At 37.0% G+C, this 144,179-nt stretch overlaps 1 non-coding gene and 1 pseudogene across 1 annotated transcript; both read left to right on the forward strand.

Annotated features, from left to right (window-relative positions):
- Positions 1-38,390: 38,390 nt before the first annotated feature.
- On the forward strand, positions 38,391-106,052 carry LOC136379006 (eukaryotic translation initiation factor 3 subunit F pseudogene; annotated as a pseudogene).
- LOC136379199 (U6 spliceosomal RNA) lies at positions 92,048-92,154 on the forward strand. The gene has a single exon (XR_010746695.1). It is a non-coding gene; the product is annotated as a U6 spliceosomal RNA (small nuclear RNA).
- Positions 106,053-144,179: the final 38,127 nt, after the last annotated feature.

The raw sequence follows: 144,179 nt of genomic DNA on the forward strand, positions 1-144,179 counted from the left end.
TACTCTAGCAGCGACCTAATAGAGCTTGTGTTTACATCTCTGAATTGCATCAGCATCATTGCCCCCTTGTGCTTGATTTAATCTTATGTTGTTTTGTAGCACAACATGCTATACAGGTGTGTAGCCTAGGAGCAATAGCATAAACCAGATAGCCTAGGTGTGTAGAAGGCTATACCACCTAGGTTTATATAAGTGTACTCCGTGATGTTCACACAGTGATGAAATTGCCTAAAAATGTGTTTCTCAGAACATAGCCCTATACATAAACAGTGCATAATTATACCAGGAACCTGTGAATATATTACCTTGCATGGCAAAGTACACTTTGAAGATGTGATTAAGAGCCTTGAGATGGGGAAATAATTCTGGATTATCTAGGTGGGTCCAATCTAATCACATAGCTCCTTAAAAAGAAAGAAGCTTTCACAGCTGTAGTCAGAGGGAGATGTGACTAGGAAAAAGACTCCAAGTGATGCTTTGAAGACAGAGGATGGGGCCATAATCCAAGGAATGTGGGAAAACTCTAGAAACTGGGAAAGTCAAGGAATCAAATTCTCTGAGTCTCCAGGAAGAAATGCAGTCTGGAAAACACCTTAATTTTAGTCCAGTTAGACCTGTATTGGGTTTCTGATTTATAGAACTTTGGATGATAAGTCTGTGTTGTGTTAAGTGTGTGAAAATTTGTTGCAGCAGCAATGGAAACCTAATGCACAGGTTTTCTCCAGGGTTTATTATTATTATTGTTGTTGTTCTTTTGGGAATTTTCCTGGATCTGCTGGATAGAAAAGGAGGTACAAGGGATTTAGATATCTGCACACATTGGCCACTATGTCAAAAAGTTCTGTAGTGAGAGCATTCAGGAAGGGATGAAGCAGGGAAGCAGGAAGATTCTTTAAATATTGTAGTTACATTCCAGTTTTAAGTTTCATCACCAAGAAATAGAAATCTGCCAAATAACATTTTTGGTTTGGGGGAAGTCTTAGTCTGACACATGGTACAGTGGTCTGTACAACAGTAGTTATGTCATTGGCAGAAAACTGGAAGGATCATGTTCTACATTGTCATGTACAGAACTGACTGCTATCAACACTTGTAGTTGAAAGAGTTCTCGAATTCTTTCTGTTACTATATTGAAATATAAAACATTCTATTTTCCAAAGTTATCAGCATTAGTAAAAACTCTCATAAATTACAAAATATAATGATCTCCAAAGAGCATCCAAAGAAAAAATCTATGACTCTATTATAATGAGTTTCTTTCTTTCTTTCCTTCTTTCTTTTTCTCTCTCTCTCTTTCTTTCTTTCTTTATTTATTTATTTTTGTGACAGAGACAGACAGAAAGGGACAGATGGACAGAAAAAGAGAGAAAGTAGAAGCCTCAACTCTCAGTTGTGGCACCTCAGTTGTTCATTAATTGCTTTCTCATATGTGCCTTGACCAGAGGGCTACAGAAGACTGAGTAACCCCTTGTTCGAGCCAGCGACCTTGGGTCCAAGCTGGTGAGCCTTGCTCAAACCAGATGAGCCCACGCTCAAGCCGGTGACCTTGGGTTTTAAACCTGGGTTCTCCGCATCCCAATCCAACACTCTATCCACTGCGCCACCGCCTGGCCAGGCATAATGAGTTCCATTTTTAAAGTATTATCTTGATCTAAAAATTCTAAAATGTAATACTTTCTATCTATTAAAAAAAACATATCCAAAAATTGAGAATGAAAAAAAGAATGTCTGCATATGTTTTCAATGTCCTCCTAGAGCATTGTCTGACAGGCACCTCCAAGGACTGTTTAGTTCTCTAGGGCAGTGATTTTCAACCTTTGTTTCTCACATACTCATAAACTAATTACTAAAGAAAAAGGGGCCCTGACCTCTTCTTCTTTAGTAACTAATTTATTTGTGCCATGAGATGAAAACGGTTGTATTTAGTCAGGGGCACTGACCTTAGTAATTAGTGTGTGTTTGTGCCATGAAAAAAAAAAAGGTTGAAAATCACTGCTCTAGGGAATATACTTTTGTTGCACTTACTATAGTATTTGCTATTGAAAAGGGCCCCACTCTAAAGGTTCCATATAAAATTGTATGGTTTTATCCAGTTGAGATGCAAATTACTTCCTTATAATAGAAAAAATAACCACAAAGATTATATTTTACAGGCCCTGGCAAGGTGGCTCAGTAAATAGAGTCTGGGTGCCAGAGGTCAAGGGTTTGGTTTTAAGTTAGGGCATGTATGAGAAGCAATTAATGAATACAAAACTAAATGGAACTAAATGAAATGAGTTGATGTTCCTCACTCACTCTCCCTTTGCAGCTCTTTTCACTCTCTCTCAAATTAATGGAAATTTTCTTTTCTCTTTTTTTAGCAAGAAAGAGAAAGGACAGACAGACAGGAAGGGAGATATGTAAGAAACATCAATTTCTTTTTTGCAGTTCCTTAGTTGTTTATTGATTGCTTTGTCATATGTGCCTTAACCGTGGTGGTGGTGGTGGGGGGGGGGGAGGGGATCCAGCAGAGCCAGTGATCCCTTGCTCAAGCCAGCAACCTTGGGCTCAAACCAGCGACTTGGAGCTTCATGTCAGTGACCTTTCAGCTCAAGCCAGCAACCATGGGGTCATTTCTTTGACTCCACACTCAAGTCAATGACCTTATGCTCAAGCTGGTGAGCCTGTGCTGAAGCCAGCAACCTCAGGGTTTCGAACCTGGTTCCTCAGCATCCCAGACCAGCACTCTATCCACTGCACCACCAACTGCTCAGGCATGGAAAAAAAATTTAAATACATTTTTAAAAAAGAAATATTAGGAAAAGGTTAGATAATCTTAATGCCTGAAAATCATTGCCAAAAAGCTACTAAACGCAATAAATTATGTACTCCTATACTCTTTTGTTCTAGAATTAAAATATTAATAGAAATATTTTAAAAATCAAAGTGTAGAATCTAACTTTTGATTCGGGGCTTCAGAAAATTATTTCTTGTTCTGTTTTACCCTCCATATTGAGTATATGCAAGAGTTTTTTCATTTATAATTTAAATACTAAGCAATGATGAGGTTTACATAAAGGATTTCATAACTGTAGTCATTAGCAGGGTAAAAATTTGGTATCTTATTATTTCAAGCTTTCAAATGTTAATGAAATACATAGCTGTGTAATTGTACAGGACAGTTTAATTTCCCTTGAAAATACAGACCTTAGTAAAAAGTTCAAATTAAAAATAAATTAATACATTTCAAATATTAAATTATTTTTCTGGTCCTCTAATTTCTATAATGACTAGGGCTGGTGAAAAATTTTACTTAAATAGCGATTTTTTGCAATATCAAAAAATAGAGATCTTTTTGAATGGGTGTTCTACCCTTGTTAACTCCTATTAAATATCACAATAAGCAAAATGCTGTTGGCATGGAAACTGATAGAAACTACCCATCAAACTCACTAGCTTTTTACCACTCTCCCTACAAGGAATAAGAGTCATCATTTGCTCTGCTCAGAATCTTTCCATTTTGGGACCACCTTCTATTTAGAAGGTTAAGTTAACCCATATATGTGAAAAATTTATCTGATAGGTTTTAATTATAGGTAATTAAATATTGAGACTTCAAGTTTTATATACCCATTTTGTAAAAGAGTTATGTCAAAATTGTGATAACAAATTATGACGTTAGTGACAAATTTGAAAAACCTAAGAGTATTGGCCTGCACTGTCCAATATGCTCATCACTAGCCACGTATGATATTTGTGCATAATATTGAATAAATTAAAATTAAATAAAGTGTAAAACTCAGTCCTTTATTGCACTAAACACATTTCTGGTGTTTGATATCCTCATGTTGTTGATGGCTTTTGTAGAACTTAAAATCAAGTTATGGTTTTGTTTTGTTTTTATTGTATTTTTCTGAAGTTGGAAACGGGGAGGCAGTCAGACAGACTCCTGCATGCATGCGCCCTACCGGGATCCACCCGGCATGCCCACCAGGAGGCGATGCTCCGCCCATCTGGGGCGTCGCTCTGTTGCATCCAGAGCCATTCTAGCGCCTGAGGCAGAGGCCACATAGAGCCATCCCCAGTGCCCGGGCCAACTTTGTTCCAATGGGGAAAGAGAGAGACAGAGAAGAAGGAGAGGGGGAGGGGTGGAGAAGCAGATGGGCGCTTCTCCTGTGTGCCCTGGCAGAGAATCAAACCCGGGACTCCTGCACACCAGGCCGACGCTCTACCACTGAGCCAAATGGCCAGGGCCAGATCAAGTTATGTTTTTAATCAACTTAATGGAAAGAATGAACAAACCTTGTAGAATTCCTGAAGAAAATTTTCTTCTATGAAAATTTATCGACATTATTTATAATTTTAACAACAGAGATTTGAACTAAAATTAATATAACTTAAGAAGCTCTGTAAACAATGTTTATAAGTTTTCAGTTTTCAAGCAGTCAAGCCAACCTCTCTGACATTTTACTGAGGAAACATGAGATAAGAGAGCTATTACTGATATCCTCACCATCCCAGGATCAAGACAACCTAACATTATGTGGAAAGAAAATGTTAATTTAAGTCTTGAGCTAGTGATTCTGATCATTTAAATGTTATTTTAAGAGACAAGATACATGGTTAAATGACAATTATATTTAAATACCGCATGTGTGTATGTTTAATGTATTCTCTCATGTGCAGAGAGCTTAATTGAGTAATTTAAAAACCAAATATTAGCAATAGGGGAAACATTTAACCTAAACTAAAATTAAAGTATGTTTTTCATTAAATTATATTGATTTACATAAAACCACTTTTATTCAAATCACTGATGTAACAGTGAGTGTTTCATAATCTTACCTAATTGCAGCAATCAAAAAAGTAAAGTTCCGAGTCTGGGAAAATGGTTATATCTCTTGTAGAATACATCAAATGCACATAATATTGAGTTAAAAGCACTCTAATTTCCAACCATGTATTTAAAACAAAATGAAGTGCTGGCATGAAGGAATGCTTAACTATCAGAAGACTTATCGATGTAATTTAACTACATTAACAGATTGAGGAGAAAAATCATGTTATCATTTCATAAGATGCAGAATAAAGTATTTGCTATAATAAAAATCTAACCATGATTTAAAAAATAAAATTTTATTAAATAAGAAATAGAAGGAAATGCCTTAAAGTGTATTTAGCCATGATTTTAAAAATTAAATTTTATTAAACAAGAAAAAGAAGGAAATACTCTTAAAGTGTATTTAACAAAATCTTGTGTTAAACTCCATAGTAAATGATAAAATTTTAGGAGTCATCCTATCAAAAGCAAGAGGACAACAATTATGACTGTTATGTCTAATACAATAAATATTATGCTAGAGGTACTTGCAATAAGAGAAGACAAGGAAAAAAATTGTAAAACAATTTAAAAAGGCAAAATTTTTGTGTTCAGGAAATATAATTGAATGTGGAAAAAAATCAAAAGACATTCATAAGCAAACTTTTATTAGTAAGAGAAGACTGCAACTTGAACTTTCTTGGATACAAGACTGACATTCAAAAATTAATAGTTTCCTGGCCCTGGCCAGGTTGTTCTGTGAATACAGCATCTGTGTGGTGGATGGAGGTTGTAGATTCAGTCTCCAGTTAGGTCACATATGACAAACAACCAATGAAAGCACAATCAAATGAAACAACTAAGTGGATCAACAAGTTGATGTGTCTTCATCTCTCCTCCCTCCACCTCTCATCAATGGAAAAATATTTTAAAAAGTAATAGCTTCCCAGTACACAGACTGAAACTAATTAGAAAATATAATAGTAAAAATAATGAAACTATAATAGTAACAACAATCAAAGGGACCTGGCAAAGATGAGAAAAACATTTTTGAGAAAATTGCAACCATTATTGAAGGACATAAAAGAAGACCTGAGGAATCGTCAAGAAGCACTGAGTTCACTAATGAGGTGACTCAGAATGGTAATTAGTTAATTCTCCATGAACTTATATGGAAACTCAATGCAATTCAAGTGAAAATCTCATAGGATTCTATGTGCAACTATAAAAACTGAGTCTAAAACTCGTATGAAAGAATAAAGTTCCAAGAATTAGCCAGACTATTTTGTAGAAAATGAAAAAAAAATAATTAGTTTTGCCAAATATCAATATCTATAATAAAAATAAAATAAAACAGCATATATTATTTATTGGGGTTAAGATAGCTAAATCATCTAATCAGCAAAATAGAAAACCCACAAAGGGCCATACACATGCAGAAACTTGATGCCTAGCTCAATTAATAATTGACTATCATGTAGGAAGAAAAAAATAGATATCAACCTCATAGCATAACAAAAATTGCCAGTGCTTAAATAGCCTAAATGTGAAAACTAAAAATTTTAAAAGGCATTAAGATAGCATAACAGATTTTTTTTTTTTTTTACAGGGACAGAGAGAGAGTCAGAGAGAGGGATAGATAGGGACAGACAGACAGGAATGGAGAGAGATGAGAAGCATCAATTATCAGTTTTTCGTTGCGACACCTTAGTTGTTCATTGATTGCCTTCTCATATGTGCCTTGACCGTTGGCCTTCAGCAGACCGAGTGACCCCTTGCTCAAGCCAGCAACCTTGGGTCCAAGCTGGTGAGTTTTTTGCTCAAGCCAGATGAGCCCACGCTCAAGCTGGCGACCTCGGGGTCTCGAACCTGGGTTTTCCGCATCCTAGTCCGATGCTCTAGCCACTGCGCCACCGCCTGGTCAGGCGAGATAACATAACAGAAAATATTAATGCACTTATCTATATGCAAATTTTAATAAAAGTAAGCAACATTATGGGGACATATTAAAAGACAAACCAAAGTATGGGAGAAGATATTATAATGCATACATTTGATAAAGTATGAGCACCTGAAATACATAAAACTTTTTTCCAAATCAGTAAATAAACAGTGAATGACTGAATGGCTGTACATATACAAAGAGATGCTTAGCTTCACTAAGAATCAACAAAATGCACATTAATATAGTGAGATACCATTTTATAACTATGCTATTAGCAACATTTAAAAAGTTTTGCAACATTAAATTTTGTCAAAGATTAAGGAAAAGAATGAACTCTCATATACCGCTACTGGAAATATAAATTAGTTTAAGCCACTTTGGATAACGATTTAAAAATATCTGATAAATGTCAAGATGAAAGTACATCGTAATTCGATAATTCCTCTTCTAGGAATATATAACTCTCTCTTTATGTAGAAAGTCTCACTCATACACATGGGGACAAATATATAAGGATAATCATTAAGGTATTATTTGTAATATTTAAAAATTAGAAACAACTTAAACATCCACTAACAATAAATAAATAAGTAAATCATTAAATGTTTATGTAAAATAATTCTATTTGGCCTATGCACAACTACATATCAGAAACATGATTTTTTAAACAAAACCTTTCAAAATTTCAAGCTTCTTCAAGGTGTGAGTTTTCAGACACTTTATTTTTTTTAATTTTTTAATTTACATATTGATGTTTTTAGAGAGAGAGAGAAATATCAGTCTGCCCCTGTATGTGTCCTGACCAGGGATCAAACCGGCAACATCTCTGCCTATCAGGATGATGCTCTAATCAAACCACACTTTAACAAAAATGAAAGGACATGCTTGCATTTCTCCCATGCAGTAGGCAACAGCAGGTTCTCTTTTATTTTTTTTATTTTTTTATTTTTTTTAATTATAATTTTATTTTTCTAATGGGGCAACATCAATAAATCAGGTTACATATATTCAAAGATCAACAAGTCCAGGTTATCTTGTCTTTCAATTATGTTGCATACCCATCACCCAAAGTCAGATTGTCCTCTGTCACCTTCTATCTAGTTTTCTTTGTGCCCCTCCCCCTCCCCCTTTCCCTCTCCCTTTCCCCCCTCCCCCCGTAACCACCACACTCTTATCAATGTCTCTTAGTTTCACTTTTATGTCCCACTTACGTATGGAATAATGCAGTTCCTGGTTTTTTCTAATTTACTTATTTCACTTCGTATAATGTTATCAAGATCCCACCATTTTGCTGTAAATGATCCAATGTCATCATTTCTTATGGCTGAGTAGTATTCCATAGTGTATATGTGCCACATCTTCTTTATCCAGTCGTCTATTGACGGGCTTTTTGGTTGTTTCCATGTCCTGACCACTGTGAACAATGCTGCAATGAACATGGGGCTGCATGTGTCTTTACGTATCAATGTTTCTGAGTTTTGGGGGTATATACCCAGTAGAGGGATTGCTGGGTCATAAGGTAGTTCTATTTTCAGTTTTTTGAGGAACCACCATACTTTCTTCCATAATGGTTGTACTACTTTACATTCCCACCAACAGTGTATGAGGGTTCCTTTTTCTCCACAGCCTCTCCAACATTTGCTATTACCTGTCTTGCTAATAATAGCTAATCTAACAGGTGTGAGGTGGTATCTCATTGCAGTTTTGATTTGCATTTCTCTAATATCTAAAGAAGATGAGCATCTTTTCATATATCTGTTGGCCATTTGTACTTCCTCCTGGGAGAAGTGCCTGTTCATGTCCTCTTCCCATTTTTTTATTGGATTGTTTGTTTGTTTGTTGTTGAGTTTTATGAGTTCTTTGTATATTTTGGATATTAGGCCCTTATCTGAGCTGTTGTTTGAAAATATCATTTCCCATTTAGTTGGCTTTCTGTTTATTTTGTTATCAGTTTCTCTTGCTGAGCAAAAACTTCTTAGTCTGATGTAGTCCCATTCATTAATTTTTGCCTTCACTTCTCTTGCCATTGGAGTCAAATTCATAAAATGCTCTTTAAAACCCAGGTCCATGAGTTTAGTACCTATGTCTTCTTCTATGTACTTTATTGTTTCAGGTCTTATGTTTAGATCTTTGATCCATTTTGAGTTAATTTTAGTACAGGGGGACAAACTGTAGTCCAGTTTCATTCTTTTGCATGTGGCTTTCCAGTTTTCCCAGCCCCATTTATTGAAGAGGCTTTCTTTTCTCCATTGTGTGTTGTTGGCCCCTTTATCAAAAATTATTTGACTATATATATGTGGTTTTATTTCTGGACTTTCTATTCTGTTCCATTGGTCTGAGTGTCTATTTTTCTGCCAATACCATGCTGTTTTGATTGTCGTGGCCCTATAATAGAGTTTGAAGTCAGGTATTGTAATGCCCCCAGCTTCATTCCTTTTCTTTAGGATTGCTTTGGCTATTCGGGGTTTTTTATAGTTCCATATAAATCTGATGATTTTTTGCTCTATTTCTTTAAAAAATGTCATTGGAATTTTGATGGGAATTGCATTAAATATTTATATTGCTTTGGGTAATATAGCCATCTTGATTATATTTATTCTTCCTAACCAAGAACAAGGAATATTCTTCCATCTCATTATATCTTTCTCAATTTCTCTTAACAATGGTTTATAGTTTTCATTATATAAGTCCTTTACATTCTTTGTTATGTTTATTCCTAAGTATTTTTTTTGTTGTTGCAATTGTGAAGGGGATTATTCTTTTGAGTTCATTCTCAATTGTTTCATTGTTGGCATATAGAAAGGCTATTGACTTCTGTATGTTAATTTTGTATCCTGCGACCTTACTGTATTGGCTTATTGTTTCTAGTAGTCTTTTTGTGGATTCCTTGGGGTTTTCGATGTATAGGATCATAGCATCTGCAAAAAGTGGTACCTTTACTTCTTCTTTTCCAATATGGATGCCTTTTATTTCTTTGTCTTGTCTGATTGCTCTGGCCAGAACCTCTAGTACCACATTAAATAAGAGTGGAGAGAGTGGACAACCCTGTCTTGTTCCTGATTTAAGGGGGAAAGCCTTCAGTTTAGTGCCATTTAATATGATGTTAGCTGATGGTTTATCATATATGGCCTTTATCATGTTGAGATATTTTCCTTCTATACCCATTTTGTTGAGAGTCTTAAACATAAAATTGTGTTGTATTTTATCAAAAGCCTTTTCTGCGTCTATTGATAAGATCATGTGGTTTTTGTTCTTTGTTTTGTTGATATGGTGTATTATGTTAACGGTTTTACGTATGTTGAACCATCCTTGAGATTCTGGGATGAATCCCACTTGATCGTGATGTATTATTTTTTTAATATGTTGTTGTATTCGATTTGCTAGTATTTTGTTTAGTATTTTAGCATCTGTATTCATTAGAGATATTGGTCTGTAGTTTTCTTTTTTTGTGCCATCCTTGCCTGGTTTTGGTATGAGGGTTATGTTGGCCTCATAAAATGTGTTTGGAAGTATTGCTTCTTCTTCAATTTTTTGGAAGACTTTCAGTAGAATAGGAACCAAGTCTTCTTTGAATGTTTGATAAAATTCGCTGGTATAGCCGTCAGGTCCTGGACTTTTATTTTTGGGGAGGTTTTTAATGGTTTTTTCTATTTCTTCTCTACTAATAGGTCTGTTTAGGCTTTCTGCTTCTTCTTGACTCAGTCTAGGAAGGTTGTATTGTTCTAGGAATTTATCCATTTCTTCTAGATTGTTGAATATAGTGGCATAAAGTTTTTCATAGTATTCTACAATAATTCTTTGTATATCTACGGTGTCCGTGGTGATTTCTCCTCTTTCATTTTGGATTTTGTTTATATGAATTCTTTCTCTTTTTTCCTTGGTAAGTCTTGCCAAGGGTTTGTCAATTTTATTGATCTTTTCAAAGAACCAGCTCTTTGTTCTATTAATTTTTTCTATAGTTTTACTGTTCTCTATTTTATTTATTTCTGCTCTGATTTTTATTATCTCCTTTCTTCGGCTAGTTTTGGGTTGTTTTTGTTCTCCTTTTTCTAGTTCCTTAAGGTGTGAAGTTAAGTGGTTCACTTGGGCTGTCTCTTGTTTGTTCATATATGCCTGAAGTGATATGAACTTCCCTCTTATCACTGCTTTTGCTGCATCCCATAGATTCTGATATGTCGTATTGTCATTTTCATTAGTCTGTATATATCTTTTGATCTCTGCACTTATTTCTTTTTTGACCCATTCATTTTTTAAAAGTATGTTGTTTAGTTTCCACATTTTTGTGGGATTTTTTTCCTCCTTTTTGCAGTTGAATTCTAGTTTCAAGGCTTTATGATCAGAAAATATGCTTGGTACAACTTCAATTTTTCTGAATTTGCTGATGTTGTTTTTGTGGCCCAACATATGGTCAATTCTTGAGAATGATCCATGTACACTGGAGAAAAATGTATACTCTGTCACTTTGGGATGAAATGTCCTGTAGATGTCTATCATATCCAGGTGCTCTAGTGTTTTGTTTAAGGCCACTATATCTTTGTTGATTCTCTGTTTGGATGACCAATCTAGAGCCGTCAGCGGTGTATTGAGGTCTCCAAGTATGATTGTATTTTTGTCAATTTTTGTTTTAAGATCAATAAGTAGCTGTCTTATATATTTTGGTGCTCCTTGGTTTGGTGCATATATATTAAGAATTGTTATGTCTTCTTGATTCAGTGTCCCCTTAACCATAATGAAATGGCCATTTTTGTCTCTGAGTACTTTTGATGTCTTGTAGTCAGCATTATCAGGTATGAGTATTGCTACGCCTGCTTTTTTTTGGATGTTATTTGCTTGGAGTATTGTTTTCCAGCCTTTCACTTTGAGTTTGTTTTTATCCTTGTTACTTAGATGAGTTTCCTGTAGGCAGCATACAGTTGGATTTTCTTTTTTAATCCATTCTGCTACTCTGTGTCTTTTTATTGGTGAGTTTAATCCGTTTACATTTAGTGTAATTATTGACACTTGTGAGTTCCCTATTGCCATTTTATACATTGCTTTCTGTTAGTTTTGTGTCTTCCTTGATCCTTCTCTTTTGTTTTTTTATCTTTTGTTTTTATTTGGTTGTATTCCATACATCTTTCCAATGTTGCTATCTTTTTTATCTCATGTGCTTCTGTGGTGGTTTTTTCAATGGTGGTTACCTTTAAGTAATGAAAAGGGTTCCTACCCTGTTCATTGTAGTGCACTATTTTGTGAGTACTTTTGCACTCCATCGTCCTTTGCTACTGTTAATCTCCATCCTCTCCCCCCTTTCTTTTTGTTGTTGTCACAGTTTAAATTTGGTTTTATTGTGTTCTTCTTGGAGCTTTTACTTGTGGCTTTATTTTTTTTTTTTGTTCTTTGTATCTGATTGGAGAACCCCCTTTAGTAATTCCTGGAGTGGGGGTTTTCTGATGATAAATTCCCTCATCTTTTCTGTATCTGTGAATGTTTTTATTTCTCCTTCATATTTGAAGGATAGCTTTGATGGGTATAGTATTCGTGGCTGAAAGTTCCTCTCTTTCAGGACTTTAAATATTGGGGTCCACTCTCTTCTAGCTTGTAGAGTTTCTGCTGAGAAATCTGATGATAATCTAATGGGCCTTCCTTTATATGTTGTATTCTTCTTTTCCCTGGCTGCCTTGAGAATTTTTTCTTTGCCATTGGTTTGTGCCAATTTCATTATGATGTGCCTTGGAGTAGGTTTGTTGGGGTTAAGAAAACTTGGAGTTCTGTTTGCTTCATGAATTTGAGGCTTTAGTTCTTTCCACAGGCTTGGGAAGTTCTCATCTATTATTTGTTTGAGTATATTCTCCATTCCATTTTCTCTCTCTTCTCCCTCTGATATACCTATTATTCTTATGTTATTCTTTCTGATGGAGTCAGATAATTCTTGTAGGGCTATCTCATTTTTTTTTTTTTGAGTCTCTTTCTTCCTCTCTCTGTTGTGCCTCAAGTTGCTTGTCTTCTATTTCACTAATCCTCTCTTCTATCTGGCCTGTTCTATTAGCCAAGCTTGTTACCTCGTTTTTCAGCTCATGAATTGAGTTTTTCATCTCTGTTTGATTTGTTTTTATAGTTTCAATTTCCTTGGACATATATTCTTTGTGTTCATTGAGTTGTTTTCTGAGCTCCCTAAATTGCCTTTCTGTGTTTTCTTGTATATCTCTGAGTATTTTAGGATTTCTATCTTGAATTCTCTGTCATTTAACTCCAAGGTTTCCAATATATTAAATTTTTTCTCCATAGATTTTACCTCTTCTATCTGTGTTACCTCTCTTTCTTTTGTATCCATGATATTCGATTTTCTCTCCTTAATGGCATCTGAGGGTGGTTTTGTTGATAGTATTAATGAGATTTAATAAAAAATAAAAAGTTAAAAAAATAAAAAATTGAAAAAAGTTGTTTTTTTAAAAAAAAATTAATAATGAAATAAAGAAAAATAAAATAAAATAAAAATTTAAAAAAAGGAAATTATTCCCCCCCTCCTTTTTTTCTCTCCTCTCCTCTCCCCTCTTTCTTGAGAAAATCTTGTGGTGAATAGTGAATTATATTATATTTAATAGAACAAACAATGCCTGTAATGGAGGGCCTGAATTGGGGAAAAGTAATAAAGGGGCAAGAAAAAATAAATAAATAAAAAAAGGGGTGGGGGTATGGACCCACAAAAAGCAAATAAAGAAAAAATTTGGATCAAGAATAAAATGATTTGCGTTTAGGTGTTGGTTGACTAAGAGTTATGATGAGAGGAATAAGAGGGAAACAGGAAAATGGGGGGACAAATTAAAAAATTACTATTGTATTTAGTGGAACAAGAGCTTGATAAAATGGAGAGCCAGGGATGGGAGCACTGCTAGTGAGTTAAAAAGGTGAAGTAAAAACCCCCCAAAATGCCACAAACATAAGTTTGAGTCCCAGATAAGATAATTTGTTTGTTATTGAGGTTGAATGAGAGGAGATGTAAAGGAAAAAGGAATAAACTAATATAGAGGGAGAAAAGAAGAGAGAGAGAGAAAAAAAAGAGGGAACCACTAAAAGAAGAAAAAAGAAAAAAGAGGAGAGAGAGAGAGAGAGAGAGAGAGAGAGTTAAGGGTTTTGGAGTGCAACCCTTATAGAGAGAAAGGAAGAGGAAAGAAAAGATAATGGGAGATGTAACACTTATGGGTAGTGTAGTTCAAGGAGAGGAGAGAGTAAGACCGGTAGGGAGTTAAACGACCAAATTGGAGGAGGAAAAAAAAAAGAAAAAGAAAAAAAAATCAAGGATGAAGATAAGAGAAACAAAAGAACAAATATAATAAAATGGGATAGGTTATAAAGTCTGCGGATTATTCTGATTTTGAGAGGTTATCTTCTTGCTTTTTCTTTTCTCTCCCTCTTCCTGGTCGGCGACTCTGTACCCCGGGTTCTGCCCCTTTGGCACGCTCAGGTAGAGGTTTGCAGTTGATAAGTCTCTATGGTGATGTCATGTATTGTGCTTCAGTCTCGTTGGCAGTCGAGGCTCATTAGCGTTTATAGGCTCCAACAGTGAGAGAGTCCGTGTTCCAGGAGCCTCTCTCCTAGTCTTTCCTTCCTCAACTAGCAGCCTGAGAATCCAGCTATGGGGTTGCTGCTGCCTCTGCCTGGATAGTAAGAGGCTCAAAGAGTGGGCAACTCCCCACTCTTATTTCCACTCAGCACAGGGCTCTGGGTAAGGCTCAGTCAGTCAGAGCTGCCAGCATAATCAGCTGGGGCTTTCGCCTACTCAAAGACCTCTGGCTCTGTCACTCTGTCCGGTAACATGGGCGGGTCTGTGCACGCAGACCAGGATGTTAGACCGGAAGTCTTGCCCTCTGAGTGAAACCCCCCGCCCACACTGAAAAGTTCCAATGTTGGAATTGGCTCTCGCTAGTCCCCGTGTGCCACTCTTTCAAGGCGCTGGGGCAGCCCGTGACTCCGCCCTCGGCCCACACAAAGGCCCCCGACTCTGCCCCTCCGTGGGACAACACGGGCTCCCACTCCGGAGGTGCTGGGAGGAGTCTCCTTCCCACTCTCCGTGCGCGCAGACCAGGATGTGAGGCCGGAGTCTCGCCCTCTGAGTGAAACCTCCCGCCCGCACTGAAAAGTTCCAGTGTTGGAATTAGCTCTCACTTCCTCCCCGTGTGCGGCTCTCCCCGGGTGCTGGGGCAGCCCAGAGGCTTTCCGCCCACACAAAGGCCTCTGACTCTGCCTCTCTGTGGAGTAACACGGGCGCAACCTCCGGGGGCTTTGGAAGGAATCTCTCGCCCACTATGCACCTACCAGGGGATCAGGTAAAATGGCTGCCCTGCTTGTCTTTCTTTGTCTGGGTTTGGCGCGAGTGTTAGCTGTATTACCCAGGTTGTCACAGGAACAGTTTTTCCTTGGCTTGGATCTCCATGCCACAGCCTGGTTCGGCCGTTTGTGCCGCGGCCTGGATCTATTCACCCCCTTTGCCCGCCTTAGTTTCTATATTCTCAGTTTCCAGTGAAAATTGCCCTGTTTAGGTTAGTGAGGAAGGCGGAGCATTTCTTACTCCCTATTTCCTTTGGGGTTTGGTTATATATTTAGCCAATTTTTCGCTCGATCATACCTTTGGGTGTATTGCGAAACATCTGGAGGCTCCAAGGATAGGTTTTTCTGTTTCTGGTTGAAGATCTTGTTGAGGTTTGGGGGAGATTTATCGGTATCGCTTCCTACTTCGCCATTACTCTGACGTCATCCTCCAGGCTCTCTTTTAGAGAGAGCCTTGGCCCTTACATTCACTTTGGTCTCCACCCCACCCTGCTATATCTCCAAAATGAAGGGCAAATGTTAGTTGCCATTTTATTTATTTATTTAAAGACTTTATTGATTCATTTTAGAGAGGGGGAGGAGAAGAAGGAACAGGAAGCTTCAACTCCCATATGTGCCTTGACCAGACAAGCCCAGCATTTTGAACCGGTGATCTCAGCATTCCAGGTCAACACTTTATCCACTGCACCACCACAGGTCAGAGTTGCCATTTTATGTTATTTTAGTTCAGTTATACTTCTAGTGTGCATTATTTTATATTATCCTTCAAAAATATATAAAGTCTTTGGATATAAAGATTTAAACACAAACAATAGCACTAATTATTTGCACAAATTAATATTACACAAATTTTAAAATTGAGAAAACATGTATAAGAAGGATACATATCTTAAGAAAATTACTTATTTCTGAAGACAGGAGTAAATTTAATTAGTGGAATAAAACTTTACTTGAACATATGATGAATGGAAAAAGATTAGCAAATTTGGCAAAATATTAACTTTAGTTCAATCTAGATCAGGCGTCCCCAAACTACAGCTCGCGGGCCGTAATGCGGCCCCCTGAGGCCATTTATCCAGCCCCCACTGCACTTCTGGAAGGGGCACCTCTTTCATTGGTGGTCAGTGAGAGGACCACTGTATTTGGCAGCCCTCCAATGGTCTGAGGGACAGTGAACTGGCCCCCTGTGTAAAAAGTTTGGAGACCCCTGATGATAGATTTACAGTTATTTATTAAATTATTCTTGTTTGTCCTTTTGAATTATTGTAAAATGACAAAAATAACTTTAAAAGCATCCTGTGCAAACAAAAAAGCAATAGAGAAAAATCTATGAAATAAAAAGCAGGTTTTTATTAAAATATCAATAAAATTGACAAATGTCTAGCAAGAGTCTCTCAAAAGAAACAGAAATGAACAACTCTATACACATACATTTAACAACATAGACAAAATTGACCAATTCCTTAAAAACTTTAAATAACCATAGCTCATCCAATATGAAGTAGATAATCTGAATAGCCATATAACTATTAAGAAAATTAAATTTATAGTTTTAAAATTTCTTCAAAAAAGAAATCTCCATGCCCAGCTAGTTTCACTGAGAAACGTTCAAAGAAGTAATTCTATCAAACGTTCAAAGAAGTAATACCAATTCTACACAATCTCTTCCAAAAAAAGAGAAGAGACGGAAACATTTTCTAATTCACTTTATGGTATTTGTTTATCCTGATACCAAAATGAGACAAAAAGAAAAAAAAATACACTGGAGACCAATATCTCTCATGAATATAGATGCAAATCTTTAACAAAAATTAGCAAATAGAATTCAGAAATATCTTATAATTCTTTTAAATTATACAACATAATCAAGTGACATTTATTCCAGAAATACAGGCATCCTCAATAATAAAAATAAATCATGGAGAACTTTTGCTACTTGATAAAGAATATGTATAAAATACCTACAGCTAACATCGTACTAAATAGCGAGAAACTCAAAGCTTTCCCACTAAGACCAAGTATAAGATGAGGCTGTCCCCTCTTACTACTTCTCAACATCATACTGGAAGCTCTAGATAATACAAGGCAGACAGAGAGAGAGAGAGAGAGAGAGAGAGAATACAGATTGAGAAGAAGAAATAGAACTTTACAGATGACATGATTACCTATGAAAAAAAAGACAAGAAAACTCCTGAAACTAATAAGCAATTATAGCAAGATTGCAGGATACAAGGTTAACATTACAAAGTCAATCACTTTTCTATATAGCAGCAATGAACAAATGGAGTTTAAAATTTAAACCCAGTACCATTTATGAATGCATCAAAAATATTAAAATATTAGGTATAAATCTAACAAAATATGTATGAGAAAAACTACAAAAATTAAAATGAACAAAATTAAAGAACCAAATATTTGGAGAGATTTTTCTTGTTCCTGGGTTGGAAAACTTAATATTGTCAAGATGGCAGTTCTTCCCAACTTATCTATAGATTTAACACAATTCAAATCAAAATCTCAGTAAGCTATTTTATAAATATCATAAACCTGATTCTAAAGTTAATATGAAGAGAGAAAATACAAATTATCAAACATAATACTTAAGGAAAAGAACAAAGCTGGAGGGAAGACACTACCCAGCTCAATACTCACTATAAAGTTTCAGTAATCGAGACATGAGGCATTGGCAAAAGAATAGACAGATCAATGGAACAGAATAGAGAGCTCAGAAATAGACCCCATAAATACAGTCTACTGATCTTGGACAAAGGAGCAAGGCCATAAAATGGAGAAAAGACCATCTTTTCAACAAATGGTGTTGAGACAGCTGGATGTCCACATGAAAAATATGCACGTATGCTCAGAATTTACACCTTTCACAAAATTTAATTCAAAATTGTTCACAAACTTAAATGTAAACTGTAAAACTATAAAACTTCTAGAATATAACATAGGAGAAAATCTACATAACTTTGGCTGTGGTGATGTTTTTTTTAGATACAATGCCAAAGACAGAACCTATGAAAGAAATAAATGGAAAAAAAAAAAAAAGCTAGACTTTGCTAAAATTAAAAATTTCTGTTCTGTGAAAGACATTGTCATAAGAAGATTTTTTAGGATACAAAGATGGCATTGGAATAGGTGGATGTTCTGACTGCCATCTCCCAGGACCAAATTGGATTACAACTTAATTTAAGAAAAATCATCTTGAAAAACCAACTTTGAACTAAAGGAAGAAGATTGTATAACCAAGGATCACAGAAGAAGCCACACTGAGACTGGTAGGAAAGGTGGAGATGAAGAAAGGGCTGCCCCGGTTCCAGGAGTGAAGGGAGGCTGAGGGTCCAAAGGGACTCTCACTGCAGGGAGGGTCAATCTGAGGGGTGGGGTTGCTCAGCCCTAGACTCAGAGCCCCAGCACCTAGAAGCGCCCACACAGCATTTGGCAGTGAAACAGCAGGGTTTTTGTCTGTGAGAAAAAGACTGAGTTTTTTTAAAATGCAGACCCTGTCTTTAAGGGCCTGTGCAGAAAATCTCATTCACAGCCACTTATCAGGGGCTCTGCTGGAGGAAGAAATGAGAGGATTGGAGCTGCGTGAGGAGTGTAAATTTGGAGAGACACTGTGGGGGACAGCCACCAGAATCCCTATGCTGAGTCATTCTCCAATACTGCAGTCACCATCTATCTTGGACAAAGTGTCCCCTCTGTGCAATACTGGCCTGGGGAAAAGCCCTGCCATTGGGAGTCTCTCCCACCCAGTCATGGTGATGGGTAATTCTGAGAGGCCAGGAAGCAGGAGATGTGTGCATTAGTGACTCAGCTTTCTGGTGTTAAGACTGGAGCTTTCCCCCATATGCTTCCTCCTGACTCTAAGACTGGTGCTTCTACCTCACAGGAAATTCAGTAGAAACTGTCCAGAGAAAGGACTAGAGTTGACTGAAGTGAGTGTAAAATTGGAGGCCCATAGAGAGACACTGTGGTGGGTGGCCACCAGAACCCCTGTGCTAAGTTATTCTCCAATACTATGGTCGCCATCTTTCTTGGGTGGAGTAATCCCCTCTGAGTGGCATCAGCCTGGGGAAAGCAGCTGCTCTGCCCGCGGGAGTTTCTCCTACTCCAGAGATGGCAACAGGTTGTTCTGAGAGGCCAGGAAGCAGGGGGTGCATCAGTGACTCAGTTTCCTGGTGTTGAGATCAGAGTTCTCCCCTCACACTCTCCCGAGTCTATGACTGGTGCTTGCACCTCACAGGAGACTCAGCTGAAACTGTCTGGAGAGGGGGAAGACCACATTTCTGGGTTTCAGAGGCCACACCCACCAGACTCCTGGGGACACTCCCCACTGAAGTCTGAAAAGAGTCTGGACAGACTAACATCTGGGCACAAGGGGCAGAGCCATACCAACCACCCTTTATAATCCCTGAATTGCTACAGGCTCTAGACTCTAGAAGAGGTTTATTCAGGGGAAGGGCCCAACAAGCACACAAAGGCTTCAGAAGGATGGACTCAGGGAACCTTGGAATTTTAAGCGGACTTTCCCCCAGACCCAGAGTGGGTAAAAGCTAGCCTAGTTGTGAGCTGGTATTTCCATGTGCACCAGGGCCCAACAGAGGCAGCCAAAAACTCTGGATTACTTTCAGCTTAAAGAAGTTGCTGAGGGCCAGTCAAGGCAGTGTCTCCCACTGTTCTGTGCCAGGTTCCTGCTTGGAAGGCCCAGGGCTGGAATATCTAGTGGCCAGCAGTGGAGAGCATTAGTTCAAGACCTAACAACCCTTGCTAGAGTGGTATCCTAAGGAAGGGCTCACACTTGGCCCATCTGAGGTGATTTCTGCTCTCTATGATCAGCATCGGTACAGTGGTTCATGTGCATTAGATAGGGTGGAGCTTCATAGTCAGCTGAGCTGGGTGCTAGATATCCTGCCCTGCTGGGCTAGACTCCAAAAGGGAAAGGGAGAAAGGCTTGGAGCATATACATTTAAAGTATGGGTCCCTGTGAGTCTATTGTTGAATCTGGTCAATCTTAGCCACTTTCTAGGGGGCATAATCAGCTCCAGAAGACTCTCTCAGTCTTCCTCCTTGAGACCAAGGTCTTATCAGCTGTAAGAAATTCTGCAAAGGGGACTGTTGGCCCCACTCGATCTGACCCTGCTGCTCACCTTGTTAGGAAGAGATAAAATTTGAGTATCCAGCAGTGGCTAAGGGATTAGGCTTTGGAGTATGGGCCACAATCTCTGTACTGAGTTACTGCCCAAGAGATCCCTGAAGTAGGGAGTTTCACTAATGTTGAATTCCCAACCTCAGCTGTCCTAACCCAACAAGCTTGCAACTTGTAGAGAGGTTGGTTGGTTGAGGCCAGTCTGGGCCCACACTACAGTCTTTCCACAGAAGACTCTGGGAAGATCAGACAGCAGCAAGAGGAGATGGAGCAGCTGAAAAATGGAAACAAATCTTATGGAACTTGGAGCTTTTACAGAGTATCTGTCAGCTCTAATCAGGAGGAATGTGATCCTTATATACAGGTTGGCCCCTTCAACACTATGCAGGCACAGAAAATACAGAAACAAACAGCAAAATGAGAAGTAGCTGCAGATAAGTAGCCCACAGTGGGTTACAAACAACAGCTTTTGCCAACCCAAGAAGATCTAGAACCAACATGACTGGTAGTTGGTGGCAGACAGCACCAACCCTAGACTCAGCTAGCTACAAAAGCAGCAAGCCCAAAGGAGGAGTCTATACACAGACAAAATGGTTACACAAGGAAATGAGACCCAAATGAATCAACAAGAAAAATCCCCAGAAAAAGAACTAAATGAAATGGAAGTAACCAAATGACAAGATGCAGAGTTTAAAATAATGATTTTTAGAATGCTCAAGGATCTTAGAGCAACATTGGATGGTCAGAATGAGCACCTAAAGAGATAGCAAGCATCAGAAAGGACATTGAAATCATTAAAAAGAATCAGTCAGAAATGTCAAATACAATGTCAGAAATGAAAATTACATTAGAAGGAATCAACAGCAAGCTGGAGGAAGCAAAGGATCAAGTCAGAGATTTAGAAGACAAGAAAAACATAAGCACTGAAGTAGAGCAACAAAATTAAAAGAGGTAAAAAAATATGGAGGAAACTCTAAGGGACCTCTGTGACATCATGAAGAGAAACAACATCCGCATCATAGGGGTTCTTAAAGGAGAAGAAAATAAACAAGAACTAGAGAACCTGTATGAAGAAATCATAACTGAAAACTTTTCTAAATTGAAGAAGGAAAAAGTCATACAAGTTCAAAAATGCACAGAGTTCCATTAAAGAGGAACCCAAGGAAGCCTACACCAAGACACATCATAATTAAAATGCCAAAATTAAGAGACAAGGAAAGAATACTAAAAACTGCAAGAGAAAAGAAGTTAATTACCTACAAAGGAGCCCCCATAAGGATGACATCAGACTTCTCAACAGAAACATGTGAGACCAGAAGAAATTGGGAAGAAATATTTAAAGTGATGCAAAACAAGAACCTACAACTAAGACTACTTTATCCAGCAAGGCTATTGTTTAAAATTGAAGGGGAAATAAAATGTTTCCCAGACAAATAAAGACACAAGGAATTCATTACAATGAAACCACTACTGCAAGAAATATTAAGGGGCCTCCTGTAAAAAGAGCAAAGGAAAAAATAGAAATAGAGAAAAAGGGGAATGTAGATTTAAAGAATAAAGTGGCAGTAAGTAAGTACATGTCAATAATAATTTTAAATGTAAATGGGTTAAATGCTCCAATCAAAAGACATAGGGTAGCTGCATAGATTTTAAAAAAAGGACCTGTACATATACTGTCTAGAAGAGACTCACCTCAGAAAAAAGATGCACATAGACTAAAAGTGAAGGGATGGAAAAAAATGTATCATGCAAACAAAAATGAAAAAAAAAGCTGGGGTAACATTACTTATATCTGACAAAATACACTATAAAACAAAGGCAATAGTAAGGAATAAAGAAGGTCACAACTAATGATAAAGGGAACAATCCAACAGGAGGATATAACCATTGTAAATATTTATGCACCTAATATAGGAGTACCTAAATATATAAAGCTGATTTCATGGATAAAAGGGTGATATCAACAGCAATACTATAATAGTAGGGGATTTTAATACCCCAGTAACATCAATGGATACATCCTCCACACAGAAAATTAACAAAGAAACAGCAGCCTTAAATGACACACTAGATCAGTGGTTCTCAACCTGTGGGTCGCGACCCCGGTGGGGGTCAAACGACCAAAACACAGGGGTCACCTAAAGCCATTGGAAAATACATATTTATTATACAATACATTTTTAAATAAAATATGCATTTCCGATGGCTTTAGGTGACCCCTGTGTTTTGGTTGTTCGACCCCCGCCGGGGTCGCGACCCACAGGTTGAGAACCGCTGCACTAGATCAACTGGATTTAATTGACATCCTCAGACTATTTCACCTAAAAGCAGCAGAATATACATTTTTTTTAAGTGCTCATGATATATTATCTAGCATAGACCACATGTTAGGACACAAAACAAGTCTCAATAAATTTAAGAAGATTGAAATCGCCTGACCAGGTGGTGGCACAGTGGATAGAGCGTCGAACTGGGATGCCAAGGACCCAGGTTTGAGACCCCAAGGTGCCAGCTTGAATGTGGGCTCATCTGGTTTGAGCAAAAGCTCACCAACTTGCACCCAAGGTTGCTGGCTCAAGCAAGGGGTTACTCAGTCTGCTGAAGGCCCACAGTCAAGGCACATATGAGAAAGCAATCAATGAACAACTATGTGTCACAATGCGCAATGAAAAACTAATGATTGATGCTTCTCATCTTTCCATTCCTGTCTGTATGTCCCTGTCTATCCCTCTCTCTGACTCTCTCTGTCTCTGTTAAAAAAAATTTTTTTTTAAAAAGAAGAAGATTGAAATCATATCAAGCATCTTCTCTGAACACAATGGTATGAAACTAGAAATCAACTACAATAAAAAAATGAAAAACATTCAAACACTTGGAGGCTAAATAGCATGTTATTAAATAATGAATGGGTTAACAAGGAGATCAATGAAGAAATAAAAAATTTTCTTGAAACAAGTGAAAATGAACATACAATAACTCAAAATTTATGGGACACAGCAAAAGCAGTCCTGAGAGGGAAGTTTACAGCATTACAGGCATACCTTAAGAAGCAAGAAAAAGCTCAAATAAACCGATTTAACCTTGCATCTAAAAGAACTAGTAAAAGAGCAACAAATAAAGCCCAGAGGAAGTAGAAGGAAGGAAATAATAAAGAACAGAGCAGAAATAAATGACATAGAGACTGAAAAAAACAATACAAAAGATCAATGAAATCAAGAACTGGTTCTTTGAAAAGGTATACAGGATTGATGAATCTTTAACCAAACTCATCAAGAAAAAAAAAAGAGAGATGTATGGAATACAACCAAATAAAAACAAAAGATAGAAAAACAAAAGAGAAGGATCAAACAAGACACAAAACTAACAGAAAGCAAGATATAAAATGGCAATAGGGAACTCACAAGTATCAATAATTACACTAAATGTAAACGGATTAAACTCACCAATAAAAAGGCACAGAGTAGCAGAATGGATTAAAAAAGAAAATCCAACTGTATGCTGCCTACAGGAAACTCATCTAAGTCACAAGGATAAAAACAAATTCAAAGTGAAAGGCTGGAAAACAATACTCCAAGCAAATAACATCCAAAAAAAAGCAGGTGTAGCAATACTCATATCGGATAATGCTGACTACAAGACAGGAAAAGTACTCAGAGACAAAAATGGCCATTTCATAATGGCTAAGGGGACACTGAATCAAGAAGACATAACAATTCTTAATATATATGCACCAAACCAAGGAGCACCAAAATATATAAGACAGCTACTTATTGATCTTAAAACAAAAACTGACAAAAATACAATCATACTTGGAGACCTCAATACACCGCTGACGGCTCTAGATCGGTCATCCAAACAGAGAATCAACAAAGACATAGTGGCCTTAAACAAAACACTAGAGCACCTGGATATGATAGACATCTACAGGACATTTCATCCCAAAGTGACTGAGTATACATTTTTCTCCAGTGTACATGGATCATTCTCAAGAATTGACCATATGTTGGGCCACAAAAACAACATCAGCAAATTCAGAAAAATTGAAGTTGTACCAAGCATATTTTCTGATCATAAAGCCTTGAAACTAGAATTCAACTGCAAAAAAGAGGAAAAAAATCCCACAAAAATGTGGAAACTAAACAACATACTTTTAAAAAATGAATGGGTCAAAGAAGAAATAAGTGCAGAGATCAAAAGATATATACAGACTAATGAAAATGACAATACGACATATCAGAATCTATGGGATGCAGCAAAAGCAGTGATAAGAGGGAAGTTCATATCACTTCAGGCATATATGAACAAACAAGAGAGAGCCCAAGTGAACCACTTAACTTCCCACCTTAAGGAACTAGAAAAAGAAGAACAAAGACAACCCAAAACCAGCCGAAGAAAGGAGATAATAAAATTCAGAGCAGAAATAAATGAATTAGAGAACAGAAAAACTATAGAAAAAATTAATAGAACAAGGAGCTGGTTCTTTGAAAAGATCAACAAAATTGACAAACCCTTGGCAAGACTTACCAAGGAAAAAAGAGAAAGAACTCATATAAACAAAATCCAAAATGAAAGAGGAGAAATCACCACGGACACCGTAGATATACAAAGAATTATTGTAGAATACTATGAAAAACTTTATGCCACTAAATTCAACAACCTAGAAGAAATGGATAAATTCCTAGAAAAATACAACCTTCCTAGACTGAGTCAAGAAGAAGCAGAAAGCCTAAACAGACCTATCAGTAGAGAAGAAATAGAAATAACCATTAAAAACCTCCCCAAAAATAAAAGTCCAGGTCCTGACGGCTATACCAGCGAATTTTATCAAACATTCAAAGAAGACTTGGTTCCTATTCTACTCAAAGTCTTCCAAAAAATTGAAGAAGAAGCAATACTTCCAAACACATTTTACGAAGCCAACATAACCCTCATACCAAAACCAGGCAAGGATGGCACAAAAAAAGAAAACTATAGACCAATATCTCTAATGAATACAGATGCTAAAATACTAAACAAAATACTAGCAAATCGAATACAACAACATATTAAAAAAATAATACATCATGATCAAGTGGGATTCATCCCAGAATCTCAAGGATGGTTCAACATACGTAAAACGGTTAATGTAATACACCATATCAACAAAACAAAGAACAAAAACCACATGATCTTATCAATAGACGCAGAAAAGGCTTTCGATAAAATACAACACAATTTTATGTTTAAGACTCTCAACAAAATGGGTATAGAAGGAAAATATCTCAACATGATAAAGGCCATATATGATAAACCATCAGCTAACATCATATTAAATGGCACTAAACTGAAGGCTTTCCCCCTTAAATCAGGAACAAGACAGGGTTGTCCACTCTCTCCACTCTTATTTAATGTGGTACTAGAGGTTCTAGCCAGAGCAATCAGACAAGACAAAGAAATAAAAGGCATCCATATCGGAAAAGAAGAAGTAAAGGTATCACTTTTTGCAGATGATATGATACTATACATCGAAAACCCCAAAGAATCCACAAAAAGACTACTAGAAACAATAAGCCAATACAGTAAGGTCGCAGGATACAAAATTAACATACAGAAGTCAATAGCCTTTCTATATGCCAACAATGAAACAACTGAGAAGGAACTCAAAAGAATAATCCCCTTCACGATTGCAACAAAAAAAATAAAATACTTAGGAATAAACATAACAAAGAATGTAAAGGACTTATATAATGAAAACTATAAACCATTGTTAAGGGAAATCGAGAAAGATATAATGAGATGGAAGAATATACCTTGTTCTTGGCTAGGAAGAATAAATATAATCAAGATGGCTATATTACCCAAAGCAATATACAAATTTAATGCAATTCCCATCAAACTTCCAATGACATTTTTTAAAGAAATAGAGCAAAAAATCATCAGATTTATATGGAACTATAAAAAACCCCGAATAGCCAAAGCAATCCTAAAGAAAAAGAATGAAGCTGGGGGCATTTCAATACCTGACTTCAAACTCTATTATAGGGCCACGACAATCAAAACAGCATGGTATTGGCAGAAAAATAGACACTCAGACCAATGGAACAGAATAGAAAGTCCAGAAATAAAACCACATATATATATAGTCAAATAATTTTTGATAAAGGGGCCAACAACACACAATGGAGAAAAGAAAGCCTCTTCAATAAATGGTGCTGGGAAAACTGGAAAGCCACATGCAAAAGAATGAAACTGGACTACAGTCTCTCCCCCTGTACAAAAATTAACTCAAAATGGATCAAAGATCTAAACATAAGACCTGAAACAATTAAGTACATAGAAGAAGACATAGGTACTCAACTCAGGGACCTGGGTTTTAAAGAGCATTTTATGAATTTGACTCCAATGGCAAGAGAAGTGAAGGCAAAAATTAATGAATGGGACTACATCAGACTAAGAAGTTTTTGCTCAGCAAGAGAAACTGATAACAAAATAAACAGAAAGCCAACTAAATGGGAAATGATTTTTTCAAACGACAGCTCAGATAAGGGCCTAATATCCAAAATATACAAAGAACTCATAAAACTCAACAACAAACAAACAAACAATCCAATAAAAAAATGGGAAGAGGATATGAATAGACACTTCTCCCAGGAAGAAATACAAATGGCCAACAGATATATGAAAAGATGCTCATCTTCTTTAGCTATTAGAGAAATGCAAATCAAAACGACAATGAGATACCACCTCACACCTGTTCGATTAGCTGTTATTAGCAAGTCAGGTAACAGCAAATGTTGGAGAGGCTGTGGAGAAAAAGGAACCCTCATACACTGTTGGTGGGAATGTAAAGTAGTACAACCATTATGGAAGAAAGTATGGTGGTTCCTCAAAAAACTGAAAATAGAACTACCTTATGACCCAGCAATCCCTCTACTGGGTATATATCCCAAAAACTCAGAAACATTGATATGTAAAGACACATGCAGCCCCATGTTTATTGCAGCATTGTTCACAGTGGCCAGGACATGGAAACAACCAAAAAGCCCGTCAATAGATGACTGGATAAAGAAGATGTGGCACATATACACTATGGAATACTACTCAGCCATAAGAAATGATGACATCGGAACATTTACAGCAAAATGGTGGGATCTTGATAACATGATACGAAGCGAAATAAGTAAATCAGAAAAAAACAGGAACTGTATTATTCCATACGTAGGTGGGACATAATAGTGAAACTAAGAGACATTTATAAGAGTGTGGTGGTTACGGGGGGGAGGGGGGAATGGGAGAGGGATAGGGGGTGGGGAGGGGCACAAAGAAAACAAGATAGAAGGTGACAGAGGACAATCTGACTTTGGGTGGTGGGTATGCAACATAATTGAACGACAAGATAACCTGGACTTGTTATCTTTGAATATATGTATCCTGATTTATTGATGTCACCCCATTAAAAAAATAAAATTATATATAAAAAATAAATAAAAATAAAAAAAATAAAAATCAAAAAAAAAAAAAGAAAAAAAAAGAGGACTCAAATAAATAAAATTAGAAATGAAAGAGCAGAAGTAACAACTGACACTGCAGAAATACAAAGGATTGTAAGAAAATACTATGAAGATCTATATGCCAAAAAATGGGACAACCTAAGTGAAATGGATAAATTCCTAGAAATAGACAATCTTCCAAAACTCAATTTATAAGAACCAGAAACCATAAATAGACCAATTACGACAAATGAAATTGAAAAAGTTATCAAAAAACTCCCAGCAAACAAAAGTCCTGGACCAGATGGCTTCACAGCCGAATTTTACCAAACATTCAAAGAGGAATTAACACCTTTTCTTCTCAAGCTCTTTCAAAAAATTTAAGAGGAGGGATGATTTCCAAGCTCCTTTTATGAGGCAAGCATTATCCTCATTCCAAAACAAAGTAAAAACACTACAAAGAAATAAAACTATAGGCCAATATCCCTGATGAACTTCGATGCTAAAATTCTCAACTAATTTGCTAAATATTAGCAAACTGGATCCAGCAATACATGAAAAAAATCATACATCATGATTAATTGGGATTTATTTTGGGGAGGCAAGGCTAGTGCAATATTTGCAAGTCAATAATGTGATTCATCACATAAACAAAAGGAAGATAAAAATCACATGATAATATCAATACATACAGAAAAATCATTTGATAAAATCCAGCACCATTTATGATCAAAATTCTCAGCAAACTGGTAATACAAGGAACATACCTGAACATAATAAAGACCATCTGTGACAAACCCACAGCCAACATCATACTCAATGGGCAAAAATTAAAAGCAATCCCCTTAAAATCAGGAACAAGGCAGGGGTGCCCCCTTTCACCACTCTTATTCAACATAGTCCTGAAAGTCCAAGCCACAGCAATCAGATAAGAAGAAGAAATAAAAGGCATCCAAATTGGAAAAGAAGTAAAACTATCATTATTTGCAGATGATATGATATGATATTGTATATAGAAAACCCTAAAGTCTACTAGACCTGATAAATGAATTCTGCAAGGTGGCAGGATATAAAATCAATAGTCAGAAAGGAGTGGCATTTTTATACACCAACAATAAACTGTCTGAAAGAGAAATTAAAGAAACAATCCCTTTCACTATTGCAACAAAAAAATAAAATACCTAGGTGTAAATTTAACCAATGAGGTAAAGGACTTGCACTTGGAGAATTATAAAACATTGATAAAAGAAATCAAGAAAGATACACACAAGTGAAAACATATACTGTGTTCATGGATAAGAAGAATAAACATTAAAATTTCTATGTTACCCAAAGCAATCTATAGATTCAATGCAATTCTTATTAAAATACCAATGGTATAGAACAAATATTCCAAAAATGTATATGGAACCAAAAAAGAACACAAATAGCCTCAGCAGTCTTGAAAGTGAAGAACAAAGTGGGAGGTATCACACTTCCTGGTATCAAGTTATACTACAAGGCCATTATACTCAAAATAGCTTGATACTGGCATAAGAACAGGCATACAGATTAATGGAATAGAACAGAAAACCCAGAAATAAACCCACACCTTTATGGTCAATTGATACTTGACAAAGGAGGTAAGAGCATACAGTGGAGTAAAAATAGTCTTTTTAATAAATGGTGTTGGGAAAATTGGACAAGTACATGCAAAAAATGAAACTGGACCACCAACTTACAGTATTCACAAAAATAAACTCAAAATGGATAAAAGGCTTAAATATAAGTCATGAAACCATAAACATTTTGGAAGAAAACATAGGCAATAAAATCTCTGATATCTCTCATAGCAATATTTTTGCCGATTTATGTTCACTGGCAAGTGAAACAAATGGGACTGTATCAGTCTAAAAAGCTTTTGTATATCAAAAGACACCATGAACAAAATAAAAACACAACCCACACAATGGGAGGACATATTCACTGATATATCTAATAAGAGGTTAATAACCAAAATTTATAAAGAACTTCTAAAACTCAGCACCAGGAAAGTAAACAATCCAATTAAAAAATAGGCAAAAGAACTGAACAGATACTCCTCCAAAGAGGACATACAGATGGCCAGTAGGCGTATGAAAAAATGTTCAACATCACTAATCATCAGAGAAATGCAAATTAAAACCACAATGATATATCACCTAACACCTGTCAGAATGGCGCTCATTAACAATTCAACACACAGTAAGTGCTGGCAAGGGTGCGAAGAAAAGGGAACCCTCCTGCACTGCTGGTGGGAATGCAGACTGGTGCAGCCACTGTGGAAAACAGTATGGAGATTCCTCAAAAACTTAAAAATGGAACTGCTTTTGACTCAGCTATCCCACTATTAGGAATATATCCTAAGAATACCAAATCACTGATTCAAAATAAGATATGCACCCCCATGTTTATGGTAGCATTGTTTACAATAACCAAGATCTGGGAACAGCCCAAGTGTCCATCAGTGGACAAGTGGATTAAAAAGCTGTGGTGCAGGCTCTGGCCAGTTGGCTCAGTGGTAGAGTGTTGGCCCAGTGTGTGGAAGTCCAGGTTTGATTCCCGGCTAGGGCACACAGGAGAAGCACCCATCTGCTTCTCCACCCTTTCCCCTCTCCTTCCTCTCTATCTCTCTCTTCCCTTCCAATAGCCGAGGCTCCATTGGAGCAAAGTTAGCCCAGGCGCTGAGGATGGCTCCATGGCCTCTGCCTCAGACACTAGAATGGTTCCAGCTGAATGGAGCAACAGCTCAGATGGGCAGAGTATCGTCCCCTGTGGGCATGCCAGGTGGATTCTGGTTGGATGCGGGAGTCTGTCTGACTGTCTCTCTGCTTCTAACTTCAGAAAAAATAAAAAATAAATAAATAAAAAGCTGTAGTACTATACACAATGGAATACTATGTGACCATGAAAAAGAAGGAAATCTTACCTTTTGCAACGGCATCCATTAACCTGGACATTATTATGCTAAATGCAATTAGCCAAGCAGAGAAAGACAAATATATGATATCACTTATAGGTAGAATCTAAGGAACAAATAGAACTGAGGAATGAAATAGAGGCAGAGACAGGGTCACAGGGACCAGAGGGACAGCTATCAGACGAAACAGGATTGAGGGAATGAGATCAGGAATGGTGAAGGGATTAGTGAAATTATAAATACATAACACAGAGATACAGATAATAGGATAACCAATCCCAGAGGGAACTGGGGGAGGAAGTTAGGGGGAAGGGGGCAAAAGGGGTGTAAATAGGGGTACGGGTGTCGGGGGTGGCAGTGTTATATTCAGTGGGACCCCTGAATCTATGTTAACACAATAAATTAAAAATTAATAATAATAATAATAAAAAGAGAATGAGAAGACAAGCCACAGTGAGAGAAAATTAAAAAGATTTATCTGATTAAAGACTGTTTTCCAAAATACACAAAGGACTTTTAAAACTCAGCAATAAGAAAGGAAATGATCCAATTGAAAAATAGGCCAAAAACCTTAACCGACACCTCATTGAAGAAGAAAGACAAGTGGCAGGTAAGCATTTGTAAAGATGTTCCACATCATATGTCACAACACACTTATGGCCAAAGTATGAAACACTGACAACACCAAATGCTGACAAATACAAAGAACCAGGGGGACTGTCATTCATTGTCGGTGGGAGGGAAAATGGTACACAGACACTCTGGAAGAGTTTGTCAGTTTTTTCAAAACTAAACATGGTCTTACTATCTGATCCATTTATCGTGTTCCCTGGTATTTATCCAAAGGAGTTAGAAACTTATGTGTATACAAAGCTCTGCACACAGATGTTTAAAGCACCATTCACTATATTTGCCAAAAATCGGAAACAACCAAGATATCCTTCCGTAGGTAAATGGATAAACTGTATGCCATTTATAATGGAATTATAAAAACAAAACAAGCAATCTATGAAGTAAACTACCAAGTCATGAAAGACATGGAGGAACCTTAAAATTCATATTACTAAGTGAAACTAATCTGAAAAGGCTACATACTGTATAATTTCAACTATAGGATATTCCGGATGGCGAAAGTAAAAATAGTAAAAAGTGGTTGCTGGAGGATAGGGGAAGGAAGAGTTGATTAGGCAGAGCATCTAGAATTTTTATAGCAGGGAAAACACTATAAGATAGTATCTTGGTGGATACAGTTGTTACAACCTGTAGAATGTACAACACCAAGAGTAAACTGTAATGTAAAGTGCAGACAGGGTAATAACGATGTGTCTAGATAGGTTCATCAGTTGTAACCAATTTACCACTGTTGAGAAATGTTGATAAGGAGGGAGGTTGTGCATGTGTCGAGGCAAGGGGAACATGAAATATCTGTGTACCTTTCTCTCAGTTTTGCTATGAATCTAAACTGCTCTTTAAAAAAAAACTTTTAATAAAATGCTCAAGCATGGAAAAATATTTGAACTCAAATATACACGAACCTATAACAGCTCCTCCATTTTGTCATCAGAATGCAAACTCCTTAGGCTGGTCTTTAAGACTCTCAGTGATATGAGTTGTCTTCCTTCCCACTGCTTTCCAATAAACCCTTCCCTGACCAGCCTACTGACCTCACAGCTGCTACCTCTGTGCTTTCCCCAGAGGAACTTCCCCTAGTGCCCTCCCCATCCTCTCTACCTGTCAATGTTTTGTTCATTCTTTGATGCCTGGCTCATCGGGTTCCTTCTCCCTGAAGTTCTCTTTTTATATTCCAGAAGTTGTCACGCCTTTCTCAAACATTCTTCCATTGCTGCTGGACCTCTTTAAGGCACCAAGACACAGACACTCACCTATGGGTGTGGGTATGTGGGTGGGTGTGGGTGTGGGTGGGGCTAATTTTTGTCCATTTTTTTATACCCTAGCAGATTCCCTAGCACAGAGTAAGGATGCAACAAATACTTATTAAATGAAATAGCATTTAAAATATAAATTGTTTAATGAATGATTTTTTTTCTGGATAATAGTTCCTCATAGAAGAGTAGCAATTTCATGGACTTTTTAATTTTTTAAGTGAGAGGAAGGGAGATAGTGAGACAGACTCTCACATACCCCTCCACCGGGATTCACCTGGAAACCCTTCCTGGGGCCGATGCTCACAACTGAGCTATTTTTAGCTCCTGAGGCTGACATGCTGGGACCAACCAAGCTTGTCCTCAGTGCTCTGGGCCACACTGGAACCAGTCAAGCCACTGGCTGCAGGAGGGGAAGAGGGAAAGAAGTAGATGGTCAATTCACCTGTGTGCCCTGACTGAGAATTGAACCTGGGACTTCCATATGCTGGGCCAGTGCTCCAGGGCCAATTTCTTGGCCTTTTAAAAGGGATTTAAAACACTGTGTTGCCAAAGGCATGGAAGTACTACAGTGTAAAAATAGTAGCCTGTTTAATATAACTATAATGAACATACCAAAAGTAGATATACCGCTTTATCACTTTGCATATCATCTGAAGTAGTTTCGTAAAATTAAAACATTTAAAAAATACTTGGTGGCATACTTGGAATGCATATCCTCAACAATGTTAAATATAATTTTTGTGTAATATAAAAACATACAAATATAACAGTTTTCTGTGACTACAAAAATATTATGTGTTGTGTAAAAGGAAATCAATCATCATATATGTTATTTGTATTATCTTTCTGCTGTTATCCTTCATATCAGCTACCTGGCTTTGTTTACATTCCTTCTCTGTAAAGTAGATCAGTTAACTGTCATTTTATTGGAACAAGGCATTGTGCTATCAGTACTTTGCTTATCATATTGCACAGGGTTAATTAAGATTTACACTAAAAAGATCTCTTTTAATTTCATAAATAGTCCAGTTATAGTAACTCATTATGTTACAATAATATTTAGATATAATTCAAACATATATATTATTGAGAATAAGTTATTTATCATGTTCAGTAATAAAGCATTTTAATCACCGAGAAAACTTGCAGTCTTATTATTTTTCTAATTGTTACTTTAGTTTTATAAGTTAACATAACTTAGCATAAATATTATAAACAGTGTAAATCTTGGTCAGGAATATTATCCTGTCTCTGGAGTAGATTTCCTCAGATAGCATGGAAAGGTCCAGAAATACTACCATCTGAATTGTTTCTAAAAATGCATCTTCAGTTCTGGGAGCTAAATGCCTAGCAAATTAAAAAATACTGCTAGTTGTCAGGATAATTGGTTTTACTTTAGTGTGTCTTAGTAACTTTTGATAATCTGAGTTAAATGCTTGTTATTTTTTTAAAACTTACACCAACTAAAACCAGCATAACATTAAGTTCTTCTGCCTTATTAATTTTAGCAGTGTGTTTTTCAGAGCAATACTGCCACTAGGAAATCTAACTCATTAATTAGGCTTGAATCTTTCTTCTGTCCAAATGCTTTTATCACTCATATAACAGATATTCATTTGTACCTAATATATCCCTGGAACTGGGATATAGAAAGTTTCTGATATTCAAGAGTTCTCATCTAATTGGGGAGATATATAAACAGAAACATTATAATACCATGTGAAATGTATAATTCATTAAACTACTCAACAAAAACTATATTTAATACTCACTATGTATGCCTAGTATTGTGGTAATCAAAGAGCTAAACATAACATCATAAGCAAGCTAATATAATCATTATCTCATTATCTTAATGGAGCTTATAGTCTGGAAAGTTATTTAAGAAACAGAAGACAAAATTGGTAGTTATCAATAGATGGGTAATGTAATGGATGATAGGAGTTTGAAGTTGAAGAACATATAAACAATTGCTTTCAAGGTTCTTTTTTTCATTCTTTTATTTTTTCTTTTTTTTTTTTTTGTAGGTGAGAGAGGAGGGGAGATAGTAAGACAGACTCCCGCATCCCCCCCACCATCACCAAAATCCACCTGGCGACCCTGCTTGGGGCCGATGCTTGCAACTGAGCTATTTTTAGCTCCTGAGACTGACATGCTTGGACCGATTGAGCTTGTCCTCAGTGCCCAGGGCCATGCTAGAACCAATGGAACCACTGGCTGCCAGAGGGAAAGAGGGAGAGAAGAAGGAGAAGGTAAGGGAGAGAAGCAGATGGTTGTTTCTCCTGTGTGCCCTGACCGGGAATCCAACCCCAGAGGTCCATACACCAAGCCAACACTCTATCCACTGAGCCACCGACCAGGGCCACTTTCAGGTTCTAACATGAGTGGTGTTTGTTTGTTTTGGATTATTCATTTATATTTACCAGATATAGTAAGATATAGAACTTACCATATGCTAGGCTATGTTCTAAGTACTTATTAATTCACTGAATCATCTAAATATCCCTCCTATTATTTATCCCTATCTTGTGAATGAGAGGCCAAGTAACTTTTCTGAGGTCACAGAGCTATCATGTGGTAACACTGGAACTCCCACCCATGCAATCTGACTCATGACTCCATGTTTCTAGCCACTAATCCAAGCTGCCTCTCAGATGTAACATGTGACAAAAGGCATGTTCCTTGATCGATTGCTATGGAAAATAGAAAAGAATAGCTCTGGTGAGGAAAATGTCAAGCTGAGCTACTTAAAGAACATCCTATTGGTAGGTAGCTTGCTGGACATAAGAATTTAAGAAATTTAAAAAAGAGGGCTAGACTAAAATATAGATTTGAAAGTTGCCAATTTATAGATACAATGAAAGCCTGGGAAGTAGGTGAGTTCACTTAGTGATTACCAAACACTAATCCACAGACCATTTCAGGTTCGTGTTGAAGTTTGCATGGAGCAGATCTTAGCAAAGTAGTAAAATAAAGATTATTGAGGGTTTAGTACCTATGATGGTTATTTTTATGTGTAGACTGGCCTCGGCTAAGGGATGACCAAATATCTTGTTAAACATTAATTCTGGGTGAGTCTGTGAAGGCGTGTCTGGAAGAGATTAGCATTTGAATTGGTGGAGTAAGTGTGTGGCATTCAATGTGAGTGGTCCTCATCCAATCCACTGAAGTCTTAAAAAGATCAAAAGGCTAAAGAAAATTGAATTTTCTCTCTGCCTGACCCTAAACTGGGGCATCAGTCTCTTCTTGCCCTCCATGCTCCTGGCTCTCAGGCTGTCACACTGCGACTGGAATCTACAGCATCCACTCTGCTGCCTCAAGGCCCTTCCTGAGTCTCCAGATTACAAAAGACAGATGGTGGCACTTCTCAGCTCCATAATCACATGAGCAAATACCTTATACTAAACCACTTTCTAGATAATAGGTAGGTGGGTGGATAGATAGATAGATAGATAGAACTCCTGTTGGTCCTGTTTCCCTGTTGAGCTCTAATACAGAACCCAAATTCTTTCACTCTTTCATTCCTTACATAACTATAGTCAACAGAGAATGCATACAAAGAGCAAAAAATCATCAGAGCCTACCTAAGATCTAAAGTCAAACAGATCCTAAAACAACTAAGTCCACATTATTTAGCTGAGAAGAAAGGAAGGGAAATAAGGAGGGAAGGAGAAAGGGAAAAGAAAGGATAAAAATTTTAAAATACAAAACTGAAAATTCTATCATTTTCTAATTTAGTTAATCTGGTAATTTTTTTATTATTTATTTATTTTAATTTTTAATTTTTTATTTTTTGGTCAATGCTACTTTATTCTTTATACACTGAATATTTTAGTGAATATGGGGCAATCTTTATTTTTATTTACTTTTTATTTTTTTGTATTTTTCTAAAGTTGGAAATGGGGAGGCAGTCAGACAGACTCCTGCATGCACCCGACTGGGATCCACCCGGCATGCCCACCAAGGGTCGATGCTCTGCCCCTCCGGGGCGTCGCTCTGCCGTGACCAGAGCCACTCCAGAGCCTGGGGCAGAGGCCAAGGAGCCATCCCCAGCGCCCAGGCCATCTTTGCTCCAATGGAGCCTTGGCTGCGGGAGGGGAAGAGAGAGACAGAGAGGAAGGAGAGGGGGAGGGGTGGAGAAGCAGATGGGTGCTTCTCCTGTGTGCCCTGGCTGGGAATCGAACCTGGGACTCCTGCATGCCAGGCCGACACTCTACCACTGAGCCAACCGGCCAGGGCCTAGAGCAATCTTTAAATATTGTTCACAGAAAGAAATTTGACATTTGTTCTAAATAATTGCTGGGCTGCCTCATCTAATCCAGCCTCCCTTTGCCACCAAACTCTGGGACTATCCTTTTGGATGTTACCTGGTCATTTTTGATTCATGACAAACTTGTACATATATATTTTCATACTCTCTTAAACCTATGAAGTTTCTGAAACACCTAAATTTCTGCCACATTATAGTCATTATACATTCTCCTGCTTTGACCCAAACAAGGGGTCAAGGACCTAACAGTAAACTGTGGAAACTACCTTAAAGGGCCTTAGGACTCAGGGGTCACCATGTATATGAAGTTCCAGAACCTGGAAACAAATGTATTAACAGAGTTCCCAGGACAGTTAGCTCCTGGACTAATTTAAGGGGTAGAACCTCTGATTCTTGGTGCCTTACAGCTAGTGCTCAACTTACGACCACGATTGGTTCCAACAGACCGGTCATAACACAATTTGGTCATAAGTTGAGCAGGCTATATGTACAGTACTGTGAAATGATGTTATAAAAATCTTATAAGTCATATTTTATCATAATTTTCTTTCATTATTGTTATATATCATAATTTTCTCTGCTCATTTTATGCCATTTTTATCATCTCTACACCATTTTGTTTCTTATTTTTACATTCGTCAGGTTTAAGTAAATCACTGCAATACCAGTACAACTGGTTTAATATTTACAAAGACAATTTCCTCTTGGTAGACATCTTGGGAGGGGTTTGATGAAAATATCCAAGACACAAAACACAAATTGCTGTACCAAGTCTGGGATAACAGTTGAAATGGTGCACGCGGAGATGGTAGTGCTGCCGAAAGCTGGTCTGCATTGTCATATGCCCAGCTGGGCAACTCTTGCACTGCCAGACTCAAAGCAGTCATGGCTAGCGATTGTGGTCATAAAGTCGAATGGTTGTAAGTTACATAGGTCATAAGTCAATCAATATTTGTACTATGGTTTCCTCTTAATACTAAGCAAGGCAGCACTTCTCTAAAATATTCTTTTGTTTAAAGCCTTAATTCTTAATTCTTTTGTGAGACCATCTTTTTGGATTAGTGGAGAACAGCAATTTTTACCAGTGTGCCACAATATATTTTTTTTTAATTTTAGAGAGAGGCAGGGAGACAGAGACAGACAGGAGCATCTTTTTTTATGTTCCTTGTCCAGGGATACAAGAATTTTTAAAACATACAATACCTGATTATTGAATAAATCAGGGGCTCTGATCCCTTTTCCCTTAAGTTATCAAATAAAAAAAATGACAATAGCCGCACAATAGCCATCCAGTGTGAATGAATCAAAATTATACCAATTTTTTGTCAGTTCAGAAAAATATATAATCTATATTTTGGTGTGCTGCAGAATTTTAGTAATTAGTTTATGTGCCGTAAGATGAAAAAGGTTGAAATTTGCTGGTGTAGAAACTTGCCAGCACTCTTAAGATAATAAGTTGTGCTCAATAATCATTATTGCAGGGTTATGCTTTGATTATGGAGGGTTTCTTGTTGCAAAATATGTGGTGTAAGTTTATGAAGGAATTTTCAGTCTCAGACAAGAGCTAATATGGGGCATTTAAAACAAGGAATAAGGGAACTCCAGACAACAGGGGAAATTCCGAAATGGGCAGTGAGCAAGCAAAGGCAAGAAGGTGCATATTTGCGAAGTTGGTAAATGCAAAGAGAGGACAGGGAAAGATCACCACTCGAAAGTAATAACAAGAACAAAAATAAAATAAGGAAATGAAAATTAGTAATATTTTTTTTTTTTGTATTTTTCTGAAGCTGGAAACGGGGAGAGACAGTCAGACAGACTCCCGCATGCGCCCAACCAGGACCACCCGGCACGCCCACCAGGGGGCGACACTCTGTCCACCAGGGGGCAATGCTCTGCCCCTCCATGGCGTCGCTCTGTTGCCACCAGAGCCACTCTAGCGCCTGGGGCAGAGGCCAAGGAGCCATCCCCAGTGCCCGGGCCATCTTTGCTCCAATGGAGCCTTGGCTAAGGGGGGGGAAGAGAGAGACAGAGAGGAAGGAGAGGGGGAGGGGTGGAGAAGCAGATGGGTGCTTCTCCTGTGTGCCCTGGCCGGGAATCGAACCCGGGACTCCTGCACGCCAGGCCGACGCTCTACCACTGAGCCAACCGGCCAGGGCCAATATTTTCTTAGGAAAATGTTATACTCATTTCATTCAGCAATATTTATTGATTGCCCACTCTGTGACTGACTTTGTGGGAACACAGCTGTGAATAAAACATTACCACAGAACTAACAACCTCATGTGGAAGACAGGTTAAAAAATAATGCAGATTCAATATGTTAAGTACTGTAATAAGTTATAAAAACCCTGTGGAAAGGCAATGGGGATAGTAATTAATTCTTACCACAAAGACTAAGAAAAGATTCACAGGATGGCATCAATCCAAAAGTAAAGAGCAAAGATTATTTGAGGATAATCATTGGGTAAATAATGTATGGTATTACTATTTTATTTTATTTTTATTTATATTTTTAGTGAGAGAAAGGCAGACAGGGACAGACATACAGGAAGGGAGAGAGATGAGAAGCATCAACTCATAGTTGCGGCACTTGAGTTGTTCATTGATTGCTTTCTCATATGTGCCTTGATGGGGAGGGGGATACAGCAGAGCAAGTGACCCCGTGTTTGAACTAGTGACTTTGGGCATCAAGCCAGTGACCTTTGGTCTCATGCCAGTGACCATGGGGACATGTCTATAATCCCACTCTCTAGCCAGAGACCTAAGAGTTTCAAACCTGGGTCCTCAGTGTCCCAGGCCAATGCTCTATGCACTGCTCCACTGCCTGGTCAGGCTTTATTACTATTTTATACCTACTGAAAACCCTTCATTTTAGAATGCTTTCTGGCTGACAGGAATATGAAAACATATTTTGTAATTATTGTGAGCTAATCACATTTTGTATAATTTTAAAATATTTTAATTACAGTTTACATTCAATATTATTTTGCATTAGTTTCAAGTGTACACCATAATAGTTAGAAAATCATATACTTAACAATGTTCCCTCTGATATTTCCTGGTACCATATATACATGTAATTATTTTGATGGAAATATAATTTTGAAAGATGGCTTTATATAATTTTACCAAGATGTTTGACCATTTTTTTTAAATTAGCCTAGAAGTCACTTACTTCTTTTTAGAAAATTAATTTCTCTCAAAAATGATTAGTTTTATTTAAATTTAACAACAACTAGGTCATTACTTCAATCAATCCAGCATAATTTTAACTAATACAATTTTAATATAAGGTGAATAATACCATAGTATTATTTCAGTTTGGGTTTGAAGATAATAGAGCAAGTGATAAAAATACTAAAAGATAAAGAAATCATCATCTTTGTTAATTTCTAGTACAGTGCCTGGCAAGCCATAAGTTTTCCTGTTTAAATAAATAAATTATATCAACATAGACAATTTAATTATTTTAAATCAGTGGTCCCCAACCCCCCAGCCGCAGACCGGTACCGGTCCGTGGTCCATTTGGTACCGGTCCGCAGAGAAAGAATAAATAACTTACATTATTTCCATTTTATTTATATTTAAGTCTGAACGATGTTTTATTTTTAAAAAATGGCCAGATTCCCTCTGTTACATCCGTCTAAGACTCACTCTTGATGCTTGTCTCGGTCACGTGATACATTTATCCATCCCACCCTAAAGGCCAGTCCGTGAAAATATTTTCTGACATTAAACCAGTCCGTGGCCCAAAAAAGGTTGGGGACCACTGTTTTAAATAAAATTAATAAGTTAATTTAGAATGAGATCAGTCAAACCACTTACTAAAATGAATTGACCATATGTCTGAGTATCTTAACTATCTAGTCAAATCCTATAGTTAAAACAATTTTCTATGGAGCCTGACCTGTGGTGGCGCAGTGGATAAAGCGTCAACCTGGAATGCTGAGATCGCCAGTTCAAAACCCTGGGCTTGCCTGGTCAAGGCACATATGGGAGTTGATGCTTCCTGCTCCTCCCCCCTTCTCTCTCTCTCTCTCTCTCTCTCTCTCTCTCTCTCTCTCTCTCTCCCCTCTCTATAATGAATAAATAAAATCTTAAAAAAACAAACAAAACAATTTTCCATGGAGAAGAAGAAGATTTGGTCTTCATTCTCATGTAGACAATAAACACTGAGAATAATTAGCATTGATGGAATCTTCTAGTGCAAGAATGAGAAGAGTTCAAGTTCTTACTGAAGAACAGAAATCACTGGCTCTCTAGTCCTCATCAGTACTTTCCTAATTTAAAAACTGTTGCATTTTTATCAGCCAACCTAAGGTAATAACAACATAACAACATCAGGTAATGTGCTGAATTTTTTCATGAGGAGAGTAAAACAAAAGAAAAACATTTAGGAATTCTTGTGAACACAAAACTAACAGAACAGAAAGTATAATATAAAGAATGTCGTAAGATGCTAGCATCTCCCTTTGTAAAATTCAATGCCTATTTTCATTACAAAGGAAGATATTATGACAAATTCAGAAATTCCTTTGAAATCAAAAAATAAATGCTTCTACCTGAACTTAAACATTTGTGCTCCGAGCTTCTTATACAGCTAGAATATTGAGACCCAAGCTGGAAAGTGGTTCCTTCAAAAGACAGAAATACAACATAAAAGTATACATATTTGGTGATAGGGACCATATTTCCTTCTGAACTGTAGTAATAAAAGTTTATTTCATCAGTTATTTTAAAACTGTCTCAATGTTTTAAAATTTATAAATTATATTTATAACAAAATTTATATATTTATTTTGGTCAGTCATATTCAAGAGTTAGGAAAGGATGGATTTTTATTTTTTTGTTTTGTCAAAAATTAGATATATGACCTACACAAAGCAGGTCAGTCACATTTTCACAAGGCCACATTTACTACTGCCTTCCCACAGGTGCAGGCTAATGATTGTAGGGTTCTGGTGCAAGCAACAGATCCTTCGGGCTACTAGGGCCGAAAAGGAAATTACTGGAAGAATATAGAGTCTGCAAATTGGAGGGAGATTGTCTGGAAAATGTGTGATACCCAAAGGGATTCTGGAAGTTAGGCAGTATAGACATTCTAGGCTAGACACACTACACACAGAAACTGGACACACACTGCCATGGCACACCACACCTTCATTCACGGCCCTCCTGTGCCCAGTTCTGCCTGGTAAAGGACGGGGAGGGGGAGGAATTTCCCCCTTCATCTTCCATAACAGAAACGGGGCCCTGGATTCCACTGACACTGCAGTCAATGTGGTCTTTCTTAAAAAAGAGAAAGGCAGATAGATATTAGAAGCTGAACAAAAACAGAGAAGAAAGAAGAAAAAAAAAAGATGGGGCATTGTTGTTCCCTCTTCTTTTTCCATTGACTTGAGAGAAAGAGGAAGATGGGGAAAAGAGAAAGAGAGAGAGAGGCATCAACTAGTTCCATTCAGTTGTGCACTCGTTAGCTGTTTCTTTATACCCTGACCTGGAATTGAACCTGCAGCCTCGGTGCACTGGGAAGATGCTCTCTCTATCCACTGAGCCAACAGCCAGGGCTCTTTTTTTCCTAAATTATATAAAATATGAAGACAAGTGCAAGAGATATAAAGCCTTTCTTGAGTCTCACCTGATTTTCTTCTAGAGCCCTCGGGCACATTCTGGAGACTAATTTAAATGACTGCAATGCATTTGAATGTATAAATGAAAGACAGTTTTCAAAATATTATTTTATTCAACTGGAATTGTAATAAAACCTCAAGCAATTTATTTACACACATTTTATAAATGACATGACATTAAACTGCTGGATAAAATATGAAAGAAGCAATAAGCTAACAGATATTCTGTTAACAGTATATCCATATATTTGAAAACGTACAGAATGATTTTGAGTATAATACCTTATCTTAAGGAAAAAATGTTGTTATTGAAATAGATCTATGATTTGTAGACCAAAAAAATGGGGGAGGGGTCATGAAGAAGGTTATAGCACAAGCAAATATAATAAACAACTTAGCAGTCAAAATTGCTTATTAATAAATAAAATAAAAATCAGTACAGCTAGAGTCTTTAGGAATTAAACAAAAAGGAAATCCACCCATCAACGTGGTCACCAGGGGGAGGGGGATACAGGAGAAGGGGAGTGTAGAGAGAGGGACGGGGGTAGGGGTTGGGGGAAAGGGTATAAAGAGAGACAAATATAAGGTGATGGAAAATGATTTCACTTTGGTGATGGGTATGCAACATAATCAACAGTTCAAATGCTATGGAAATATACTCTTATTGATCAATGTCACCTTATTAAATTTAATTTTCTAAATAAAATTTTAAAAAAAGAATTTTCAAACTTTTTATTCTAATGGTTCCTAAGGAGTGCTCATATGGTTGAGTATGAAAATCTATGTCCAAATCTATTCTCCACACAGGCACCAAAGTGAAATTTCTAAAACACAAATTGGATCGTGTCAGTCTGCTTTCTTAAACCCTCCAATGTTTCATGCCACGTAGACGGCCATTCAAACTGCACGCCAGAGCCCACAGCACAGTTTGCCTTCTGTCCCTGCAAGCTCACCTCCAGACATCCTCCCCTTTGTTTCCTCTTTCCCAGCTCACTGGCATTTGTTTTTCTAGAGTAAGCTCAAGCTCTTTTCTTCTCAGGACCTCTGCACATTTAGTTTTCTTTACTTAAAATGTTCTTGCTTCTTTTCTACCTTCCCTCTTTATGGCTAGTTACTTCTCAACCATCATATCTCAGCTTAAATGTACACCCCCACCCTACACCAATATTAAGTAAAATGCAAAATTCTTATGTATTGTTAATCACTCTCCCTCCCACTCCAAGCACTATATACACCTTGAGGTTAGTGGACAGGTCTTTTTCTCCCTAACACACTTTATAGTATCTGGTATGTAGCAAGTCATTAATATTGGTTCAGCAAATTAATATTTTAAATAAATATTTCATTATCTTGTTTTCTACTATTCAGAAAAGCCCGGTATTTTTAATATGAAATAGTATTTTTTCAGATGATTGTATGAATTCTTTTTAAAGAGATGAGCTCAAAGTTCACCAAGGCTAAGTAATTGGCTATAGTTTCAGACTCAGGAGACGTCCTATGATTAGCACAGAACTCTTGTATAGCACACTAGCTAAGAGAAGAAACAGGAGACAGGTTGATTGGATTGGAATCTGAGTGGGGCTATGTATTAGGTGTGGGAACTTAGACAAATTACTCTGATCCTCAACTTTCTTTTTTTAAAAATGGGGAAAAATAAACCCCTCATTGGATTGAGGTGTGGATTAAATAAGACACCATAAAGAAAGCATCTGAAATAACAACTGGCCTATTGTGAACAGTCATTATTATTACCTAAGTAAAATCTCCAATTCAGTAGACTTTAGTACATTGAAAATTGCAACAGTTTTCCTAATTATTAGACCTCAACCCTTTTTAGTTGCTTGCCAAGTTGCCCTGGTGATGGAAATCATTTTAGAATTTTGTGTTATGCTGTTTTCCAACCGCATGCTAAAAAGCTTTTTTCCTTCATTTTATTTTATTATTAATGCTTGGGAAAACTGAATCACAGAGAGGTAAAGTGACCTGTTTAGATCCCTAAGCAAGTTTTTGAGCTTTTTCAGTTACTTCTGAGTATCTGCCTTAGCCTATTATTCTGATCAGTTTTCAACTTTAACATATTTTAGTTTTTTAAAATGTTGGATTCAACATTTTAAAAAAGCAATTGGACCTGATCTACACCTGGCATTGTTTATTACCCCAATTAGTTGAATTTCATCCAGTTCCAAACCCCCATCTGTAAAAAGTTTTAGCAAGTAGCAAGGGTGGGAAACTTTTTGGCTGAGAGAGCCATGAACGCCACATATTTTAAAATGTAATTCCATGAGAGCCATACAACGACCCATGTACGTTACTCATTATCCAATAAAAATTTGGCTTTGTCCTGGAGGACAGCTGTGATTGGCTCCAGCCACCCGCAACCATGAACATGAGTGGTAGGAAATGAATGGATTGTAATACATGAGACTGTTTTATGTTTTTAACGTTATTATTTTTTTTTATTAAGGATTTGTCTGCGAGCCAGATGCAGCCATCAAAAGAGCCACATCTGGCTTGCAAGCCATAGGTTCCCAACCCCTGAAGTAGAGAAAATATATATGAAACTATTACTTGTTATAATATGCTTTCTCCTCCCTTGAGCTCTTATTCCCATGTGCCACAGCATAATTTCAAAATTACATGGAAAGAAAGAATAATACTTTAATAATAACAATAATAGTGAAAGAAAACATATTTAAAGATGTCTTTTTTATGAAAAATAAAATGACTCATTACCTGAACTCATAACAGATGATTCTGATTATTAGAGTCATATATAGAACAATGTACGCACGCTAACAGACCTGATAATCTTTGTCAGCCCAAGTACTGCAGTTTTGCATCTTCTTTTCAACCTGTAAATGCTTCAGCTGTTTCTATCAGGAGATTTTTATGAGTAATATTATTAAAAACAGTTAAGCAGTATCCTTAGACTTGACAAATATCTATGAGTAATTTTTACTTGTGTGTAGGAAAATTGAAGAATCATAGAATGTAGACTTGAATGGGACCTTGAAAATATTCAAGCTCAACCTCTCACCCAGAGCTGGTGACTTCTGCACAAATCACTTACAACATAACTCACTCCATTTCTACTTATTTTTGCTATTGGAATTTTTTGGGTTTCATTAGGTTCAAATATGCCTTCTTTTGAAATTTCTGGATGAGCTTTGGAGAGCTTTACAGAATACTTTTCCTATATGACATTCCATAAAAGTGAGAAGACAGTGGTTCACTCCCCTCCAAAATATTTTAGGTAGTGTTTGAAATATTGACTTTATTATCTTCAAAAAGAAGTTGGATTCTGCCTACACCGTTAAGTTACCATTTCCACAGTGTAAAATATTTCAGGTCCTTTTGTTGGTGGATGGTTTACTCTTAATTAAGAGTATATTCTTGGACTCTCACTGAAGAAATGGAGATAGAAATTAAATCTGTTTGTACTAATTTTACATCTCCTTTATTTTCAGAATTCAATAAAGTTAGGGCCTGTATTAGATTAAATGGTTGCCCCAAAAGATCTGCATACATCCTAATCCCTAAAGTCAGTGAATGTGTCCTTCTTTGGAAAAGGAGGTATTTCCCAGTATAATTAAGTTAAGGATCTAGAGTTGAGATCAGCCAGGATTTAGAGTGGGCCTTAAATCTAATGACAAGTCTTTTTATAAGAGAGACATAGAGGGAGAAACACAAGTAGAGAAGACACAGAGAAAACCATGAGAAGACAGGGATAGCAAGTGAAGCTATGTAGACACAGCCAAGGAAAGCTTAAAGCCACCAGAAGCTGAAAGAGGCAGGGAAGAATTCTCACCCCAGAATCCTCAGACTTCTGCACACCAGGAATGTGAAAGAATAAATCTGTATTATTATAAACAACCCAGTTTATGGTACGTATCTGGCCTTCCTTGGCACATAGAAGCATTACCCCAATCTCTCCCTTCATCTTCACATGGTGTTGTCCATATGTGCTCTCTCCAAATAGCTCTTTTATATAATGATACCAGTTATATTGGATTAGAGACCCACACTACTTAACTAATCTTAACTAATTACTCTGCAATGACCCTATCTCTAAATAAGGTCATTTTCTGTGGTTAGGAATTCAAAATATGAAGTTTGGGGGACACAATTCAACCCATGACAACCCTCCAAATTAATAATTTTTAAGGTATGCACTATATGTTCAAAACTGTGCCCTATAGAAGTAATGGATAAAAGGGAAATTATTGCTTAAATGAAATGTTGGCTAGTTAAGAATGCAATTAGATAGACTTGCAACTAGTTAATAAAAATATTGAGGGTAGAGAAAAAAGGAGGCTACTTAGAGGAGGCTTAGCTTTAGACAAAACAAAGAATACTTTTTCCATTGAGGCTAGAGGAAAGAGGATGGGATGGATCTGAAATAAAGTGTATAATTTGAAATAGGAAATGTAAGGACTTTCTTAGCTAAGGGATAATTTATTTTTAAAAAAGTTGCAGGATTCTTGACTAAATATGAAAAGGAGTATGGAGTTAAAGCAATTGGCCTGTCTGTGTTTATAGTTGGGGATAAAGGAATTCTTGGGAAGAAGAATAAGTGATTCTTGTAGACATACTGATAACTCAACTCTTTGTAAATAGACTGATGATTTTTGCTAGAAGGAGAGCTATTTATATTTATATTATTTATAGTTTATTTATATTACTTAAGATTGCTTATGATAAACAGACCCAGGTTGTATAGATTTATGGAGCATGGCTCTCTGGAAAATGTCATGCAAGCAAAGTGACTATTTGGGGTACAAAATGGATATATTTCATTACCTAAATGTTCCCACCATATAAGGTAATAATGCATGAGTATTTCTTAAAGACTTCATCTTTTACTCTGACCACACTCTGCATGTCTAATGCAGGAATGATGGACTATAAGAGCTATGCAGGATGTCTTAGACCTCTCTGTGCTCCCCGTGTGCCTTTTGATTGCTTGTATTCTTGAAAGTAAAGCTTGATACTGGAGGAGATTTGTCATTTATGTAAGCCAATTAGACAGACCTTTGAGTTAGCTCAATACACAGAAAATGGCGAAGCAGGAGGTTTAAGGAAATGAAGTTTATAGTGAAGAAGGGAGCTGACAAAGGCACGCAGCTGGGTAGCATTGAAGACTCAACTGGGACCAGAGACAATGCATGGGTAATGGCACTAGTCCTCGTGGGTGTATGATTTCTCCATAGTGCTCACCAGCCTGAATATAAGAACAGAGAAAGTGAATGGTTCAGCTAGTGATGTTGGGTCTTTTTAAGGGTGGTGTACAGACTAGAAGATAAGGAATTGAGGGAATAAAGAGAGGGGAGGAAGGGAAAAAAGGAGGAAATGAGAGAGAGAGAAAAAAAGAGATTGAAATGAGGTATTTTGTGCTCACAGTTGAACATGGAAGGATGAAAAAACATGAGAACTGTATGGCATAAGCTATGGAACAACTAGACCTGAATTTGAATCATTGTCCTCTCAAGTCTCTTAAGCAATCTATTAACCTCTTTATGCCTCAATTTCTTCATGCATGAAATGGGGTAATAATTCCTATCTCATAGGATTGTCATATGCTTTAAATAAGATAATGTATATAAAGTATGTAGGACAACATTAAGGGCACAATAAATTATAATTTTATTGGATAAGTTAATTGAAAGAAAATAAAGAGGTCAAGAAATAATTAGCAGAAATAAAAATTGAGGGATAAAAGAATCTGAAGTTGGTCAGAGAATAGAATATTAGAGTTTATAATTTCAAGGATAAAACAGTTCCAAGAAATGGAATGGTCTAGAATGGGAACCCAGGGTCTCATGGGTAGGTAACATGCATGTGTAGTGATTACTATCACTGACAAAATCCCACAGCTGTGAGAATTCTAGGACAGATTCTAAAAGAGGCAGTTTAAACATTTTTGCTTTTCACTAATGTTAAACATCATGCAACCACAACTCACCTCTAGATTAAAAATTCTTAAATAACACTTTGAAAATTGTGTTGAAATAGATTGATTTGGTTTTTATTCTTTCCTACATAATGAAAATATTGGTGAGGACAACTGTGCTTCTCTTATCCCGTTAAGTTCAGTGGATCTTCTGTTTCCCCACGAAAAGCCCATTAACTGAGGTCCATTAAGCAATGAGCCAAGAAACCCTATTTAATATAATGGCAGTGTTCACTTAAATTACATTATAAACAATATTCCATTTGGCTAATTTACAAGATCAAAGCATAATTATTCTCGCATAGTTTCTAAAGAACAAATTAGTTCAAATCACTAACAGATTTGCAAAACTGGTTATGTAATATAGTATTTCAACAGAATAAATGATTTAAACTAACATAACTTGTTGAAGTTAATAGCAATACACTTGAGAATAATTTGCAAAGATGTTTAATCAAGGAAAAACATGTAAAGATGAGAAATAGGCAGTTTAGAAATATGCTAATATAAATGTGAATGACATTAACATTATTCCCCTATATTTTAATGATATAACTAGTTCAGAAAACACATGCTAACTAATAATTAGAAAAATAATTATAACATTTAGACCTATAATCACATGATTAATTATCATGAACATAAATATAATAAATTGTAAACAGGTAAAATTATAATTCTAAATATTATATCAATATGATAGCCATGTAATTTAAGTATTGATTAGGATTCTATTCAGAAGAATAATTTTATATCTATTGTGAATATGGTAAAATGTTATTATAATATATTGAAAAATAAGGTATTTTGAAAAACTTAGCCTGTTGTACAAAACACTTGCAATCCAAATATTTGGAAACATTGGTATGGCTGAAGTTTTTTGGTATAACATAACGTATCATAACATAACAATAAAACATAACATACCATAAAACAATAGTAATTTATAACATATTATACATATATACTAACATAGTAATATAATATAATAAGATAATATTTTGACCTCAGGTTTTATAAAAGTATAATTGGTAGATTTTGACATAAATTTTTATTAGAATGATTTATTCTTTCCAAGTGAAAAAAGGAATCATTTGACAGATATTTCTACTTTCATTGTAGATCAATGGCCAAATCCATTTCAAACTTTTAATAAATATAAGGTTTCCACTCTTTAAATATGTCAAAAAGTTAATATGCTATTGTATAACATTCATCCTAAAGGTCTAAAGGTCTCTATTTTCTTTTCTTCTCTCACATTTGCCCTGTTAGTGCAAGAATTGGCCAAGATTTTATTCTCTGACCTCTTCTCTTTTCTCTCCCTTAAAATAAATTATTGCATCAAAGTAATGTATGCTTAGTATAATACTCAAATACTACAAAAAACTGTTTAAAACAATACTATCCCTCTACTTTTTTCCCAGTTTGACTTCTAGTCCTCAGAAAATCTTCTTAACCATTTGTTGTATTAACTAAATAATATGCTTTAGTATGCTTCAGTTCATTGATTTAACAACTCTACATCCTTTCATTGCTTCAGCATTATCAGTTTCTACTGACTTTCTTGGGGTGCACAACTCTAGAACACATCGTCTGAACACTTTATTGTGTGCCCACAACCCACAGTTAAGCCTGCCATCATTTATCCCCCTCTGCCCTCGTTCACTTACCTCCACCACTCTTATCCTCTGGCAATCACCATATGTTGTCTGTCTTATTTTTTCTGCTTAATTCCTTTATTTTTTTTACCCAGACCTCTATTCCCCTTCAACAGCTGTCAGTCTGTTCTCTGTATCTATGAGTCTGTTTCTACTTTGTTTATTAGTTTATTTTGCTCATTAAATTTCACATATAAGTATAATCATATGGCACTTGTCTTTCTCTGACTGGTTTATTTCACTTAGCATAATACTCTCTAGGTCTATTTGAGCTGTCACATATGGTAAGATTTCCTTCTTTTTTATGGCCATGTAGCATTCCATTGTGTAAACACATCACAGCTTTTTTAATCTACTTATCTACTGGTGGGAACTTGAGTTTCTTCCAAGTCTTGGCTATTGTAACACTGCAGTGAACATTGGGGTGTGTATATTCTTTCAAATTAGTGTGCCGAGTCTCTTCAGATATATTTCCAGAAGTGGAATTACTGGGTTAAGGAAGTTCCATTTTTAATTCTTGAGGTAACTCCATACTGTTTTCCACAGTGGTAGCACGCCAATTGGCATTCCCACCAATACTACATGAAGTTGCTGTTTTCTCCACATCCTCACCAACACGTGTTATTTGTTGATTTATTGATAATGGTTTTCTTCACAGGTATGAAGTGATACCTCATTGTGGTTTTAATTTGCATTTCTCTGATGATAAGGGATGTTGAGCATCTTTTCATATGTCTATTATCCATCTGTATGTCTCCTTTGGAGAAGTGTCTATTCAGGTCCTCTGCCTACCTCTTAATTGGATAGTATGTTTTTTGGTGTTGCATTATATGAGTTCTTTATATTCTTTTTATATTAACCCCTTATCAGGTGTATCATTGGTGAATATGTTCTTCCATTAACTGGGTTGTCTTCATTTTGTTGATTTCTTTTGTTGTGCAAAAGCTTTCTAGTTTTTCATAGTTTTATTTGATTATTATTTTTCTTTTGTTTCCCTTGCCTGAGGAGAGATATCATAAGAAATATTACTATGAGAAATGTCTGAGATTTTACTGCCTATTTTATTTTATAGGATATTTATGGTTTCATGACTTACATTTGAGTCTAATCCATTTTGAATTTATTCTTGTATATGGTGTAAGAAGCTGGTCTAGCTTCTTTTCTTTCCTTTTGCATATATATGTCCAATTTTCCCATCATTATTTATGGAATAGATTGTCTTAACTCCATTTTATGTGCTTGCCTCCTTTGTGAAGTAGTAATAAAGTATGAAAATGTGGGTTTGTTTCTGAGCTTTCTATTCTATTCCATTGATCTATATTTCTGTTTTTTTGCCTGTCCTATGTTGTTTTGATTACTATGGTCTTGCAGTATAGTGATATCAGGTACCATGATACCTCCAACTTTGCTCTTCTTTCTCCAGAATGCTGAGGTTATTTGGTATCTTTGTGGTTTCACATTCATTTTTGGAATATTTGTTCTAGTTCTGTGAGATATGCCATTGGTATCTTGATAGGAATTGTATTGAGTCTATAGATTGCTTTGGGTAGTTGAGTATTTTTTTTTAGTGTGGGTATCTTAATTCTTCCTATCCATGAACACTGTATATGCTTTGCAGTTGTTTCCACACTATCTATTTTGAAATGTAGCACATTCTTACTCTCTTTTTTTTCCATCTTTGCTTCCTTTACCAATGTTTATAGTTTATAGTTCATTCTCTTTAATTTTCCTTTTGCTTACATTTATGAATTTAAATTTGAACCTCTGTTTCTTTTCTGTTTATAATTAGGCAGATCCCTTAACTCTGTATTTAAAATGTCAAGATATTTAATATTTTATCCTTTCTCCCACTTTTCTTCTATCCCAATTACCCTTACACATTCCACCTTCTCTCACCTACTTTTATTTTTATATTTTCAAGGTTGTTAACATTCACCTTCTTAGACCAAGTACTATAGTAAAATTGCATTTCTCAGAATTCTTTTTCCTATATGATTTGTGTTAGAGTAGGGCATGAGAGATATTTTGTATGAGATTTTGAAGGCCAAAGCAAAGAAGTGGTCATATTGTTTTTCATGCTCAAAAGATTGAGGCAGGGGCAACAAGAGTTGTCACACATTTTTTCTTATTCTGGTTTACTTTGTTTGCATGGAGCAGAAGCCAAGCTTCTAGCTGCTGCACTTTTTCCTAGACCACTTTACTTGATTTGGGGCCTGTTTAATTAATGATAAAAGGCATTAGCTTATTCTGCAGAACACACACATCATCTGAGTTGGAGATGGTGAGAAATTGAGACAGATTTTATTTTGTTCTTGTAGATTACAGCCACTGTTCATTGGATCTAGTATGTTCATTCCCCATTATTTTATTTAATTTCCCTTTCCCCATTGTTTTGCTGCAGATCTCTTAAAATTCCAGCATCATGTGCCAAATATCTTATGGTGTAAAGAGCTTCTACAATTGCATGTGCATATATGACTGGTACAAAGATTGTTTCTAATATCAATTTCAGTGAAATTTTTTTCTTTTAAACATTTTACATTTGCATAAATTATGTCATATCTTAGGTTGTTTCATATTTTTTCCTGAAACTTATCATTGCGTTTCTTTGTTCTTTGAATTTGTGGATTTATCATAGATTTTTCTGCTTCTCTGTGCTATTGTCTATAGTTCCTGACTCTTCCCCACCCCATCTGCCAGATACTTCCTAGAATTTTCTCTCATCAGTTCTAATCTAATCTGTAAAAAGCTGCACTTCTAGGATTTCTTTGACTTCTTTACCAAGTTAGATCCACTCTTTCTTAGATCCTGTATTTCTTTTCTTTGTGTACTCTCCTGTTTTGCTGGAGTATGTCCTATAGTCACTTACAGAGAAAATATTGATGAATGATAAATCTTTTGAATTATATATATATAATAATATATATATTCAACATCCCTCATATTTGCTTGATAGTTGGAGCATAAAATATTTTTTTCCCTCAGAAATTTGAAGAACTTATTTATAGGAATTTTTATATTCTTTTGTCCTTGGTGTTCTGTTATATTTCATTAGAGTATGACTTTATGAGGTCTTTTATGTAGTTTTGGGTACTTGGTGATTCCTTTAAATATAAAGACTCATGTCCTTTTTAGTTTCGGATAATTTCTTTTTATTTTTGTCTTTGATAATATTCCCTCTTTCACCATTATCAACACCCCCCCTCACACATACACACACACACACACACACACACACACAATTTTTTTTGTTCTGTCTTTCTAGTACTCTAATAATTAGTCAAATTTAAGCATTTTATATTTGAACCCTATGCCTCATCTTTTTACTAACATTTTCATTGTTACTTTTGGTCAGCATTCTGAGAGATTACATTTTTCTTTTCTTTCTTTCTTTCTCTCTTTCTTTCTTTCTTTCTTTATTTCTTTCTTTTCTCTCTCTCTTTTTTTATTGCTCCAATGGTCATACATTTTAAGCTCTTTTTTAAAATTCACTAATACTTCCCTCTCCATTCTTAGATTTCTTTCTGTTCTTAGATTGAGAATATATATCTTCTTGAATCTCTCTAACTATATTAACTACTTCAGATATAATGGAAAAGACATGTGTATTGTATTATTTAACTTACTAAGCAAGAATAATAGTTATTCCATAAGATTATCTTGAGTATTAAATAATATAATATGTGAAAAATGATTTTTGTAAATTATAAAATATATTAGTGTGATAGAGAAAAAAGATGCATGATAATGTTTCTGAGATTAGTAAATAAATGCTTTCATTAACCAAGCTATATAGTCTTATTTCTTTCTATATTTTTCTATACGTATAAAATTTCAGCCACATCACACAACATTTTTCAAGTTATTTTTCTGAATTCTCTTCTGTCATACCTTTATGCTTTGCCATTTTTCTTATTGAAGGGATTACCATATATTTATTTATTTTATTTTATATCTATATTATATTTATATTCCACTCTTCTTTAGAAATAAAATCTTTATTATTTTCTGACCTATCCTCCTCTCTTGTGGTTGATTCTGGAAATGAACAGAATCTGTGTATACCACTTTTTGGTCTAGAAACAAAGGGAGCATGATTTACTTCCCCTACTACCTCCTCCCTTCCTACTCACTGAAATGCAGGTAAAATGATTGGAAATCAAGCAGCCGTCTTAGAGCCTGAGTTGATAGCTGCATGACAAAGATGGGTAGTAAAACAACATAGAAAGAGCACTTCGGATTCCTATCCCTGCAGCATTACATATACTAGCACTAGACTAATTATATTTAGATTTTTTTATGGAAGGTAGAGACTATTTCCTAGCTTGTTGGCCCAATGTCATTTTGGGTTTTCCACCACTAAAGATTAATCTAATCCTTAACTAATACACTAAGGATGTGTGACACTATTTACTCCTCTTTTATGACTCAAAGTAATACTGTCCCTAGTAAACCCTACCTGATTACAGTGCCTCAATCAAATTTAATGTCTCAGCTCTAGATTATATTTTTCATGAGCCCAAAGACCCTGTTTATTTTATTCACCACTGTATGCATAGTTAAGTATCTAAAACAACATGTGGGACATATTAGGCACTTTTAAAATATTTGTTAATTATGCATAACTCTATGACCCTTGAGATCTTGTGGCAGTCTCTACTATAACATATGGACTTTTCCCCAAGCCTCTCCCCCAAATCAAATTGTAATTTCACCTATAACCATATATGCACAAAACCATGTGTGTCATATGCTGATGATATATAGCACCATGTCTGATAATACTGATGAATTGAACATTTTAAAAGGAGAATAAGTTTAAATATATATAAACTTAAATTTTAAGTAAAATTTAAATAAAAGTATGAAAATTTTGGATAAACTACATCAAAACTGCCATCAAAAAGTAGAATTTCTGCAGAGCATCTACAGGACACAGAGATCCCAGGTTTGAAACCCCTACGTCTCAGGCTAAAAAGTATGGGCTAGTCAGCTTGAGCACAGGCTTGCCAGCTTGAGTGTAGGGTCACTGGCTAGACAGCAGTATCATCAACATGATCCCAAGGTTGCTGGTTTGAGATCAAGGTCACTGGCTTGATCAAGAGGTCACTGGCTCAGCTTTAGCCCCCCGGGTCAAGACACATATGAGAAGGAATCAATAAACAACAAAAGTGAACACAACTATGAATTGATGCTTCTCATCTCTCTCTTCTACCTCTCTCCCTTGTCTCTCTCTCTCTCTTAAAAGAAAAAAAGTAGTGAGTAGTGTTTCCTCTCCCATGATGATACTAAGATAATTTAGTGATTCTATCTTTATTAGATGTTATAAAGCAGATACAGTCTGACTTTGGACAGTTACTGAACTTCCAAACCCCACTTTTTGCATCACTAATATAAAGTCAATATCCACTACATTTGGCATCTTGTACTGTGCTTAACACTGTATCCAGTAAATGGTACTTACAATTCTTATTATGACTAATAAGACACATAACTTTACATTTTTAAGATTTAAAGTTTGTACACTCATTTATTCATAAATATTTGCAATGTAACAGTGATCTAGAGTCATAAGATACAAGATCCATGTTTATCCTTCAAGAATATGGCCACTAAGTAGAAAATAACAAGTGTGATGAGAGCTACCAGGGAAGAAGTAAGCAGAAGTTGACTAGATCAGGCAGAGTATGAAAGTCATGGGGAGGACTTAAGAAAGCTATTGTAGGGTTTTAAGAGAGTGTGAGGGACTTATAGGTAGGTTTACATTAAAAACTTACTCTAAAACGATTACTTCTCCTTAAACCCTTGGCCCCTTGCCTTTTTCTTTCTACTTACTTTTTGTAACTCAGCTATTAAATGATTTTCTCAGGGAAGCTCACCATGGTACACTGGATTCCATCTGCTTTTCCTGTTGCACACCTGGTCTTCTTCTTTCAGAGTATGACAAACAGAAATTATAATTAATAATATAAAAAAGCGCATACAAATAAGATTTTAAAAACAAATCATTTCATATGTATCATATTTGCTATTTAATCAAATTCTGTCATTAATATTTGACAAAATCTTAATTATATTTTTAGTTTGAAGCAAGAGACTGAATACTATAAGTGACTTATTTAACAGTCTACTTATATTTTTAAATATTTCCAAATTTAACATTTTTAAGAGTAAAGGTAACTTACTGAATTTTCTTTTAAAATCATGGCAGTAGTGCAACAATCCATTTAATTCACTTCTCTGTTAAAACACCTAGCATCTTTCAAATACTGAGAAATCCATTACGAACAACATGTTTTTCTCATATGTAAAAAAAAAAATCAATTGATTTTTTTAGAAATAAAAAATCAAGTCATCAGAGAAAAAGGATGGTGTCTGATGTATTCATTCTAAAATGGGAAGGCTTGTGTAAATGAGAATTAAAAGGTTATGTAAATGAAGGAGGTTAGGACCTGAAAGGTTATGACACAGTTGGATTATTCTCATTACAGAAACATTAACATAGATGAGTACAATCTGCAGACCAGCCAAATCCAAATTGCACAACTGTACTCAAGGGAACTGAGACAATTTAGATAGTTTCCTTAAACATAGAGCTAAACGGTCTGAGTTTTAAAGGGCTGCTAAGTTATTTAGAACTATTTCATCTTTAACAGTAAAATATTAAACCAAAAAGATTTTTTGATCTATTACTTATTTCTAGAGAGCAATAAATTTATTATTCACAGGTTCTGAATGAGCTTCTATTAATCACTATGAGACATTCAGTCAAATTCGTCTGAAAAATGAAATGGCAAATGCATTTAAATTCAAGAAAGCCAATTTGGGGCAATTGACAATAATTAAGAATGTTCACTGGGATAAGGACTACTAGATTTATGAATATATAATAAAGTGCCTTGAAAATACAAAAAGTTAAATATCAGAGTTGGGATTTTAACACCCAAATGAAAAGAATGAGACAAGAAAGGTTTATGTGAGTGAACAGGTAACTGAGTAACTAAGTATGAGTGTGTGTGTATGTGTGTGTGTGTGTGTGTGTGTGTGTATGTGTAGAAGCACAGTTAAGGTTACCAAAAGGAATTATAATTCTCCCTCTTTCCCAATCCCGTAGCCTCACAATCATCAGAGAGTGATATTATACTTATATGTCATTAAATAATGGGAACACTTTCTAAGAAATGCACTGTTAGGTAATTTCATCACTGTGCAAACATTTAGGGACCATGATGAACAAAACAATATGATATTAAATCAAGCACAAGAGAAAATGGTAAGATCAAGAGACACCATAAACACAAGATATATGATGCTGCTGCAGGCATAACAGGGCATGCTGTTTTACAGCAAACTATTATATTATACCTAGAAAGAGTACATTCTAAAATAATGATAAAAAGTAGAATATAAAGTAAATACATAACAGTCATTTATTATTATTATCAAGTATTATGTAGTATACATAATTATATGTGCCATTATTAACAGTGCAGTAGGTTTGTTTACACCATCATCACCACTAATATATGAATAATGATTTGCATGGTGACAGTATGACATTACTAGTTGATAGAAATTCTTTTGCTCTATTAGTATCTTATGATACCAATCATATATGTAGTTCACCATTGACCAGACATTCATTATGCAGCTCATGTCTGTATTCTTCATCTTTACTCCTCCCATAAAATAAAAAATTGGAAGCTTGTGAGTGTGTACATAAATTAAGGAAAACTGACAGAAAAGGCTTTGATGAATATACTTTAAGAAGGGTGTGCGCTGGTGGTGTAGAATTAGACAAATTCACTGCTGAAACCAAGCTTTTAGGGAGAAGCAAAGGTTTCCTGCCACTTTTTTTCCTTCCACTCTTTTAAGTAGATACTGTTTGAGCAAATAAATCCACATCATTTTGCATTATTCCTGCAAACACAAGTCAGTTAATTCAGAATAAATCATGCCTCCTAGTGACACATATATTTTCACCATCAATTTGAAGTTTCAAAAGATATTTCTTCCTTAAGTGCAATTAAATTTGATGCCTTGAGCTTGATATAATCCCAGTAACACCTTCAACTGGCTTCTCCCCAAAGAACAACATATTGATGTCACTGGCAGGCACTGTCACCAATTTAATTAATACTTTTAACTGTACAATCTTCAAAAGAGGAGTTCTAAATTTAACTAAAGCACTTGCCATAATGTCAAAAATTAACATATTTGGGTGCCTTCACTCTTCCAGCAAAAGTGCTTGAAAAACTGCCAAGTGTTAGGCAAGTAGGTACCTTAAGCAGAGTGAGGTGAATACCAGAAGTGAGATTTAAAAGCTCTGGGTATTTAGTAAAGGGAGAGAACATATTCCCACTTCTCCTTCACCCACTGGGTACTGTGCTCCCAATGAGTTGCTCTGCCTGCCCCCATCACTCTAGGAGTCATTTCTTTCCTGCCCAGCCTAGACCTAGCACAGACTTCAGTGTCTACAATTTTCTAATATTTTTGTCCTTTAACTATTTCCATTCTGAAAATTCTCAACTAGAGAACATTCCACACTTCCAGTGCCTCTATTCATAAATCTAGGTATATTTTTGTGGAAAAACCTTTCATAGTTGTAGAGAAAAATGCCACCTTTAGAGTTTAGACATCAAACCTCAAAGAGACCTTCAGGATTACCTGTTAATCCTTTGATTTCTCAAAGGAATTCCTCTCTTATTCTCTTCAGCAAATATTCATACCACCCACAGTCTATGTAAATCCACTATTCATTCCCTACATCTCACTCTGAGCAGAGGTTGCCCGGAAACACAGGGAGAAAATCCAGGTTATAGAGCATGAACAGAACTACCCCAAGATCTGGTTCTCATACTTGCTTTCTAAGACTCCCTGCCCCCAACATCCTCTCCTATCGGAGCCTAATTTTTCCAACATGGCTTCAGAGCTCAAGGGATCTCCTGTAAAACCTTCCTGCAACAATTTTTAGTCCTTGACATCCTCAATTGGTTCTTCTCCACTGGCTCTTTCCTGTCAGCCTGCAAACTGTGTAAATCTCTCTTTCTTGGCAAATAACGCTCTCATAGCACTATACCTCTCTGTCTTTTTACTTCACTTCATTGGTATGTGCAGTCATTACTTTTTTTAAAGATTATAAAGGTTCACTATAAAATAATTATTTGAAAAATTTAGAAATTTATGATTAAATAAAGGTTGCTGTAATCCCACAGCACAAAAATGAACATTTTTCTTAACTCAATAACACATTGGTCCATTTTACTTAGTAACAAAATTTTAACTTAAGTTTGATATACCTTAAATGCTAATGTTTTCACCAATTATGTCAATGTCACCAAATATTTCTTGAAAAATAATTTTAATGGCAGCATGTTAGCACATTATTTTGCTGTTATTTTCTTTTGTCATTAACATCTTCTAGTATTTGTCAGTTTAATGAATAAATAAATGCATATTTATTTAAATTTGAATAACTAATTATTTGAAATTTGGACATTATTTTATGTTTACTTTCCATTTTATCTTCTTCTATGAAATATTTGTTGATGGTTTTGCACACTTTTCTATCTACTTCTGAGGCTGTTTCATTCAGAGTATTAACCCTCTTCATTATGTGTTCCAAAACTCTTCCCACTTTGTTATGTGCCCTTTAATTTTTTTATGGTGCTATTTTAAATTTTATTTTATTTTATTTTATTTTATTATTTTAAGTGAGAAGCAGGGTGATAGTGATACAAACTCCCACATGCACCCTAATCAGGATGCACCTGGCAAACCCCGTTTGGGACCGATGCTCAAATCAACAGAGCTATCCTCAGCACCTGGGGCCATGTTCCAACCAATCAAGAGAGGGGAAGAGATAAAGAAAAGGGAAAGGTGGCGTGGAGAGAACCAGATGATCACTTCTCATGTGTGACCTTACTGGGGATAGAACCTGGGATGTCTGCATGCTGGGCCAATGCACAATTCACTGAGCCAACCGGCCAGGGCCAATGTTATTTTACACTTAAATCATTAAACTTTCTTTTAGCCCTGGCCGGTTGGCTCAGTGGTAGAGCGTCAGCCTGGCGTGCAGAAGTCCTGGGTTCGATTCCCGGCCAGGGCACACAGGAGAAGCATCCATCTGCTTCTCCACCCCTCCCCCTCTCCTTCCTCTCTGTCTCTCTCTTCCCCTCCTGCAGCCAAGGCTCCATTGGAGCAAAGATGGCCCGGGAGCTGAGGATGGCTCTGTGGCCTCTGCCTCAGGCGCTAGAATGCCTCTGGATGCAACAGAGCGACACCCCAGAGGGGCAGAGCATCACCACCTGGTGGGCATGCCGAGTGGATCCCGGTCAGGTGCATACAGGAGTCTGTTTGACTGCCTCCCCATTTCCAGCTTCAGGAAAATGAAAAAAAAAAATTATTCTTTTAGATTTATCCTGTTAGTTTTATGCACTATAAGCCATCCCCTTCTTGAACAATCTATGTAATTTTTTTTTTCACAGAGGCTTTGATTATTTACATTTAACTCTTTCACTCCTCTGTAGTTTATTTGGGGCTACAGTATGAGATGAAAACCTAACTTAATTTGATATTTTTCATAATGGATAACAATTACATCAATAGGATTTATTATCATCATTCCATCCCCTCTGATTTGTGATGTTATCTTTATCGTATATATTGGTATGCCATTCTGATGGTCCTTTTGCATCTTTCTATGGCTCTGCTCTGTCCCTCAAGCAGGCTGGCCTGCATAGACTTTTCCCACACTCCCTTATTAACAGGCTACCAGCACTTCTGGTATGGGGCACTGATGGGAGGAGGAGAGGAGCCAAGGTATTTCTCCCTCTTTCTGCTTTGGGTGAGATCTGGGGCAGAGATTGCACTCATTCTCTGGCAGATTTTCCCTGCTCAGACAGGCATCTCATGATTCTACCTAGTTCTCTAGTTGACCCAGCCCCTGAGCTCTGGGAAGTGCCCTCCTTCCCTTTGTTGCTCCAGAACAGAAGTATAGCAGCTGCAGCTCAGTTGTGAACCTTTGCATGCCTTCTCAGTCCCTTCTATCAACCTGTGTAGCACACTTCTTGTATTAAGTTCCCTCTGCTTTGACTATTCAGTCCAATATCAGTTTTCCTGTTTGAAACCTAACTGATGTAGCTCTCTTTCTATTCATTGATGTATGTGTGCTTTTCTGTACCAGTATTACAATCTTAATGACTATAACTTTTCTAAAATATAGAAAATATTTTAATTTAATTCATCTTTTAAAAATGTTTTTGCTTAATTTTGTTTTGAAAAATCTAATTTTTCCAAGTGAAATTTAAATTATTTGTCAATTATTTTTTACATTGACATGCTTAAAGATATATTCACCTAAGTAAACAAATATGCCTATAAATAATGTTTATTAAGGAATTGTTTGAACTCATAAAGGAAAATGGAAGCAATCAATGTTAAGTGAATTTATGATATATTTATACAATGTGATACTCTAGGTCTTTAAAAAGAATATAGAATGTACACTGCTATGGGAACATAAATTGCTGTAATTATTTTGGAAAACTGTCTGGCAGTATCTACTAAAACTAATTATATGAATACCCTGGCTATTTTACTTCTAGGTATAAACGCAACAGAAATATATACATATATATGCTCACAAAAAGACATACAATATTGTTTTTAGAAGCTCTATTCATAATATTTTCAGTCTAAGAACAACTCAAATATCTCTAAAAGAGGAATGTATAGATTGTATTAAATTCTTATGATATGGCAATGAAAACAAAACTACTGAGTGACTCATAAATGTAATGTTGAGTGTAAGAGACCAGACACAAAAATAACATACTAAATGATTCCATTTATATAATTTTTTAAAATGAGATACTAATCAATGCTATAAAAAGTTCAATAGTGTTAACCTTTGGAGAATTATGAACAGAAACAGCATGAGGAAAAATGATTCTTGCACTCTTTTGTATGTATGATAACTTTCACTTTTAGAAGTTTAAAAATACATATGTAAGGTAGATCCATATGTATTGATGCAGAAAGATATCCAAGTTATGCTGCTAAGTTAAATAAAATAGTTGTTGGAGGGTACATAAAGAAAAAACCCATATGTGTTAAAAAGTACTATCTTATATGTATGTCTATGTGTGTATAAATATATATTCATGTCTGAATGAATACACACACACACGTATCTTATACTACAGAGAGCAAGAGAATGAGAAACTTGGTTAGATTTCCACCACAAACATGATCTGTTATTATAATGAAAATTATTAATAAAAACGCAGGCCCTGGAAGTAGCTCAGTTGGTTAGAGAGCGTCATCCTTATATGCCAAGGTTGCAGGTTTGATCCATTGTCAAGGTACGTACAATATCAACCAATGAATGCATAAATAAGTAGAACAACAAATGGATTTTCTCTTTATCCCTTTCTCTCTGAAATAAATAAATAATTTAAGAATTGCATGGAATATTTTTGTCACAATGCATTGAAACCAAAAATTGATTTAGGAAAAGTCTGTCTTACAATATTGTTTTACTAACTGGAAATGTGGTGTGTCTCACCATATGTTCAACTCTTCCTTTATGCCTCCAGTCAAGATGCATTTGCCCTGTCTATAAGCCCTGCATGACTCTTGAGAGGTTATTCCTGTGCAATATTTATTTAGTTATTATTGCTCTTATGAATTTAATTGTCTAATTGTTAAGTTTCTCAAAAGAAGAGCCTAATTTATTTTCTTATTTCTCATTCATTTCTAACCTGCTCAACCTTAGTGAAGCTGTTCTGACAGATTATCAGCTGCCAAGTACACAGATGGCTTCTGTTTTTTAGCACGACACCTTTAGAAAGTTATTAATTCATTGATTCAATAAATTTTTGTTGACCTCTTGATATATGTTAGTCACAGTACTATACACTGGCAGTTTAAAGATAAATACAAGCCCTACTGTCAAATTGCTTGTACCTTAATGGAGAAACAATAAATGGGTACTTACAACACACTATGTGCTAAAGTACAGATATACACAAGATTCTATGGACAAGCATCAGACGGGCACATATCAAGGCCTAGGTTATTAGAAAACACATCCCAGAACAAATATTGTATAAATTAAATGTTGTATAAATGACATATAACTCTTTTTTTTTTTTTTTTTTTTGTATTTTTCTGAAGCTGGAAACGGGGAGAGACAGTCAGACAGATTCCCGCATGCGCCCGACCGGGATCCACCCGGCAGGCCCACCAGGGGCGATGCTCTGCCCACCAGGGGGCGATGCTCTGCCCCTCTGTGGCGTCGCTCTGCCGCAACCAGAGCCACTCTAGTGCCTGGGGCAGAGGCCAAGGAGCCATCCCCAGCGCCCGGGCCATCTTTGCTCCAATGGAGCCTCGGCTGCGGGAGGGGAAGAGAGAGACAGAGAGGAAGGAGGGGGGGAGTGGAGAAGCAAATGGGCGCTTCTCCTATGTGCCCTGGCCGGGAATCGAACCTGGGTCCCCTGCACGCCAGGCCGACGCTCTACTGCTGAGCCAACAGGCCAGGGCCTGACATATAACTCTTAAGAGGACAGTGAGAATGATGAACATTCCAGACATAGATAAAATTTATTAATAATCTCCAGAGGGTCAGAATCAAGGGATAGAACCTATTTCAGTGCGTGTAAGGAAATGCTAGTAATTCAATATGTCTGGAGTGTAGAATTTGTGGTAGGAAATTATAGAAAGTTAGGCTACAACAATAAGCAGAAGGAAGGTCATAATGTCATTCTAAGGGGTTCAGTGAAAAACCACTAAAGGTATTAAAAGTTGGTGCTGATTTGATAAAACGTGCACTTTAGAAAACTGAACTAAACTGCAGTTTGAAGAATAGATTTAGGATAGTGGGGCCACTGAAAGCAAGGGACCTCTGTTTGTTTCAGATGGTAGAAATTAAAAGGAGTAGTATGATTCCAGAAGTCATAAACAAGTAAAAGTAATAACACTGTAATTAACTGAAGGTAAGGATTGAGGAGAGTCAAGGGTTAAAGTAAGATCCTGATCTGGCAGACAGAGTGAATTATGGCTCCATTGACTGAAATGAGACAAACATGAACAACAATTTTTCCAAGGTAGGGAGTGATGTGATGGTGAGTTTAGTTTGAGAAATATGGATTTTGAGATGCTGGTGCAATACAGGAAGCAGTGAGATGTTTATACCTGGTTTTCAGGAACCATACTTGGGAAGGAGTGCTAGATTTGAGAACCATGAGCATTTGGTAGGTTAAAAAAATGCAAGTAGATGAGACCACAGAAGTTAAGAACACAGACCAAGTGGTTAAGGGACAGGCTCTGATCAGTCATATTTGGATATGCAACTTGCTTTTGCTACCTTCAATGCTCAACCTCTTTGACCTCTTGTGAGCTAAAAATAACAGTAATATCTACCTCATAGAATTGTATGAAGATTAAAATATCATCTAGAAAAAGGATTTAATACAAGTAAGAATTCGGTGAATATTGGCTATTACTATCATTGGGGTTGTTATAAGTTTGAAGATAAACTCTGATGACCTGACAGCTTAAAAAAAACAAAAACAAAAACCCAGAAAAACAGCTCTTGAAAGAATCTGAGAAGCCACAGCCAGAAGTTAGAAGGGAAGCCAGGAGACCATATCGTTGCCCAGGCCAAAAGGGGTGATGGGGAAGAAGGAAGGAGCATTTCAAGAAGAAAGAGTAGAAATTTAAAATGCAGTGATAGAGGCAAGTAAAATAGCAACTTCTTTGGCATTAAACTTTCTTAGAGAGCATAGATTCATTGGTGTTTTAAAACAAAAGCCAGATTACAATTAGGCTGAAGAATGAATAGAAAGTGATAAGGACAGTCTTTATGGTCAATAAATTTAAAAAAAGAAAGATGATAAAGTCAAAGATAAAAAGTTGGCTGGTTGCTAATAAAATTAGAGACTTGACCACATAAATGCTGACAGGAAGAAATCTTGTAGTGAGAGTGGTTGTATATATTGAAAAGAAAAGATAGGTGAGCCTGACCAGGCAGTGGCACAGTGAATAGAGCATCAGACTGGGATGCCGAGGACCCAGGTTCGAAACCCCAAGGTCTCCGGCTTGAGCACAGGATCATCAACTTGATCACTGGCTCATCTGGCTTGAGTGTGGGCTCACCAGCTTGAATGCAGGTTCACTGGCTTGAGTGTGGGATTATAGACATGACCCCATGATCTCTGGCTTGAGCACAAATGTCATTGGCTTGAAGCCCAAGGTCACTGGCTTGAGCAAGGGGCCACTAGCTCTGTGGTAGCACCCAGTCAAGGCACATGTGAGAAAGCAATCAATGAACATCTAAAGTGCCTCAATGAAGAATTGATGCTTCTCATTTCTCTCCCTTCCTGTCTGTCTGTCTTCTATGTATCCCCCTCTCCTTCTCTCCCTCTGTCTCTGTCATGCAAAAAAAAAGAAGAAAAAAAAAGATAGGTGAGAGTAAAGACTTAAGAATAAAGTGGGAGAAGATGGATCCAAGACACAGGAGCAGGAAGGTCCTTGATCAGAAGGAAGGGCATCTTATAACACTGTGACCTAAAGAAAGGGAGGCAAGAGAAGAGAGCAGGTGCTGGGAGATTTACAAATGTGGTGGGAAGAGTTCAAGGAAAGATCCATCAGATCCTATTCTCTGTGAATTGTCTGTTCTGAGTGAAGAGTGAGAGAGAAAGATCAAAGGTTTGTGGGAGAAAAAAAAGTTAAAAAATTGCTGTGGAAATTGAAAGAGGGAACCAATTAGAAAAACTCAGAATTTCCCAGGAAGCTTTCAATTCCTGGTTATTGATGACACTGTTTGCTTGTCAGACCATCAGGCTGTTTTTGGTGCTAATTTTCTCCAGTAGTACTTAGCAGCCCAGGAGTGAGAATGGTGAAAACAGGCAATGAAATAGGCTTAAACTTTGGTTTTTCTGGTGGATATAAGGGAGGAAAACGTATCAACAACCAAGAAAATTGGCAAGAAAAGGATTCAAATGTTGTAATAGGTACAGAGAAGGAAGTGAAGAAAGGAGGAAACCATGGATAAAAGTAAAGAAAACAAGGAGTTGTAGATCCTGGAGAGGTTGTGAAATGTTGAGAAGTCCTAGAAGGATGAGAAATAGAGCACTATCTGATGAAATGGGGACAGGGTTGGAGGCATGAAAGTATCTATCTGGAATGAAATGGTTGTGAAGATGACGGGTGTAGAGAAAACCAAGCTAACAAGAAGCTAGGCTGCTCTCTGAAAGACACAACGATCACTGCATTCTCAGATAATGACAGGAATAGAAAGATGCATCAAATGCCAAAATAAATAATGAATGAAATAAAATAGCTGGGATGTTTAAGAGAGCAAAGTAAGGTGTAGAGGGTGATACTATAAAAGTGTCATGAACATCCAGGGAAATGAGAGATGAGGAATCATGAGAGTCTAGATGTGGCATTGAGGCATGAGAATTTTGAGCCTATCCCCCTTGTGTAGGAAAATGGGTGGCACTCACTTAAGACAGATGCTAGAGAAGCCAGTTTTCAGTGAAGGCCAGGCAGTGGGATGAACTGTGTATGTGGAGGGTGAAGACGCAGGAGAGGTAGAATACATAAAACAGGCATCACAGAGTGTCTTGTGAAAAGGTATGGGATATGGCAGGGAAAGAGTACAGGGGGCAGAGGAGAAGAAGCCCTATCCACAGGAGGATGAGCAGATGGAAACAACACACAGTGGAAGCCTTTAAGTTAGGAGCTGTGACCAGAAATAATAGGAATGTGAAGCCTTGTGGGGTTCATGGATTCTAATTGAAAGCATTTCATGCCAAAACTATTGTAATGAACTCCTCACTGGCCACTCTGCTTCCAGCTTTGCTCTTTTAAATTCACTTTCCGTGATGTATTTGGATTAGAGGATATAAAATGCGGTTCTGGTCCTGTCATTTGTATACCTGATTTAAATCCTCTTCTGTTTTCATCAAATCTCCAGGACTAATTACCAATTCCTAAAATTAGCATTGCATACAAGTTTCTATAGTTATCTGGCTCCTGTCCATCTTCCCAGGCTCATCTCCCAGAAGATTCTAAACTGTACCCTTTCCCCCAGACACACGGAACTACATGAAACTTCCCCAAACTGCACACACTTGGTAGATAAGGGGAAAGAAGATTCCAGGTGGAATAAGCAGTTCGAAGAGAGATGTAAGCTTTGAGAAATGTCAAGAGACAAAAATTTAACTGGTCTCCAAAACATAATTAGATAAGACATGAAAAATAAAGATTGCTCATAGCTATAATTCTTGAATAAAGTACTGCCTCTTTGAAATGTGTTAGAAAGTAGGGGCTGTTAATTTTTCTCAAGGAGTTTAATTTTATACACCTACCAGGCTAAATATTTTTTTTAGAATAAACTTGCCTGGTGCTGCTATTAGTAATTACTATACACATAACCTTTTCCTCATCTTTCCAAGTTCTATATAGTGAAATTTTTTCATGTTGAGACACATTTTGGTTAAGAAGTACTCTTCATAGCATGTAACTCATAACTGACACCTTGCAAAAATGTGTGCGAGTTTGTATATTTTTCAAAGATAATGAGGACAAAGATTTAAAATCTGTTCAAACGTTTCCTGGCAAAATGTATATGCATGATGCCAAAAAGGAATTGCATATTGCATGTCCTCAATCTGTTTTTGAAATATTTGCAGATACAGGCAACATCTGTTCCACTGGACCAAGATATACTGTAAGTGCTAATAACTTTGAAAAGCCCTTATTTTAAAAGTTTGTACTTGAAAATTAAATATTTTATGCATATTCATGCTGAAGTTCTCTAAGTGAACTTGAAAAAAATTCAAGTTACAGAAATTATAAATAAATAAAATATTTTATGAAATAAACCAAAGTTCAAAACTTAAGGGATTTTCTAAATGATGTAGTCATGTATTAAATATACCTACTTGCAAAATATAAGATTATAGTTCTGTTAAGCATAGACAGGGGTCAGAGAGAGAATTGAGGGATTTAACTACAACTATATAAAAGAGATACCCATACTTTTTACCAGAAATATACTGACATACACAAAGTTTCTATTTAAAGTAGATACCAGCTCTGTATAATGAGAGAATTGCAGTAATAGGTCTTACAGACAGGAAGAAGCTATATTCATGTACACTTTCCAGACCATGTTATTAGAGAAACTTTATTTTCCCTGTAAAATTATGTACCTGATATATAATCAACTTTGTATTATGTACTCCTATTAGAACTAAAAGTAGTTTAAAAATGGGGGGAAAACCACAATTAGTAAAAAAAAAAAAAAAACTCAACCTGATTGCAGTGATCTGATTTGTCAACTGTAGTAATTCTGTTATAGAAAAGTATAAATTTGAATTAAAATAGATGACAATAAGATCCACTTCATTTTTAAAAAATCAATTTTTCAATAAATTACACGACATGGTAGACATTTCTTTTTATAGCTAGAGAAGGAATGTTTTTGACAATATGCTGATTGTCATTGGAAGTATTTCTCTAATTTTTGGAAGCCATACATTAGTGCATTGTGGAATCATTTGAGTAGGCCATAAAAACATTTTGATGAAAAATAAGATTCTACAATATGAAATTGTATGACAGGTGGTAGGGGATAAGAATTGTTTTGTTAAAACTTAGTTTCAAATGTGTATGTGTGAGATAGATATGACGTGTATTTCTTATTGTCGATCACAGTAAAAAAGCATGGTTTGAAACCCACTGTCAAAGGGAACTGAGGAACAAACAAAGGATAAGAAGAAGGAAACATCAGACTCACTAAGAAATGATTTAGTGTAATACTGTTAGAGTCTGTAAAATGTTACAAAGTACTAAATAACAGCATATTCAGCTGTAAGAGAAATCATGTGAATCTACTTACTAGGTTTTTGTTTTTGTTTTTTAGTGCACACGTGTGTGAGAGAGAAAGAGACAGACAGACAGACAGGAAGGGAAAGAGTTGAGAAGCATCAACTCATAGTTGTGCAACTTTAGTTGTTCATTCATTGTTTCTCATATGTGCCTTGACCTGGGGGTAGGGGGATGCTCCAGCCTAGCTAGTGACCCCTTACTTGAGCCAGCAACCTTGGGCTCAAGCCAGTGACCTTTGGGCTCAAATCAGTGACCATGGGATCACATTGATGATCCCACACTCAAGAAAGAAACCTTGAGGTTTTGAACCTGGGACATCAGTAATGCTCTATCTACTGTGCCAATACCAGTCAAGCTACTTCTTAGGTTTTAACAAGGCAGCTGGTGTGCTGACGACACTAATATTGTTATTAAAGTAGTGGAACCAGCTAAAAATGTGACTTAAGACTGAATCTTGTGAAGCATGCAAATTGTCAACAATCTTTATATGGTACTTCCATTCCGAATACCAGATGCAGTGATTTTGTATATTGGAAAGTTCCTGGCCCACTAAGTAGAGTCAGTAGAAGGTTTATCAAAAAAAGTTCTCTGGAAGAAATTTGGCATATTTAGAGTGCCTGCTCATTTAAAGAAAGACAGAATCTACTTAACAGACAATAGAAACATTTCTTCAGTGTGTTTTATTTTTATTTTTTCTATTAATAGGAATAATTCTGAAGTATTTATATTATTTTAAATAGTGTCAGTCCCGGCCCTGTGTAATAAGTCGAGCTGAAGTAATTTCGGTCTACTAGCTTAAAGCTTTCCAGTCTGAAGTCCTTCGATTTATTATGTGCTTTCAAAGTCCTACAGTGATTTAAGAACAATGATGGGCTTTGCAATGAATGTGGCCATTCAGATTATAAGATCGAGGTGCCTAGAGTAAAAACACTCGATTAAGGTCTTGTCCCAAAATGCCAACTAAAATATGAAAACTCACTTAATGATCTGTCTCCTATGTGCCCCACTTTTGTGACTGTACTCCACTCATGTGACTTGATATCTGTCTCAAATTTTGTTTGCTTTCACCCATTGAAAATAGCACCACCCATCTGAGCCTGACAGTTTATGACCTTCCCAGTCTCTTAGGGGAGCTAATTCTGTACCTCAGGCAGCTTTAACATGAACTAATAGCCTAAAGTTCAAGTACTGCTAGTCTCAGTCTATTTTCATGTTCACTGAGCTCCTGTGGTCAATATGACTAAAATTAATAGTCCATATTTTTTTATTTATTAATTTGAGAGAGGGAGAGAAAAAACACTGATTTGTTATTCCTCTTATTTATACATTCATTGGTTGATTCTTGTCTGTGCCTTGCCAAGGGATTGAACCTGCAACCAGTGCTTATAATCCACCTCTTTGAAAAGGAACATTCGTCACAGATGTGAACAATTAATTTCCTGCCAGTAAATTTGGGGAGGGAGGAATACAAATCATTGCCTGAATTGGACAAGAAGGGAAAGTAAAATGTTGATGTTAGGTAATTATGGTACATGATCTCACCAAATTAACAAGTAAAATACTTATTTTGATATATGGTTTAAAAAAATTTAATTCATGTTGTTTGCTACACAGCCAATAGAATTGTTAGTTGTTTTCACTTTGAACATTTGAACTAGAATGTAACATTTATGGGTAAATATCATTTTGACCAAAGGAAGGCTGCTGCCTTGTGTAAGCTGAAACAGAGTTTTCCATTGAAACAAATTGGAAGGTAAATGTAAAAATGTGCTTAAATATTTGTGAGATTAAGGCAATCTAAAAAATGAGGAAAGAATGGGTCTAAGCTTTTCTCCTCCAATAAGAAGCCAAAGACTAGCAATTCCTTTATTTTCTTTTTTGAGAATCCAGTCTAATGCCTTGAGTGATTTCTTTCTCAACACATAATTGATTCTCGGAATGACATTCACTTGGAGTGTGGACAGTTGTACCTTTGGGACAGCAGTTGTTTTTACTTTTGTCATTGTGTATAACAGCTATAGTAGGAAAACAAATAGTCTCCAAAAATTACCACTTCAAAGACCTAGAAAACTAAACAATGTTATTTTGTATGTTTATAAAAGACAAAAACAGTCTTGCTACTATAAACCAAGTAGAGGAAAAAGGCAATTGAACTAATAGTATCTTTATCACTGGGTTTATACTGGAGATCATTAAAAATAGAGGCACGTAAAATATTTAAGGACACAGTTAAAATAGTCTTGTGCTAAAACTTTTGAAAAGGATTTTTTTTAAAGAGGACAGATTTTTGCAGACTAGTAAAAAAATTAATGGAACTTTTTTTTAAGAGTACAGATATAAAAACTTTTTCAATGTACTTTTTTTATCTTTCCTTTTTGAGAAGATACCTTGTACACAAAACAAAGAACAAAATGTGCTGTCTGTAACAGATCAAATACTGGGAAAGATACATTATGCATTTATGATCAAGTAAGTTTTTCTCTTGGCTGTAATAATAAATCACCATTGTTCTTTTATAAGTTACTTGTAATTCTAATGAGCCATATGGTATATTTATCAAGCTATAGATAAAAATTCAATATCACATAACAGGTAAATCAAGTGTGAACTATATAAACATCATGGCTGGAAAAATTAAAAACTAAGGATCAGCTAAGTATAATTTAAATATAAATACATATCCAGTAGTTGTACATGAATTTTTTTTCTTTTTCTTCCCCGGGGTTTGTAGGTGGATTTAGTGATTATGAAATGAAGAGACTAATAATGACTTAACAAAACAAGTATTTTACAATGAAATTTATTTAAAATCAATAGTTACTTCAGTCACTGATGAGAACATGTGCCATTTAGCTTCAAACTGACCTTCCATTAAATGTAAAACTTAATAATATTGTATTTATTAAACAACACATAAATAGTGAAGTACTGTTTTATTAATTATTAATATTTTACCAAGTTTCTTGAAAAGAACCTATTATCATTGCCTTCAAGATGGAATTCTAATATATACACTAAAACTTATTTAAGTTTTTCCCTATGGTTTTTACTATATGTTTATCAGTATTCCAAATTCTCAAAAATTTCAAATTTATTCTTTTTAAACCTGATATTTGTTTACCTCAGTATCTGAAAAAAAAAGAGAGATGATATTGTGCTGGCCAATTAATCAGATTTTTATACACAATTTAAAAACACCATTTATAAAAAATTTATTTAGAAAGCCTTTCTATAATTAAAAAAGATAATGTCTTAAATATTATTACAGCTTTCTTCCAAACTTTTTTCAGGGGATTGTTATATGATTAAACATATTTTTCTATTAGAAATTAATGTAGTATAACAAGATTAAAAGACTTCATGAAGTAAAGACATCATCTCTAAAAAGAATTCAGCCTAAATTTCCTAAAAACATTTATTCTACTCTTTTCTAATTTAAACTAAAAAAAAATCAATTTGCACATAAATTATAGAAGTTTAATTATTCAATAATGTACTATAAATATATACCTTTTCATATTATGAGCACAAAATCAGTATGGGCCATTATATCCCCTTTCTGCAAAAGAGAAAATAAAAATCCAATAAGGTCATGCCTTTGATCATTTAGATACAAAACAGGTTCATTGTAGATGTTTCCTAGTATACTGATATTTTTCACTTCAAAGAAGCTCATGTTTACAGTTTTATACCTAAAATAACCATAGTCTAGAAAAAAATATTAAATTAAAATGAAAATTACCTTTAATATTGGTCTTACACTTCTAATGATCACCATCATCAAATGCATTATCATTTTCATAGAGACAGGAATATTCTATAAGCTAGAAAATATTTTTGCAGAAGGAAAACTATTTTATACCAATAAACAAGATATTATATGCTTTACTCAAAGGTTTTGTTTTTATGTTTGTTTGTTTGTTTTTTGCTATCTCTAGACTACTTTTAATAATAAAGCTTAAAGTATAGAATGAATCCTAGATAATATTTGACAATGTAAAAATCTTTTACTGTAAGACTCAAGTAAGAAAGATTATGCAAGCATATTTTTTTTAATTGCACATGGCTTTATTTTGCTTCATAAGTACTGCATTTTTTTTTTTTTACAAATTGAAGGTTAGTGGCAACCCTGCTTTGAACAAGCCCATTGGCACCATTTTTCCAACAGCATTTGCTCACTTTTTGTTTATGTGTCACATTTTGGTAACTCTCAGAATATTTCAAACTTTTTCATTATTATGACACTTGATACAGAGATCTGTGATCAATGACCTTTGATATTACTATCATAATTGTTTTGGGACAACACAAGGCACACCCGTAAAAACAATAAACTTAATTGACAAACGTTTGTGTTCTGACTGCACCACCAACCAGCCATTTCTCTGTCTCTCTCCCTCTCCTTGGGCTCCTTATTCCCTGAGACACAACAATATTGAAATTAAGCCAATTAATAACCTTTCGGTAGCCTCTGTGTATTCAACTGAAGAGTCGCACATCTCTCACTTTAAATCAAAGCTAGAAATGAGTTAGCCTAGTGAGGAAACCATGTTAAAAGCCAAGAGAGGCCGAAAGCTAGGCCTTTGTGCCAAACAGCTGAGCTGGGAATGCAAAGGAAAATTTCTTAAAGGAAATTAAAAGGGTTGCTCTCATAAACACAGAAATGATAAGAAAAAGAAATAACCTTATTGCCAATCTAAAGAAAGTTTTAGTGATCTAGATAAACGATCAAACCAGCCATAACATTCTCTTAAGTCAAAGCCTAACTCAGAGCAAGGCCCTAATGCTCTTCAATTCTATGAAGCTGAGGGAGATGAGGAAGATACAGAAGAAAAGTCTGAAGCTGCAGAGGTTGGTTCGTGAGGTTTAAGGAAAGAAGCCATCTTCATAACATAAAAGTGCAAGGTGAAGCAGCCAGTGCTGATGCAGAAGCTACAGCAACTTACACAGAAGGTCTAGCTGAGATCATTTTAAAAGGCAACATACTAAAAAATAGATTTTTGATGTAGATGCAACAGCTTTATGTTGGAAGAAAATACAATCCATAACTTTCATATCTAGTGTGAGTGACTGGCTTCAAAGCTTCAAAGGATAGGCTGAGTCTCCTGTTAGAGGCTAATGCAGATGGTGACTTTATGTTAAAGGCAATGTTCATTTACGTTTTTAAAATCTTAGGGCCTTTAAGAATTATGCTAAAGTATTCTGCCTGTGCTCTATAAATGGATCAACAGAGCCTGGTTGGCAGCACATCTGTTTAAAACATAGTTTATTGCTTATGCTAAGCCCACCGTTGAGAACTAATGCTCAGAAAAAAAACAATTCCTTTCAAAATATTATTGTTCATTGACAATGTACCTCATCACCCAAGAGTTCTGATAGAGATGTACAAGATTAATGCTGTTTTCAAGCCTCCTAATACAACATCCATTCTGCAACCTATGGATCAAGGAGTAATTTCAACTTTCAAGTCTTATTATTTAAGAAGTACATTTTGTAAAGCTATAGCCACCACAGATGGTCATTCCTCTAATGGATCTGGGCAAAATAAACTGAAAATGTTACGGAAAGATTCACCTTTCTAGATGCCATTAAGATATTTGTGATTCATGGGAAGAGATAAAATAGGTTAAATATCAACATTAATAGGCGTTTGGAAGATGTTGATTCCAACCTTCAAGTGCTCAAGATTTCAGAGGAGGAAATAACTGCAGGTGTGATAGAAATAGCAAGAGAACTAGAATTAGGAGTGGAGCTTGAAGGTGTGACTGAACTGCTACAATCTTACGATAAAATTTTAACAGATGAGAAGCACAATCTGCTTCTCCACCCTCCCCCTCTCCTTCCTCTCTGTCTCTCTCTTCCCCTTCCACAGCCAAGGCTCCATTGGAGCAAAGATGGCCCGGGCGCTGGGGATGGCTCCATGGCCTCTGCCTCAGGTGCTAGAGTGGCTCTGGTTGCAACAGAGCAATACCCTGGATGGGCAGAGCATCGCCCCCTGGTGGGCATGCCAGGTGGATCCCGGTCGGGCGCATGCAAGAGTCTGTCTGACTGCCTCCTTGTTTCCAGCTTCAGGAAAGAAATTTTTTTTAACAGATGAGGAATTGTTTCTTATGGATGAGCCAAGTGATTTCTTGAGGTGGAATCTACTTCTGGAAGATGCTGTTTAGATTGTTGACATGACAACAAAGAATTTAGAATATTACATAAATTAGCTGATAAAGCAATGGCAGGGTTTAAGAGCATTAGCTCCCATTTTGAAAGAAGTTCTATTGTGGATAAAATGTTATCAAACAGCATCACATGCTATAAAGAAACTGTTCTAGAAAGGAAGAGTCAATTGATGTGACAAACTTCATTGCTGTCACATTTTAATAAATTGCCACAGCCACCCCTACCTTAAGTGACCACCACCCTGATAAGTCAGCAGCCATCAATGTCAAGGCAAGTCCCTTCCTCAGCAAAAAGATTATGACTCACTGAAGATTCAGATGATGATTAGCATTTTTTAGCTACCAAGTATTTTTTCAATTAGGCTGTTTATGTTTTTAGACATGATGCTATTGCACACTTAACAGACTACAGTTATAGTGCAAACATAATTTTGTGTGCACAGGGAAGCTAAGTACTTTGTATGGCCCACCTTATTGCACTTGTCTGCAACCAAACCTGCAATATCTCAGAAATATGTTTGTATTTGTGCAGCAGGGTGCCTAGTGGGCTGAGCGTTTCCTTTTTAAAATGAAAAGATCAAGTTTTGGTCAATTTTGAGGATATATATGAAGGAAAATGCTTGCTGGAGCTTAAGTAGGCATGTATAAGTGGATGGGCTGCCTGTGGGCTAATAGGAAGTATTGGGAGTCAGTTAGATTGGTCTGGCTGGGATGTCACTGGTAGAAGAAAACATCAAAGAGGATGTGGCTGTGATATAAGGGAGACCCTCAAAAAGTTCATAAGTATATGGCTGAGACCAGAAGCCCTTTCCAGCCTGTTTATCTTGCCTTTTCAGTAAAAAATAGGGATACTGAATGCCTGGTACAGAAAAGTAGACTAATTAAGATTTCATGACTGGATGAGAAAGGATAGTTCTTGCATACAGTCCTTGCATAGAACAAGTTACAATAGCATCATTCTATGGTGGAAACAGGCAAGGGCAGCCTTGAATTACAGACCTACAATGAATTGATCAGAGTGTCCTACCGCTCATCGCCTCAGGATTGAAAGCAGCTCCAACAGCTTTGGACCTAAGTAAATCCCAGGAATCCTGGACAACTGTTTCAGTGGTGTCCTAATGGGGAAGATTTTGGACTTCTGCCTTACATGGCTAATGGAGATAAAGAGGATGTGGTCAATTAATTAACTAAAGAAATAAAAAAGATATTATATTTGTAGGTCTCCCTGGTTACATCTAGTTCATCAAGCAATGAAAGGTGTATGAACACACTTGTTCAGGTAGACAATTTGAATTCAAATTCTTGTTTAGAGCTTGTAATATTATATTATGTTTTCCTTTTCAAATAATTTTTAAGTTCCCATAATCAAAAAGTATAGACATTTATCTTCAGAATATTTTAACTATATTTAAGAAATAAATCTAGTAACATAGATAATATTTGGGACCTGCTTCACACTTGCCATTTTGCCTGTGCTATTTCATTTCAGTATCATTGCACCCCTGTAAGTTAGGCCAAATTACTGTTTTGGTATTGAAGATTCAGAGAAAAATGATTGTAAAGTTAAACTAAGCAACTCAGGTCTTTTGGCCCAAGTCATTTTGCATTAAAATAACAGAGAACCACACACATACAAAAATGTCAAGTACACTTTCAAGGACCTGAGAATTAAGAATATAAAGGGAATTGCCTGACCTGTGGTGGCACGGTGGGTAAAGCGTTAACCTGGAATGCTGAGGTCACCGATTTGAAACCCTGGCCTTGCCTGGTCAGGGCACATATGGGAGTTGATGCTTTCTGTTCCTCCTTGCCTTCTCTCTCTCTCTCTTTCTCGCTTTCCTCACTAAAATAAATAAATAAATAAATAAATTGATTTAAAAACTTTTAAAAAAAAGAGTGTAAGAGAAATTAATATTTGCCAACCTGCCCATCCTGGCAAAGGTAGGTATTTCACTACCTACCTCTGAGTTATTTGAATCAGAAAAAGAGAAAGAGGAAGATGGCAATGCTACTTGTCGAGAAAGGAACCAGAAAGGAGCTCCCTGACTTCTCTTCTCCACATTTCCCAAAATATGGTCGGAGGGCTCTTGCACTAAGAGTCACATGGGGTCTTATTTCTAGTGAGAAACCCTAGGCTCTTTTCCAGAACCTATATTTGAGATCTCATATATGGCCTATGGGTATCTTTCTTTTTAAAAGCCTTCCTGAGGAAAGGAGGTATCACACACACTACCTGACTTCAAATTATATTATAGAGCCACAATAATCAAAACAGAATGGTATTGACAGAAAACAGACATACAGACCAATGAAACAGAATCAAGAGGCCAGAAACAAAACCACATATATATGGACAAGTCGCCTGGCCAGGCGGTGGCACAGTAGATAGAGAGTCTGAATGGGATGCAGAAAGACCCAGGTTCGAGACCCCAGGGTTGCCAGCTTGAGCGTGGGCTCATCTGGCTTGAGCAAAAAAGCTCACTAGCATGGACCCAAGGTCACTGGCTCAAGCGGGGGTTACTCAGTCTGCTGAAGGCCCGTGGTCATGGCACATATGAGAAAGCAATCAATGAACAACTACGATATTGCAACGAAAAACTGATGATTGATGCTTCTCATCTCTCTTCGTTCCTGTCTGTCTGTCTATATCTATCCCTCTTTCTGACTCTCTCTCTGTCCCTGTAAAATAAATAAATAAATAAAATAAATTACAATCTAATAAGGACAAATCATCTTCAACAAAGGAGCCAAAAACACACAATAGAGAAAAGAAAGCTTCTTCACTAATGGTGCTGGGAAAATTGGAAAGCTAAATGCAAAAGAATGAAACTTGACTACAGTTTGTACTCTTGCACAAGAATTAATTCAAAATGGATCAAAGACCTAAATATAAGATCTGGAACTATAAATTTCATAGAAGAAAACATAGGTACTAAGCTCATGGATCTTGGCCATAGAGAACAATTTATGAATTGACCCCAAACACAAGGGAAATAAAAGCAAAAAAGAAATTAATGGAACTGTATCAAATTTAAAAGCTTCTGCACAGCAAAAGAAACTGACAACAAAACAAATAAGCAACCAACTGAATGGGAGATGATATTTGCAAACAGCTCCAATAATATCCCTAAACTCACAAAGCTCAGCAATAAACTCACAAAGCTCAGTAACATACAAGCAAACAATCCAATTTAAAAATGGGGAGAGGACCTGAAGAGACACTTCTCCCCAGAGGACATAAAATGGCCAGCAGATGTATGAAAAGATGATCATCTTCACTAGCTATTCAAGAAATGCATATCAAAACTATAATGATATACCACCTCACATCTGTTAGATTAGCTATTATCAACAAGTCAGGTAATTCAAGTGTTGGAGAGGCTGTGGAGCAAAAGGAACCCTCATCCTCTGCTGCTGGGAATGTAAAAGTATTATAGTTCAACAACTATGGAAGAAAGTATGGTGGTTCCTCAAAAAATTAAGAATAGAACAACCATTTGACCCAGCAATCCCTCTACTGGATATCTACCCCCCAAAACTCAAAAACATTGGTTGTAAAGACGCATGTACCCCAATGTTCATCGCAGCATTATTCACAGTGGCCAAGACATAGAAACAACCAGTGTCCCTCAGTAGAGGATTGGATAAAGAAGATGTGATATATATATACAATGGAATACTGCTCAGTCATAAGAAATGATGACATAGTGCCATTTACAGCAACATGGATGGACCTTGAGAACATTATACTGAGTTAAAGAAGTAAATCAGAAAAAGTTAAGAACTGTATGATTTCACATATAGGTGTGATATAAAATTGAGACTCATGGACATAGTTAAAAGTGAAGTGGTTACCAGGGAGAAGTGGATGTTGGCAAAGGGGTGGGAGAATGCTGTAAAAGGGACAAATATGGTGATAGAAAATTATTTGACTTTGGGTGATGGGTATACAACTTAATCAACCATTCAAATGCTATAGAAATGTTTATCTGCAACCTATGTACTCTTATGGATCAATGTCACCCTGTTAAATTGAATTTTCTACAAAAAAAGAAAGCCTTCTTATTGATTAATGTCACCCCATTAAATCTAGTTTTCTAAACAAAATATTTTTTAAAAGCCTTGTTAAGGGTTTAGTCTTCAGACTAACATATAAGGACTGCTGTCTACTCCCTGCAAGGGCTGCCTTACATATTAGTTTAAAGTGCTAGTATTAGCAGTTTTCTCAATATCACATTTGATTAGCAGTGTTTTTAACATAACATAAGTTGTTTATAAAGCCCTAATGAATCAGTCTGTGTTTAAGTCATTATAAATTCCAGAAAATTACTCTTTGCACTTTTCCATCTCTTATAGTTAATTAACCAGAAATGGATCAGATTATACATTGGCTTTTGAAATAAAAACATTTTGTTTTTAAATATTTCCCTTCTGTTTTCAACTATTATAATACGTTAAAGCCTGTGGAAAATATCTAGAACATGAAAGATCAATATTGAAATTGAAACCTTGTAATAAAATGAAATGAAAAATTTGAATATGGTTAGTTTAGACTAATGCTGCCAGAATTTGAGCTATTCTCTTTCAATAAATCAGTTAACACAGTATTATTCAGGTCTTGCCATTTCTTGACTCAACCATATACATCCGTGCCCCAGATCATTTGCCCTCACTCTTCTTTCCATCCGGAGTGCTTTCCCCAGATATCTACATGGCCACTCCCTAATTTTTTTAAGGCTGCTCAAATGTGACCTCATGAGTGAAGCCTTCCCTGACGACTCTATATAAAATATATATGCCCCCTCCTCTATTCTTATCATAATCAACCTATTTGATTTTTTCTTTATATCACTTTTTATTACATGACATATTTTATAATTATATTTAAATGTTTACTTGTGATTGTTTTTCAGACAACTAAAATGTGAGTTCTGTGAGGGCAGGGACACTATTTGTTCATTTGTTTTCATTGCTTTTATCCCCATCAGTGAATATTCCTGGACCATGGTAGGCGATCAAGAGAACTGGTGATAGCATAGCATTATGTTAACCTGCCCATGGTGCCCTTGTGAGGAAAAAGTGTTCATTTACTCATTCAGTAAGTACATGCCTGGATCTCTGCTACGTATTGTATGTTCGCACCGAGGGTTCTGGTTTCTGAGAGTGACTCCGTCTACTCTCACAGGCAAAAGGCCTGTGCTTAGTCACGTGTCCATGTCAAGGCATAAAATGCTTCTGAGCACCATTGCCAGTCAGGGCAGTCCTTTTCTAAAGTGCTGATTTGATCCTCTGTTTCATCCAACCTCCAGTTTATTCCTTCCAGTATATTCTTGATGTCAGATGTTGTATTATTCATTTCTGACAGGTTCCTTTCCATGGTTTTTGGGGTTTAGCGGGGGGCGGGTGGGGGTTAGTGCTTGCTCTTTGTTGAAGTTCTTACTTTGTTCCTTGGGCATCCGTATAAGCATTACTTTGAACTCTATATCTGATAAATTGTTTATCTGCATTTAATTTAGCTCTTTTTCTGGAGGTTTATCCTTTCAGTTGGAGCCTGTTTCTTTTTCTCCCCATTTTGGCTGCCTCTTTGTGTTTGTTTCTCGATATTAGATAGATCTGGTATGATTCCTAGTTTTTGTGGGGTAGCCTTATATGCTAGGTTTTCTGTTGGGTCCAGTGATTCGGTTTCCTCGATCACCTGAGCTGCATGCTCCAGGAATGTCCCTTGTGTAGGTTATGTGGGCTCGCCTGTTGTAGTTGAGCCTTGAATGCTTTTGGCCCATCATACATGGGATCGACCCTCAGGCTGGCTGATTGTGAGGCTTTACTTGACCAAAGCATGAAAGTTGCTGTACAGGTGCTGACCACAGGAAGCAGAATTCACCTCAGCTGGGTTTGGTGCCTCACAAGATCTCCCTTTGGATACGCTGCTTGTGAAGCTAATTAGATTCTGGTGTTATCTGAATCTGGCCACTGGGCGGGTTGGGTCTGGGACTAATGGAAGGGAACCTGGTGCAAGCCAATGTAAGATGCTGCTTGTGACTGGCCCTCAGCTACCTGTTTGGAGCTACCAGTGATGCACAGTTTGTGGTTGCCTCTCCTATGCTTAGGTGTATGTGAGAAGGACCAAGCTGTACACCAAGGCCAGCTTTCACCAGTTCCAGACCTGGGAGAAGATCAGCAATTGTCCCAAGCCACCCCAAGATCTGCCTTTGGCTTCCTCCACCTGCTGGCTGTCTGTTAGGCTCAGTGGTGGTAGAGTTGGGAGGATGGTGCTAGTGGATCTCCCCTGATAAGGAGGTGCTTGTCAGGCATCAGGGAAGGTCATAGATATGGCCCTCATCCCGGAGTCATAGGTATCAGTCTGTCCCAGATTTTACCTTGACCTCAGCAGGGTGGAGCTACTAGGAGTCAGGTTGGTGGAGACTTGGACCCCAAAAGATGGGTCTGTCAGCAGCCAGGAGGGTAATTTTACTGTATCTCTTAAGAGGAGGAAGTGCCAGTCAGATTCATAGAAAAATAGGGAAAATGGCGCCTACCCCAAAGCCAGACAACTGAGTCACTGTCACTGCCTAAGTCTGTCCAGATCTCTACTCTCTGGTCAAGGCAATTGGCTCTTCAGCAAGGCCTAGTCTCTATAGGGTGGGGTGAGAGAGAGTCTAGAGGGTGGGACAATTGCTTTCCCCCAAGCTGGTGCCACAGAGAGGGGAATGCTCCACCCAAGAATGATGACAACTGTGGTATGGAAGAATGAGTCAGCACAGGGGTTTTGATAGCTGTCCCACATGTCTCTATGCACAATCACAAACCCCTGACTCTCTTCATACAACTCTAGTTCACTCAGCCCTGGATGAGTGGCTTCAAGCAAGATTTTGTATGTTGGCCCTTTAAGAGGGTGCCTGAGTCTTTTTGGGCACTTGTTTCTTTCTGGCAGACAGAAACCTAGCTGTTTTTCACAGGTGAATGAATGCTATGTGGGTGCCTCTTCCCAGGACTGGTGCTCTGGGAGCGGGAGCCCGGCTCGGGTTTAGGTCCCACCTAACCAGGGAGAATTCTCCCCTCAGCTGAGCTCTCTCTCCTGAACCTCAGCCACAGCTCTGGGGAACCGGGCCAGCCCTTTTCATGTCTCTACCCTTCTTACCAATCTCAGTGTGGCTTTTTTCTGTGAATCCTTGGCTGTAAGACTCCTCTTCATTTAGTCTTCAGTTAGTTGTTCAGGATGATTATTGTTAAATTTAGCTGAAACTCCAATTTGGTCCTGGGAGGATGTGAGTGTAATAGCCACTTACATTGCTGCCATTTGGATCTCCTGAAAATTTTTTAAATACCTAAGAAACTATGCTTATAACTCTGAATATTATTGATGGTGAATAATTATGTTGATCCATTTCTGTGGCAATACGCCCTTTGGACTCTGGTAGAAAATAAAAATTCTAGTTCTTTCTATATTGATTTTCCACTTTATTCTTCAAAATATGCTTCTGAAGGTCCTTTTTTCAAATTTTCCATTACCATTTTATGACTGTTTTTGTGACTTGTTGGTATTTCACAGTTCTATAAGGGTAAATAACTACTACAGTGATGTTATGTAATATTCAGGGTAACACATTGGAGTCTTAGGCATAGATTATTTTACTCCATTTCAAGGTGCCAATAAACTCTTCTTAAAAAGCTCTCACCAAAAATAACTTAGTATAGAGTCTCTTAATATGAGCTAAGTTAAAAATACTCAGGAAGGTTAGATGCACAGGAGAGCCCCAGACCAGAGAAAGAATACATTTATAATTGAGTAGTCTTTACAAAACTGAATAGAAATGGGATAGAAGAGTTGTCTTTCTGCCTTTGCTCTGCCAGTTCAGCAATGCCACTGTCAGAAATGCTTCCTGAGGAGCCTAGATCTCCCCATTTCATTAAAAAGTTAGCTGAATATATTTAACATTTATTAGATAATTTATTCATCTTTCTTTGAGAAGGAATATTCTCTGAAAGTTTTTTCCTTTCTTTTTTTAATTTCAGTGGATATTTTCAATGGCTTTTCCCCAAGAATACTAATTATGGGAGAGAATGTCCAGACTTTTATTTCAAACTTCACACAATTACTTTGAAAACAATGCTAAAAATAAATAAATAAACAATAAGTCTAGATTTAACAACCACTCACATGGTTTATGTCTATATAATGCCAATGTAATAGGTTCACTAAACATGCTCTTTGTAAATTGAGTCACATTAATGAATAAACCAGTTAAAATTATTTTTGTCATCCCGTATGGGCAAGAATTGACTGACTTGATTAATGAAAGATTGAGAGATTGTTTACATTATTTTCTACCGTGTATATGAAAGCCGCTTTAGAGTGTTCTCTGAGTTTCAGGAAGAAAATCATGATTGGTGTACTTAGCATTTCTTCATAATATGTAATAGTCATTCAGAACAAAAGAATACCATTGGGCATTCTCTGTTCAAGTTGGTAAGAGGTAGAATCTAGTACTACTTAAGAGCCTGAACTCCAGAGGCAGGCTGCCTGGATTCAATCCACTTATTAGTTGTGCGACCTTGAGAAAGATTGCTTTATCCATAAAGTTTTCTTTTGATTATAATAGTATAAGGTTGTTATAGAATGAGATAATTATAATATATAGAAAATGCTTAAAACCGGGCCTGGAGTATTCAAGTATGTTGTAACTGTGAGCTCACTCTCTCTTTCTTATCCACACATTGTAGTCATAAAAAGATTATGTTTCCCACAACAATGCTGCATACATACATAAGCATAGCAATGCAACCACATTTATCTTTACTCACAGTTCCTTAATAAGAAGTATATTTATTATTAAGTTATATTAATTTGAGAAAAGACCTGGTAAGACCCATGCTTGTCTAGTATTGCTCTTTCTAGCTTAGGGTATCAATAATTTATCTAATTTTTATAGTAGTTATAGATTTGAGTCCATTATATTTAGGTAGTAAATAGCAGATTAATAGAATTATTTATTAACATATATTCTAGTTATCCTCTGATTCCTTCTCACAAAAAAATGTATAAAACCCTCCCAAAAATGTCTTCAGGAAATAGAAAAAAATTAAATCTTGAACAGAAAGATTTCTTATTAATTTTCAAAGCTTCATTTTCAATTTCTCTTTCTTCTCCCTCCAAAGATACAGTATGAAATATACATTTCTATGAATGAGAAATGAGATCATTACTGTTAAGTAAAATTAATTACCTTAATACTAAAAATATTTGAGAAGACAAGACTTCAATTTTTATAACATCAATAAAAATTACATTAGATAGTAGTGGAACTTAAATGTTTATTGGCCAGAAATTTAAATATACCACTCTTAGATAACAAGTAGTGTAAACTTTTTTAAAATTCTCCAATATAAAATACGCTTATGTTACTACTGATCAAGTATACTATATTACATAGAGCATGTGGATTGAAGTCAACTGAAAAGTAGTCCCACTTCTATATAAATCCTAAAAATAGATTTTCTACAATTTTTTATACTGCTGAAAAACTTTGTATAAAAATATTTTTATAAAATCCAACTCTAGGTCCTGACCAGGTAGCTCAGTTGGTTAAAGCATTGTCCTAATATGCCAAGGTTGCAGGTTTGATCCCTGGTTCAGAGCACATAAACAAATCAACCAATGAATGCATAAACAAGTGGAACAACAAATCAATGTTTCCCTCTCTCTCCCTTCCTCTCTCTCTAAAATCAATTATTAAAAGTCCAACTCAAAGCAAATATTTTTTTTATTTCTTTCATGCAGGTTATCTTTCATTTGCCCTTATGGATACCTTTTCTACTCTTCTTCACCTGTTTTCTACTCTGGGAGGACACTTGTGGGCTATAATGGTTCCCTTTATGCTGACTTCTTTTGAGGTTGGTTAATAAAGAACATTGGCATGAGACTGAAAAGAAGGAAGAGAGTGAAATGATGGTATTTATGCCATGGACAGTCTGATATTTCAGCCTGACGGGCAGGCCTCTACAATGTCTCTAATTTTCAGGTACTGTTCTATTTCCATGTCCCTGCTTACCTGAGTGAATAATCTGGGCTCCAGATAGTGTTCCTTCTGCTTGTTCCTTCTTGCCTGGGGTGGTACCAGTTGTTACTAGCCCTGGTTATTGAGGTATCCCTTGTAATTTCCCCACACCTGACCCATAATAAACACCTTCTTTATTAAACTATTAAGTTACAACGTGAGGCCCTGGCCGATTAGCTCAGTGGACAGAGAGTCAGCCTAGTGTGCAGATGTCCCAGGTTTCATCCCCCATCAGAGCACACATGAGAAGCAACAATCTGCTTCTCTTCCCCTCCCTCTCCTTCCTTCTCTCTTTCTTCCTTTCTCGCGGCCAGTGGCTCCATTAGTTCGAGCATCAGCCCCAGGCACTAAGGATAGCTCTGTTGATTTGGCCTCAGTCAGGGTTTGCTAGGTGGATCACTGTCCAGGCACATGTGGGAATCTGTCACTCTATCTCCGCTCCTCTCACTTTCAAAAAAATTACAATGTGAGTATGCCATTTCATCAAACTCAAAATACTCAGTTAAAATTTCCTGCTAAGACCATGACTGATACCTTACCAAGAATCTTGTGACATAACTCAAAATATATGATTTATTTTGTTCTAGAAAACAGAGCTTAAACTAAGCAGAATACTTGAGTTTGTTCATTTTTAATGCCTTTTAATATTTCATGTTGCCACCTTTCTTCCCCTTAGTTCTTCCAAGGTATTTTAATGCCTGGTCCCTCTATTGTCCCACACTCTTTCCTGAATGAACCATCTAGAAGTACCTTCTATCTAGAGCTTGTCTTCTGTTTCCCCGACATCAATATTTACCTACCTTATAGTTCCATCTCCTTAAACACCTGGGAATTGCGTTAACATGAGAATTGGTTGGTTAGCATATTTTCAGGTTGACAGATCTTTTCTGTCAATGCCTTAATTCAAGGAATCGTGGTAGGTTTCTGGATAAAATATTTGGGGATGGGCAGCAAGCTTAGCACTGCTTCAAAATCATTTCCTCAGAATAAGAGGTAACCATTTATTCTGCCTGAAAATGGAGTCAGATATGTTATATTCAGTAGATATCTGTTCTTAACAAAAATCTGAGGATTATAAAAGTGAATGCATCAATAATATTAAGCATATTATAATGGGAGATTAAAGAGGATTTTGTCTTTGCAAATAAATTAAGGCACACATTATCTAACAACACCATTCTGCTAGTAGCAGTTGAAAACACACTATCTATAACACATGACGAACAAGTTTAATATTCATTCTCTTCATAATTTTAAAAGATTAAAAATCATTTAATTTTAAAGATATATGAATTTATAGCTCATTTATACATAACTGGATTCAGTTGGTGTCCAGAATACTTTTTTACTAGGCAGTCAATTTTTTAAATATGCAATGTTATTTTCTCATGTCTAAGGGTATTCCAAGAACATACTGTAACAACCTTGTCTCCTCACAAGTAATAGAAAATCACAAGCTACTTAAGTCACACTGAAAGTAAAGTACTCCCTCTTTACATTAAGTTGCCTTCAATTTTTCATGATCAGAATTATAAAATGATAGAGCTCTTATATTGGCTTAACAGATGAGCTGCATCTAAGTGTATGGTTTGAAGTCATTGTGATTTACTTCCCAGCTCTATTTATCAAGATTGATATTTAAAGGATGGTGAGTAATGAGAGTTCAGATTGAGTGATGAAAGTGGTTTTCATAAAATGTTACAAATCCCATTATTGATTTTTAAAAAATCTATATTCTTTAATAATTAAGTATATATAGCAGTTATGCAATGCCAAGACTTTGGAAATTATTTTGAAAATGTAAAAGTATTAATGAAGCCAATTTTTTTAAAAAAAATTGATAATGATATTTCTCTCATTTTCTCATCAAGCTTCAGATCATACTAAACTCTACAGAAGCAATATCTGTGTCTTGATAAGAGGAAATAAATCATGCTTACAATGAAAACAGTACAGAAAAATTTGAAAAGAAAGAGAAAGCAGATGTTAAACAGGAAAAATAATGTACAGTTATAAAACCAGAAAGAGGGGAAATTTTATGTTAGTGATCACCAATTGGAAATATTTTTGGTTTAATTGTCCTGGGACAGATTTGGAATCACCTCTCCAGCATGAAGAGCCCAAACATAAGTTCACATGATATACTGTATTTCCCCATGTATAAGATGCTCCCATGTATAAGATGCATCTTAACTTTGGGGCCAGAAATTTTAAAAACAGTGTATTACATAAAGTTATTGAACTCAAGTTTAATTCATCATAAAATTCATATAACTCCTCAAGTGAAATGCAAGTAAAAAAAAAAACTACAACCATTGAATAAGAAGCACCCAGTTTTTAGACCCCAAATTATTTTAATAATGGTGCGTCTTATACATGGGGAATATAGTAATCTAGCCTAGTGAATGTGCTGATTTCTGTGATCCCTGAAAAGATAGAAATTCATGAGGTAAGGTTCACTATTAAATGACTCTGTCTGGGGATCATTTCCTGACCATGGCAGAGAATGCTAAAGTTCAAATAGAGCATGTGATTCCTGTTCAGCTGAGGTAGAGAAGATTAGAACATGAGGTAGCTTTAATGACTAGAATTTGAGCAAGTTACTGAAGAAGAGGAGATATCATCAGGAGGAGGGCCAGAGTCACACAGAGGTCACCTACAAGTCTGTTCTGAAGGCTGAATTGCATATTTATAGTACAATATTATCCAAGGCTTACAAGAGAATAGCTGCTAAGGAATTTAAAACAGAATAGACATACTAGAGGCCAGAGATTGGAGATGGAGATCTAGACCAGCCAGAGTAGAGAAATTTCTTTAACACTTTATGATATCCAGCTGAGACAACAAGAACAACAAGCTTTAAATATAAGAACCATGTCTTAGAATAGGGCTTGCTTTAGATGTGCCTTAACAAGGCCTAAAACTATGCTCTGAAAAAAAGGAGCTAGGAGAAACAGTGTTTAAAGATTTTTGAGACTTACAAAGCTAAAGAGCTTGGGAACAATTTGGTATTTCCACAGATTTGTCCTAGTATAATAAAAAACAAGCCTCTAGTAGTTCAAACTGACTATGGATGTGATAGAACCAATTATGGAAGCAAAAATCAACATGCCTCAAAGTAAAATAATAGAATCCAGAATCTCTACAAATTATCATTGATGATGTCCAGTATACAATAAAGAATTATAAAGTGTGTAAAATCAGAAAATGTAACTCATAGTAAAAAAAATTTTTTAAGTCATCATCATCCATAGAAATAGAACTTGAAATGGCATCAATGTTAGATTTAGCAGACATCCATAATTATGTTCAAAGAATTAAAGGAAAATATGTTCAAAACAAAAAAGAAGATATGATCTTAAATGAGTGAATAAATAGATAAGTGAGGCAGAGAAATGCTAACTATTTTTAAAAGGAAGCAAATACAATTATATAATAAACAAGTATAATAACTATACTGAAAATTTTACTAAATGAGTTAACTGTAGACTATAAATGTCAGAAGAAAGATGTCTGATTATAGATGTCAGAGAAAGTGAAATAGAATATTAAAAAGCTGTGGGACTTTATAAAATTAATAAACAAAGGATGGTTAGAATAAGGCAGAAAAAAATTGAAGAAATAAGAATTTCTGGGAAAAATAATCTACTTATAGATTAAAAAAATTCAAGCAACAACAAGCTGAATAAAATCAAGAAAAACAACATGAAATATGACGTTCAGTATTCTGAGATCCAAACATACAAAGAAAACCTTGAAAGCATGATGAAAGGGGAACATTAGTATGAACAACAATTGACTTCCCAGAAACAATAAAGGTCAGAAGGCAAAGAAGGATAGCACTAACATACTTAAAAAAAAATATTTTCCACCCTCAATATTATATCCAGAAAAAATTATTCTTCAAAAAACTGAAAGTGAAATAAAGGCAAATTTCAGATACATATATGCTTAACAAATTTGTTGCCATTAGTAAAAATTAAAATGCTAAGTACTAAAACAAAATAAAATTTTAAAAGATATTAAGTTTTACTGAAGTAAAAACAAAATACTGAAGGATATTCTTCAGACTGAAAACTAAAAACAAAGCCTAAAACAAAATACTAAAGAATATTCTTCAGATTGAACAGAAATTATACCAGATGGAAACTTGAATCTACAGGAAGAAATGAGTCCTATAAATAATAAATGGATAAATACAAAAGATAATGTTTTGTATCATATGATTTCCTTAAGACAGTTGACAGTTTTGTGCAAATAATAATAATAACAATGGAAGGGTAGATTTATAACATATGGCAAGTAAAATATGTGACCATAATATCACAAATACTGTGAAATGTACTTTTGTGAAGTCATGAATAGAAAGTGTGAAGTGACAGTTGTGAGATGGAAAATGGTACTATATTGAGTATACACAGATTTTGATAAATATTGCTAACTTTAGAGCAAACAAAAAAATAAGACTATACTTAAGAAACCAATAGAGAAATAAAGTGGAATACTAAAAATATTCTCAATAAGGCAGGAGAGAAGCAACAGAGGAATAAAATTAAAAGAAAGTGGAAAATGAATTGAAAATGGAATACTTAAACCCAAACACATAAATAATTATATTAAATATAAATAGATTAGCATTCTAATTAAAAAGTAGGGATTGCCAGACTTGGTATAAAGGATGATTCAACCATATGCTTTCTATAAGAGATACACTTTAAAGACACAAATTAAGTTAAAGAATGGAAAAAGATATACTAAGCAAAAACTGAACATAAGAAGCTAATGTGTCTATATTAATATCAAAACAAAGAGTATTATAAGACATAAGGAGGGATATTTTATAATAATTAAAGAGGTGGTATATCAATAGGATATAATAATCCTAAATTTTTATGCATCTGATAACAGAACCTCAAAAGTTTATGAAGTAAAAACTGATAAAACTGAAGGGAAATTTTGACAACAAGCCATCATTATATTTGAAGATTTTAAAACTCATCTCTCAGTAACTGAGAGAAAAAAATACACATAGAAAAACATCAGTAAAGATATAAAAGTTTGAGAAACATTGTCTACCAACTCGATCTAATTGACATTTAAAGAATTCTATACTCCAAGCTGCAGGATATACATCCTGAAAAGTGCAATTGAAAGAGTGCACATGAAACATTCATCAAGATAGATCCAGTTAAAACCATAAAATAGGTCTCAATTAATTTCAAAAAATTAAAATTTTGAAGCATATTCTATGACCACACAAAGTCAAATTAGAAATCAGTAGCAGTAAAAAATCTAGAAATCTCCAGCTATTTGGAAATTAAATAACATACTTCTAAATAATGTGGAAGTCAAGAAAGAAATCACAAGGGAAATTAAAACTATTTATAACTAAATTTATATAAAAATATAATATATAAAAATTAGGGGGATTTAGCTGAAATAGTACTTAGATAAAATTTATTGTTTTAAATGCCTAGACTTGAAAAGAAGAAAGTTCTTATATCAATTATATAAGTTTCTGCTTTTATAAAATAAAAAGAAAATTTAATGCAAAGTAAGTAGAGCAAATAAATATTAAATAAAAGAGCATATGTCAATAAAAGTAGAAAACCTAAAATAAAGCAGAAAACTAACAAAACCAAATGTTGATTCTTTGAAGAAGTTAATAAAATTGATATACCCTGTGCAAAACTAATCAAGAGTAAAAAGAAGTACTAAAGCATGAAGAATGATATAAATGGTATCATTGTACATTATATAGCTATTAAAAAGATATTAATGGGATATTAGGAATAATTTTATGGCAATAAATTTGGAAATTAAGATGAAATTGGAAAATTCCTTGAAAATTAAAAAAGTGACTTACCAAAACTGACATAAGAATAAGTAGAATTTCTGAATCTATTAAAGAAACTGAATCTGTAATCAAAAACCTTTCCAGGCCATGGCCGGTTGGCTCAGTGGTAGAGCGTCCGCCTGGCGTGCGGGAGTCCCAGGTTATCTTCCCGGCCAGGGCACACAGGAGAGACGCCCATCTGCTTTTCCACCCCTCCTCCTCTCCTTCCTCTCTGTTTCTCTCTTCCCCTCCCACAGCCGAGGCTCCATTGGAGCAAAGTTGGCCCGGGCGGTGAGGATGGCTCTGTGGCCTCTGCCTCAAATGTTAGAATGGCTCTGATTGCGGCAGAGCAACGCCCCAGATGGGCAGAGCATCGCCCCCTGGTGGGTGTGCCGGTGGATCCCGGTCGGGCGCATGCGGGAGTCTGACTGCCTCCCCATTTCCAACCTCAGAAAAATACAAAAAAACAAAAAAAACCAAAAAAAAAAACCTTTCCAAATGGAAAATACCAAGCCCAGGTGGTTTAACTGTTAAGATTTATCAGCTCTTTAAGGAAGAAATGAGAGCAATCTTACACAAATTCTTTCAAAAACAGAGGGAGAGAGAACACTTCTGAACTTATGAGGCAGTCATAACTCTCATATAAACCTGACAAAAACATTACAAAAAAAATTTACACATCAATATTCTTCATGAGTATGAATATAATAATACTCAATAAAATCTTAGCAAATTGAATTTAGTAATATATGTAAAAGATAATACTTTATAATCAATTGGGATTTACCTTGGGAATGTAAGATTAAATCAAAATTAAAAAATGAATTAATGTACTTTACCATATTAACAGAATAAAGGAGAAAAACCATAAAATCCTTTCAAAGAGAAAAATCATTTGATAAACTGAAACCTCAATCACAAGAATAACTAAAAAAAAAATCCTCTTACCAAACAATAGAAGTAAATATCCTTCACCTAACAAAAGACATCAACAAAATTCCCACAGATATTATATTTTATAATGGAAAATTTTTTACATCTCATAGATATGATATTTTATAATAAAAATTAAATTTTTTTGTGCTCACTTTGGCTGCATTCATACCAAAATTGGAATGATTCAGAGAAGATTAGCATGGCCCCTGTGCAAGGATGACACACAAATTCATGAAGCATTCCATATATTTAAAAAGCTTTTGCACAGCTAAAGACAATATGAACAAAATAAAAAGGCAAACCACACAATGGGAGAACATATTCGACAATACCTCTGATAAGGAGTTAATAACCAAAATTTATAAAGAACTTATAAAACTCAACACCAGAAAGATAAACAATCCAATCAAAAAATGGACACAAGAAATGAATGGACACTTCTCCAAAGAGGACATACAGATGGCCAATAGGCATATGAAAAAATGCTCAATATCACTAATGATTAGAGAAATGCAAATTAAAACCACAATGAGATAATCACCTCACACTGGTCAGAATGGCGTTCATCAACAAAACAACACAGAATAAGTGCTGGTGGATGTGGAGAAAAGGGAACCCTCCTGCACTGCTGGTGGGAATGCAGACTGGTGCAGCCACTATGGAAAACAGTATGGAGATTCCTCAAAAAATTAAAAATTAAACTTCCTTTTGACCCAGCCATCCCACTTTTGGGAATATATCCCAAGAACACCACATCAACGAGTCAAAAGGAGAAATGCACTCCCATGTATATATGGTAGCATTGTTTACAATAGCCAAGATCTGGAAACAACCCAAGTTTGCCTGTCAGTGGACGAGTGGATCAAAAAGCAGTGGTACATATACACAATAGAATACTATGGGGCCACAAAAAAGAAGAAAATATTATTTTTTGTGACAACATGGATGGACCTAGAAACTATTATGTTAAGTGAAATAAGCCAGGCAGAGAAAGAAAAATATCATATGACCTGAGTCATCTGAGGAATCTGACAAACAATATGAACTGAGGAGCGGAACAGAGACAGAAGTGGGATCAAAGGATCCAGAAGGAAAGCAGGCAGAGGGAAAGGGGATGATAGGCTGATAGGATGAGATGAGAATAGAAAAGCAAATCCTGGAGGGAAGGGGGTAGGGCATTACAGGGAGGGGGACAGAGAGGTTGTACTGGGGAACACGGGGGAGGGGAGGATAATTTGGGGGGACATTAGAATCCATGTAAACACAATAAATTAATAAAAAATATAAAATTAAATAAAAGTAAAAAAAAGAAAATTAAATTTTTTCACAGCATCATTGTCCATAATCAATAAGATAATTTATCAAAGTTGTAATATAAAAGGTCAATATTCAAAATCTTTTATATTTTTAAATGTTAACAGAAACAATTAAAAATCAAATTTTACCGTACAATTTTCAATACAATCGAAAAACTTAAAATGCATAGGTATAATTTAATGAAAGATGCACAAGACCACTAAAAATTGCGATGTATCACTGACAGATACTAAAGAAATCTATATAAAAGAAAAATTATACCATTTTATAGATTAATAATCTTAAGTATGTTCTCCTGAAATTGACCTATAGATCTAAGGCAATGCCAATAAAAACCCTAAAAGAATTTTGGAGAAATAGACAGCCTATTTTAAAATTTATATGAAAATGCAAAGGACCTAAAATTACCAAAACAATTTTTTTTAAAACAAAGTTGGAGAGTTTACACTACATCATGTTAAACATATTACATCTGCCCTGGCCAGTTAGTTCAGTGGTAGGGCATCAGCCCAGTGTTGAATATCTCGGGTTCGATTCCCGACAAGGACACACAGGAAGGGCACCCATCTGCTTCTCCTCCCTTCCTCTTCTCCTTTCTCTCTTTCTCTTCCCCTTCACAGCCAAGATACCACTGGAGCAAAGTTGGCCCAGGCACTGAGGACGGCTCCATGGCCTCTGCCTCAGGAGCTAGAAAGGCTCCAGTTGCAATGGAGCAACAACCCTGATAGGCAGAGCATCGCCCCCTAGTGGACTTGCCAGGTGGATCTCAGTCAGGCGCATCTGGGAGTTTGTCTCTCTGCCTCCGCACTTCTCACTTCAGGAAAAAAAAAATTTTTTTTTAAAAGACTTAATACAAAATGTCAGTGATGAAGACAGTGTGGTATTGGTATAAAGATAGGTATGTTGATCAAAGGAACACAATGTCAGGTTTGAAATAAAACCTCATTTTTATTGCCACTTGATTTCCAGCAGAATGCCAAGTCACTTTAATTAGGGAAGAAAAAACTTCTCCATAAATGATACCAAAATATTTGGATATCCATATAAAATACATATTAAATATGTATTTCCGATGGCTTTAGGTGACCCCTGTGTTTTGGTTGTTCAACCCCCGCCGGGGTCACGACCCATAGGTTGAGAATCGCTGATATAAAAGAAAAGAACCTCACATTTATAAAAATTAATTTTAAATAGATTAAAAATCTAAATGTACACATAAAAGTATAAAGCTTTTAGAATAAAACATTAAATCAAGTTTTCACAGAACTAGATAGGCAATTATTTCTTAGGCAAGATACAAAAAAATAAATCACAAACCATAAAAGAAAAATTAATAAATGGGATTTTATCAAAATTTAAATCTCTTACTCTTTGGAAGATACCATTAAGAAAATGAAAAACAAGGCACAGACTGGGAAAAAATATTCACAATATTTATATTTGAGAAAAGACTTGTATTCAGGCTACATAAAGAACCCCTAAACTCAATAATAAGATAAATCTATGGGCTGAAACCTTGAACAGACATGAGTGGGCAATAAGCACATGGAAAGATACTTGACATCATTGGCCAGCAAGGCATTCACAAGATATTTCATCTACTACTCAAACAGGGCTTCTATCTCTTATCAAAGTTAAAGATTTCTCAATCAAAAATATGCCATATGCCTCTTGAAATAATACATAATACACTCCCATAAGAACTATGCTAAGAAGTTAACATTGGGAGCAATTTCTACATTCAGATATGGGTTCCTTTAGACAAACTATGTTAGTTCAGATCGTGATCATCTCTAAATGAACCATTTCAATGGCTTCCTAAATGAGACAGTATCGGACAGTATCAGAGTTGTCTATCATCATGCTAAATTTAGCTAGCGCCCCCACTGCATACAGGAGGGTCCCTGGCAGAGCATGCATGGCTCCTCACACTATGGCCTCAGCCAAGTTCCCGGTCTTCCTCTCCTGCTGCACCCTTTCCACAATCAGTCTCCAAGCACTCTGAATTCCTCACCATCCACCAGTTCTGCCACATTTGCTCATAAATTATTTACTATTCCCAAAATTTAAATGCTTGGAAAAATGCTTAATCGTCCATCCCAACCCACTTCAAACATCACCTCCTTTGTGAAATTTTTCTTATCTGCCAAAGAAGACAGTTTCCTTCCTCCCAGTTGCTACCTTACCTTGTGCAGTACACCATTATATTTATGTCATTTTATTCGGATTGCATGTTATTATGTCTAACTTAAATATCAGATTTTGATCAGCTTAGTGCCAGGTACACTGCATTATTTACTGTTAACTTTCCCCAACACCATGCACAGTGCATGAATCTCAGTAGCAACTCAATAAATGTTTGCTGAGGAATGGATGTTTGATCAGATATAAAGCTTTTGCATTTAGGTATAGAAGAGTATGCATTCCCAACACTAAATTGAATATGCTCCATACACAAAAGATTTTCTCTATTTTCTTTTTTTTTTTTTGGACCAGAGTAGACAGGGCTGCCAGCCACAGGACCACTACCCCTGTCAATTTCCAGGGATCTTGACGTAGGAATATAGTCTTGTTTAAGTTTATCCCTATAACGACTATAATGGGGCACTACTTTGGAAATAACTTAGGACAGATTTCAACTTAAAAAAATTATAAGGGCATTTTTATATAAAACTGTTTTTGATAAAAAGCACTTTTACAAGGATTCTAATATCTAAAAGTAAACGGTCTTTAAAGTGGTCGTCGATACTCTTCAGACACTGAAGGAATGATAGGCTTGGAAATTTTGGATACTAAAGACAAAGCAGACCAGTAGACAAAGCTTTAAATGGTGAATTAAAGGGGTTGGTAAAACTTATAACTACATAAGAAATTTGAAGCTATTTAATGCCATTGCCAATTGTTGGAAATTTAAAGTGTAAGGTTGGTTTCCTTGCATCATCGGAAACGGAGGTGAGATTGCACAATGTAAACAAAACCTTGCATTGATCTGAATACAGCGAGCACTGCAGATGTGTGTGTATGTGTGTGTGTGTGTGTGTGTGTGTCTGTCTGTCTGTCCATTCAGAGAACAGAAATAATATGGGGTTATATATCTCCGGTTTTTCTACTGTGCCAAAGCATCTTCAAACGTGAAGAGAGCTGCACCCAGGACACCTTGGTTCTATTCCTACAGCCTAATTGTTTCAGTTTTTACTTGGGAATGCCCCCAAGGCCAGAGCACAAGGATGTTCTGTACACTCCTTTAAATAAAACAATTTTATTATAAAAGTAGAAAAATGGTTGAAGGAAGGAAACTTATCCTACTCACAGGCACTTCTATAAATGCACAAAAGACTACATTGTGCCGTACCCAGTAATTATTATTAAGCATTTGTATAGAACTTTATATTTACAAAGTGCTTTGTAGTCTTTTATATTATTATTCCTCACAGCAGTCTTATGAGGTAGGTTGGTATTGTTAAATCTATTTTAGTCCACCTCAGGAGGTCCCTCTTTGAAGTCCTTTGAAATAAACCTTGAAGAATCAAAACCCTTTAGTGTGTCTGGAAGAACAAGGTGGAAAAAACCCAATGGTGAAAGTTTGTGTTGAAAAGGAAATCCCCCAAGGGAGCCTGTGTGTTGGAGAAGGAGATCAGAGACCAAAAACAGGAGCTAGAAATTGCATCGATTTGATATGGAAAAAAATGACAGCTTGAATGCAGTGAGATCCATGACCTAGACTGGATCTTCTTCATTTCTCTAGAAAACCTGGTCTTAGGTATCAATAAATTGTTGATAAACCAAACATTTTTGTATGATATCCAAATGAGACTGCTGAATGCCTTTCATCTTAAATTCCTGGTTTTTCTCTCATACCAAATATAATCATAAATGCAGTATAAATTAGTCACTAGTTCTGTTACATATCTAAGCATGAACTAATCAGCATGTAGGAAAAAAATTTTATTTACATAGCCTTGGAAGATAAACTTTATCTTTTTTATTTTAAAAATATTCCTACTTGGCCCTGGCCGGTTGGCTCAGCGGTAGAGCGTTGGCCTAGCGTGCGGAGGACCCAGGTTCGATTCCCGGCCAGGGCACACAGGAGAAGCGCCCATTTGCTTCTCCACCCCTCCGCCGCACTTTCCTCTCTGTCTTCTCTTCCCCTCCCGCAGCCAAGGCTCCATTGGAGCAAAGATGGCCCAGGCGCTGGGGATGGCTCCTTGGCCTCTGCCCCAGGCGCTAGAGTGGCTCTGGTCGCAACATGGCAACGCCCAGGATGGGCAGAGCATCGCCCCCTGGTGGGCAGAGCGTCGCCCCTGGTGGGCGTGCTGGGTGGATCCCGGTCGGGCGCATGCAGGAGTCTGTCTGACTGTCTCTCCCTGTTTCCAGCTTCAGAAAAATGAAAAAAAAAATATTCCTACTTGTTTGGGAAATTTAGAAAAGAAATAAAAGTTGGAAAATTTCATCTATACTCCCAAATACCCAAGACAGTCAATATTAAAAATGTTCCTATTCCCTTCACATTTGGTCAATGCATATTTTACATTATTCTGATTAGATAATGCATATAAATTTACATATTTCTTTTTATTTAACATTTTGATGTAAGCATTATTCTCTGTTTTGTGTAACAAACACTAAGCCTGCAGTAAATTCACTGTGTTCGAGACAGCACGGGAGTTTCAGCATTATCCTAAAATAGCATTACCTTAAAAATAGCATCACTTTTAAAATCTAATATATAATGAATTTCCCTGCTAATGGCAGAAAACTGTCACAATGTGCATGAAATGGATCATTAGCCTCATGGCTTTAAATACTATCCATATGCTGATAATTGCCAACTTATATGCTCATATTTCTCTTTGAATTCCAGACTGGTATATTCAACTGCCTACTCAGCCTTTTCATTTGAATGTTTAATGGGCATCTAAAACCTAAAAAAATCCAAACTAAAGTCTTGATATCAGTCTATCTTCATACTCTCACTAAGCCTGCCCCACTAAGGGGTCCTCCTGTCTGAGCTAATGGAAACTCTACAAGACTTACAATTGCTCAAGCCAAAACTGGGCATTAGTCTTCATTTCTTTTATACCCAACACCCCATTTATTAACAAATTCTCTCAACCAGACCTTCAAAACCTAACCTCTGCTCATAATCTCTACTGATATCACCCAGGTTCAAGTCTCTGATTTTTATCTTATTGCATCAGCCTCCTTTCTGGTCTCTGCATCTGCCCCTGCTCCCTTTACCATTACTGACAAGCTAGCAGCTAATGCTGTCCTGTTCGAACCTACCAGAGCACATCCCTCCCGTGCTGGAAACTTTTTAAGGGCTTTTCATTACACTCAGAGCAGAGAAGCCTTCCTTGGACTTAAGCACACTGGATCTGCTCCCTACACACACATTCTTTATCTCTTGGACCTCCTCTCTGACTACTGCCCTTAGTATTGACTAGTCTCCAGTCATATCAGACTCCTTGGACTTTTCCACTTCTTACTCCCCTACCTGAAATGCTTTCTCCAAAGTCACACAGCTCCCTCGCACAGCTATTCCCTTCCTGGACACTCCATCTAAATTTTGACAGCTAGTCCCACTACTAAATTAGCTATCTCCTTTTCTCCCCTACTTTCTTTCTCTTTAGTGTTTACTTTCGGTTAACATACTACATATGTTTCTTATTTATCCTGCTTAATATATTTTTCCCCACTAAAATATAAACTAGAATGGAACAAGAATATAAGGGCATGGGTTTATGTCTGTTTTGTTTGTTGTTGTATTTCCAGTATGTAAAATAATATTCAATACACAGTGTGTGCCAAATAAATATTTGTTGGATAAATGGACTTTTGAGGTAGAGTATGTGGAAATCTCTTTTAACAGACATAGTGAATTTTAAAATTCGGTTGCAATGGAAAATGCTAAACAAAATGTATTTAGAGACAAGGCAAAGTAAAGTAGACTGTGCAATGATGAGATATCCTTGAGGCCATTTATTAAAGTCAGTAACAACTCCTCATTTTAGGAAGAAATCTTTGAGAACCAAGGCCAAAGCTTTTGATGTAGCCTATTCCCTTTCTAAGAATCAGGGCAGCCTGAACAGGTGGTGGTGCAGTGGATGGAGCATTGGACGGGGATGCGGAGGATCCAGGTTTGAGACCCCAAGGTCGCCAGCTTGAGCGCGGGCTCATCTGGTTTAAGCAAAGCTTACCAGCTTGGACTCAAGGTCGCTGGCTTGAGCAAGGGGTTATTCATTTGGCTGAAGGCCCACGGTCAAGGCACATATGAGAAAGCAATCAATGAACAAGTAAGGTGTGGCAACGAAAAACTGATGATTAATACTTCTCATCTCTCTTCGTTCCTATCTGTCCCTATCTATCCCTCTCTCTGACTCTATCTCTATCTCTGTAAAATAAAATAAAATAAGTTACCTAAGAATCAGGGCAGTGCTGTAGGTTAGGTTCTAATGAAGCCCTTTCTGCATTGTCAATAGTAACTTGAGAATTTTGTGTAGTAAACAATTTTCCATGCCTGACCAGGTGGTGGTACAGTGGATAAAGCATCAGACTGGGATTGAAAGGACCCAGGTTTGAAAACTTGAGGTCGCCGGCTTGAGCGCTGGCTCATCTGGCTTGAGTGCAGGGGTTGCTGGCTTGAGCATGGGATCATAGACATGACCCCATGGTTGCTGACTTGAGCCTTAAGGTCACTGACTTAAAGCCCAAAGTCAATGACTTGAGCAAGGAGTCACTCACTCTGCTGTAGCTCCAGACTTGATGCTTCTCCTCTCTCTCCCTTCCTGTCTGTCCTTATCTGTCCTTTCCTCTCTTTCTGTCACTAATAATAATAATAAAAATAATTTTCACAACATTTGGTTCTCATACCACTTTTCAAAAAAACAATCACAGAAAAAAATTTTATGTTGCTAAAATATTACTATTGAACTAAAAGAGTATACAGTAAATATAAACAATCATGAATATAATAACAAAATTAATTTTGTGCAGCAACCTATTTGATTTCCAAAATGTTCTTATAGTTTGTAAAATATGATCATTTGCACCAGGTTCTGTTGCAATGTTCAAAACTTATAAGGTTTCTAGGAGAGTGAAAATAAATAAATAAAATAATACCATTTTAATTAAGTGCCTCTTAAGAATAAATAGAATTTATTCAAAGTCCAGTGATAGAAAAAAATAATGGTCTAATGTTACAAAGAGAGAAAAGTTTAACTTAATCAGCACAGAATTATTAAGGAAAGGTTAACTTATCAAAATCAGTTTTCAAAATAAAGCCACTTAATGATTTTAATTGTGAATAGTGGGGGAAATCCTTAAAGATTTAGATATATATAGAGATGTATCTCTATATATATCTCTATATGTCTAAACAGCTGATTCAGCTCATTTTTTAAACCTTAAGAAATGGGCTTACATGGTGGCAGCAGCTTCTCGGCAACGGAGACCTCATTTCTGGCTGAGCCTCCCCCAAGCCTGTGTCGCTGCCAAATACCCCTTAATGAATTACTTTTCTGCGCAAACAAAGCCATCTAGAAGAGAATCTGTTATTTCTAAATTAAAAGAAAACGTTAAACTTGACTGTTCAAGTCAGTGAGGCTGACCCCTTCAGTGTGAGGGTTGACTGGATGAGGAATTCTTCCTTGAAACCCCAGGAAGCCTCAGCACAGTCAGGCTCCTTTGTGAGCTTTTCACAACCTGCTGTCAAAGCACTTATTTTATTTTTTACCATAATTTTTATGTGATTAATTCATTGACATCTGTCCCCTAAAGGACTAAAGATCCTGAGATCAGATATTATGTCTAATTTGAAATGATTCACCAGTACTTATCACCGGACATTTTGGAAGTGCCGAATAAATGTTAGTTAACAGGAAAAAAAAAATGGGCTTAAATGTAAGCAAAAGTTAAGACTGTGTTTTTATTTACTAACATCACTCCACTACAAGGATAATTTTTCACCTTTTCTAAAAGCAATGACACAAATTTTGATGATTATTTCTGCATGCCAGGCCATATGCTGCACAGCATAATATGGCATGTGGTGGGCTGACTTTGTAGCAATGAAATTTTAGATATACACGTACAAAAACTATCAACTACCTAAATTTTTACCCTGATGAATATCTTTATATGTCACTTTAAAACCCATCCCCCTAAAAATAGCTTGTATTTATTTTACAAAAAAAGAACTACAATATACAACTTTGGAAATTTTTTTTTTTTTTTTTTTTTTTTTTTGTATTTTTCTGAAGCTGGAAATGGGGAGAGACAGTCAGACAGACGCCCGCATGCGCCCGACCGGGATCCACCTGGCATGCCCACCAGGGGGCGATGCTCTGTTGCAACCAGAGCCACTCTAGCACCTGGGGCAGAGGCCAAGGAGCCATCCCCAGCGCCCGGGCCATCTTTGCTCCAATGGAGCCTCGGCTGCGGGAGGGGAAGAGAGAGACAGAGAGAAAGGAGAGGGGGAGGGGAGGAGAAGCAGATGGGTGCTTCTCCTGTGTGCCCTGGCTGGGAATCAAACCGGGGACTTCCGCACGCCAGGCCGACGCTCTACCACTGAGCCAACTGGCCAGGGTCTATTTTTTATTTCTTATGCAAGACCATATTCCGATTTTTTGTGTAAGTTTTTTAATTGTTAATTACTAAAGAAGAAGATGATATGAAAATACTCTGCCAAAAATTGATAAAATCAAACTAAATACCATTATGGAAACAAAACTCCCCAAAATAGTGCTTTCTTTCTTTAATCAATGAATTTCTCATGTATATCATGTATAGTTCAAAGAACTACTTAACCATCTATCAAGGAATTATGAATTCTCTTGAAGCTGTGACTTTCCTCTATTCAAGTTGAAGAACAGAAACAAAATGTTTGTTTTACTCTGATATAAAACAAATTCAATATTTATTTTAGCATTGACCATCACAGAGGTAGTCTTAGCTAGTCACACCATCACACCCCTAGAGTTCTACTGTTCTCTAATAACACAGCCTTGGAAAACCCCTAAAAATTCCCTTTCTGGCACTACCAAATAACTTATAATTAGAGGAAAATTTTAGTTAATTTGCATCTGTACAGACACCAAAATAAATTTGAACCCTTTATTTATTTAACCAAGATTTATTGAGCCTCTTGCATGAGTTAGTCATTGCTCTCCTCCTAAAAATTCAATATTCAACCAGATAGGTGTAGAGCAAGGAAGACAGAATTAAATAATTATAAAATTCCAGTGAGCCATGACATTGAACACAAGAGTGCATCTCAAAGGCCACTAAAAATGAAAGTAAAAATGCACAAACTCACAATTACAAAGAGAATAGGAGAATATGGATAATAGATAAAGTCAACAAAATTGAGAAAAATAGAAAATAAATGAATACTTCTTAACTGGCTTAAATTTCAACCTTTGCCTCGCTGCTGAGTTCCTGGGTAGAGAGAAGAGGTGAATGCTGGGGACAGTGGGAAGAGGTTACTAAGAGATAAACTCATCAGTACACAAAATTCCACAAAAATACTAGAAGAGGCACTGGATGTATCTGACATGAGATGTGTAAGGCAAAGCTGAAGACAACTGAGTTGATTACAAGTCTGAAAGATTAATATTCAGACCATTGTAGTCTCTGTCCCAGCCAGGTGGTTTACTCTGTAGATCTTGAACCCAAGAGGCTTCAACTTCTACAGAGTAAATTAAATCCTAAGTGCCCTTTCCCTCAGCTCCCAGAACACTAGTTGCTTAGCTCATATACTCCCGCTGCCCCATAGCAGGAGATTGGAAGATCCCTCTCTGAAGACTTCGAAAAGCCCATGAGAAAATCCTTATCAATAACCACAGTTGGGGTTGCCAAAAAAATGATCTGCCATGCACAGTCATTCACGGTGAGTCCCACCAGCTGGCAAACTCCCCCAGTGCACACAGAAATTCCAATTTATTATCCTTCAGTGTCTCACTTTTAACTACAAATGGGAGGCCAAAGATCATGAGACATATAAGTAATGTATTTTATAAGACCAGATCAAAATAAAGAAATAAGAAAATGAAAGAAAACTGGAGAAAACAAAGACCAAGTAGGGAAGAGAAGAAAATTTTGGGGTTTTTTTTTTGTTATTTATTTATTTAGTTTGATTTCAGAGAGAGACAGACAGAAACAGCCATCTCGTCTTGTATGTGCCGTGACCAGGGACCAAACCCACTTCCTTTGTGTATCAAGATGATGCTCTAGTCCAGGGGTCCCCAAACTTTTTACACAGGGGGCCAGTTCACTGTCCCTCAGACTGTTGGAGGGCCAGACTATAAAAAAAATATGAACAAATCCCTGTGCACATTGCACATATCTTATTTTAAAGTAAAAAAACAAAACGGGAACAAATACAATATTTAAAATAAAGAACAAGTAAATTTAAATCAACAAACTGACCAGTATTTCAATGGAAACTATGCTCCTCTCACTGACCACCAATGAAAGAGGTGCCCCTTCTGGAAGTGCGGTGGGGGCCGGATAAATGGCCTCAGGGGGCCTCATGCGGCCTGCGGGCCGTAGTTTGGGGACCCCTGCTCTAGTCTAACCAACCAAGCCATCTGGCCAGGACCAGAAGAAAATTTTAAGAAACTATATACATCTCCTCCTAGAGCTAATAGATATAACATTCATAAAACAAGAACAGAATGCTACTTAAAATGGGAAAGCATTCAGAGAACAATAAAGAGCTCTTAAAATTAAAAATATGAACACAGAATTTATCAAATTTTGGAGATAAAATTGAGTAATTCACCTGTAAAGAAAAATAAAACAAATGAGAGTCACAAAGACATGAAAAATATCAGAAGAAAACTTTTTAAGAGAATGATTTCAGAAGATACAAGATGTCTAATAGGAATTCTGGATTGAAAGGACTAAGAAATAAGAGGAAAGGAAATAATAAAATGATACCAGAAAAAATTTCCAGAATTGAATATGTGAGTGTTTAGACTGAAAAGCTCAATGAGTTCCCAATTCAGAGGTTAAGGGAAACGGATCCACAACAGACACTTTATTATTAAATTTTAGAACACTAGAAATAAAGAAAGAATCTTTAGAAGAAAACATGTAAGGGAAAAAGTAAACAAAACAACAAAAAAATCATATCCAAATAATAAAAAGTGTGAATGACATTATAACTAATATTGTGGAAATGCTACTATAGTAAGTGTGAAGGAGAAGCATCAGGAGTCAAGAGAGATTGTTTAGTCTTACACTGACATAAGTAATTTTTATTTTTTTCTCTACTTTAGCTTGGGTTCCCTGTGAAATAAAGAACTGTGTGGAAGAAATTTGGGGGGAGTATCTCTGGGGGAACAGCACTCACAAGGCAGTGGGGGGAGCAGGAGAGGACAAAGGGAGGACTTAAACAGAGAAGCAGTTGCAACAAATGCCTCACCGGGAGCCTTGGAGCATGGATAGCCCTGGAGTTGTCCCAAATGAAGGAGAAGCAGGGGTGCCAGGTCTTTGAAGCCCTCGACCAGGCGCCGTGAGGACCAATCCTGCCGGGGAGGTGTAACCTTTGAGATCACGTTAAGTGAGGCAGTTTCCTCTGCAGGAAAGAGGAGCTCAGCTCTGAGCCATCAGCCAGCACTGTAGGCAGCTGAAAATGAGTGCATCATTAATGATTAGTGGCAGACCAGAGCATCCACCAAAATCTTTCTCTTATTAACAAATCCATTTGCAGTTTTATAGGTCAAATCAGTGGGATTTAAAAGTTCTTTCAGGCAGGCTCCTGCTCTCCAGACAAGACTGCCACACTGGCAGTACCTGCGTGTTTCTCCCGCCATTCCAGCCCCGGCTGGGGCCTCAGCCTCCACCTCAGACCCAGCCCCAACTCAGCTGCAGCCCTGGCTCCGGTCCCAGCGCTGGTTCCAGCTCCAACTTCAGCGCCAGCCTCATCCCCAGACCCGCGGCAGCAGCAGCTGTGACCACAGCTCCGGGCCAGGCCCAGTGCAGATCCTGGCTCAGCCGCTGGCTGGTCCTGCTCTACCAGGCCCCTTCCCACGACAGCCATGTGGTCTGGGTGCACCCGGTCATTTTGGCTTCCATCGTGGACAGCTACTAGTGCTGCGTTGAAGTTATCAGGACTCTGCTGGGAACCAGTGACAAGCACTCAGTGGAAGTCACCCATTGCCTTTCAGTGCTGCACAGTGAGTCAGAAGATGAGGTAGCTGTTGACCTGGAATTTATTGTACAAAGAACATGTGTGAATTGCATAAGAAAGTCTTTCCAAATGAGCTCATCCTGGGCTGGTACCTACAGGCCATGACATCACAGAGCACTTGGGTTGATCCATGAATATTCCTGGAAGTCCCCAGCCCCATTCACCTCACTATAGACAGGACCCCCCAGATGGTCGCATGAGCATCAAGGCTTATGTCAGCCCTTTAACAGGTGTACCTGAGAGAACTCTCAGAGTGATGTTCACACCTCTTACACTGAAATATGCACAATATGACACTGAACACATTGGAGTTGACTTGATCATGAAGACCTGCTTTAGCCCCAGCCGGGTAATGGCGTTGTCAAATGATTTGAAGGAAGTAGCAGGGTTATTGGCTGGTGTCCGGATGCCCTAAGCACAGTGTAGCAAAATGCAGAAGATGTGTTGTCTGGAAAGGTGTCTGCTGACAACACTGTGAGCTGGTTCTTAATGAACCTGTTTAACCAAGTACCCAAGATAGCTCCCGATGACTTCGAGACTGTGCTTGACAGCAACATCAATGCCCTTCTCACAGTGACCTACCTGGCCAATTTCACACAGTTGCAAATTGTCCTCAGTGAGAAACTTGTAAACCTGTGAATGGCCCAAGCAGCACCCCTTCTATCCTGGCCCCACTCTAAGACTCAGAATGGAGGGAAGTGGGAATGGCTTCCTGTGGCTTGAGTCACACTGAGTGAGTCAACTGCTTGTGACTCTACATAAACATAGCCTATCTTTTGTAATAAATAAATAAGTAAATAAAAGCTCTCATATTTTTTAAAAATACAAGATTTAAAAATTTTCGAGATGGTAGGTAACTTTTAGAGATGGACCACAATTACTTAGTGTCTCCGTAATGCTACTAAAGCATACTAACAGTATGCTTTCCTGTTACAGTACTTTTGTAAGCTAATCATAACAGGCAATAACATTTCTCTTGGAAAATGCCGTCACAGTTTCCCCTTTGAATGCATGGGCATGTCTCTTATATAGTAACCATTTGAAGCAAATGTGGGAACGCTACCTGATGGGTATCTTGGGTGAGCTGTGAAGTGTGTCATCAAGGCAGTTGTATGTTCCACAACTTTTAAATAGAAAAGAACAGAAATGAGAAGCCTATAGTCAGCAGAAAGAGAGGGACTTCTACACAGCTGAACCTGTTGTTTGTGAGAGACTCTTGGTTTAGCATGTATTTACTGAGTTCCTAATATGTGCCCAGCCAAGGAAGAATGCAAGAATAAATCTACAAGATCCAGATATTTGAACCAGTAATTAAAATATTAGGGATTGTCGCCTTGGCCAGATAGCTTGGTTGGTCCTGAAGGACAGAGGTTGCCAGTTCAATCCCCAGGCAGGGCACATGCAAGAACACATCAATATTCTTCTCTCCCTTTCTCTCTCTCTCTCTCTCTCTCTCTCTCTCTCTCCCCCTCCCTCTTTCTCTAAAATAAAATAAACATTGTTTTAAAAAGAAGAAAGAAGGAATATTGGGGAATGTCTGTTGCGAGAAAACAACCTAACCTCTCTGAATAATGTTGAAGGATATGACTAATCATATGTACTAGATACACTGTCAGGGGCAACCTTAGGAGGGATTGATAAAGAATTACAATATGAGGAACAGAACCTCAGAGTAAGCTCAAGTGTAACTACTTATGCAAGTTGATTATCTTCTGTCTGTTTACTAAAAGTAGGATGATGTGTTACAGCGATAGCTTTAATTCCATATAAATAGAGCCAAAAACCCACTACAAGATTGTAGCTCCTTGCTGGCTACCTGCATGCATTCAGGGTATTTGCTTTGCTCAAAAATAAAATCAGCTAATTCTAAATTTATGAATTGGCATGTTCCTTTGGGTCTCAATTTCTTTTGTTTCCCCTCCCAACATTATATATATATATATATATATATATATGCAAAGCTGAACAGTAAGAAAAATACATAGGTGTACTATCATTCAAAATAGCCCTATTATTCAAAGACTTGTCATGAATATTTAACTACAAAATCCATTCTACAGCCTTTAGAACTCCTTTAAACAATATGATTTAATGGTGGATTCAATTTTTAGCAAAATGCCATTTACAAATATTTTAAATTAAAAAGTAAACAATGCTTTTGAACCATCTTAGAATAAAAGGACATTTAAAAAATATCCAATAAACTGTATCATCCTGTCCTGAGTATGTCATTTCAACTAATTAAATAGTAAAGGTAAACATGCTTGACAAGTATTTTATGTTGACTGGTCCAAAATATTCAATATGTCTAACCTCACACAGCTCTAGAGTTAACAATATTTCATGATAAAGTCAAGTTTCCTTCTTCCAAAGTCATAGTTTTGTCTGTTTGCATAATCTGTTACTCATATTTGCCCTTGCCACATTTTCTCCCATACTTAGTAAGTTCTGTGATGGGTTTATCATTGTAATTTCATTTTGGTCACAAACCATGAGTAATGCATTTTTCAGTTGATTTGTGCTATTTATAAAGTGCCACATCAACTATTACCAAATTCAGCTTTTAAATTCTGACAGCTCCAGTAAATAAAACACTGTCTGCAATAGAATTGCTGAGCTCTATTTGGAAGAATTTTCTTTTGACCTAATTGTTCAAATTCAGTCAGCAAAGACTTGACACAAGCTCAAATTAGAAGAAATTGCTCTTACCACGAAGACAATTTATGTATATTCACACGTTGGCATTTCAGTGTATAGCAATACACAAATGTTTCTATTTGTTTTTTTTTAAATCTTATTTTTATTAATTTTAATGCAGTGACATTGATAAATCAGGGTACATATGTTCCGAGAAAACATCTCCAGATTATTTTGACCTTTGATTATGCTGCATCTATTTGTTTTATGTATCTCATGTACCACTTACATAATTCTGCAAATACCATGCTCCAAAACACATCTTCCTCTAAAAAAGGCTGAGAAAAAAAAAACGTGTAATTCTATAGAATCATACTCCGGTCAGGTGGGAAAATGCATACTCTTGTTGGCATCAGTTAGGTCATATCAAGAGGAAGCTTGTGTTTGGTTGTCTCGTAAGAGGCAGGTGGCCTAGCAACCCCTTTGAATAAATGGCAATTTAGTTTAACATTTTGCAGAGCAACTGCCTCCTATTTTAACTGACATTGCATCACAAAATACAATAGTTACTTGTGGAACTTGTAACACACTCACAGAAATTGACCTTACTCCCACACTATTCTGTAGTATTTGACCAGGTTATCTAGTTTGTTCACATTGAATACCATTTAGAGGTATAACTAGAATATTTGTCTTTACCAATAGCTAGTATTGTTAATAATCCTATAACTTTTCTTAGTATAGTTAACACCAGAAATACTGTAACTTCTTTAGGTACTGTTACAGAAAACTTGAAATTCCCTAACATGGATCTTTGAACTCCATTAAAGCTACCCAAAATGTTCAATGAGAATGAATCAACAAAACACTAGGTATTAAGAACTATATACTATTTACTTGAGAGGTAATGATAATGCAGTAAGCTTCAAAATCTTTCCCTGGCTGGTGGCTCAGTAGATAGAGTGTCAGCCTGGCATATGGATGTCCTGGGTTTGATTTCTGTTTAGGGCACACAGGAGAAGTGACCATCTTCTTTTCCCCTCTCTTGCTCCCCCTCCTCTCCCTCTTCACCTCCCACAGCCAGTGGTTCAAGCAGTTCAGCATGGCCCTGGGTGCTGAGGATAGCTCCATTCCAGTTCATCTGCCTCAGGAGCTAAAAATAGCTCAGTACTCAAGCATCGGCCCCAGATGGTGTTGCCAAGTGGATCCTGTTCAGAGCACATGCAGGAGTCTGCCTCACTATCTCCCCTCCTCTTACCTAAAAAAAAAAAAAAAAAAAAAAAAAAAAAAAAAAAACTAAACAATATTGTTCTGATGTTGATTGATTAATGAATCCCTCTTTATCAGGATGTAGTTAAACCCTTAGCTGCCTGGGAAATGCCTAGGTCTATGACAGGCTTATATGGACTTATTCTATCTATCATAACCTGCTTATCCTCTTACTGAATCCCATTCTTATACTTCAAGAAGAGCAACTCTGTGTCGTCAGGACTTCTGATATTAGATGAAGAAATTGTCTACTTCTCTGTCTAGATCTGCTCCAAGCCCATTCTTTCAGTACAGATTCTTTATTAATGGCCTAAGAAAACCACAACTGTGGTCATCTGTCTAAAGTTGTTTTCATAAGCAAAGCTCAGCCCTCCTGCAAATTTTAAAAAGTACACTCTCCTTGTTCAATTCGTTTTAAGCCTTGACCTACCTGGATGGTAATGGAATAAAATGGCTACTGCGATTGCCAACTTCCTGGGAATGACCCCTCTCTGTTTACAGTTTTGTACAGTTTTTCCTAAGGTTTAATGTAGCAGCTGGAGGAGTTTTATCTCTCACTCTAATTTTGGCAAGATGAGAACAGAACAGCTTCCAGGCTTGATGCAACATTAAAAGTCTCCCTTTGGGCCCTGGCCGGTTGGCTCAGCGGTAGAGCGTCGGCCTGGCGTGCGGGGGACCCGGGTTCGATTCCCGGCCAGGGCACATAGGAGAAGCGCCTATTTGCTTCTCCACCCCGCCGCCCCCCTCCTTCCTCTCTGTCTCTCTCTTCCCCTCCCGCAGCCAAGGCTCCATTGGAGCAGAGATGGCCCGGGTGCTGGGGATGGCTCCTTGGCCTCTGCCCCAGGCGCTAGAGTGGCTCTGGTCGCGGCAGAGCAACGCCCCAGAGGGGCAGAGCATCGCCCCCTTGTGGGCAGAGCGGCGCCCCTGGTGGGTGTGCCGGGTGGATCCTGGTCGGTCGCATGCGGGAGTCTGTCTGACTGTCTCTCCCCATTTCCAGCTTAAGAAAAATACAAAAAAAAAAAGTCTCCCTTTGGGATCTTCCTTTTTAGATTTACACATTCCACTCGCCACCATCTTCCCGGCTCAGGTGCCTGGGGCCTGAATGGTTAAGTATTTGGTGATCACATTCCCAAGGGCTGCCTGTGCAGAAGCAAAACAGTTCCAAAATTATTTAGACCATGCTGTCAGTTCAAGCAATTAATTTTTTGTGTGTTTTTTTAAGAACTCATAGACACTTTAGTTATGTTGACTGTCACCCATAAAAAAATCCATTTGACCAAAATTTGACCATTTGGCTAGATATAACTGTTCAATCAGAAGCTAGTTCAGTTACCATGTTTGTTCCTTAAAGCAGCAGACACAAACCAATTATTTGTCTCGTCTCTTATATAAAAATCAACTGGCTTAGAAACTTTCTAAGTGAAAAATAAGCATTTGCAAACTGAAACAAACACAAATCACTTCAATAGCTTGGATTTGCACTTCAAAAAGTGTCAAACTAAAGTAATCACAGGAGGAATTGATGGAGTATTAGCTCTCGATTTCAAGTTACTGTAATTTTTCAGTGTCTGTCTCACATTTTTGGCTATCTGTCAGATATAATTACTTTGGAAATTCCATCTTCAGTGCTAGTTCTCTGTTTAGGGCCTAAGGGAAAAGCTATAAAAATGAATTACTCCCATGAAAACAGAGCACTTATGGGTGTTTTGTACATGGCATTTGGACTATAGAACAGGCAAATTCTGTAACCTTGACTTGACAGGAGTGCAAGGTGGTAGAAGCACAACATTGGAGAAGGCAGTGACTACAAACTCATAAAGATGATCCTGGTCCACCCAACCACTGCTCTAGACCCTGTGTAGGCGGTGGTTGGGTGGACCAACCCAGGACCTGCCTACTCAGGGTCTAGAGCAGTGGTTCTCAAAGTGTGTGCCCTAGAAGATTTCCAGGTGTGCCCTATGGTATCCCAGAGAAATATGTGCCTGTTGGGGACCAAAAAACCAACAGGGTTATTGGAGTTTATATTTTTGGGGGGACAGAGGTGTGGGGAATTGGCTATAAGCTGATAGTATGCCCAACCCCCCACCTTACTTGCCTGATTAGCTTGCAAAAAGGCTGTTAAGCTGTGGTGCTGGATTGTTTACACTACCCCCCATGTTCCCCAGAAAGACTGGAGGCAAGTTTTTTCTATCCTTTGTTTGGTGTAAAGTTAAGATGATATGTATGGTGGGGGTTTTCTGTACTCAACACAATTAAGAGTAAAAAGAGAGGAATTCTCAATGTATTGATGAGGAAATGAGAGTTTGCCTTTCAAATATATGCACAAATATTGAAGAAGTTGCTAGGATATCAGGCTCATGTTTCTCATAAACACAAGAATGAAAAAACAACACACTCATGCTGGAACCTGCTGAATTTACTAAATCTTACTAAGAATGTGTGTGTATATATATATATATATATATATATATGTATATATATATATATATATAAAGATAACTTTTTTGTCATTTTTCTTTTTTTAACCCCTTTTTTTGAATTCTATAAAGCATAACTCAAAAATTGTAACATAAAAATATTTTTAATGTCAGAATAAATTTAATATTGTCATATTTATTTTATTTAATTACCATAAAAGCATGCTTGGACTTTATATTTTTTTAAATATTTTGACTTAATTATTATAACATATTTCTCAGAAATTTGTATATAGTGTGCCTGCCTATCATTATTTGTAGGATTTTAAATGCTCCCTGACTTCAATAAGTTTGAGAACCACTGGTCTAGAGGGACACATGGAAATCCAACTTACTGGCTTCTTTATTTGGAGATTGGTGACCTTTATTTTTAGACAATTACCAAAAAAGTAAAACAATTCTCTTTCTTGAGTCATTTACTACAGTTTTTCTATTGTATCTACTAAAATTTCTTACTTTCATAAACAATGGTACCAGGAAGTAATGGTTTGAATAACCCACTGGGAGGAGGGCAGAGTGGTTTTAAGATCAAGGGTTCATTCACAAGTCTGCTGCTTTCTAGATGTATGACCTTGGACAAGTTATTTAACTACTAAACCTCAATCCTCTCATCGGTAAAATGAAAACATGATTAATACTGAATTCATAGAATTGAGGTTAAATAAGATAAGGCATATAGAGACAGCAAAGTTTATTATCATTTTGTACAAATATAAATTATGAAATGTACACTTTCTAGTTGTGGGTTGCAGTATTTTATTTTTTAAAGATCTCATTGATCTTTAAATACTTTCAGTCTTTACATATGCTAGGAGATTTTTGCATTGAATGTATTCACATTTAGTCACTTACCTATGGAAACTCTAGAGTCTATTTTCTATATATATACATGGCACATTACTCAAAGCAGGTAGCCATAGATATGTGATGATGTTCCCTCATCAAATTTCTGTGGCCACAATTTAAGAACAACAGTAAATATGATCATAAGAAAGAATAGTTATAAATGCTGACAGCTAAATAGTACCAGCTTTCTCCTGGGCTTCTAATCAAGAAAGCATCCATTGCTTGTGCCTGTGGTGGCACAGTGAATAGAGCCTCGACCTGGAATTCTGAGGTCACAAGTTCAAAACCCCAGGCTTGCCCATTCAAGGTACATTTCTCTCTCTCTCAAATCAATAAATAAAAATATTTTTTAAAAATAAAGTATCTATTAATAAATCATTAAATATAAGAATAAATGGGATATATAGCACCACAATCTTTAGAAAATCCAGGCCCACATTGAAAGAAATGTCAATTTAGCTCAATTCATTATATGTATGATATATTGACTAGGTATAATAAATTGACAACATGCCACTATGTACTCAGATCTACTTGTTTATCGCATGACTGCTGTGGTACTATGCTCAGATGGGGTGCATGAAACAGATATGTTGGAAGTTACAGTCCACTGTTTAGTGGGAGATGTAGATAATAAAAAACAACAACATATGCTATGAAATATAATGTGTACTGTGAAGGAAATAATCAACTGGCTGCTAATCAAGTCAAATCTTAGTGAATTTATATAAAAGGTAATTATCCATTACAAATGACCAAAGAAATGTTCTCTGGAGAATTATTATTTAAACTAAGATTTGGAGGATGCAGGTGTCAGTCATGTGAGTAATAGGAAAAGAGGGTATTATGAACTGAATATTTATATCCCCTCAAAATTCATATGTTGAAACCTTACCCCTCAATGTGATGGTATTATGAGGTTGGCCCTGTGGGAGGTAATTAGGGTTAGATGAGGTCATAAAGGTGGAGTCTTCATAAATGGTGTTAGTATCCATGAGAGCACTTGCTTCCCTCTCTGTTCTCTGCCATGTGAGGATACAATCAGAAGTTGGCCATCTGTAAGGTTCTCATTCAAACTCAACCCTGCTGGCACACTGATATCAGACATATAGCATTCAGAACTGTGAAAAATAAATTTTTGTTGCTTATAAACCATCATGTCTATGATACTTTGTTATAACAACCTGAATTGAGTAATAGATAGTGTTTTTTGCAAAATGGTTAGGACTGTTGGTCAGAAGCCAGACAGGAAATGGTTAAACAGTAATACTCCTGAGTTTTACCTTGCATAAAGAAAATGCCTGTCTAATGGTGCTGCACAGGAAGTATCACAGTACTGCACATTAAGACATTAGTGTCATTGCAACTTCCATTCAGAAAGTGACTTTTCTCACTGAGGAGGACAATTATAAAGTGTAACCTTTCCCAGAGACCAGTAGAGAGACTGAGGTTGGAGCTGATCTGGTTAGAAAAAGCTGCAGGGCAAACAGAGCCAGCCACCTGTGTTATGCAGTGTTTTAAAGGCAAGCAAAGCCTTAGGTTCAACTAAAGGCTATATGTTATTTACATTTACAGAGCTTGGGAATGGGCTAAAACAAAGTATCAATCCGGCAGTGCACATAAGAGAAGCTACAGAACTCGGACAATTAGGAAGAAAAGAAAATTTAACCTAACTAGAACAATGATTATATACTTGTCTGTTAATTATCACCAGCTTGTGAGAGGAAACTGAAAGTGAATGCCATTAATTCAGCAAGTGCTTATTGTGTTATATCAGGGTATAAAGATCAAGAGGAGACAAAGATACTTGCTCTCAAGGAACTTACACTGAAGAATCTGGGAGGGTGAGAAGAGAAGAGATTGGCATCAAGCATGAAACACAATAAATTAGAAAATGATATGGTCTGTTGGAAAATATTAAGTGCTGTGGACAAAGAAAAAGTAGAATTGGAAAGGGGAGATGAGTTTGGGAGAAGGAACCATTTGCAAATTATTAAATAGTAGGTCAAGCCGTGCCTTACTGAAAAAGTAAAATTTGAGCGAAGACTCGAAAGAAGTGAAGAAATTAGCAGATATCTGAGAAAAGAGAACTGTAGAGTGCAGTTCATTAATTGCTTCAGGGGTCCCCAAACCTTTTACACAGGGGGCCAGTTCACTGTCCCTCAGACTGTTGGAGGGTCGCCACATACAGTGCTCCTCTTACTGACCACCAATGAAAGAGGTGCCCCTTCCAGAAGTGTGGCAGGGGCCAGATAAATGGCCTCAGGGGGCCGCATGTGGCCCGTGGGCCATAGTTTGGGGATGCCTGCTAGATACTTACAGTTACAGTAAAGTTTTTTGTGTAATAAAATGAAAGTATCCTCCACGTATATGATATTTATACATGCACTTCAAGCATGTATTATCATTTTCGACAAGCCCTTCTCCTGCCTTCACAAACACTAAGAGCCAGCCCAGGTGTCTTTCGAGATAGATTCTTTGGCTTCTTGGAATTTAAACTAGTAACCACAATCAGATCCTGTATCCCAGAGTGAGCAAAAGAAAGGAAGCAGTGCCCATTTATAAAGTGTTGCTTGTAAAGGATCATGTGAGTCTCAGCATGTTCCACATTAGGTGATACAGAGGAAATGAGTATGTCATGAAACCTGCCTGAGGCGTAATTAAAGAGTAATTTAGCTTGATGTCAAACTTTCACTTTGGACTTTACAGGCACAGGTACACTCTGCTTTTCCTGTTTCTAAGGCAGGTGCTGAAAGCTTATGAAGAGGCTTGGAGGGGTCGAGGAAAGCTTTCACACCCACCCTTCCTGTTACCCAGCAGGCGGTAGTCTTAGGAAAAATGAAGAATGGTTTAGTACATGAAGTTATGTTAGTATTGGAACAAGATATGTTAGTTATATATATAACTAAGCAGTATTATCTCCCTTCTTACACTTTTTAATTCGGGGAATGATAGCTTGGATGGTTATCATACTATCAACACAAAGTGCAAATCAGGTCTCCTAAATTCACACTAAGTTTTATGGGACATGTATAATTCATAAGAAAAGTTTTTAAAAAATATATATAGATATATATTTCTATATAAAAACAATTCAGGGAACCACTGATACTTCAAAAAAAAAAAAGACCCCTAGGCTTTTGTAATGATGGAGCAGCTGGAGAAGGGGTGGGAACTAAAGCAAAAGTGTGACATAATGGTTGAAAGAGCCAATCAAATCTTAAGGCAGCAGTCATGTAAATATAGTATCCAGATTCTAAAAGTGATATATCCATTTTATTCTGCATCAGTCCTATCACGTCTAACAAATTAAGGTCATTTCTGAGCATGACTTTTTAAAAGAGATGTTGAGAAGGAATAGCATGGTGACAAGATCATGACTTCAGTAATATCGGGATACAGAAGCTGCCATATAAGAGACAGTTAACTAACTACCACAGTTAGGGACAAGGTAAGACAGAACTGTCAATGTTTGGAGGGCTGCCATAACAGTTATCACAGAAGGTTTTAGTTCATTACATATGATAGAATGAGGTTCAGTGGCAGACAGTTAAAAAGAAGCAGATTTTGGCACAGCATGAGAAGAAAATTTCTGAAAAATTAGAACTTTTAAGATAAGAAAGTGGCTTATCACCTAACCCCTGGTTGTTAGAAGTAGGCAAACAGAATTTAGATGGTGAACTAATCAGAATTCCCATATAGAACGGAAGCTGATTATCTAAGCTTGGCCTCTAAAGAATATTCCCATATTCGTATTCCTTGATTTTATGTGTTTTATGAACAAGCAGCAGCCAAAAAAAAACAACAACAAAAAAAAAACTTCTCTCATGAATTATACATGTCCCATAAAACTTAGTGTGAATTTAGGAGACCTGATTTGCACTTTTTGTTGATAGTATTATAATCATCCAAGCTATCATTCCCCGAATTAAAAAGTGTTAGAAGGAAGATAATACTGCTTAGTGAATTAACTTTCTTTATGACAATGATGAATCGGCTCATTCTACTTCCTAATTTATTACCTTTTACCTCCACAGACATCCTTTTGGGCCCTGCGTAGTGATAGCAGAATTGGGCTCTGCAGCCTCATTTCTCCTTTGCCAGATGGCTCAGTGTTAGGTTCTGCCAATAGAGGGCGCTGGGGAGAGACACCTAGGCTGGAAGAAGAAGGAGGGAGGTTTTCCTTTCCCATTTTCTTGTTTTTCACTGTTGCAGGAAAGCCGGTGTTCCTGAGGTTCTGGAAGCCTTCTCCTCTGTACTGGCAGCTCTCAGAATTCTGCAACAGAAGATAACCTCCACCCACTTTTTCCATCAGCCCAGCAGCTGGCAGCGTGCTCTGAGGTAGCCACAGCCTTCCATCAAGGATCAACTCTCAGCCTGGTAGGTGACCCTTCCTTCTCAGTTCCTTCCTTTTTCACTTTCCCCTAAATTCTAGCAGTAGGTTTTTACCTTTTCCACCTCAGAGTACCTTACTTTAGGCACCCTTGACCTCTTTTAGTGGTTAACCATTCCTTACCTAATTGATGTCTTTATATTTCATTTTCCTGTCTATCTTACTGTTTTGGTTTTTATCTTCTATCTGAACCCTGACTAATACAAGACTTGACAGTAAAAATAAAAACAAAGTAAAAAGATAAAATTCAAAGCCTGTGATTATTGGTTTTTCCTAAAACTCTCATACAATAAATAAGAATGTTATTCTCTTTTCCCTGGTTTCGTGATTAGTGCTGGGGAGGTGGTTGGATGGTGTATGGCCGGTGGCCGTCACCATTGTGGCCATGCAGGTTCCCATTGGATTCGGGCAGATGGTAAAGAAACAGTGGAGCCAAAAAATGGTGGGCCATTCCTTTATTAAAGTCTCGCACCAGCCAATGAGCAAACAGGCAGGGAAAACACTTCCCTTTCATTCAGGGCTCCCAAAGCTCTGATGCATTCCCCGGTTCCCCCACCAGGAGAATCTTCTCCAGTTTCTCCTGGAATCAAAGGCCCCACCAGTCTCAGTGGAGCTTGCAAAGCCTCTCGGCTCTGGTTCCCCTTCTGCCCATCTTCTCTCTCTCTGCAAAACTCACTGGGCCCACAAAGACCCCTCCTCCAGCAAACATTAGCAAAACAATGGCCCCTCCCAAGCAGGAATGCAATCCACAATTTGCAATCAACTGCCCTGCTCTGAGGACAAGCACACACGTGGTTGCCTAGCATCATTTTTAACAATAAAAGTGAGCAAACTCAAAAAATACAAATTTTACACACTAATTTGCCCAACAGGTGGAAATAGTTTTCAATATGTGTCACTGGACACCAGTCCTGTTCTGACAAATGCTTGACAAGTATTATTGTTGGGCAGATAATATACATTATGTTTACTTTTTTCATTTCTTCCCACTTGTAGTTGCTCACCAACTCTGCTTGCTGTCATGCAAGTCTTTCCAAATATTCATTCAGTGACTTGAACTTATTCACCCACATGTCTGAGGCCTTCAGGTAAGAGCTTGTAGCTCAAAATCTCTGACAGAGACACCAGGGATGTAACTCAGGTTGGCGCTGTCCACTGCACACTCGTGTGGATAGGTTATGAACTTAAAAAGACAAATGCACTCACGAAATTCTCCAAAACATGCTTTGAATGACTCCAGGATATTAGATGTGAAGCCCACTAACTGCTGGAGATCAAGGTGTTGAGCAGGGTCACTTGCTGTGCATGCATCTTTAAACTCTCCAGTTTTTCAAAGTGTAGTAAACGACCTGTTTCAATGTCAGCGATGAAGAGTTCCAGCTTGTTTTCAAATGCAAATATTGCTTGTTGAAGGGATAAGACTGTATTTCCAACACCTTGCATTTTCACATTGAGCTGGTTCAGATGTTCAGTCATGTCCACGAGATAGTATAACTTCAGTGTTAGCTAACTCAGGATGCTTGACATTTTTCATTTCAAGAAAAGTCCAGATTTTGCTCAGACAAGCCGCAAAATGGCTGAGCACCTTCCCTCTTGACAACCAACGCACATTGCTGTGCAGAAGCAGACCAGGATAATTATTCCCAACTTCATCCAGCAGTGTTTTAAACTGGCGATCATTTAAAGCTCGGGCAACAATAAAGTTGACCACTCGAATGAACAGCGACACCACCTCACCAAGCTGCTCACCACAGATCTGAGCACAAAGTGCCTCCTGATGTAGGTAGCATGCAGTGAAAACTTAGGATGGGTCTCTTATCATGTTCATGAAAAAGTGCTACAAATCCTCTGTTTTTCCCCACTATGCACGAAGCACCATCAGTACACACCAAAATAAGTTTATCCATCGGTAGATTTTTTTCTTTAGTGAACTCAGTGAAAGACTTGAATAAATCCTCCCCTCTTGTTGTCTCTTTCATAGGCAAAACAGCAAGACTTTCTTCACATAGTGTGTCACCAACAGCATACCTTTCAATCACACTGAGCTGGGATAAAGGGCTTACGCCTGTTGACTCATCCAAAGCAAGAGAAAAGAATGGTGCTGCATTTATGTCCTTTACTTGTGTTGCCTCAATTTGATTTGTCATCATAATGGTACAATCATGAACAGTTCTTGCCGACAGAGGCATGTCTTTTATTCATTTGATTATCTTATCTTTATCCAAAAAGTTGTCAAAAAGTTCATTGGCAACATCAAGCATGAATATTTTGGCATACTTCCCATCTGTGAATGGCTTTTCGTTTCTCACAATTGCTAAAGCACCAGCAAAGCTAGCCGAATTCCAGTCACCTTGTTGTGTTCAAGTACAGAGTTGCTGCTGACTAGCTTGCACTCTGCACAGTAGCTCTTGACATGCTTTCTTCCTGCTGTCCCCCGCTGGATATTTCGATCCAAATGTAGTATGGCGTGTGTTGAAGTGCCGCTTTATATTTGACCGTTTCATTGATGCAATTTTATCATTGCATATTAGACACACTACAAAACCTACTCTCTCCACAAAGGCAAATTCCTCTGTCCATTCCTGCTGAAAAGTATGATACTCCTCATCTTTTTTTCTTTACCCATCTTCTTTGTCAAAAGGGTTTCTGGAATTAGCTAGCTGACTACTTGATTAAAAGGAGGGAAGTTTACTTCCTGACCTCACAACGACCTGTGTACAGTATGCATTATCCAATAAAAAATTATTGTTGTCCTGGAGGACAGCTGTGATTGGCTCCAGCCACCCGCAACCATGAACATGAGCGGTAGGAAATGAATGGATTGTAATACATGAGAATGTCTTATATTTTTAACGTTATTATTTTTTTTAAAGATTTGTCTGCAAGCCAGATGCAGCCATCAAAAGAGCCACAACTGGCTCGCAAGCCATAGGTTCCTGACCCCCGGGTTATAGAGTATGCTATTAGTATGATTCTGTTATGAAAAGTTATGGTGTTTGCTAACATTATTTCCTTGGTTAAGATTATACTCTGACACTACAATAAATGCTAAAATTAAAAGAAAGTATGCCAAATACACATTAATTAATATATATCTTGCTTCATAGTACCACTTTTTTTCAATATCTGGAAAAATTATTTAATACCTGCTTAAGAGTTAAGGGAACGGCAGACCTGAAGATGGCAGTGGAGTAGGCAATGCACAGACTCCCAGCTCACACCACCAAACTGGATTACAAATTAATTTAGGAATAATCAGTGTGAAAAACCAACTCTGGACTACAAGAACAGCTCTCAAAAACCAAGAAGCAAAAAAGAAGCCACACTGAGCCTGGTTGGGAGTGTGAGGAGTGGTGAGTCTCTTCTGCTTACAGGAACAAAGGGGGTTGTGAGGCTGAGAACCCAGAAGGGCTCTCATTCTAAGGGAAAGAGTAGTAAATATTGCTCACAGCCACTTGCCTGGGGACCTGGAATGAGGTGTGTTGAAAGGGCTGGCTTATCTTCCAAAAGGAAAAAAGGGAGAGAGAGAGACAGATGGTGACTGGCAGAGGAATGCATGGGAGGACCTGAGAAGCTGGCTCATCCAGTGCTGGAGGCGGCCATAGCTGGGGGAGGGGTTGATCCTTCCACATAACATAAGACAAGTGGTTCTGGGTCAGCCATCTCAAGATATCTCTCCAGCTCCAATCAATGCAAGAAGAAACAGCTGAAAACAAGAAGTGGGGAGGAGGGGTAGTAACTTAGGTCTCCATGGAGATCTGAGATACACCTCCCCCTACTGAAGCAGACAAAGCACCCTGCCCCCAGAGAGAGTAACTGGCAGATAAAGCCTTCAGAGTCTCAGGTTACACCCACCACATTCCTGGATACAGTTTCAAATAAGCCCCCTGCTGAGATCAGTAAACAAGACTACCACCAAGATAACTCAGAAGAAAACAAACAAATCAAGACTTCAAAGCAGCTCTACTAGAAAAGCCAAACCTGACAGTGGATTACAAAGAATAGCTGATGCCAACCCAAGAAGACCTAGAAATAACACAATAGAAAATTGGAGGCAGACAATACCAGACCTAGACTCAACCAGCCCTGCAAACAACACCCCAAACACAGAGACATAATGAGAAGACAGAGAAGTGCAATCCAAATGAAACCACAAGAGAAATCTCCAGAAAAGGAACTAAGAGATATGGAAATAACGAAACTGCCGGATGCAGAGTTTAGAATAATGATTGTTAGGATGCTTAGGGATCTGAGAACAGCAATGGATGGTCATTACGAACACCTAAATAAAGAGAAAGCAAGTATAATGAAGGACATTGAAATATTAAAAAAGAATCAGTCGGAGGTGATAAATACAATATCAGAAATGAAGACCACAATGGAAGGAATTAAAAGCATGATGAATGAAGCTGAAGATTGAATCAGCAAGTTAGAGGACAAGATGAACAAAGGAACAGAAGCAGAACAGAAAAAAGAAAAGAGACTCAAAAAGTCTGAGCAAACTCTGAGAGAGCTCTGTGACAACATGAAGAGAAATAACATCCACATGATAGGGGTTCCTGAAGAAGAAGAGAAAGAACAAGGGATAGAAACTTTATTCAATCTATAAAGCCAGTAGCCAGGGCCACCATCACAGCCACCTGGCCCATGCAGGTTTACATTGGATTTGGACAGTCGGTAAAGAAACAACGAAGCCAAAAACTGATGAGCCATCTTCTTTAATCCTAGCTTGCACCTGGCAGGCAAGTAAAAACACACACTGGGCTCCAAAACCCACTCACATTCAGTGCTCACAAAGCTACTGACTTATCCGAGTTTCCTAGAATCAAAGGTTTTAGCTCACTAGCCTTATTCACCTCTGTTCCCCATCTCCTTCCTTCTCCCTGCATAAACTCTACACAAACTGGCTTCTCACTCAACACTCTGCCATCTTGGCTGCTTCTCCTGGCCTCCTCCACATGGCCTTTCTCTGCTCTCTGCTCTCTCCTCTCTGCTAATCTCAGGAACCAAGAGAGCAAGCTCCCATTCTGCCCCTATTTTATAGTGTAGAAATCCAAACCTTTAATCCAATATACAAAATAGGGAAGTCTCTAATACAAAGTCACTTATCTGGGGCATAATGGGATTGTACCACCCCACATCAAAAAAGAGTGAGAAAGGCTTATTCCCAAAACCAAGTCCCAGACTACAAGGATCCTGCCTGCCCACAGCCCACCTCCAACACACATTAATATCACCTGGGCGACAGCTTCCATGTGGGCAGTGCCATCTTTAAAAAAGTAAGCATAATATATTTTATCTGCCCAACACAATCATATCATTACTGAAAACTTTCCTAAATTGATGCAAGGAAGGGTCTCACAGTCTCACAAGTTTAAGAAGCACAGAGAACTCCATTAAAGAGAAACCCAAAAAAGACCTAAACCAAGACACATCACAATTAAAATACCAAAGCTAAGCAATAAAGAGAAAATATTAAAAGCTGCTAGATAAAAGAAGACTATCACTTACAAAGGAGCCCCCATAAGGATGACATCTGACTTCTCAACAGAAACACTTGAGGCCAGAAGGGAATGGCAAGAAATGTTCAAAGTAATGCAAAACAAGAGCCTACAACCAAGACTACTTTATCCAGCAAGGCTATCATTTAAAATTAAGAAGAAATAAAAAGCTTCCCAGACAAAAAGAAACTCAAGGAATTCATTACAAATAAACTGATGCTGCAGGAAACGTTAAGGGGCCCGTTGTAAACAGATCAAAGTGGGAAAAGAATAGAGAAAAAGAGGAATATAGCATTAAAGAATAAAATGGCAATAAACAACTACATATCAATAATAACCTTAGATGTAAATGGATTAAATGATCCAATCAAAAGACATAGGGTAGCTGCTTGGATAAGAAAACAGGACCAGTACATATGCTATCTACAAGAGACACACCTTAAAATAAAAGATGCACATACACTGAAGGTAAAAGCATGGAAAAAAATATTTCATGCAAATGGAAATGAAAAAAAAAGCTGGGGTAGCAATACTTATATCAGACAAAATGGACTTTAAAACAAAGACTATAGTAAGAGATAAAGAAGGTCACAACATAATGATAAAGGGAGCAATCCAACAGGACAATATAACCATCATAAATATCTACGCACCTAATATAGGAGCATATAAATATATAAAGCAGACTTTGATGGATATAAAGGGCAAGATCAACAGCAATACTATAATAGTAAGAGATTTCAATTCCCCACTAACATCGCTAGATAGATCCTCAAGAAAGAAAATTAACAAAGAAACAGCAGACTTAAAGGACACACTAGATCAACTTGATTTAATAGATATCTTTAGAACCTTTCACCCTAAACAGAATATACATTCATTTAAAGTGCTGATGGTACATGCTCTAAGATAGACCACATGTTAGGACACAAAAGCAGTCTCAACAAATTTAAGAAGATTGAAATCATATCAAGCATTTTCTCTGATCAAAACAGCATGAAACTAGAAATCAACCACAACAGAAAAACTGAAAAATACTCAAACACTTGGAAACTAAATAGCATGTTATTAAATAACAAATGGGTTAACAATGAAATAAAAGAAGAAATTTTAAAAATCCTAGAAACAAATGATAATGAGCAAACAACAACTCAAAATCTATGGGACACAGCAAAAGCAGTCCTGAGAGGGAAGTTCGTGTCACTACAGGCATTACTTAAGAAGCTTGAAAAAGTTCAAATAAACAACTTAACCCTGCATCTAAAAACACTAGAAAAAGAACAGCAAGTAAGGCCCGGCAGTATTAGAAGGATGGAAATAATAAAGATCAGAGCAGAAATAAATGATATAGAAGCTAAAGAAACAATACGGAGGATCAATGAAACCAAGAGCTGATTCTTTGAAAGGATAAACAAGATCAATGAACTTTTAACAAGATTCACCAAGAAGAGAAGAGAGAGGACTCTAATTAATAAAATTAGAAATGAGAATGGAGAAATAACAACCAACACAACAGAAATACAAAATATTGTAAGAAAATACTATGAAGAACTGTAGGCCAAAAAATTAAACAACCTAGATGAAATGGACAAATTCCTTGAAACATATAATCTTCCAAAAATTAATCTGGAAGAATCAGAAAACCTAAACAGACTGATTACAACAAAAGAAATCTAAACAGTTATCAAAAAGCTCCCAAAAAACAAAACTCCTGGGCCTGATGGCTTCACTGGTGAATTCTACCAAATATTCAAAGAAGAACTAACTCCTATCCTTCTCAAGCTATTTCAAAAAATTCAGGAAGAAGGAACACTTCCAAGTTCCTTTTATGAGGCGAGCATAATTCTGATTCCAAAACCAGGCAAAGACAACACAAAGAAAGAAAATTATAGGCCAACATTCCTGATAAATTTAGATGCTAAAATCCTCAACAAAATATTAGCAAACTGGATCCAGCAATATATGAAAAAAATCATACATCATGATCAAATGGGATTTATTCTGGGGAGGCAAGGATGGTACAACATTCGTAAATCAATTAATGTGATTCACCTCATAAATGAAAGGAAGGAGAAAAACCACATGATAATTTCAATAGATGCAGAAAAAGCATTTGATAAAATCCAGCACCCATTTATGATCAAAACTCTTAGCAAAGTGGGAATACAGGGAACATACTTCAACATGATAAAGGCCATCTATGACAAACCTACAGCCAACATTATAATTAATGGACAAAAACTAAAAGCAATTCCCCTAAAATCAGGAACAAGGCAAGGGTGCCCCCTTTCACCACTCTTATTCAACATTGTACTGGAAGTCCTAGCTACAGCAATCAGACAAGAAGAAGAAATAAAAGGCATCCAAATTGAAAAGAAGAAATAAAACTAGCATTATTTGCAGGTGATATGATACTGTATATAGAAAACCTTAAAGTCTCAGTGAAAAAACTACTAGACCTAATAAATGAATTCAGCAAGGTGGCAGGATATATAATTAATACACAGAAATCATAGGCATTTTTATACATGAACAATGAACTGTCAGAAAGAAAAATTAAGGAAACAATCCCCTTCACTATTGCAACAACAAAAAAATAAAGTACTTAGGACAAAATTTAACCAAGGAAGTTAAAGACTTGTACTCAGAAAGTTATAAAACATTGATAAAAGAAATCAAGGAAGACACAAACAGGTAGAAGCATATACCGTGCTCATGGTTAGGAAGAATAAACATCATTAAAATGTCTATATTACCCAAAGCAATTTATAAATTCAATGAAATATCAATTAAAATACCAATGACATACTTCAAAGATATAGAACATATATTTCAAAAATTTATATGGAACCAAAAATGAACACGAATAGCCTCAGCAATCTTGAAAAAGAAATATAAAGTGGGTGCTATCACACTTCCTGATATGAGGTTATACTACAAGTCCATTGTAGTCAAAACAGCTTGGTACTGGAATAAGAACAGGCATACAGATCAATGGAACAGAACAGAGAACCCAGAAATAAACCCACACCTTTATGGACAATTGATATTTGACAAAGGAGGTAAGAGCACACAGTGGAGTAAAGACAGCCTCTTTAACAAATGGTGTTGGGAAAATTGGACAGCTACCTGCAAAAAAATGAAACTAGACCACCAACTTACACCATGCACAAAAATAAACTCAAAATGAATAAAGAACTTAAATGTAAATGTGAAACCATAAGCATCCTAGAAGAAAACTTAGGCAGTAAGCTCACCGACATCTATCGCAGCAATATCTTTGCTGAATTATCTCCACAGGCAAATGAAATAAAAGACACAATAAACAAATGGGACTATATCAAACTAAAAAGCTTTTGCACAGCTAAATACAATATGAACAGAATAAAAAGACAAACCACACAATGGGAGAACATATTTGACAATACATCTGATTAATAACCAAATTTATAAAGAACTTGTAAAACTCGCCTGACCTGTGGTGGCGCAGTAGATAAAGCGTTGACCTGGAAATGCTGAGGTCGTCAGTTCAAAACCCTAGACTTGCCTGGTCAAGGCATATATGGGAGTTGATGCTTCCTGCTCCTCCCTCCCTTCTCTCTCTCTGTCTCTCTCTCTCTTCTCTCTCTCTTTTCTAAAATGAATAAATAAAATTAAAAAAAATAAAAAAATAAAAAAAAAGAACTTGTAAAACTCAACACCAGGAAGACAAACAACCCAATCAAAAAATGGGCACAAGAAATGAATAGACACTTCTCCAAAGAGAACATACAGATGGCCAATAGACAAATGAAAAAATGCTCAACATCACTAATCATTAGAGAAATGCAAATTAAAACCACAATGAGATACCACCTCACACCAGTCAGAATGGTGCTCATTAACAAAACAACACACAATAGGTGCTGGCGAGGATGTGGAGAAAGGGGAACCCTCCTGCACTGCTGGTGGGAATGCAGACTGGTGCGGCCACTGTGGAAAACAGTATGGAGATTCCTCAAAAAATTAGAAATGGAACTGCCCTTTGACCATCCCACTTATAGGAATATATCCCAAGGACACCATATCACCAACTGAAAAAAAAGAAATGCACCCCCATATTTATGGCAGCATTGTTCACAATAGCAAAGATCTGGAAACAGCCCAAGTGTCCGTCAGTGGACAAGTGGATTAAAAAGCTGTGGTACATATATACAATGGAATACTATGGAGCTATGAAAAAGAAGGAAATATTACTTTTTGTAACAATATAGAGGGACCTGGAAACTATTATATTGAGTGAAATAAGCCAGGCAGAGAAAGAAAAATATCATATGACTTCATTCATTTGAGGAATCCAAGGAATAATGAGAACTGAGGAATGAAATTGAGACAGAGAAGGGATCAAAGGGACCAGAGGAAAAGAGGACAGAGGGAAAGGGGATGATAGGATGGGATAAACCTGAAGGGAAGGGGGGAGGGCATAGTAGGGAGGGGGGCAAGGGAGATGTTGAGGGGAATAGGGGGGAGGGGGGATGCATTTGGGGTGACCCTAGAATCTATGTAAACACAATTAATTAAATAAAAATAAAGGAAAAAAATAGTTTGGGGACTAAGTATTGGGGGGAGATCAAGAAGGATAGCACACAACTCTGCCATCTGTCTAATGGGTGCAACTGATTTAAGGGCAGAATTTATGAACCTTCAAAATTACAAAAACATTGTCTTATATCTTAGAAAGTGGGGTCGTTCTGTTTTGTGCATAACAGAAACTGTACAGGTCCTTTGAAAGCCTTCTACCTTTTATTATACAAAACAATTACCTCTGAATACTGTGGGTTTCTCTTCTAGTAACAGAGAAATTGTTCATATGAGACCAGCCCTCCCACAGATAACAATGAGAAACTTTGGACAAATTGTCTTTCAGGTTACCAGGGCCAGGACTAAGGTGAGGTGAGTGAGATACTCATCTCAGGTGCAAAACTTAAGGGTGCCAAATTGCATTCTTCTGCAATATTTTTAAAAATAAAAATTAGTGTAAACACTCCACAATGAACATTATATCAAAATTCTAAGTTAAAGTAAATTCAGTATTACCATTTGTTTTATTTACCATTGGTTCTAATATGGCTTAGCATGGCCCTGTTACTGACCCTGTCCTTATTTTTTATTTATTTATTTATTTATTTATTTATTTATTTATTTATTTTTAAGTAAAAGAGGGAGTAGATAATGAAACAAACTCCCACAAGTGCCCTGACCAGGATCCACATGGCAACCCCCATCTGGGGCCAATGCTTGAATCAATTGAGGTATCCTCAGTGCCTGGGGCCGATGCTCAAACCAATTGGGCCACTGAGTATGGGAGGGGAAGAGACAGAGAAGAGGGAGAAGGAGGAAGAAGGAAGCAAATGGTTACTTCTCTCGTGTGCCTTGACCAAGAATCAAACCCAGGACACCTGCATGCCAGGCCGAATCTCTATTTACTGAGCCACTGGCCAAGGCCACCCTGTCCTTATTTTAAATTTTTATATAGTTCTCATTGTGGATTTTTGCATAAACTTAGTAACCAAAAATTATACTAAAGGGAATTCTCTGGGATCTCTAAAGGGGGTAGTTGTCCAGGGAACAGGGATCAAGGTACAGAAGTGAAATTGAAAAATGAGTGGGGATCATCTCTGCCCTATTCAATTAATTACTCATACTCCTCCAGAGTGTCCAAAATGTGTATGTGAATGTCATCATTTCAATAGTGTTGAATGTTTCCTGACCACTTAAGTACCGGTTTCATCAACTCCCCCCACCCCACCCCCACCCCTGGGCATTGGGGTTTGGTGTGGTCTGAAGTAACCCTCATTGAAATACTATGTAACAACCTGACAATTTGAAACAAAATTGTGGCAAAGAGAATAATTAGTGTGCCACTGGGGATATTATCCAAAAAGTAGGGGAGGGGAGAATTCTTTTGGAAATAGCTTCTCTCTCAGGTTATTTGAGTGCAATTCTGTGGAATTTGGTCATTGGTATGTGTGGTAGACTCAAAAAAACGCTTTGCCAGCACACTTGCAAGAAAGCCCTTGCTGCCCCACCCTGGAGAATGCAGTCAGGCAGCCCAGCCGCCAGCTCCTGCAGGGTCCACCTTGACTGTGAAGAGCCCCTCTCCCAAGATCATGCCCTCCTCAAGGCAGCCCCGATGGCCTAATGAGCGAGGCAAGAGGTGAAGGGCCTTCGGCATTTCGGTCTAGGGCAAAGACTCTGGGGTGCAGTCTTCCCCTCACAGCTTCTGCGGGACTGGGCAAAGATTTGTTGGCCTCCATCAGTTCAGTTTGCCCCTCTGCCCAGTCCTGCTTCCTCCCCCTCTCCTCTCACACTTTGCCTTCTAAAACCCATCTCCACTTTTGCTTCCAGAAAATCCAACCTGAGACAGAGACGTAAACTAGAGGACATTTTTCTTTTCCAAACGATTATTTTGAACAGCAACCAAAAAACTTATGCAAAGAAAAGAAGAAAAAGAAAAAAAGAAGAAATATCCAACTGTATTTGCAACATAACTTTTTGAACTCTCTCAGTTTAGATCTGAATTATATATACTTGTAATAAACAGGTATATGTAATTTTGGATTAAGGGTTTTTTATTAATATTATTTAACATATAATACTTTATGGCAAATGTGTCCACATATTTGTCTTTTGCAGCACCCTTGTGCTATTCTGTAGTGGATTTCTTAACTGTCTCCATATTTATAGCCTTAAATTGCTTCCTGTTCTTTCACTGCTTAAAATAATGCTGGTATAAATATTTTGCACAAATTGCTCTTTCTTTTCTGATTAATTCCTTTTACAACTGCTTTCCTACAATTGGATTAGAGTACTCTGAATATTGCACTAGGACCAGTTAGCAGAGGAGAAGGCCACAATAAAAGGGGAAAGATTGAGGATTCCCGTAACCACCAGATTTTTCTTTCTCGTTGATACAAGATGTATACTAAAAGAGTGTATATAAATTTGAAACACCCTGAAATTTCATCAAGTCCTGACTAGCCTCATTTTCCCTCTGAATCTTCTTGAATAATCTCACGTCACAGTAATCTGTACCTTGAATATAGATATTGAATTAATTTGTTTATAGAATATTAGTTCACCAATGTTTACCTTGAAAGAAAAAGGTTCAGGAAATAAAAATGTTTAGGAAATGCTGCACATTAAATAATCTTCTTGAAGATTAATAATGTAGAGGGATATGTTAAAGGCAAAATTCTTGCAGCAAAGAAATTGTTAAATTAATTAATGCACCCATACAGTAGAATTAATATAATATATATGTTTGTGAAACAATGGTATATATGACATCATAAAAAGCTTTTAGCAAAACATTATTATACATACACATAACATATACATAGCACTACTAGCTAAGGTGTAGCTATCTTCCTAGAAAAGATCATTTATGCTAAATTATGTTAGTATCCCCTCTACCATCTACCAACCACCTAAAACATCTTTTAGGTGTTTTACAAAAGCTTATGACATTGCATTAAACCTCTGTTAAGAATGACTTTGTTCACTGCTAGACATTTATATAATAGTTTTTTAAAAAGATATGAGCTGAGGGAAGCTACCAAAAAAAAAAAAAAAAGAAACAAGTTATGTTGAATTATTTTTCTTGTACATGTGAAGTTGTTCTGTGGGAACAAGAGCACTCAGCGGCTGCACAGAACCATTATTTTCTCACATGGCAAATGTTCCTCCTTACAAAAAATTTGAGCAGGTTTGGAACAGAAAATAATACAAAAAACTGAAATACACATCAGAGAAAATGAAAATGATTGGCAAAAAATAATAGAACGATCTTAAGAGATGTTATGTAGGTGAGTTCAATTAAATCAGGACATTAAACATTGAGATTCTCCATTTAACATAGCACCCAAATATATGATAATCCTGCTACATACTTGAAGTAGCAGATTTCCAGCAAAAGTATCCATTTACCCCTCCTACATTAAAACCCAGTGACAATGGTTTCACATATTGTCATTTCAGCTTTGGCTCTTTCAAAAGGCTCTTGGAATTACTCCATGACCCACATAACCTGTGTTATGAAACAGGTGTTTCTAAGTTTACATGTGATGATAAATATTAAAGATAGGAGATGGGAATTCTGAAGCAGTCTAATTTAATTCATTCTCATTGTCATTATCACTACTAGTTATACTACTGCAGACCGAGTTTCACAGACTAAACATTCCCCCCATCATGAAATTTTTCTCTGTAATTTTAACTAGTCATAAAATTTTATAAATCATGACTGACTCCTTCATTTTACAGTTGAGAAAACTAAAAGCTCTAAAATTGAAAATACTTGCCTAGATTCAGATAACGAATTTTCTATAAATTTGTAGAAAAATATAGTGTCCCTTGGCTGCTAATACATTTTTTTCACTACATTATTCTCAGAAACTTTGAAAATATAATTAAAACAATATTGCATTATGGTTAAAGAATACAAGTTCTGAAGTTAAGAAAACCAAGGTAACAAATTGAATATTGTATAAATCCTCTAAACTTAGTTTATTCATTAGTAAAAGTAATAATACTCTTTATGACATAGTATTGTGAGTTTTAAATGACATAGAACATGATTAAGTACAAAAAACTATTCATTGTAATTATTATATATGTAAGTAAAATTTATTTTCTGTATATTACCATAGCCTTCAAAAACTGCACATAGGAATTTCCAAGATGGCAATGGAGTAAACAGACGTTCCAACCACCTCCAAGGACCAAATTGGATTACAACATAATTTAAGAACAATCATCTTGAAAAACCAACTTTGCACTAAATGTAAAGGAGTCTATAACCAAGGATCACAGAAGAAGCCACACCAAGACTGGTAGGAAGGGTGGAGACACAGAAAGGGCTGCCTACTCCCAGGAGATAGCAGCTACAAAGTGAGAGTCCGCAGGAACTCTCACTGTGGGGAGGGTTGCCCTGAGAGGTGTGAGTACTAGACCCCCACCTGGTGCCCCAGACTAGAGCCCCAGAGCCTAGAAGAGGCACCCACACAGCATTTGACAGTGAAAAGAGCCGAGGTTTCTGTCTGTAAGAGACAAAGGTCTTGGAGATGCAGGCTCTGTCTTAAAAGCCCAGTACAAAAAATCTCATTCACAGCCACTTATCAGGGGCTCCAGCAGGAGAGGGCTGAGAGGACTAAAGGTGCATGAGGAGAGTGTAAGTTTGAAGGCTCAGGGAGAGACACAATGGGGGATGGCAACCAGAACCCCTGTGCTGAGTCATTCTCCAACACTGTAGTAGCCATCTTTCTTGGGAGAAGGAGTCCCCTCCCTGTAGCAGCAACCTCTGGTAACACAACTGCCCCACCCTTGGGAATCTCTCCTGCCCCATCCTATGGAGAATGGGCCATTTTGATAAGTCAGCCAGAAAGCAGGGGGTACATCAGTGACTCAGTTTTCTGGTGTTGAAGCCGGAGCTCTCCCCACATGTTCCCGAGTCTATGACTGATACTTCTGCCTCATGAGAGACTGAGTAGAAACAGAAACTGTCTGGAATGCAGGCAGACCACACCTCTGGGTCTCAGAGACCACACCCACCAGTCTCCTGGGGCCACACCCTACTGAGGTCTGTGAAAAAAGTCTGGACAGACTGACACCTGGGGCAGAGGGGCAGAGCTACACTCACCACCTTTCCTAATCCCTGAATTGCTGCAGGCTCTAGACCAGGGGCCGGGAAACTTTTTGGCTGAGAGAACCATGAATGCCACATATTTTAAAATGTAATTCCATGAGAGCCATACAACAACCCATGTATGTTAGGCATTATCCAATAAAAATTTGGTGTTGTCCCGGAGAACAGCTGTGATTGGTTCCAGCCACCTGCAACCATAAACATGAGCAGTAGGAAATAAATGGATTGTAATACATGAGAATGTTTTATATTTTTAACGTTATTATTTTTTTTATTAAAGATTTGTCTGTGAGCCAGATGCAGCCATCAAAAGAGCCACATCTGGCTCCAGACCCCTGCACTAGACTCTACCAGAGGTTTTTTCAGTGGTGAAGCCCAACAAGTAGCCAGCAGAGAGAGAGTACAGGTGGCAGGGCTCAGAAAACTTTGGCCTTGGAGGACTTTCCCCCAGGCCCAGTGTGGGTAAAACCCAGTCTAGGTGTACAGCTTGATATTTCCATATGCACCTGGGCCAAGCAAAACCACCACAAACTTTGGATTGCTTGTAGCTCCAAGAAGGTTGCTGAGGACCAGTCACAGGCAATGTCTCCCCTTGATTTGTTTGCACCAGTTTCCCTCCAAGAAGGCCCAGGGTCAACACACCTAGTAGCCAGCTTCAAAGAACATTGGTTTAGGATCTAAAGACCCTTGCTGGTGGCATGTCCTAAGGGAGGGCCCATCACATTGGGGCCAGCTGAGGCAAGTTTTGCTTTCTGTGATCAGCACCTGTACACTGGCTCCTGATGATAGGACAGGGTGGAACTTCACAGTCAGCTGGCCTGGGTGCTGGATATCCTGCCTCACTGGGCTAGGTTCCACAGAGGGAAGGGAGAGAATCTTGCAGAATGGATACTTAGAGTATGGGTCACTGCAAGCCTATTGTTTGATCAGGTTGAGGGGCTTAGCTATTTTCTGGGTGCATACAGTCAGCCCTAGGGAAGGACTCTCTCAGTATTCTTCCCTGAGACCAGGAGATCCCCAACAGGATGAATTTCTACAGAGGAGAATGTTGGCACCACCCAGTCTGAACCTGCTGCTCACCTCTTTAGGAAGAAATAGAATTGGAGTATCCAGAAGTGTCTGAGAGATTAGGCTCTAGAATAGGGGCCACTTTTCCTATATTGAGCTCCTGACCAAGAGCCCCCTGAAGTAGTGGGTCCCACTAATGTTGTATTCCTAACCTAGCTGCCCTAACTCATCAAGCTTGCAACCTGTAGATGGGTTGGTGGGGTGAGGCTAGTCTGAGCCTACACTACAGTCTTTCTACAGAAGACTGTGTGGGAAGACCATGCAGCTGCAAGAGGAGGTGGACCAGCTAAAAAGTGGAGGCAAATCTTATAGAGCTTGGGGCTTTTATGAAGCTGCTGTCATCTCTAAGCAGGAGGAAGCTAATCCTTATACATAGTTTGGCTCTTCCCACACTACCAAGGCACAGAAATTGCAGACACAAACAGAGAACAGAGAAGTAGCTCCAGGCAGGTAGCCCATGGCAGGTTACAAATAATAGTTGATGCCAACCCAGAACCAACATGACAAGTAGTAGGTGGCAGACTGCACCAATGCTTGACTCAGCTATCTATACAAGCAGCACACCCAAAAGAGGAGTTGAGCAGACACCAGACAGTGTGGAGAATAAATATGCCCAACAGAACAGATACTGCACATTGTCTAATACACATGATCAAGGTTGACCCTTGACCCTTGAGTCAGCCAACCTGAAGGATAACCACATCTATGAAAGGACCAAATACATTCAATATGTATATACAACAGGAGGGTAAATACTACCCTCAAGAGGCATTTCTAGAGTAAGAAACACAGTTGGCTTAAAGGTCAGTACCACTGAGCCCCTTGTCCTTAAAAGACACCACAAAAATTTCAAAGTCAGACAGTGCTACCTACTTCACAAAGTGGGCAAAGAAATACCCAAATGAATCAACAAGAGAAACCCTTAGAAAAGGAACTAAATGAAATGGTAGTAACCAAACTACCAGACATAGAGTTCAAAATAACGACTTTTAGGATGCTCAAGGATCTTAGAGCAACAATAGCTGATCACAATGAGAATTTAAACAGAGAGATAGCAAGCCTCAAAAAGGACATTGAAATCATAATAAGTTGGTCCGAAGGTGGTGGGTTATTGTTAAGCTGATTAACATTGTCTCCCCCCACCCCCACGTTTGACTGACTATGTGTTTTGGCCTGACCTGTGGTGGCGCAGTGGATATAGTGTCGACCTGGAAATGCTGAGGTCGCCGGTTCGAAACCCTGGGCTTGCCTGGTCAAGGCACATATGGGAGTTGATGCTTCCAGCTCCTCCCCCCTGTCTCTGTCTCTCTCTCTCCCTCTCTCTCCTCTCTAAAATGAATAAATAAAAATAAAAAAATAAAGAAATCATAATAAAGAACCAATCAAAAGTGAAGAACATGAATGAAGAGTGCACTAGAAGGAATTAACAGCAGGCTGGCTGAAGCAGAGGATCAAATCAGAGATTTAGAGGAGAAGATAAATGTAAGCACAGAAGCAGAGCAACAAAAAGAAAAGAGGCTCAAAAAGACTGGGGAAACTCTAAGAGACCTCTGAGACAACATGAAGAGAGACAACATCCGCATCACAGGGGTTCCTGAAGAAGAGAACGAACAAGGAATAGAAGACCTGTTTGAAGAAATCATAGCTGAAAATATCCCTAAATTGATGAAGGAAAGAGTCACACAAGTTAAAAAACCACATAGAGTCCCATTAAAGAGGAAGCCAAGGAGGCCTACACCAAAATACATCATAATTAAAATGCCAAAATTAAGAGGCAAAGAAAGAATACTAAAAGCTGCAAGAGAAATGCAGTTAATAACCTACAGTGGAGCCCCCATAAGGATGACATTGGACTCCTCAACAGAAACACTTGAAGCCAAAAAAATATGGCAAGAAATATTCAAAGTAAAGCAAAACAAGAACCTACAACCAAGTCTACTTTATCCAGCAAGGCCATCATTTAAAATTGAAGGAGAAATAAAAAGCTTCCAGACAAAAAAAGACTCAAGGAATTTGTTAGAACCAAACCAGAACTGCAAGAAATACTAAGGGGCCTGCTATAAAAAGAAAGAAAAAATAAATTTAGAGAAAGGGGATTATAAGTTTAAAGAATAAAATGGCAGTAAATAAGTACATATCAATAATAACCTTAAATGTAAATGGGTTAAATGCTCCAATCAAAAGACATAGGGTAGCTTCATGGATAAGAAAACAGGACCCATATATATGCTGTCTACAAGAGACACACCTCAGAACAAAAGATACACATAGACTGAAAGTGAAGGGATGGAAAACAATATTTCATGAAAATGAAAATAAAAGCTGGGGTAGCAATACTTATATCTGACAAAATGGACTTTAAAACAAAGGCTTTAGTAAGGGAGAAAGAAGGTCATTACATAATGATAAAGGGAGCAATCCTACAGGAAGATATAACCATTATAAATATCTACGCACCTAATATAGGAGCACCAAAATATATAAAACAGACTTTGATGGATTTAAAGGGCGAGATCAACAGCAATACTATAACAGTAGGGGATTTTAATACCCCACTAACATCAATGGACAGATCCTCCAGATAGAAAATTAACAAAAAAACAGAAGCCTTAAATGACACACTAGAAGATCAACTGTATTTAATTGTATCTTCAGAACCTATCACCCCAAAGCAACAGAGTATACATTCTTTTCAAGTGCTCATTGTAGGAAAATAGTTGGGACTTAGACTGTTGTCCTGAGATAAGTCTTTGGTGCAACTTTGGAAGGCCAAGTTCTGCAGGGGAACACCAAGAGTCTGCACCTGAATCCATGCTAGGCTAATTTGACCCAGACTCTTCTAATTTGCTTGATGAACAAAGACATTAATAAATATGATGAGGTTGCAGAGGTCTGGGCTTTCAATCCTAGGGACTGGGAGTCCCCTGTACCCATCTTTTTTCTATGTTGTGTCTTGTGTGTGTTCTTTCTTAAGTCCAGCAGCACCTTCCTTTCATGTACACCCATTGCCAAGCTGGTTGCAGCAGCTCGTGGTACATTTTCTAGGATAAACTACATGTTAGAACACAAAACAAGTCTTAATAAATTTAAGAAGATTGGAATTATATCAAGCATATTCTCTGATCAAAATGGCATAAAACTAGAAATCAACTACAATAGAAAAACTAAAAAACATTCAAATGCTTAGATGCTAAATAGCATGTAATTAATAACAAATGGGTTAATAATGAGATCAAGGAAGAAATAAAAAATTTCCTTTAAATAAATGAAAAGGAACATATAACAACCCAACATCTATGGGACACAGCAAAAGCAGTCCTGAGAGGGAAGTTTATAACATTATAGGCATTACTTAAGAAGCAAGAAAAAGCTCAAATAAACAACCTAACCCTGCACCTAAAAGAATTAGAAAAAGAACAACAAATAAAGCCTAGAGAAAGAAGAAGGAAGGAAATAATAAAGATTAGAGTGAAAATACTGTAAATGACTTAGAGGCTAAAATGAAGTATAAAAGCTTCTTTGAAAAGGTAAACAAGATTGATGAACCAGTAGCCAGACTCATCAAAAAAAAAAAAATAGAGGACTCAAATAAATAAAATTAGAAATGAAAGTGGAGAAGTAACAACACCATAGAAATACAAATGATTGTAAGAAAATACAATGAAGATCTATATGCAAAAAAAATTGGACAACCTAGGTGAAATGGATAAATTCCTAGAAACATACAATCTTTCAAAACTCAATCTGGAAAAAAACAGAAAACTTAAACAGACTGATTACAACAAATGAAATTGAATATTTATCAAAAACTCCCAGCAAAAAAAGGTCCTGGACCACCTCTCTTAATAGGCAAATTTTACCAAGCATTAAGAGAATAACTAAAATCTATTCTTCTCAAGCTATTCCAAAAAAATTCAAGAGGAGGGAAGATTTCCAAGCTCATTTTATTAAGCAAGAATTATCCTCATTCCAACACCAGATAAAGACACTACAAAGAAAGAATATTATAGGCCAATATTGCTGATGAACATAAATGCTAAAATTGTCAACAAAATATTAGCAAACTGGAACTAGCAATACAATAGAAAGATCACACATCATGATCCAATGGGATTTATTCTGGAGAGGCAAGGCTAGTACAATATTCACAAATCAATAAATATGATTTATCACATAAATCAAATGAAGGATTACATGATTATATCAATAGATATAGAAAAAGCATTTGATACAATCCAGCACCCATTTATAATCAAAACTCTGAGCAAAGTGGGAATACAGGGAACATACCTCAACATAGTAAAGGCCATATATGACATACTGACAGCCAACATCATACTCAATGGACAAAAATTAAAAGCAATACCCTTAAGATCAGGAACAAAGCTGGGGTGCCTGCTTTAACTCCCCTTTCACTTCCTGATATCAAGTTATACTACAAGACCATACTCAAAACAGCCTGGTACTAGCATAAGAACAGGCATATAGATCAATGGAACAGAACAGAGAACCCAGAAATAAACCCAAACCTTTATGGTCAATTGATATTTGACAAAGGAGGCAAGGTTTACAACAGAATAAAGACAGTGTCTTTAATAAATGGTGTTGGGCCTGACCAGGCCATGGCGCAGTGGATACAGCATCGGACTGGGATGCGGAAGGACCCAGGTTCGAGACCCTGAGGTTGCCAGCTTGAACGCGGGTTCATCTGGTTTGAGCAAAAAGCTCACCAACTTGGACTCAAGGTCGCTGGCTTGAGCAAGGGGTTACTCGGTCTGCTGAAGGCCTGCAGTCAAGGCACATATGAGAAAGCAATCGATGAACAACTAAGGTGTCAAAACAAAAAACTGATGATTGATGCTTCTCATCTCTCTCCGTTTCTATCTGTCTGTCCCTATCTGTCCTTCTCTCTGACTCTCTCTCTGTCCCTGTAAAAAAAAAAAAAAAAAAAAAAAGAAAGAATAAATGGTGTTGGGAAAGTTAGACAGGTACATACATACAAAAAATATGAAACTAGACCACCAACTTATACCATTCAGAAAAATAAGCTCAAAATTGATAAAAGACTTAAATATAAATCACAAAACCATAAAATTCTTGGAAGAAAACATAGGCAGTAAACTCTGATATCCTTTGTAGCAGTATTTTTGCCGATGTGTTTCCATGGGCAATGGAAATAAAGAACAGAAACAAATAGGACTATATCAAACTAAAAAGCTTTTGCACAGCAAAAGACACAATAAACAAAATAAAAAGTCAACCTACACAATGTGAGAATATATTCACTGATACATCTGATAAAGGGTTAGTAACCAAAATTTATAAAGAACTTCTAAAACTCAACACCAGATAGGTAAACAATCCAGTAATAAAAATGAGCAAGGAACTGAATAGATACTTCTCCAGAGAGAACATACAGATGTCCAATAGGCATATAAAAATGTTTAATATCACTAGTCATCAGAGAAATACAAATTAAAACCACAATGAGATACCACCTCACACCTGTCAGAATGGCGCTCATTAACAAATCAATACACAGTAAGTGCTGGTGAGGGTGTGGAGAAAAGGGAACCCTCCTGCACTGCTGGTGGGAATGCAGACTAGTGCAGCCACTGTGGAAAACAATATGGCATATCCTCAAAACACTAAAAATGGAACTGTCTTTTGACCCAGCTATCCCACTTTTAGGAATATATCCTAAGAATTCCAAAATGCTAATTCAAAAGAAGATATGCACACCCATGTTTACAGCAGCATTGTTTATAATAGTCAACATTTGAAAACAGCCCGAGTCCATCAGTGGATGAGTGGGTAAAAAAGCTGTAGTACATATACACAATGAAATACTACATGGCCATGAAAAAGAATTAAATCTTCTATTTTCTGATGGCATGGATAGACTTGGAGATTATTATGCTAAGTGAAATAAGCCAGGCAGAGAAAGATAAATACCATATGATCTCACTTGTATGTGGAATCTAATGAATGTGGTAAACTGAGGAACAGAATAGAGGCAGAGGCAGGGGCACAGGGAGCAGAGGGACAACTTCAGAGGGAAGGGGGATGAGGGGATGGAATTAGAGGAGGTGAAGAGACTAGTGAAATTATATATACATAACACATAGGTACAGAGAACAAGACAGCAAATCCCAGAGGGAAGGGGGCGAGGGAGTGAGGAAGAGGGGTGAAAAGGGGGTATGATGGGAGCACATTGTTGGCAGGTGAGGGTGTTATATTGACTGGGACACTTGAATCCATTTTAACACAGTAAGTTAAAAATTTTAATAAAAAATAATTTAAGCCTGACCAGGCGATGGCGCGGTGGTTAGAGCGTCAGAATGGAATGCGGAGGACCCAGGTTCAAGACCCGAGGTCACCAGCTTGAGCGCAGGCTCATCTGGCTTGAGCAAATCTCACCAGCCTGGACCCAAGGTCACTGGCTTGAGCAACAGGCTACTCGGTCTGCTGAAGGCCCACAGTCAAGGCACATATGAGAAAGCAATCAATGAACAACTAAGGTGTCGCAACGAAAAACTGATGATTGATGTTTCTCATCTGTCTCCGTTCCTGTCTGTCTGTCCCTAACTATCCCTCTCTCTGTCTCTGTAAAATAAATAAATAAATAAATAAATAAATAAATATAATAATAATAATAATTTTAAAGAAACTGCACATAGGATTTTTTTTACTGCATTTGGGGGTTAGTCTCATGTATATTGTAAGCCAGATGTCATATTTAAAATTCACACTGGCTTCTGATTCTGAGGAGATGAGTAGGGAGAGTCACCTCATCCTTCCTACTCTATCTACTAGGTACACCTGACAATCCTGGACATTATATTAAAACAAACATAGGAAGATGTTGAAAGGTGGAAAGAAAAAGTCAGGCAAACCAGGGCTCTCAGAACCCCAGTGAATTCCTTGCATTTCTTCATGCCTCATACATCCCAAACTGGGCACCAAAGAAGCCAGAACACTAATGACACAGACCACTAAAAAGCCCCAGGAAAACTCTGCTATCTCTTGTCAATGGACCAGGAAAGGGGCAGCCTAATAGAACAGAAAACATTTAGACACACAGAAAATCTTGCAGCCCCGTCTGCATCAGCAGGAGCTCAGCAGAGATTCTGGACTCCACCCTTGCCAGGCGGTAACGAGGTGCCACCAGCTCTCATCCCACCTCCAAGGTGGTGTCAAAGAGGACATGAGGACCTGGGGAAACTGAGACTTCTGTCTCTACCAGTTGTTAAAGAGGACTCCCTCCTTGGGGGCATGAAGGACAATGGGGGAGTAGGGGAGACATGCACTTTCACTCCACACAAACCTCTTGAAACTAAACCTCAAATCCTTTTAAAGCAGTAATTCAAAATAAATCATAAATTTAAATATAAAATATAAAACTGTAAGACTTTTATAAAATAACATAAGAGAATATTTTTAGGCACTAGTGCTTAGACGTGACACCAAAGTCACATCCCATAACAATGAAAAATTGATCAATTGGAACTCAGCAAAATAAAAAACTTTTGTTCTGTAAAAAATTCTGTTAAGTGCATGAAAAGACAAACTACAGAGTAGGAAGAAAATGTTTTCAAATGTATCTGACAAAGCACTTATCTAGAACTCTTAAAACTGAACAATTTAAACAATCCAATTGGAACGTGGCAAAAGACATGAAGAGACATTTCACCAAAGAGAGCAAACATGTAAAAAAAATATTTAGCATCACTAGCTATTAAGGACACGCAAATTAAAGCCACAGTGAGTATTACTATACACCTTTCAACATGATAAATAAAATAGTAATGCTATTTTATATCTTGCTAGCAAATGCTAGCAAGAATACAGAGACATTTGATCTGTTATACATTACTGGTAGGAATATAAAATGGTACAGCCACTCTGGAAAACAGGTTGATAGTTTCTTAAAACAATTAAACATACACTTACTATACAAACCAACAATTGCACTCCTAGGCCTTTATCTCAGAGAAATGAAATGTTATCTTAGCAACTTTATTGTAATAGCCAAAACCTAAAAAACAACCAAAATGCACTACTGCTCAGCACTAAGAAAGAAAGGAACTATTGAGATACACAGTAACTTGAATAGATATCAAGGACATTATTCTAAGTGAAAAAAAAATTCAGAAGGACAGATATTCTGTGAGTCCATTTATATAACAATGTAGCGCTCTTGAAATGATAAAATTGTACAGAAGGGAAACAGAGGGAAGGTTGCCAGGGGTTAGGAATGGTGTGGAGGAGGGAGTTGGACGTATAAAGGGGTAGCATTAGTTCTGTCTTGATTGCACTGATGGTTATAGGTATAGTATACACATGAAGTACAGTAATATAGAATTATACTCATACATCAAGTCAATGGCAGATTCCTGTTTTTGATATCACATTTAATTACATAAGATAGACTTCCTAGGGGAAAGTGATTGAAGGGCACATGGGTCTTCTGCGTACTTCCTTTATTTCAAAATTAAAACTTTGTTTTGGGAACATTGCTGGGAAGCAACAGAGACTTTCACGACTTCCGATCAGAAGAACCTTCTGCCAAGGGCATTTAAAAGCAAAGTGCGACACAAGGGAAAGCTGGCTACCAATTGAGCAGACATGCCATATGGAGAGATTTTTGTGGCAGAGGAAAAAAATCATTCCTTTCCAATAACATTCTTTGTCCAGCCCTACCTCCAGCGATTCTAACTCCTTTAGGTTAGGGTGGTTGTGATGATCTAGGTCAGCGGTAGTCAACCTTTTTATACCGCCCACTTTTGTATCTCTGTTAGTAGTAAAATTTTCTAACCGCCCACCGGTTCCACAGTAATGGTGATTTATAAAGTAGGGAAGTAACCTTACTTTATAAAATTTATAAAGCAGAGTTACAGCAACTTAAAGCATGTAATAGTAATTACTTACCAAGTACTTTATGTTGGATTTTTGCTAAGTTTGGCAACATAAATCTTTATAAAACAACTTACTATAGTCAAATCTATCTTTTTATTTATACTCTGGTTGCTCCGCTACCGCCCACCATGAAAGCTGGAATGCCCACTAGTGGGCGGTAGGGACCAGGTTGACTACCACTGATCTAGGTGATCTAAAGTGCAGTCTGGACTCACACCATATTACACTAAGGAAGAAACAACAGTTCTGACCCTATTTTGAGCCCTGTAAAAGAAAAGTAAACCCAAAGGGTTGTGTTATTCCAATATTAAGGTTATGTTAAGGTCAGTTCCTGAACCCTCTGAACCTCCTAAATCTTAATTATTGGAGCACTACCCAGAGCCCAGGGAATTAAAAAAAATAACATAGGTGGTTTTTAACATGCTATATTTTAAAAAAGAAATCAATGTTTTATCCTTTGGATATTACTGATTCTCTCAAATAATCCTTTACTTTCTCATAGCTATTAATAAAATGCAAGAGAGAAGCACTGTGGATTTCAGGCATTCGCCGGTAATGATCTGCTTCTAAGGGGGCGGTTCTATATGGTGTCAGCCAAGGTAAACAGCAGCAGCGACTCTTTCACATTGCCCAACATAACAGAATGACAAAGGTGTTCTATAAAAATGACTTGACACAAATTTAAAAATTATTAAGCTTTATATTAATTACTACAAGTATGAAAGGTCATCAAAATTCCACATTAATGTTTACAGTTTCTATTAAACTTGACTTAACAGTTAATGATGCTCCGGAGTGATGCTGGTTATTACAGTTAATACATAGCTGAGATACAAAGCAGAATCCTGGAGCTGGGCCAGGTGTTGCTAAGAGGCTTCTGTGCATGACCCCGCTGTTTGACCCGGAGTGAGTTCTTTATCAGATGCCTGCAAGTTAATCGGAAACAGTAGTTTGAGGAATGAAAGAAATAATATGAGAAAGCACTTAAAGCTGCAAAGTGTTAAGCGTGTTGTCTTTGTCATAATTATCACCATTTAAAAAATTCAGTTCTTAATTGTTAGCTAGCTATTTAGAGGTCTATAAACGTAGTTCTTCTAGAAGTTGTAGTTTATATCAATGGAGCAAGCTTTTCATGATCAAAACTACTATATGGTGAATCAGTTGTTAATTGAAGGGTGATGGTTTACAAATTGCAAATGTCTTGGGCACATTTGCTGACACTGATGAATCCTACTGACTATAACTCATGGAAGTGACCGGGTTCCCTTAGCACAGAGAGCCGTGTGACATGTAAATTTTATATGGCATTTAAAGCTTTTCTTTTAGAAATCTAACATATATTTTATTTCTTTATCTAGCCGTTCCATTAAAGGGCACTTTAGCTGTGGTGAAACTCCATTTTTAAGTTTTAAATTAGGGAGCAGAAAATTTCTAATAGTGTCCATCTAACTGTTAATATGGTATACCCTAAAGGCAGTGGTTCTCAAACTTTCTGAAGTCGGGGTGCATTTAAAATCCTACAAATAATTGTAGATGTACTATATACAAATTTGAGAAATATGTTATAATAATTAAGTCAAATATTAAAGAAAAAATGTAAAATCCAAGTGTGCTTTCAGGGTAATAAAACAAAATAAATAGGACAATATTAAATTTACATTTTTTGAATTATGCTTTTTAGAATTCGTAAAAAAGAGGGGTTAAAAAATAAAAAAGCAACAAAAAAGTTATCTTTTTATATATAGATACATTCTTAGTAAGATTTAGTAAATTCAGCAGGTCCTGGCGTGAACGTGTTAAGTTTCTTCATTGTTGCGTTTATGAGAAACATGGGCCTAATGTGTCCTAACAATTTCTTCAATGTTTGGACATATATTTGAAAGGCAAACTCGCATTTTCTCGTCAATACATTGAAGAATTTCTCTCTTTTTACTCTTAATTGTGATGAGTGTAGAAAACCCCCACCATACA

This window comes from Saccopteryx leptura, chromosome 7 (genome assembly GCF_036850995.1).
Source record: "Saccopteryx leptura isolate mSacLep1 chromosome 7, mSacLep1_pri_phased_curated, whole genome shotgun sequence".
NCBI lineage: Eukaryota > Metazoa > Chordata > Mammalia > Chiroptera > Emballonuridae > Saccopteryx > Saccopteryx leptura.